The sequence below is a fragment of the Lissotriton helveticus genome, chromosome 4_1 (genome assembly GCF_964261635.1).
Source record: "Lissotriton helveticus chromosome 4_1, aLisHel1.1, whole genome shotgun sequence".
NCBI classification, from domain to species: Eukaryota; Metazoa; Chordata; class Amphibia; order Caudata; family Salamandridae; genus Lissotriton; species Lissotriton helveticus.
This window is the reverse complement of record NC_136063.1, coordinates 1,287,797,370-1,287,941,548: the sequence shown is the minus strand read 5'-3', so window position 1 is coordinate 1,287,941,548 and position 144,179 is coordinate 1,287,797,370. Positions and strand designations below refer to the sequence as shown.

The 144,179-nt window shown below is 44.7% G+C and overlaps 1 protein-coding gene across 2 annotated transcripts; it reads left to right on the top strand.

Moving 5' to 3' along the window:
* Positions 1-28,938: 28,938 nt before the first annotated feature.
* Positions 28,939-137,620, top strand: BLOC1S4 (biogenesis of lysosomal organelles complex 1 subunit 4). 2 transcript variants are annotated; one of them, XM_078687863.1, is made up of 6 exons: positions 28,939-29,332; positions 56,021-56,092; positions 89,872-89,973; positions 108,467-108,529; positions 118,111-118,245; positions 136,722-137,620. In XM_078687863.1, exons 1-6 carry the CDS (start codon positions 29,108-29,110, stop codon positions 136,821-136,823), a joined length of 699 nt encoding a protein of 232 aa, XP_078543989.1. In that variant the 5' UTR covers positions 28,939-29,107; the 3' UTR covers positions 136,824-137,620. The 2 variants fall into 2 exon arrangements, with proteins under 2 accessions (XP_078543989.1, XP_078543990.1); XM_078687864.1 differs by lacking the exon at positions 108,467-108,529 and having other exon boundaries at positions 28,946-29,332.
* The last annotated feature ends 6,559 nt before the right edge of the window (positions 137,621-144,179 follow it).

The window sequence follows — 144,179 nt, the reverse complement described above, 5'->3', positions numbered from 1 at the left end:
GGCATTTTCATGATCTTACACAACAGCCGATAGGTTGTATCGATCTTGCTATGGCCTGGTTGTTGCCTTCGGCTGTAGTCACGGTAGATACAGCCAAGGCATTTGACAGGGTCTGCTGGGCCTATTTGTGAAAAATGTTGGCTGTATTGGGCTTTAGCCCCCACTATATCTCAATTTTACAGGGGTCTATGAGCAGACAACTGCTAGGACCCTTCTTAATGGCTCACTTACAAGGAGTTTTCCTGTTTCTTGGGGCACTCAGCAGGGTTGCCCGCTCTCCCCATTATTGTTTAATATCTACATTGAGCCACTTGCCCAGCTCTTACGGAGGGATGATCAGGTTATCCCCTTTAGTTTGCCTTTGCTCAATAATAGAATTGCGTTGAATGCAGATGATTTAATCATTTACACCTCAGACCTTGCACATACTATTCCTAGGGTGGAATTACTGGTAAAGGAATTTGGAGCCCTTTCAGGATATCTAGTAAATAATTTGAAGTCGGTAGTGCTGTGCTGGAATATGCCAGGTTGGAAGGGTGAAGTGCAGGCTGAGATTAGGTATCTTGATATTACAATTCTAAATCCATTGGAGGCTATCCCGAAGCACAACTTGGAGAGGGTGGTAAAGGAGGTAGATGTCTTGCTTAGTAGATGGAGGAACCTTCCCATGACAGTATATGGGTGAGTCAATTTAATCAAGATTGTGATGTTACCTAAATTGACATACCTTTTTAACTGCATAAGAACATTAACATTCCCCAGATCTGTATTGTATAAGATTCAGGCAAAAATAGTAAGCTTTGTATAAGCCTCTAGAAGGGCCAGGCTTGCATGGAAAAAATGGAGGCATAGGCTGGAAAAGGGGGTTTTGCCCTACCAAATTTGAAGGTCTACCGCATAGCTTTCCAGTTAAAAAACCTGTAGGATGCTCCTGAGTAAACCAGTGGTCTCAACATGGGGAGCTGTTCTAGGAGAGATGGCAAGAGAGTGTGGCTCTGAAGAATTCTTGTATAAGTTTGGGGCAAAGATTTTTTTAAAAAGGTCTGCTTGAAGGTTTAGAAGCCGGCTGGCTCCTTTGGTTCTGAGTGAGGAGCATAATGGGTATGGGTTATTTTTCCGATCTGGGATTCTCCAACTACCCCTTAGTGTCTTAAGGAGGAGTTGAGCGTTCCTTTGCGGAGAGCAGGGATTGAGGTTGGGGGGAATTATTAACAGTACAGGGTATTTTACCTTGGGACATCCTGGCAGGCAAGACTCAGAACTCCCTCTACAGGTTTAAATATCTTCAGTTGTCTTCTTGGTTCGTGGCCAATTTGATGGTAGGGGTGTCGGAATTTGACCCAGAATTGCAAGACGAATCTACTAAGGCTAAAGAGGTCGATATGTGGTATTGGAAGCTGCATGATGCAGAGAAATGAAAACTGAAGGCCTCACACTCTGCCTGGGAAGAAGGCATTCACGGGTCTGACCCGCAAAAGGATGGCAAAGCTCTCTAAACCTACTTTATTCAGTGGTAAAACCAGCCAATCTGAATTGTAACCACTTCTTCACTATTAATAGATTGTATTAGACTCCTCGAAAGATAGCAATGGTTGTAAAAGAACCTATCCCCAGATGTTGCAGGTGTGGCCTCTTAAAAGTTGACATTTTTGCGATGAACATAATGTTAAGCCTAACTTTCGTTTTAATGGGAGTGGAAATCTCTCCCAGACAACTCCAGTCCAGATCGCATCAGGCCTTGTAGTTTTACTTGATGGTCTTAGCTAGGAGGGAGGTCTGTATACGATGGATAAGAGCGGTGGATTGGTTCCAAGCAGTGAGATACAATTGCCGAATGGATATAGACTGTAGATCTGGGGAAGCCAAGCAAAATAAGATCTGGGCTGACTTCCAAATGTGGAGTGGTATGAGTGGTATGAGGGTCAAAACAGTAATCTAATGGGCGGTCCTATGATTACACCTGGCACAGCCAGGAACCAGGTTCCTGGTTTAGGCTGGTGTGACCAGTGAAAGTAAGCAACAGGCAGGGGGCTGGAAAGTGGTTATAGAAGGTGCCTGACTTTGCAGTAATGGTGATATGAGGACAAAAAAGTGATAATACAATTGTATGATTTCTTTTGTTTGTTATCCTATGAAGCTGCAGAGCCCAGGTAGGTTAAATTGCAACAGGTGAGCTGGGCAGTTGCAGAGAGGCCCCTGAAGCTTGTTGTAAGGAGGTCAGAGAACTGACCATTAGAGTCACAATAGGTTAGCCTGGGATGAAGGAAAGCAGATCCAGTCTTCCTTGTCAGGTAGCAAGGCAGTCCTAAAGCAGCAGGGCAATTCTCTGACAGTAGGCAGTCTTTCTTCTGTAACTTCCAGGAGTATTCTGAAGAGTGGCTCCGGAGGTCCAATATTTATACCTGGTGCCAGCCTTTGTGTGGGTGGACTCCCTATCCTACCCTCTGATCTGGTTCTGGAAAATTCTTCCCCTTCCCGGGCTCCAAACTGTCTAGGGTGACAAGAAATGTCAGAGGGGGTGTGGGGTGTGTGTGTCACAGTCATTTGAAGTGCAAGTGGGGCTGGTGCAACTGTTCACACCTAAGCGCCCTTTGTGTCACTGTCTGGAAGCAATACACAATCCTGACAGCATAGACATGCACATTCAGGTGAACCAGAAAAGTGACAGAAGGCACAAACGGTTCGCACAAGAAAATGCTAACTTTCTAAGAGTGGTATTTTCAGAATTGTGACCTAAAATCCAACTTTACCAGTAAATAAGATTTAAAATAAAAATGTATTTGAGTGCACACAACATCACTCTATCTGCTCCGAACCCAAAGTTAGCATTAAAAGTAATAAGGTATTCCAGTGTTAGTCAAAAGGAGAGACTTGGCTTGGCAGTTTGGGCTGGACTGTTCCCATGAGGAACAGGGTCAAGCCTGATTTGCATATGGCTGGGTCTAAACTGAGGTGGCATGGTGAGCAAAAGAACAATGGATTGGAGAGCTATCCGAGTCGCATCACCTTTTCTGTTTTTCATGTATTGCCCAAAGTGGCATGGGTATGCCGAGACGTGGGCCCAATGCTCATTGTGTCACTAGAATCAAGTTGCACCTGGCTGATGAGCCCACAACTAAGGCAAAACCGGTCCTGGGTTGCTTGTGTTCTGGTTCAGGGAGGACATGGCTTGGCAATTTGGGCTGGAATGATTCCATGAGGAAAAGGGTCAAGACTGATTTGCATATAGCTGGGTCCAAACTGAGATGGCACAGTGAGCAAAAGAATGATAGGTTGAAGTGCTAAACTGAGCTACTGCTAGTGGTTAGACTTATTGTGAGCAGCCTCCAATCACCTTTTGCATTTTGTTTTTCAATGGGAGAAATAAGCCTTACAACAGGTAAAATGACTTTAGGAGTTTTTCCCTGCTAGGACATGTAAACCATAAGTACAAATGTCCTACTTTTAAAATACAATGCACCCTGCCCTATAAGCCTTTAGAAGCTAACTTGGGGAAAGGTTGATAATCTCAGCGGTGTAACCCAGTAACGTGCAGGACCTGGGGATAGGTACAGTATAGGAACAGGGGTTCTGCCACCTAATAACTTAAACGTTTGTATCCCCCATTCCTGAAGGGATTTACAACATATGAATAAGTAGCACACAACTGAAAAAATGGCAATTTAAATTCAACAAATCTGTTTGTATTTGAAAAAAATCATAGGTCAGACACAATAAACAAATGACCGTATGCAATATACACAACAAAGTGCATGTGACATTTTACAATAATGACATGAAATGGTGACAGATTGTGACAATACACACCACAATACTCCACAATTATTTACAAGGAAACAAAACAATAACATGAAATATAAATTTTTTCATTATCCTACTAGCAATCACAAAACACCCTAGCAAGACCACTTCAATTGTATAGATCTTGTTGGGCTAAAACATGCTAGTTGTGGAACTAGCGGCCCGGCAAGCCTTCCTTGTCGGCCCGGGGAACTTGCAGACATCGTACCTGTGTTTTCTTTTTTTTTAAAGAGTGTCAGCAAACACCGCCAGTTGCAGCAGCACGGACTTCGAGAGACTCTGCTCTATGGGGGCCGGGCGATTCAAGCGATAGTCAGAGTGGAGATGCAGGGGCGCTAAGAAGAGGTGAAATACAACAAAGTCTCATTAACAAGTAAATGGTCTTTTAAAGACCTGTGAAGTACTCAGGTGCGACTGTGTGTGTGCCTGGGACGCTGGCTCAGCCCACGCTGCCACACACGCGGGGTGAGGTGACAGAGGACAGCAGGGTGTGAGAGCCGGGTGAGGTGTGCGTTAAGAGCCTGTGATGTGATGTTTCCAGGCAGCCCGTAGTCAGAGGGTTGAGCCAAGGCCAGGGAGCTCAGGCCTGGTCTCCGCTCTCGCGGCACAAATGCTCGCCATCAGTTTGGCGCTATATATAATTAATGCATGCATACCTACACGGACGGGTGACTCGCGCCAAAGGGGGGCTTTGATCTGACAGCTCGGGGGTGAGAGTCAGAATTAAAGCCAGCAACAGATGTGACCCCGGCCCAGTGGTGGAACACAAACCCTGCGAAGCAGCAAATTCAGAGAGGAAACTAGCTTGCTTTTACATTACACAGGGAGAGGTGGGAGTGGGGGGCTGTCTCTGGGCTGGTGACAGGGACGTGTAGACACAGTACATGTGCACTGCCAGAGGCACAAAGACAGATAGAGACAGAAACAGACAGAGACAGATAGAGATAGAGACAGATAGAGACAGAGATAGACAGAGACAGGGACAGCCTGACAGATAGAGACAGAGACATATAGAGGCAGTGACAGATAGAGAGAGGGGCAGACAGAGCTAGATAGAGGCAGAGACAGGGACAGACTGACAGAGGCAGAGACAGATAGAAGCAGAGACAGAGGTAGAGACAAACAGACAGAGACAGACAGACAGCGATAGAGACAGAGAGAGAGAGACAGAGGTAGAGTCAGACAGACAGAAACAAACAACGATAGAGACAGAGAGAGAGACAGAGAGAGAGAGAGAGACAGAGCTAGAGACAGAGTTAAAGGCAGGGACAGAGAGAGGCAGAGACAGATAGAGGCAGAGACAGACAGAGACAGATAGAGGCAGAGACAGAGATAGTGACAGAGATAGAGACAGAGACAGACAGCGACAGGGACAGACAGAGACAGATAGAGGCAGAGACTGGGACAGGGGCAGACAGATAGAGGCAGAGACAGACAGAGATGGAGAGACAGACAGAGGGAGGGAGACAGAGACAGGGACAATGCTCATTGTGTCACTATAATCAAGTTGCACCTGGCTGATGAGCCCACAACTAAGGCAAAACCGGTCCTGGCCTGCTTGTGTTCTGGTTCAGGGAGGACATGGCTTGGCAATTTGGGCTGGAATGATTCCATGAGGAAAAGGGTCAAGACTGATTTGCATATAGCTGGGTCCAAACTGAGATGGCACAGTGAGCAAAAGAATGATAGGTTGAAGTGCTAAACTGAGCTACTGCTAGTGGTTAGACTTATTGTGAGCAGCCTCCAATCACCTTTTGCGTTTTGTTTTTCAATGGGAGAAATAAGCCTTACAACAGGTAAAATGACTTTAGGAGTTTTTCCCTGCTAGGACATGTAAACCATAAGTACAAATGTCCTACTTTTAAAATACAATGCACCCTGCCCTATAAGCCTTTAGAAGCTAACTTGGGGAAAGGTTATTTATTTATTTATTTATTTATTTATTTAGAGATTTATAGAGCGCCTGGTGACCCGGAGGCATCCCCGCGCTATAAAGTCAAAAGTCAGAAGCGGGCAGAAGGAAGCAAAAGGACCTATTTAGGAAAAAGAAAAGTTTTAAGCTGCTTACGAAAGCGCAAATGGCAAGATTCCAGCCGCAGGCCACGGGGAAGCGGATTCCAGCGTATGGCTGCCCTCACAGAAAAGCGACGGCCTCCCGTGCGTACCTTCCTAAACTTGGGGATGGTTGCCAGTCGCTCACTATCCGAGCGCAGAGATCTCGAGGCTTTGTACGGGGTGACCAGACCCGCTAAAATCGGAGGGCCTTGCCCATTCAGAAGCTTATGGGAGATACACATAGCCTTAAAATCGATCCTCTCTCGCACAGGAAGCCAGTGGAGGGCTTTAAGCGCTGGTCTAGCAGAGGCTCGAGACGAAAGGCCCATCAACATCCTGGCTGCCGCGTTTTGTGTTCGTTGAAGTTTGCCAAGAGTGTCTTCAGGGGCCCCTAAGTAAATCACATTGCTGTAGTCCAGTCGTGAAAGTACCAATCCTTGGACTAGAAGCTTCCTGGACAGAGGGGGAAGCAGAGGGAGAATCTTACGGACAGAGCGTTAAAGTCCAAAACAAGTTCCTGCTGTTTTTTTAGCCTGGATTTTCATGGATAAGTCCTGATCGAGCCAGACCCCCAGGCTCTTGATCTCTGTTTTGGGAGCGGGAACCTCACCCATAGTATCGGGCCAGACAGAAGGTGGAATCGCTGTCCATTTTTTTCCCAGCAGCATAATTTCTGTCTTGGACCCGTTAAGTTTGAGTGAGGAATCACACATCCAAAAATGAATTTCCTGAAGGCAGTGTAGCAGATTATCTGAGCGTTGGTCAAGATGTGAGAGAGAGACGACCAGTTGCGTGTCGTCCGCGTAACTCACAATCTTGATACCAAAGGGGGCAACCACATCTTCCAGAGGGGCCATGTATGCATTAAAAAGAGTGGGACTAAGTGAGGAGCCTTGGGGCACCCCACTTAGAAGGGGAAGATGGTCAGAACGAGAGTTGCCATCCCAGACCTGGAACGTGCGGCCCGACAAGAATGACTCTATCCAGGCTAAGGCAGTGCCCCCGAGCCCCGCCCTGGCCAGCCGACGGATCAGGACACGGTGATTCACCGTATCAAAGGCTGCACTTAGGTCCAGGAGGATCACTGCCACTGATCCCCCTGAATCCAAAATGCACCTAGCCTCCTCGATGACAGCGAGGAGGGCAGTGTCCGTGCCCTGGCCAGGACGAAACGCCGTTTGGGAGCAACGCAAGAGTTTGTTAGATTCCAGGAACTGGGACAACTGGACATTAACCAGTTTTTCGGCGATTTTACTAATGCCAGGTAAGAGCGAGATCGGCCTATAATTGGCCAGATCGGCCGGATCCAGCTGGGGTTTCTTTAATAGGGCTTTAACTACCGCCCCCTTCCAACTAGGAGGGACGGAACCTTGTGATAGTGAGGAATTGATCAGCTCCAGGACTGAAGGAACAATCACGGGAGCGACTTGTTTCAAAAACCTCATGGGAGCGGGGTCACAAGGAGAGCCACTTTTCATCTTGGCCAGAGTCTTATCAAGTTCATCCAATGATACAGCCCTAAAGGCATTAAGCTGTGGTCGAGGAGCCTCTGCTGAGCAAGTCTCAGGAGCCACGCTATCCCAGCAAGATAGCTGAGATGGCTGAGGAAGTGAGGTCAAAATATTGGAAATTTTAGATTCAAAGAACTTCGCGAGTTCCATACTCCTATCCGATGAAGCCAGGGCCGATGTAGGGGGCTGCGGAATCTTTAAGAGTTCTTTAACTATGAGATAGGTCTCTCTCGAGGAGTTTGTAGCATTTTTGATCCTATCATCGTATCATCGTAGTGAGAGGCCTTGGCTAATTTCAGGGCTAGTTTGTAGGCTCTAACAGCCGTCCGATAGGAGTCTTTTTTTGTGTGGAGCCAGTCCTTCCTCCACAGACGCTCCAATTTTTTGCAATCCTTTCGGAGGGCTCTCAGTTCCGAATTGAACCAAGGGGCGGAGCCTATCTTCCCACTCTTATTTCCTCGGGTCTTTATGGGTAGAATGGAATCAAGTGAACCGATAATCCAGTTCCTGAAGTTGCTATCAGCCAAAACAAGGTCCGCAGTAGGAGCGGGAGTCGTCAGTTCCAGTGCTCAGGACCAATCCTCAATCGAAAGTCTAGACCAGGCCCTATCCTGGATATAAGTAACGGGCTTATAAGGTTTCCTGAAATCCCCTGGCCAGGAGAGGGAGACTAAAAAATGGTCTGTCCAGGGGAGGGGACAAGGGGGTTTGGCCTGAATAGAATGGACATTCGTGAAAACAGGGTCCAACAAATGGCCCTGATTGTGGGTGGGCCCATTATTAACCAATTGAAGACCACATGCGGCCAAATCCAACCTCAAATCAGCGGCCCCCGTGTCAAGGGGATCATCAAAATGAATATTGAGATCACCAAGAACAGTGAAATTGGATGTAGAGGGGGCCAGAGCTGAAATGGATTCTAACAGCGAGCTGCCAAAGTGGCCCGGGGGGCGATACACCAAAAGGCCTATGAGAGAGGTGATAGGGGCCAATTGAATTGAAAAGTGGCAACTCTCTGAGTCCATGATTTGTGCATCGCTAATTCTGCAAGTAAAATGGTCTCTGTGCAGAATAGCCAGCCCGGCCCCTCTACCCAAGGGGCATAATTGGGACTGAATAAGAAAGCCCGTAGGGAGAACCATGACCATATCCGAGTCCGAATGTGTCGTAAGCCATGTTTCTGTGAGAAACAGGATGTCTAGCTCGTGGTCAAGGAGGAGGTGATTAATTAACATGGCATGTTTAGGAAGCGACCTGCAGTTCAATAATGCTAGTTTCAAGCCAGGGTATGAGACCGGTGCCTGTGTCAATTTTAAAGAATAAGGGCAACAAAGCGCACAATTTTTAAAGTGTTCGTCTGTCTCTAAGACGTAGTTACACTGTGAGTTTTTCGCAGGTCTGAGACTAAGTAGGTCCTTCCGAGAATAGCTCATCCTATCGGTAATGCAAACCGGCATAGAGTCCAGCCCTACGCCCGTCCGGCCGTTGACGGGCGCAGACGGGCTGGACTCTGGCGTGACTCCGGAGCGAATCCGGCGCGCCCGCTGAACGCGTCCGCTGCGCGTAGTCATGGGTGGACGTTTATGTAGGGGCGACTAGAACGCTCGCCGTAATGATGACCCACCTAATATGGCCGCCAAAACCGGATCGAGCCCGGGACCCGGTGAGCCTCAGTCCTAAATCAACTAAGGCACCACCCAAGAAGTGTGGGACCGTAAGAAATGTTGCCTCGATAGTGTGCAAATGAGCAGTGAGGGTAGGAGCGATCTAGTTAAAAATAATAGCGTCATGCTAAGATCCGTGAACACTATGTGCAAGGAGGGGAACGGACACAAGGGAAATAAATGTTCTTGCAATAATTCAAAGTTTTAAAAAGGTAGATTAATAAAAAGCGACCGCTTTTGAGGTTGATAATCTCAGTGGTGTAACCCAGTAACGTGCAGGACCTGGGGATAGGTACAGTATAGGAACAGGGGTTCTGCCACCTAATAACTTAAACTTTTGTATCCCCCATTCCTGAAGGGATTTACAACATATGAATAAGTAGCACACAACTGAAAAAATGGCAATTTAAATTCAACAAATCTGTTTGTATTTGAAAAAATCATAGGTCAGACACAATAAACAAATGACCGTATGCAATATACACAACAAAGTGCATGTGAAATTTTACAATAATGACATGAAATGGTGACAGATTGTGACAATACACACCACAATACTCCACAATTATTTGCAAGGAAACAAAACAATAACATGAAATATCTATTTTTTCATTATCCTACTAGCAATCACAAAACACCCTAGCAAGACCACTTCAATTGTATAGATCTTGTTGGGCTAAAACATGCTAGTTGTGGAACTAGCGGCCCGGCAAGCCTTCCTTGGCGGCCCGGGGAACTTGCAGACATCGTACCTGTGTTTTCTTTCTTTTTTTTTTAAAGAGTGTCAGCAAACACCGCCAGTTGCAGCAGCACGGACTTCGAGAGACTCTGCTCTATGGGGGCCGGGCGATTCAAGCGATAGTCAGAGTGTAGATGCAGGGGCGCTAAGAAGAGGTGAAATACAACAAAGTCTCATTAACAAGTAAATGGTCTTTTAAAGACCTGTGAAGTACTCAGGTGCGACTGTGTGTGTGCCTGGGACGCTGTTTCAGCCCGGGCTGCCACACACGCGGGGTGAGGTGACAGAGGACAGCAGGGTGTGAGAGCCGGGTGAGGTGTGCGTTAAGAGCCTAGGATGTGATGTTTCCAGTCAGCCCATAGTCAGAGGGTTGAGCCAAGGCCAGGGAGCTCAGGCCTGGTCTCCGCTCTCGCGGCACAAATGCTCGCCATCAGGTTGGCGCTATATATAATTAATGCATGCATACCTACACGGACGGGTGACTCACGCCAAAGGGGGGCTTTGATCTGACAGCTCGGGGTGAGAGTCAGAATTAAAGCCAGCAACAGATGTGACCCCGGCCCAGTGGTGTGACACAAACCCTGCGAAGCAGCAAATTCAGAGATAAAACTAGCTTGCTTTTACATTACACAGGGAGAGGTGGGAGTGGGGGGCTGTCTCTGGGCTGGTGACAGGGACGTGTAGACACAGTACGTGTGCACTGCCAGAGGCACAAAGACAGATAGAGACAGAAACAGACAGAGACAGATAGAGATAGAGACAGATAGAGACAGAGATAGACAGAGACAGACAGAGACAGGGACAGACTGACAGATAGAGACAGAGACATATAGAGGCAGTGACAGATAGAGAGAGGGGCAGACAGAGCTAGATAGAGGCAGAGACAGGGACAGGCTGACAGAGGCAGAGACAGATAGAAGCAGAGACAGAGGTAGAGACAGACAGACAGAGACAGACAGACAGACAGCGATAGAGACAGAGAGAGAGAGACAGAGGTAGAGTCAGACAGACAGAAACAAACAACGATAGAGACAGAGAGAGAGACAGAGAGAGAGACAGAGCTAGAGACAGAGTTAAAGGCAGGGACAGAGAGAGGCAGAGACAGATAGAGGCAGAGACAGACAGAGACAGATAGAGGCAGAGACAGAGATAGTGACAGAGATAGAGACAGAGACAGAGACAGACAGAGACAGGGACAGACAGAGACAGATAGAGGCAGAGACTGGGACGGGGCAGACAGATAGAGGCAGAGACAGACAGAGATGGAGAGACAGACAGAGGGAGGGAGACAGAGACAGGGACAGACAGACAGATAGAGGCAGAGACAGGGACAGACAGATAGAGGCAGAGACAGACAGAGACAGAGAGGCAGAGAGACAGGGAGATGGAGCGGGAGTGGGTGATGGAAAGGGAGAGGGAGACGGGGGAGACAGAGGGAGAGAGGGGGAGCGACTGGGAGGGAGACAGAGGGAGGGAGACAGAGGGTGACAGAGGGAGGGAGAGGGAGGGAGACAGAGAGAGAGGGAGACAGAGGGAGACAGAGAGAGAGACAGACAGAGGGAGACAGACAGAGGGAGACAGAGAAAGGGAGATAGAGGGAAGGAGGCAGAGGGAAAGAGACAGAATAAGGGAGACAGACAGAGGAAGACAGACAGAGAGGGAGACAGACAGAAGGAGAAAGAGGGCGAGAGAGGAAGGTAGACAGAGAGAGGGAGATAGAGAGAGGGAGATAGAGGGAGAGAGAGAGAGGGAGACAGAGGGAGGGAGGGAGACAGAGAGAGGGAGATAGAGGGAGAGAGACAGAGGGAGACAGAGGGGGGAGAGAGAGGGAGACAGAGGGAGGGAGACAGAGGGACGGAGACAGAGAGAGGGAGACAGCTAGAGGGAGACAGAGGGCGACAGACAGAGGGAGACACAGGGAGACAGACCGAGGGAGGGAGACAGAGGGAGGAGAGTGACAGAGGGAGAAAGACAGAGGGAGGGAGACAGATAGGGGATGACAGACAGAGACAGATAGAGGGAGGCAGAGGGAGGGAGAGTGAGCGAATGAGACAGTAGGAGGGGGACAGAGAAAGAGGGAGGGAGACAGAGAGAGGGCCACAGAGAGAGGGAGATCGAGGGAGGGAGACAGAGGGAGGGAGACAGAGACAGATAGAGGGAGACAGACAGAGGGAGACAGAGAGAGAGGGGGACAGAGGGAGGGAAAAAGACAGAGGGAGTGAGAAAGGGAGACAGAGGGAGAGAGACAGAGGGAGGGAGTCAGAGAGAGGGAGACAGAGGGTGACAGACAGAGGGAGACAGAGGGAGGGAGACAGAGGAAGGGAGACAGAGGGAGGGAGACAGAGACAGGCAGTGGGAGACAGAGAGAGGGAGACAGAGAGAGAGGGAGACAGAGGGAAAGGGGCAGAGGGAGACAGACAGAGGGAGACAGAGGGAGAGAGAGAGAGGGATACAGAGAGATAGGGAGACAGAGGGAAGGAGACAGGCAGAGTGAGACATAGGGAGGGAGATAGAGGGATGGAGACAGAGTGAGGGAGGCAGAGACAGGCAGAGGGAGACAGGCAGAAGGAGACAGAGAGAGAGGGGGACAGAGGGAGGGAGAAAGACAGAGGGAGTGAGAGAGGGAGACAGAGGGAGGGAGTCAGAGAGAGGGAGACAGAGGGTGACAGACAGAGGGAAATAGAGGGAGGGAGACAGAGGAAGGGAGACAGAGGGAGGGAGACAGAGACAGGCAGAGGGAGACAGAGAGAGTGAGACAGAGAGAGAGGGAGACAGAGGGAAAGGGGCAGAGGGAGACAGACCGAGGGAGACAGAGGGAGACAGAGGGAGAGAGAGAGAGGGAGACAGAGGGAGGGAGGCAGAGGGACGAAGACAGAGGCAGACAGAGAGAGAGGATGACAGAGGGCCACAGACAGAAGGAGACACAGGGAGACAGACCGAGGGAGGGCGACAGACAGAGGGAGACAGACAAAGGGAGGAGGGTGACAGAGGGAGGGAGACAGACAGAGGGAGACAGACGAGATGTGCATATGCCGGGTCTGGTGGCTCAGTAGACGAAGGCGTTCACTGCAGGGGCCTGTGTTCAACCCGAGGGTCACAGGTTTTTTTTTGCTCTAGCCCCGCCCCCACTGGTGCGGCCCTCAGCCACAAACCACACTGTAAATTTGGCCCCGAGAGAAAGTTTTTGAGTACCCATGCTCTAACAATGTTTTATCATGCTGCATGGATGTGCCTACTATGTAACCAACCTTTCCTTATGTTGAATCCCCGTCTAAGATGATGCTAAATGCTTGAAGTACTTGATTGCACTTAGCTATCTATTCGCACAAAAGCATGTTTACACAAGATACTACATGTGCTCCTGGAATCTAAACAACGAGCTACTCATGATTAATGTAATGACTGTGAGCATTGTTATCGTTTTGAAGATGGCCAATTATTACATGTTGCATATGTTATGCAGTATTTTACTCCATGATCTGTACGCTAGTACATATATATAAGACATGGGACATATGCCATGCTCGATAAAACGATGAGTTACTCATTAGGAATTTAATGTGAACGTTGCTACCATTCTTTGTGCCAATGGGATTACCTATCGCAGTCATAATGCTAATGCTATTTAACTCACAACTCTGCATGGGGTGCTTACAAACAAGATCCATGGGATACATCCATGTTAATTCATTCCTTGTGGATTTACTCGTTTATTTTATATAAATAATCCACCCTCTGGCAGACAACCCATATTGGAGACTGGAGTGAGGATTTTGTACATCCATTCCGTGCGATTTCACATGGCTATTTTAGAAATTGATCTACACTAGGGAGTTTGTAACTTTGTTTATTTTCAATGAGAGATATTTGTACTTACATTTATTCAATGAGAATTTACTAGTTTTTAACACACATATAAACCTATCCACACAAAGACTGATATCCATTACGTAGGGCCGGAGTGTGAAGGTTTGTGCCTTCGGTCAATTTTGCTGACGCGATTGGATGTATCCTTGAAATGAACCTCAGCTTTCCGCCCTCCGGGAAAGCCTGCGTCTCTGGTGCCTTAGTGACGTGTCTCTGCCATGCATTCCGAACATGCCTGCGTGCACGCAGATGCTGGGAGCGCCGCTTGTCTTTATCTAGCAGTGAGACGCAGAGGCTCACTTGCTATCCTCTGCACACTCCAATCAGTCTTGCCGGAGGTAAGTTAAGTTTCTTCTATTTTAATGATATGATTCAGAATATCTGGTGTTTTGAGCAGGATTTGATAAACGTATCCCTGCTTACTTTTCCCAACAGATATGGAATATTAACCTGACAAGTTGGGTTTAGATAGACCTTACGCTGGACCAGGTCTGTCAGAGATGCTGTTTATCGTGTTTATAGGACTTATAGCCTTTTTCTCCGAGCTTGTGAGCCAGAGGTAAGTGTATTTTATTTTTTTATTAACTGTTTATCTCACAACACATGGAGGAGGTTGGTATCAATTCTGGCCGGCAGGAGTGACATTCTTACTCCATGTCTGTCGGGCACGGTTCATGGTTTTCCCTCTTCCCTCATCCTTTTTCCATAGCCACACACATGCAGCGGTAGTTTGGTGTCTTACATAGGATAGAGTTCAAATACTCTATTGACCTTGTCTTTATTTTTCCAGCACACGTTCATGGTGGTGTTGGATTTCATTATGACTTACCGGTAGAGGTTGACATATGTATTATTTTCCAATACAGATTGAGGGGGAGCCCATGAGCCTCTGGCTATTGGAATTCTAATTGGACTAATGATGTATAATCCAGGATACCTCCAATTAACAGGTACGGATTGATGTATGGATTAGTGATTCCATGATTGGCTTGTTTGGTGTACTTGTCAGACCCCAGTACAGTGCCCTGAGTGTGCCCAGGGCTTGTAAATCCAAATGCTGCTGGTGGGCTTGCAGCATCGGTTGTGCCACCCACAGAAGCAGCCTTGTAAAATGTGTCTAAGGCCTGCCATTGCAGAGCCTGTGTGCAGTCTGGTACTGTCATGCTGACTGGGCAAGTGCACCCACTTGCCAGTCCCTAAACCTTCCCTTTTCTTCATGTCAGACACCCCTATGGTAGGCCCAGGAGCAGCGTGCATTGTAAGTATAAGATAGGACAAACCCTGGTGTGTGTGGCATGTCCTAATAGTGAATTACAGCCATTTTCGTTTTTCACTATTGCAAGGCTACCTGTTCTCCATAGGCCAGAATGGGCAGTTAGATTATTACATTTTATAACCCTTACTGACTAAGGGAACACAGTAGAAATTCAAGTTTAGTATGCCTGAACTCAGAATGATAAAATGCATCTTTTAGTGAAGTTGGTTTTAACATTCTGTGTTCTGTGTTTGAAAATATCCCTTTTAGAAAGTATGTATTTTCTTGTCTAACTATCCAGGCCTGCCTCTGCTAGGTTGTGCATTCCTTATCTGGAGTTTGAGTGACAGGGCTGGGGGATTCCAAGAGACAGGATGAGTCAGCCCAGTGGTGAATAGAGAGATCTGCATCTAGATGGGAGGGAGGAGTTGCACCTGGGACCTGAATAGGGCTGTGCCTTTCCTCCACAAATGCCAGCTCCACCCCATGTGGTGCGTCTGATGTCTCTGCCCTGCACTGTGAAAGGAGAGAAGGAATCATGTCAACAGAGTGCTCCAGGGCTGTGCCTTTTCTCCACAATGCTGGCTTCACCTCCTGTGGGGCGTCTGATGTTTCTGCCCTGCTCTGTGAAAGGAAAGAAGGAGTCATGTAAACAGAGTGCTCCAGAACTGGTTTGGACTGGGCAAAGGCACCTCTGTCCTCAGAGGACAAAGGATTTTGAGGTATAAATATTGGGACCCTGACCCCAAGAAATTAGATCACTTTTGGACTACAAGAGGAAACCTTTGCTGAGGAGAGGAACCTGGAGAAACTGAGGAGAGACTATCCCTAAGCTGAAGTGCTGCTTGGGGGATAAGCATGCAGTGGTTGCCTGACTGCCAAAGAAAGGAGAAAGGAACTTTGTGTGCTTTATTTCAACTTGTGAAGGGTCTCCAAGGGCTTGGGAAAGAGCTTGACCCCTGACCGAAGTCTCGGGACCAGTAGACTCCACCAGCCTTTGTGGATTGCTGCTGGAAACGCTGTTTTAGTGGCTACAGAGGCAGGGAGCTGTGACCGACTCTCACGACCGCCCCGGTGTCCCGTTGGCACAGCATCGAACAACGTCCGCATCTTGCAACGTAAGCTCTGAGATCACCGACTCCGTCCTGACGGCGTCTACGAGCCGTTGCCTGCACCGCGACTTGTGGACACCGTGACGTGCAACGCCTCGCTACACCAACTCGTACTGGTTTGACCGACGCGGTCACTACTGCTGACTTTGAGTCCTGTGAATGCATCTGAGTTGGGCACCGCTCGCACGCTTCGCGACGCACCGCCTGACTCGTACCGCTGTCGGACTGATCGACGCCAGCTCCCGAACTCCGGCTCTGTCACCGCACCGCAAGCTGCAAGCACCGAAACGAAGCACCATCTCGCCCTGCAACGTACGCCTCGGACCCACCGACTCCATCAATGGGCCGTTGCCTGCATCGCATCGAGGGATAACGCGTCCTGCAATGCTTTCCTTTCTGCAACGCGACGAACGCTGGATCCGGCTCGCACGACTGTGCCTGCCGCATCAAGTAAAGGTACTGTGCCTGAGTCTGTCGACACTTGAGTGGGCCCTGACCGACGCGGTCCACTGGATTTGGTCGACTCTGTGTTATTTCAGCAACGCTGTAGCCGGACAGGGCTACCGACACGCACAGAACCTTGATTTAAGCCTTTTTAACAAGAACTCTTGATTTCTAATAGTATTGTGGATTATTTTTGTTGTTTATGGTCTTGTGGTAACTCTATATAAAAGATAGTTATTTTTATAAATATACAACATGTGTGGTGTTCATTCATAGTGTTGCCACTTGATTACTGTATATGTTCACAAATGCTTTACACACTGCCTCTGAGATAAGCCTGTCTGCTCGTGCCAAGCTACCAAGGGGGTGATCAGGGGTTATTTTAGGAGTGTACCCCCTTACGCTTACTAGAGGAGAGGGTCCCTATTTCTCACAAGTACCTACCTGTGCCAACTAGAGACCCTCAATTCTAACAGGTACTCATATCCACTACAGGACAAAGAAACCACAGATAATAGTCGGACTAATCTGGTCTAATTTTATCGAACGAACAGTGCAATCCACTGATTTATTCTAGAAGGTGAGCCTGTGGTCCAAGCACCTTTCCTACCCCTTTTTTTACAAACCCACATACTGATACCTAAAACTAGCCATTCTCTTTCTTTTTAAACAGGCCATACACAACAGTTAACTGTCCTGAAGAAGGCCCCGCTGAGATGTTTTCGAAACGCACATGTTGGTAGGGGTCGAAATGTCGACGTTCGAGAACTAGCATGTTTTAGCCCAACAAGATCTATTCAATTGAAGAGGTCTTGCTAGGGTGTTTTGTGATTGCTAGTAAAATAATGAAAAAATAGATGTTTCATGTTGTTTTCTTTCCTTGTAAATAATTATGGAGTAATGTGGTGTGTATTGTCACAATCTGTCACCATTTCATGTCACTATTGTAAATATTCACATGTACTTTGTTGTGCACATTGTATACAGTAATTTGGTTATTGTGTCTAACCTATGATTTTTTCAAATACAAAAGATGTGTTGAATTTAAATTGTAATTTTTTCAGTTGTGTGCTACTTATACATATGCTGTAAATCCCATCTGGAAAGGGGGATAAGGTGGCAGAGTTATTAGGTGGCAGAACAACTGAAACTTGGGGAAAGGGGCAGATAAGTATTAAAAACAAAGGTTTAAGCCAGGCAAAAGGTTTATTTTGACTGGTCGAAATGGCAGTTTAAAACTGCACTACAGGCAGCAGTGGCAAGCCTGAGACATGTTTTAAAGTGCTTCTTTAGTGGGTGGCATAATGAGTGCTGCTAGCCCACTAGTAGCATTTAATTTACAGGCCATGGGTACATGTAGTACTATCCACTATGGACTTACAATTAAATTAAATGAACCAATTAGGTAGATGCCGCTTGCACCAGGATTTAGGGTGAGAGCACAAGCACTTTACCATTGGTTAGCAGGGAAAAAGTCCTAATGCCAACAAAAACTGGGTTCAGCAACAGAGGGCAGAAATCTGCGGGGTTACCCGGCCAAGACAGCTAGGTCCAACAGGTCCCGATGGGACCCTTTTCCCTTTGACAATGATGAAAACAATATGTTTAAGAGAAGGCAGTGGTCCCATGGACCGCCATCTATTCTTATGCATCCCATTTTCCTTTATTCCTCAGCAGTCCAACATCCCTGTGATGGCTGGGATTTCTAGTGGGTCGCAATTTGCCACTAACTTTATTAATATTCATGAGGTAGATCGAATTCCGACCCACCAGGAATCAGTTTTTGGGAACCGACATATTAGATTAGAGTCACAAATTGCAACCACTATTTTGAAACCAGTGCTTCGTACATCCTAGGTATTTACCACGATATTGCATCTTGGTGACTATACCAAGAGACTGAACACTTTTCCCCTTCCTTGTGTAAAATGCAGTTCACATACTTACTAACAGCTTTTATACTGATTCTAAATCCTTCCAATCTTGCCAGAAAGGGAGCAGAGGAAAATGTGATTGCATGTGAGTACACAATTTGGCTAAATGTGTGGCTGAATTAAAAAGTGTGTCTCCTGCTTACACATTTAAAACTAGTCTGCTAGACCACATCCGGGCAGCAGTGATTTTAATGACAAGGCCAAAAGTCTGCTGTTCATAGGGAAATATTACTATGTTGTGGACCCTGGCCATTTTTATAATACACTATTTATCTTCAGGAAATTTAGATGAAGTGGAAAAACTGAGATTAGATGTTAAGTATCCTAGTTCCATAGCTAAAACGTATACACTGGACCTGGTCATGTGGCAGTAGCTGATCATTGGGCAGCATGCATTGTAGACATTGATATTTACCATTGGGTTTTCAAAGTTTAGGACTGTTTCAACCCATTTAGATACCAGAGATGTTCACTTTCTAAACTGGTCTTCATAGCTGCCAAGGTTTCAGATTGCTTATGTGTGACATTTTCATAATTTTACTCTAAATACGAGTGACATTCAACTATGAGTGATACTTTCTCAGGAGCAAAATCAGGCAATGACCACAAGAAAAACATATAAATATCAGAAATTACACCAATTTGAGCAACAAGAAACTTTAGGAATATCTTAAAACTGCTGCAAACCACTAGAAATGGAAGGGCACAAACTAAATAAAAAGCAGTAACTCACAGCTAATCCTCATAAAATAGAGTTTTGAGAATAAGCGTTGTTCATATTCTTATTGGAAAACTGTCACTCAATAAAAGCTGCTATATATATATATATATTGTTTCTTGTCCATAGCCGAATAAAAACTGCTGCTACATAACCCCCGTGAGTGCGTTATCGTTTTTTGGCAAAGAAGAACGATTGGAGCCGTTATATATATATATATATTCACTGAAAAAACCATAGGTTATAGACCATATATAGTTAGGAATTAGCATTTACTAAACCTTATTTTACTCACACAAAACCATTGAAATTCCATATATAGTTAGTTGCACTAACTATATATCGCGCACCCGCAATCCACTGCTGATCATGTCACATATTACATCATTCATGACATGGTCAGTGACATCACTGATGACATCACTGATGACAACATCCAGTGATTATGTGTTTCTGTAAAGTTTAAATATGTTTTACATATTGAAGAATGAGTGGATGTATAAGTGTCTGAATGAAGGTTTTAGTAGGTGCGTGATTGACTGTATGAGTGAGTGATTAAATGCGTCTTACTGAATGCACGGGTTAGTGACTAAACTGTCTAAAAGTGTGCATCAGTATGTCTGTTGTTGTGCAAGCTGCTGCACGTGTTGATCAGTAGCTATATAAGTAGCTATATGGGTTATTGATTGGTTGCACAAGTATTTGTATGGGAGACTGAGTGTGTGTATGGCTGGCTGGGAGGTGTGTGACTCTGTGCAGATCAATGTGTACTTGTATCAGTGATTCTATAAGAGAGTAACTATGTGTTAGTATATGTTTCAAAAATGTAAGGTGTTCTGTGTTTAACTGTATAGATGAGAAAATGGAAGTGTGATTGATTCTTTTCAGGACTGACTAGGTGTGTGAGTAACTCCATGGATGAGTGGCAGAGTGTGAGTGTCTGTATAGGTGTATGAGTGCATATGATAGTGTTGTAAAGATGAGTGATTGTATGTATGAATGATTGTATGAGTGAATGTGTGTGTAGACATAGGAATCAGTGAGTGCGTATGTAGTAACTAGTATTGGTGTGTCAATGGTTTCAAAAATGATACTCTCTATTTAACACTGGGTGTAACGGAGGTTATATTAGAGTGTGAGGAGATGCATTGTATTATCACATGAATGATATCATCAGTGATGTGATCATTGATATCAAGTGAGATGTCATCAGTGATGTCATTTGAGATGTCATCAGTGATGTCATCAGTGATGTCACTGACCATGTCATGAATGATGTAATATGTGACATGATCAGCAGTGGATTGCGGGTGCGCGATATATAGTTAGTGCAACTAACTATATATGGAATTTCAATGGTTTTGTGTGAGTAAAATAAGGTTTAGTAAATGCTAATTCCTAACTATATATGGTCTATAACCTATGGTTTTTTCAGTGAATTTTCAAGGTTTTGTAAATGCTAATTCCTAACTATATATGGTCTATAACCTATGGTTTTTTCAGTGAATTTCATTGGTTTTTTAACAGCTAATATCTGTAGCTGTAAAATTTATTCTTCTTTAAATCCAAAAATATATTTTATATGTTTATGAATAATTATTTTTTTAAATATTTTTTTTTCTTCGTTCCCGCTTCGCGAATCGGGAACCTTACAGTAAAAAAATGTTCAGAAAAATAAAAAAAAAAGTTCTTTTCAGAACTACCTCCCCGTTATTAAAAAATTGGTACAATATTTGGAACTGTGCCAACCTCTATTTCTCTTAGTTCGCTTCCTAGTTCGCTCGCTGGTACGCGAACTGGAAGCGAACCAAAAACAGTAAGTATAAGGGAAGGAAACACACACTTATGTTAAAAGAAAGACAGCTATAGGGGAGTAAACTAGAGATACTATTACCCATAATCCACTACTGATGATGTCACATATTACATCATTCATGACATGCTCAGTGACATCATCAGCAGAGGATTGCGGGTTTTTTGGCAACATGCCTTATCGACGGTTTAATAACGCTGCCTTTTGCTTTATATAAGTTTTCAAATTGTATGAAATATATACCAATAGGTCTTTATGAACCTTTAGGTAGTGCTTTTGTTCATGAGGTCTGGTCGCTTCCATACACATACAGATGTTTCAAAGATGATCAAGAAGTTTATCTGAATGGAGAGGAATGCACTGAGACGCCAGATCATTCACTAATGTGTAGGCACATACAGTTACACGATTCATGCAACAAACAGCGACCAAATATGGCTTGCGTGATGCAAGGCACGCCAGTTCCTGCTATCATCCCCACGTTCAAGTTGTTGGAAAATGGTAGTTATTTGATGCTCAATAATGAAGATTGTTCTGAGTTAATTAAAAGTATTCCTTTTATCGTAACAGTAAGTGAACGGGTTATTTGCTGCAGAAATGTTCTATTTCCTCCCACACATGAACATAGGGAGTTTTCAATCTGGCCACAAATACCAACCTTGGGACACGTTTCAACGGCATGACAAGAATAAGAGCTCTTTTGTCTCAGAGAGAGGTGGCCTTGAGTTCGGCCCGTGAAACTTTCGTACTTCACATAGCGAACACCCGTACACAGGTTTGCCTTTCAATTTCAGCAACATGTTTCCGACTATCTTTAACGCATCCTCCACAAAATCCCTGGCACACTTTTTTAAAGTTGTTACCAGTGGTCTCGTGACTTCATTTGAGAAAATCTTTGGAGTCATCCCTGCTCCCTTTCATTCCATTTTCTCCACTCTGGTTCGTGGATTGCATTTTTACTTGCATTACCAGCGGACGCTCTTGTACTTTTTTACATTTTTAAATATGGATGTCCCTCCTATGCAACCTCCGACCCTGCAGCTGCTGACACTGTTCCGCAATCGCATGCTAGAATATTATGGCACAATGCCGTTGGCGATATTAAGCACGGCATATGGATTATCTTTTCGGTTCTCCTACTTCACCTGTGTCCAGCCTGTATTTCACTGCCTGACCTGTGATTTCGATTGGGCCATTGATTTGTGTCTCTGCGGACCGGTTTCTCCTGACGTCGACTTTAATCAGCTGATGACTCCTATCATTACTCACGAGTTGATTTGTCCTGGCGAAAGGATTATGGCTGTGGCATTGATGCATGGACTACTTGGTCCCTGGAATTTACTGGCGGCAGCACAGTCTTTCTTGGAACACAGCTTTCTTGAAAACCCACCGAGCTGTCCTCTGATGGTGATAGAGGATCCGGTGCTGGGAGAGCACGTATGTTCTTTTCCGCTTTTAAATTGGATGGCTGAACTGTTTTCGGATGAAGACGGTGACTTCCTGTTGGAGGCTGTTGCAGCTTATTTTGCATACACAGTTATGTCATAGACCTTTTTCATGTTTCATATGCTGAGTACTAGCATTTCATTGACAATTCATTGACTTAATTGTCAAGTTTTTATTATTTACCTTGCCTATTGGCTTAAGACTCGATAAAGTACTTGGCTGTTTTATTTTTCTTTAGCATTGAATTTTCCTAGTTTTTAATGCTTTACCTTGCGGACCGTCCACATATAAACTTGCAATCTGCTCTCATGAGATGGCACTTCTATTATCTTATTCAGTTCGTTTCCGGATCATGAGGAGGTGTCATCTAGGTCCTGGATATCTTTACACCGTGTTAAGTTAGCATGGGCTCATTACCGGTTTAAACGCCATTTTTCCTTTTTTGCAACTTCTGCACACGACATTTAGTTGTTGCTTTAGCTTTCCACCTAGTAGTTCATCGTGGTTTACATGAGAATAATATGTTATTGGTCTACTATCTGCTTTACTTGTTAAACTATATCTGTACAGCGAGTGCTAAAGTTTCAAGAACAACACGGTACAGAATTGTTATGAGGTCTGATCTCCACGACTTCATACTCATAACATAAGTGCAACTTCTGCCAATTCTGGGCATGAGGCGGGTTTTATATTGCTTTGCCGAACACACATACACAACAGTTGATGCGGTTCACATGAAGAGAGAGCTGGTGTATGCTGATGTGATTCCTTCAAATCTAAGACACTAAAGTATGGGCACGCCCTAAACCAACACAAAGAGACCTTCTTAGCAAATAATATAATATGTGTATTAGGGAGGGTGAGATATAAGCAGCCGCGGGCCGTGGAGGGAGTTACGATGGGGCAGGGAGGCGGGGAGGGGGAGAAGCAGGGTGGAGCCCTCTCTACCTTGCCCCTCCCCCTCCCCGCCTCCCTGCCCCACCGTAACTCCCTCCACGGCCCGCGGCTGCTTATAAGTGTTGCTAACTCTTATTCATTTACAGCATGTTAACATACTGTCACCATTCGCTTTTTATGTACTAGTAACTATGCTGGTAATTTTGCTACTGATAATATGTGTACTTGTATTCTCCACCCTGCTTCTCCCCCTCCCCGCCTCCCTGCCTCACCGTAACTCCCTCCACGGCCCGCGGCTGCTTATAAGTGTTGCTAACTCTTATTCATTTACAGCATGTTAACATACTATCACCATTCACTTTTTATGTACTAGTAACTATGCTGGTAATTTTGCTACTGATAATATGTGTACTTTTATTATCTAAGGTACTACGCCTGAGAAGACGGCATTAGTAAATAAACATTTCAAATACACATGTGTTCTTCTTAACTCCATGTTCTGGTTTCTAAGAAATATATAACGACCGACTGTTCATGAGTTCCACGTATCCTGAGGTACTATAAGTTCATATTCTGGATTGTCTAAACATTGAGAGTTTGTTATATCCAATGTGACACTGTACCTAGCTTGCTAAATAGTTTTTGATTACTAACGTGAGTTTTGGGACACCCTAATTCGCCGAGGTTCCAATCCTCTGTCCACAGTTCTGTGTGAGAACAGAAACCCTGCGACAGGGGCACCCCCGACCCTTGCTGGACCTTCATCACACTTGCGATACAACTCCAGCAATGCGCCACCTTTACGGCACAGATACATCACGCATCTGTGCTGTTTTTGCCCCGTGATGCGCCGCATTGTAAATGCAGCACACCATAGGTGACGGAACAGCGGCACAGAATGACTAACACATCCCTGGTGATGCGCCAGTCATCATAAATCTATCCCTATGCTTCTTATCTTGTTAGAGATGAACCGCCATATGTATCATCAAAGTTATTTGCATTTCCTAAATAGCGAACTTTAAGGAATAAATAGCGATTCTTTACCATTCCTAGTTTGCGATGAGCTATTTGCTAATTAGCCGAATGTAGCCCAATGAAGCCCAATGTAGCCCAATGTAGCCCAAAGATGGCCGCCAGACACACAAAAAAACAAATGTAGCCCAAATATCAGCCAGATGTAGCCCAACTATAGCCCAGTGACAGAATGACCAATCAGCTTCGAAAACCTCCGTTACGCGAAGCGGAGCGCTGTTACAGATATATATCTTTTTTTGAACGTTAATTTCTCAAAATCCACTGGAGCACATATATTGAGACCTAGCAAAGGCACATCGGGCTACCAGTCCCTAATATTTTGCCAAGTTTCGTGCAAATCCATTCAGCCGTTCAATTATTATTTTTATTATTTTTTTTTGCCCCGCGGGGCCCTTTTAAAACCTCCACATCAAACCTAAGGGGTCAGCGAGGATCTACTATGCCCCCTTATAGTTATTTCCCCCTTTGTTTTGACCTCCTCTTGTCTCTCGATCCTACCGAGAGACAAGATGGCGGCCGCTACAGACTGTTTGGAATGTTGACAGACGCCGGAGAACCAATCAGCTTCGCTTCACAAAGCTCCGTTGCGCGAAAAGTCCGCGAACCAGAGCGCTAACCGGTCCGCTGTTACAGATATATATCTTTTTTTAAACGTTAATTTCTCAAAATCCACTGGAGCACATATATTGAGACCTACAAAAGGCACATCGGGCTACCAGTCCCTACAATTTTGCCAAGTTTCGTGCAAATCCATTCAGCCGTTCGGGCTAAAAGTGAGGCCAACCGCCCTATGGAAAACTCAATGTTAAAAACACGTTTTGGGACCCCCCTTTTTTCTCGGCCCCCACTGGACGAACCCCCCCCAAATTTTCAAGGGCTGCTCAGAAACAAAATGTGCCATTTTCCTGAAAATTTCAGCCAATTCCGTCCACAAACGCCAAAGTTATTAGACATAGAATTTTCAAAAAACCCATAGAGAAAAAATCCTAACTATATATACCTACTGGCGACCGCCAGTAGGTAATATATATATATATATATATATATATATATATATATATTCACCCAAACCGTCGCACAGTAAAGCAGGACAGCAAACACGGACACCAGGTCTGCTGCGATTATCCTCCGTTTATTCAGGTCAGAGAATGGCAATCAACACTCAACGCGTTTCAGGATCACTCCCTTGTTCACGAGTGCCTGTCATCGCGCTGTTTTCTTTTTTATATAACCACGTGATTTACAAAATAACCATAAGTGAAAAAAGACTGACATTTAACGTTACTATGACCCACTCAACGTTTCTCAACATATCCAAACACGTTCATTCTTAATTCATGAAACCTGTTCTGCCTTTGCTCTTTTTAAATAACGTAATAAATGTTTAAATGATCTAAATGATCTATAAACAACTCAACCTCAATAGCGTTTTTTGTGCTGGTTGTACTTCCATTTCTACCAGTCATTTCATGACAATATCAAACCCATGTGGGTAAAAATATTTTAACAAATTAAGTCTCATGTTGGTGAAAATATTTTTGGAACATATAATCATTTTGAGTCATAAATGATCAACTATGATACATTTCAGAATAAAGCCCAAGTGGGCAGGAGCTTGATGATTGGCTTTGAATATTCTCCAAATCAAGAACAATTTCGGTCTTCCGTCAGTCATATAAATCTAAAAAAATAAAATAAATTAAATTAACTATAAAATTATATATTGTGTTTTTCAAAGAAAAACAACCACGACAAACAATAACACAGACATTAATACAAAAAACATATAAACTCATAAAATGTTAATAATTGTTCTACAAACTAAGAACAGCAAAATTCCAGAATTAAATTCAGTTTAAACAAGAGTCTTTATGCACTCATCCCAGGTGAACGGCTAATTCCTCATCAAGGTTGTGGCCTAAAGGGGTCATTGTTTTATATTGAATGATGAGCTTGGACTCAAGTCTCCGAAGCTCCTTCAGTCTGTCACCACCTCTCACATCATTTTTAACAAAGTCAAGTACCACGAAACTGAGTAAATTCGTGTTTTGTCCGTGGTGGCTTTGAAAGTGACGTGCTATTGGATATGCTTTATCCATGTTTTTAATAGCACGTAAATGTTCCAAAACACGAACCTTGGCCTTATGAATGGTACTTCCTATGTACGCCAATCCGCATGGGCAGAAGAGTGCATACACGGCAAAATCAGTGTTGCATGATGTATGTTTCTTGATGACATATGGTCTTCATATAGATGACAAAGTGCACTCCTTCTTATTTCTACTGTTTTTGCAGGCTTTACAGCTGCGGCATGTAAAGAAACCTTGTATGCCAGGGATTGTAGGTTTCGTTGTTTCTACAGCTCTACATAGAGTATCTCGTAGTGATCTAGCTCTTTTGAAGGTGATTTGTGGATTTGGTCCAATACAACTGGCAAGATCTTTATCTGTACAAAGTGCTGGCCAATATATATATGCTCGGAACAAAAGCCAAACTGTAGCCCCAGGTCCCCAGGGCAGAAACAGACGACTCAACGATTCCGATGTGAGGCAGTTGGAATTTTAATGAGCAAAACTGAGCAGAAGCAAAAAACTGACGCGTTTCGGGCGGGTGCCCTTGATCACAGTCAATATATATATATATATATATATATTTCCGCACTTGTATTCCTGCTATCGCGACAGGCTATCAATCCTCAGCCATCGACGAGTAAGAACACGGAAGACCCAGAGTGCAGGTGAGTTTTTATTTTCCAGTACACCACGCCAGGATAACGTTTCGGCCTGCACAGAGTCCTTGATCACATATATATATATATATCTCAAAGGTACAGCATCCCATCCGTGCCTCCGCCCCCAATGATTGCGAGGCGTGCTTGGGTGTGGGGAACCCAAAATATATAAATTCAAGACTTTGCAGGTCACAAATAAACGCACACGCTCTCCAGATGTAGAAGTATCCAAGAGTGTATCGCGCTGGCAGTAAATCACTCACCGTGGTTTGAGAACCCAATGAAATGAACATACATATACTTTCACCAGTGACATGAAAACAAAAGAGGGACCACACGTATTTCCATGGGTCGGAATGTATGGGCGTCATCTTAGAAGAGAAGTTTACACACAAGAAAGTCGCCCGCTTCCAGATTCACCTTTACTCCCTTGCAAGTGTCCCAGCTGGTCGTCAGTTGGACGCCATTAATTAGTCAAGTCTAATGCCCCAAAATACGGTAAATAGGTGTGCAGCCCAGCCCGCGGCCTTTAACCCGTCCAGCGCACTTATTGAGCAGGCTCAACTGTAGATAACAGTCACGACGCTATGAATTAAAAAATATTATCCTACAAGAATGATAAATACCTGTCCATGAGTGACATGCACTCAGAGCAAGCCACCCCTGTAAGGGCCAGCCGACATGACTTCTCTGGCACCAGACCCCGATGCAGGGACTCACAGTGGAATGAAAGCCAGCTGCCACACACACAGTCGGCTGGGTGAGGTCCGGCAGACTCGCTCGGCATGCTGCATGATCACTCTGAGGCACCAATGAATCAGGGCACAACACTACTAACAGTGTGACTGAGTGAGCAGCACTCAACTCTTTAGCTGCCTAACGCTAAGTGCCGCCAAGAAAACATAACTGCCACTCACTCACACGTGACGTGGGCGGCCCGCCCACAAGAGCACAGCCTCGACGAGGAAGGGGGGGGTCAGGTGACCTCAGGCCTGGTAGTGAGTAATAACTCACTAAGTGACAGCCGCGCCGCGGGCGCGGGGAATTTCAATGGAGCCATTCTGCGATACATTGAAGCAGACAATGCCCACGGTCATCATTAACTGTTTACAAGCCTGCTGGTGGCAGCGCCGGGCCGGCAAGTCTGCGGGAAGCAGAAGAGCTGCGCACAGATGTCACAGGCGCAGACACACACACTAGCAGTGGGCGTAGCCAGTTTCAGCGCTGATAAAGCAGAGTGAGACGGTGGCCTTAAAATGCGTGACAATGCATTTCAGTGCGGTGATGCGGAACACCGCACTGAAATGCGTTAGCGTCACGTTTGATGTGTGATACTTGACAGGCATGGACGGTCTTTCCAAAGTTGCAATAGTAAGAGTCAAGTCTTACTTACGAAGGTGGTGAAGGAATTAGAACTCAAATACAGTACAAGCAGAAATCGCACTCAATAATCTCAATCTTCGTCGAGTTACATCTTTTAAAATGCCTTAGCATGTCGGAGGGGGATTTAGAATGAAACCTTCGAAATGCACTGCACAACTATTGTCTTCTGCGCATAGTTTCCACATGCACGTCATGCCAAGCGATAAGGGAATGTTGTCCACTGCGCAAAAGGGCCTACTTAATTAGTAGGCAATTTAAGTTGTACAAATGACCGTATATAATAAAAAACATGTAATGCTGTTAGCGTTATTAATGCTATTTACTCAAATAAAATGCAGATCGTTTTGCCTCAGAATATCTTTATATTCCGTTTTTTTAATGTTGACCACGGATGTAATTTTAGTATTCCTCAGTCGAAAAGTCGGTGCCAAATTACAGTTCTACATCTTTTGCACGTCCTGTTGTCGGGTTTTGCCTACATATGTGCTTATCTCCGTGCTGGGAAACCCCGGTTAGAGTATGAGGGGCGGGGCTTGGGAGCGCCTAGATGCGTCACGTGACAACGCCTCTCTAGCGTCATGTGACAACAACTTCTGTCTGGCTTCATTTTTGCAGTTTCTAGTTGTAGTTCCCTTAGTTTTAGTTCCGAGATATCGGCAAGTAATCGAGAGTGGTGGCTCTGCTTGGAGGTGTCACGAGATGGAGCGTGAAGACAGCTGCCCGGTGGAAGAGACTGAAGAGGAGGGAGAGAGCGAGGACAGTGGCAACGTCTCCCAGAGCCTCAGCAATGCCTCTGGGGTGGGCGACGCACCCGAAGAGACCCCGGGAGTGAGCCGAAGCTCTACCTGGGCGCCTGAGCCGCTGGTGGAAGCAGCCGCGGAAGAGCTGGCTTCATATCTGCTGCCGGGCTGCGGCGCACAGGAGGTGAGAGGTGGGCCGTTAAGATCAATTTGATGTTACGTACGGTGCTCTAACTGACGTAACTGGACTCCTTGGCTTTCTTAATAAAGCCTTATACGGGTTCGTCACGTTAAGCAGCGGTGACATTCACATGACATTTTTACAGCGCATCCTTGTTTGCGCAGAGGCGTGACTGAGTCACAAATGTTGTCCACGTTTGGTTCAGGCAGCTGTATGGGAGGCAGCCGTAGCTGCCATGTACCTTATTGATAGGCAGGATGATTTGCCTGATTTTAATATGGCCACCCATCATGTCTTGAGCAGTAAATGCCGAATTCATACGTTCCATTCAGGTTGTCAACAGTGTAACCATGTGTACTTTTAAACACAAAGTGAGTGTGATATTGAACACAAAAGTGAGCGTGATGTTTGGCTGGGGTTGTTCCTTGTGTTATAAATGGACATGCAGTTCTTTAATTTGAAAAAAAGAGTGCAAGCATTTCTCAGGTGGTGTACAGTACTTCCAATGGGAGAAAAGCTGCACTTCAAAGGAGTAAATCGGTGCGTTGAGAACTGGTGTATAGTTATCCTTTATAAATCATATGCTTTAAAGATCACGTTAAGCTGTTCTTTGGGATGTATTCATCTGCCAAATACGTTTTGGGCAATGTTACGTTAAATAAATAATTTAGGATTACAGTGCAAAGTAAAATAAGTAATAAGTCACCATAATAGGCAGACGAAGTGGCCTAAAGGGCAGAGCTGCAGACTTTGGAGCTAGGTAACAGGTTTTAAGTCCCATTTTCGGCTTAGCTTCCTATTATTTAATCTCCCCGTGCCTTAGGGGAAAAAAATCAGCTCTTGTGTGCTAATGTAAGTGCTCTAATGCTCTTGGGCCAATTTCCCGCAAAAAACTGCAACTAAAATAGTTCATGATTTAAGAGGCTGTTGTATTTTGAATATGTGACTGTAGTTATGAAGGTCAGGTAGTCGAGGTGTAGTTTGTAGGTTATTAATTAAGTCTTAGTTGCAAGTTAGTAACTCCACAGAGAGCAGCCCCACCAGGAGCACCCTGCCTCCTGCTCATCCCATACTCCAACTGCTGCACCACGCTGGTTCCAAAACATTCCAAAGTCCTCACCACTCCAAGTTTCCACACAGCACATTCACACTGGCTGAGCAGCTAAGGACAAAGCAACAGGGAAGATGCATAAATACATATACAAGATATAACATATGTTCCCCCTTTATACAACACAAAAATATAAGAATGCAAGATGGAATAAAGCATTTACACAAGGAGACTTGTAAAGAGAAATTCAGTCAAAATAAACAAATGCTAGGTGGAAGAAAGCATTACTTTAAGAACCTTGCAAATAAAAAATAGGAAACGTGCATAGATAAATACAGAAGAAATATCGCACAGCCTTCCCTAAAAATATAGACAGAAAACTGGTGAAACAGCATTATCTTCAACATCACACGTTGCTGGACAGCAGACTGAGGAAGAACCCTATAAGTCCCACAACAGCATACTAGACAAAAATAATACTGATCCAATTGTCACCACCAACTGGCCAGGAAAGCATGACCAGAGGCACAAACACAGCACAGCAGGAGGCGGGGTACATTATATTAAGGGTGTGGACAAATAAGAACAAGCTTATAGGTCCCTATATTAACCTCTATTCATTAACCACTTGGATGCTGCCTTCGGCCAACGGTCGTCGCGTGGCACTACCTTGGTAGTGCTGCGAACGTCCGTTGGCCGACAGTGCCCCACCCGTTTTTCGATCGTTCAGCACTGGAGCTGAAGGTTCGACGCAGCCAAAGTGTTAAGGGCTACTATAAGTGATCAGCAGTCTATACGATATTATGTGCTGACACCTGGACACCCCAGATGAAACAGCTTCATTAAGCTTAACAATGTGTCTAATCACCCCTGACATGATTCCAGTGTTAGAGACGATATGGCTTGCACCCAGGTAACTACCTTACAGGTTGCCCACCTCGTTGACCCAGCCTTTCCTGTGGCCTGCCTCACTGCCTGCAACCACCAAGACATGAAACTGTCCCCCTGCCAGGAGGTGTGGATTCTTGCAGGAGTCTGTAACAAAGACCTGTACTGGAAGGAGGGAACACCTCCCTTTCTGACAAGATGGCTAGTGAAGTGGCACATCAAGGTGGTGACCTTCACAGCTTAAGCTGCCTCTGATATGCAACCAGGCTGCCTCCCAGCAGTTGGAAACAGCTGTGCCCTTGCCCCAAGGCACATTTGCACCTGGGCAAGTGGGATAATTATGTAAATTGGCAGAATAGATGGGTCTGGGTTGCAAAGGTGGCCCCCTGAATGTGCTCACCTCAGGGGTGGATTAGCTGCTGGGCTAGTAGCCCATTGGCTCCTTGCACAAACGCCCTTAAATCCAGGATTTAAGGGACACTCCTGGCACCAGAACCTCAGTTCTAAATTGAATTGTAACAAAGGACAAACAAGACCGGAGTCTGTGACTTCAGGACCTACATAAGACGAAGGCGTGATACTTTGCACCTGTTGCAACCATTCTTATACTGCATCACTGCGACTCGTCCTGGACCAAAGACTGACTATCCCAGATAGAGGGACTTGTTTGAGAGCCTAAGGCAACTCCAGACTCCCTTGGACTAGTAGCACTAGCCCCCTGCAGTTTGCAGGGGAAAACAACATTGGTGTCCTTATCTTCCTACTTCAGAGCGGCTCTTCGGTCATTCTTCTTGTTTGTCTGAGGAGGCAAGGTTCGGGGTCGCTCATAAATACTAAATTTATGGGTATTTTAGGTAGGCACAAGTCAGGACCAATGGGTCCCTTTTTTGGGGTGGGCACATCCCGTATTATGCCACCCTCCTGTGGGAGGGGAGTATAGCCTCTCTCTGGTTGGCTGGGTCCCCCATCTTCAAGGTGGCGGTGACAGAGAGTTGTGCCTTGCCTCGCCTCCTTCATCTGAGGGGTGGAGTTGGCAAAGGTGGGCACACCTCTCCTCCTATCTTGGATTTCCTACTGATTCTCCCTCCCAAAGTGGGGGTTAGAACCTCTGGGGGCCAGTTGCTGGGAGCAGCAAAAGGCAGGATTAGCCAACAAAGGCGGCAAGCCTTTGAAGCTTCCCCTTCGTGGACCCTGTCCATCTTGGGGAAGGAGGCTTGGCACCTCTGCCCAGGATGTGCTTTGTTTCAGGACCCAGAGAGTGGGAGGCTCTTGACCCAGGGGTCCATAAACATTTCTGGGGGTATCAGCTGGCAAGCGGCCACTCAGCCAGGACACTAGAGTTAGGTTGTTTTTCATGGGGCATCTCTAAGATGCCCTCTGAGTGCATTTGATATTAAATCCAACACTGGCACCAGTGTGGGTTTAATGGGCTGAGAAGTTTGATACCCAACTTCTCAGTCTTCAGTAAAGCCGTCATGGAGCTGTGGAGCTCTAGAGTGCCAAACTCCCAACCCATGGTTTAAAATTGCTTTCCTGCACTTACAATACCTGTTAATGGCACTGGTACTGTAGGAGCCATGGGCTCGTGCCATTGTCTCTTCACCTGTGGTATAGTGTGCCCTGCCTTAAGACTGTAAGGCTTGTTAGAGGGGTGACCGACCTATGCCACAGGCAGTGTTTTGGTGGGCATGGCACACAGGGATGCGCACCATGTCGGCTTGTAGTTTTAGGGTCTCCCACTGGCACATAGACTGCACTGACAGGGGGTATGGGTCAGGGGAGGAGTCTCTAAGGATGTCAAAATATATGCTTTAGCCCTCAGAGGCTTTCTCTGGCTACAAGGCCCTTGATACCTCTGGCACCTTTTACATTGGACTTATGTGTAGGCCAGAGGAGTGCCAATGTGGGAGTAAAGTTTTTGGGGAAAGAACAAAGCCCCTGGGTACCTGATTATCAGGAACCCAGGGCACACTTAGTCAAGAAGCAGCAAGCAAAAAGTGTGTGTGGGGGGGGGGCAACCATGCAAAAAAGCGCACTTTCCTACACACCTTCAACCCTCCACCTCAGTGGCCCCATTGTCCACTTTTGTTATGTTATGTTATGTTATGTTATTTGGCGATTTATATAGCGCGCGGCTACTCGGGCAGAGTGTCACTTTTTCATCTGCTTCCTCACTAGTACCTTGTAGGCGGTAACTCCATCTCCCTGCATCTTAATTTTAAGCACCAGGGACTGCCAGAGCAACTCTGCACCCGGTCCCAGTGAGCCAGGTAACATTCACCTGAGTGTAGAAGTCTGGTCCTGGGACCCGCATCACCTCAACCGCCTGTTGGTTCCGAGCAACTCGACCTGTAAGTAACCGATTGTCACTAGTGCTTTTTAGGTCGAGCCTGGGCAGCCCATGTGCTGCTCTGCGAGGTATTGCTGTATTAGAGTATGCTCTTGAAGCTCCGCCCATATTTTTCATTGGTTTGTGTCATTGTCCTTCTTCGTAAATGCTGGCTTCTGATTCGTTATAGGCTTGTTACTCCCTCCTTAGTCCCACCTTGTTTTCATTTGTAACCTCCGATGAGGACTGGCCCTTTTACTTCTGTTGTTACACCTTATGTGTTCTTTAGTCTGTAAGCACTATTTCTTTAATTAGTTTTTCCTGCTGCAGGAACTAAATGCTGTACTGCAACATCTAGCCCACCATGCGCGCTTGCACTTTCCATGCAGCCGGGACAATTGCGGCCACTTCTTTGAAATGAAATAGGTCTCGCATTTAGGAGAGTTTGAGCTATTGGCATTGTAAATTACAGTAGCTTAAACTCTCGCAAATGCAACACCTATTGCTTTACAAATATTTTTGGGTGGTTTATTTCCAAGTGCCCCATGCTGCGCTTGCGCTTAATGGAGGCCACGCCCCTTTCTTTAGACACGGCTCGTCTAAAGAAAGGGGCGTGGCCTCTTTTAAGTGCAAGCACGGCATGGGCCACTTGGAAACAAATAATATTTGCAATTCAATCAGTCTCGCGTTTGCGAGAATTTAAGCTATTGACATTTACAGTGCCAATAGCTCAGTCTTGCAAGTGCGAGACCTAGTGCATTGCAAATGCTTGTTACCATTGACTTCAATGCTAAAGTTCTGCAGTATTGAGTTGCACTGATTTTATTTTTCCTTCTAAAATCCATACCTCCAGTTATACTTATCAGATTGTTTTCATTTTGGTGTCTCAATTTATTTAAAAATCTACTTTATTTTTATGAGTTGGTGTTGGATTTCCTTCGAGTTATGTCAAATACTTATTGTCCATGTTGGAACCGCCACCACAGCACATCACCAACTCATCAAATCCACAAAGAAGAACTTCTTCCAAGACTGAATCCTCTACAACGCCCACAACTCCAAGGAACTCTTCTCCATCATACAGGAATTTGCCAAATCATACAGCGAAACAACAGCCGTCCCTCCATCCCAAGACCTCTGCGACATACTCAGCTCCTTCTTTCACCTCAAGATCAGGACGCTCTGCAACAACTTCGATGACCAAGACCTCTGCACTGCCTCAACCCCAACCCCGAGTGACGCCACCCAACAGACCTTACTACGACCTCACTCACGACAGAAGACACCCTAAAGACCATGAAGAGCATCCATGCCGGAGCACCTTCAGACCCCTGCCTACCACACATCTTCCACTGGGCCACCACAGCCATCGCACCCGAGTTACGCCGTACCATCAACTGCTCCTTCGAGACCCCCACATTCCCCGACAACTGGAAGCGGGCCAAAGTCAACCCCCTCCTAAAGAAAACCTCTGCAGACGCGACGGACCTCCAAAAACTTCAGGCCCATCTCGCTGCTTCCTTTCGCAGCCAAGGTCATCGAAAAAACTGTCAACACCCAGCGAGCGTACTTCATCAAAGCCAACAACCTAGACACTTCCCAATCCGGATTCCAGAGCAACCACAGCACTGAGACCGCCCTCCTCCTCTCTTTGACCGAGGCCAAACGGCAGCCCTCATCCTCCTGGACCTATCAGCAGCCTTTAACACCATCTCCCACTAGCCACTAGACTCCACGACGTTGGCATCCAAGGAAAGGTCCTAGACTGGATAGGCTCATTCCTCACGGGCAGAACACTGAGAATATAACTCCCGCCCTTCCTCTCAGAACCAACAGAGACCAGATGCAGAGTACCCCAAGGATCCTCCCTCAGCCCCACCTTCTTCAACGTCTACATGGCCCACTTCGCACCCATTGTCAGAAACCATGGGCTGAACATCGTCTCCTATGCTGATGACACCCATCTCATCCTCTTCCTCACCAAGTAACCTGACATCACCAGGCACAACTTCCAAGAAGGGATAAAAACGCCGTTGCAACCTGGATGAAGGACAGCTTCCTGAAACTCAACTCAGAGAAAGCAGAAGTCCTCATCCTCTGCTCCCCCCCTCCGAAAGGGACGACACCTGATGGCCCCCCGCACTTGGAAACCCACCCACCCCGACAGACCATGCATGTAACCGCGGCATCATACTTGACTCCTCGCTCACTATGAATCGCCAGATCAACGGCTTCTCCTCCACATGCCTCAACATCCTCTGCATACTATGCAAAACATTCAAATGGATATCCTCTGACTCCCAGAAAATGATCGCTCACACCCTCATCACCAGCAGACTGGACTACGGCAATGTCCTCTATGCTGGAATCAACAAAAAACTCCTCTGCATACTCCAGACAATCCAGAACGCCGCAGCCAGACTAAGCCTCGATATCCCATGGCACAACCACATCTCCCAACACCTCCGCGACCTCCACTGGCTCCTCATCGAAAGAAGAATAACTTTGGAGCTGCTTACGCACACCTACACGGCCCTCCACAACCTCGTACCACACTATCTCAACAGCCGCCTCTCCTTCCATGCCCCCAAGAGAAACCTCTGCTCAGCCGACCTCTCTTTGGCCACCATCCCACGCTTCTATAAGGAACAGAGCGGGTGGAAGGTCCATCTCCTACCTCACAGTCAAGACCTGGAAGGATCTCCCCCGTCACCTCCGGCGTAGCCTGACACTGCACCAATTTAGAAAAAACTTCAAGACCTGGCTCTTCGAATGACCCCAACGGAGCTGTCCCCACCTGCGCCTTGAGACCCTTGCGGGTGAGTAGTGCACTTTACAAACCCTTGATTGATTGATTGATTAATTGATTGTACTCCTGAAATGCTTAACACATGTTCCTCTAGTAAAGCCTTGCTTCTCTTTGCCTCATTACCAGGACTGAGCTAAAGGTTTATTATTGTGAGTCCTGGACCATCTTAGGCGTATTGTGAGAGTATTACTTAGTGAACCGTAACCAGCATCACTACATACTACTGCACCTTTCTACACCCTGGAATCACAATTTAACATCCACATATTAGGTTGCAATTCTGTGAATGCAATTTGGGGCTTTGTGTATCCCCCCCACAGCCAGCCTCACATAATGGGAGCTTAGGTATGTCTTGATGGGAGGGAGGAGCTGGAACCAACCTCATTTACACCAGAATAGGTTGTGTCATGACCCCACACAAAGGGCTACATACCTCCCTGTAGTTAGTCTGAAGCCAGTGCAGGAAGGGCAGGGCTCTGTGCACGTCAAAGGCCCGCCTTTGAAGTCTCCCCCACTTCAAAGGCACCGCTGGGTATAAATACAGGACCTCATACACCACCCCTTCAGTACACTTCTGGACCGAGTTGTGGATACTCTGCCAGGAAGAAGGACTGCAATGCTGCTGAAGGCCTGTCACTCTGCTGGACTGCACTCTGCGAGACTCCTGCTTTCCTGTGCTGAGCTGCTACATGCTGCACTTTTGCCTGGGTGAGAAGTACTGGACCTGCATCACTCCACCCCAGAACACAGAGTGACACCAAGGACTAGCTGGCTGGCGTCCTGATCTGAAGCCTCAGGGGCACAGCAGGCTTCCAAACCCTGCACCTGGACATTTTTGAGTCCACCCTGCCAAGTGGCGCCACCCCAGTCCTGGTTGCTTGGAAGTAGGCCCGTGGTGCTTGCCAGCTAAACCAACGCATCTTGTCTGCTGAGCGAGGTATCCCTGAGCAGAAACTATGCATCTCCTCTGCTGAGCTGTGCAACCCCGAGCAGAACCGATGCATTGCTACGGCAGTGTAGATTAGATCCATCGCAAAAGACATGCATCGCTACTGCCTTCTGCATCTTGGGCCCGACGCATTACCTTGGCAACTGTCGCTGTGCAGCGCTTTACCTGGTGCAGGCTCCTTGCATCCCTCGTCGACGGGCGCCTCGACAATGACACTAACACCTCATCGCAACTTCACCGCTCATTGATGCATCGCCTCTGCTGCTCCTCTCATCTTTGACACGGGGCTATGCAGTGCAAGCCTCGTTGACAGGATCGCCCCCACAGCAGGAACTCGCCCTGCAGCCTCATTGTAGCTTGGAACTGACTCATTGCTTCTCCTGCGAAGCACATCTTCGACGCAGCTCCACATAATGCTCCGCAACCAGGATTAAAGGAACTTTGTTCAGCAGGCTTCACTGGGTCCATGTAGCCAGCCACACTCAATCGTAGTCGGCCTGAACTTGTGACTTTGTCCCAGTCCAGCATGACTAGATATCACCAATTGCGCTTTTTACTTCTTGGTGTTATTTTACTTAAAAACTTTGAAATCCAATATTTCCAGTTCTACAAATTGAACTTTTGTTGTTTTTGGTCTTGTTTTATTTATTAAAATCATAGCTATTTGTTTCTAAACTGGTGTGGAACTATTTTGTGTGGTGTTTCCACGGTTTTACTTTTGGAAGTTTTGCAGTGTAGTGCAGTGTTTAAGCCTAGTTGCTGTATGCCAAGCTACCATGGTGCGAGCACCGGTTAATGTAGGGTTTGCCTTCCTCTTACCCTAACCAGAATTGTAGTTGCTCCTTGACCAGATTTCATACCCCCGTCAACCAACAACCCAATTTCTAACATATATATATATATACATATGATATAGCCTGGACCACAGGAGGGTTGGGCCAACGTTTAAGCTATCCATGTTTATCAGGCAAATCTCAGTCTCCGTCGATGAATGAGCAATTGGTGCATGCATACCAGTCCCTTTCAGTATCCACATGTGTAGTGGTGTTGTTTATCATTATTTTAAAATAGGATGTGTTGGTGAATTTGCTAGATTTCGGAGGTTGTTTAACTCATCACGAGGGTCATTCACTTGACCAAGTCGGAGGTATTAAACTCACAAAAGTTATTAGGATACATGTGTATACAGAAACTTTGCATAAAAAAAACATTGTGACTGGGACAACGGTGTCCCTCAGAATGCTGTACTTAAACAAATACGTAAATCGTGTAACTGGCCACGTCCGCTCTCATACAAACACCAGACCGTGTCTTCTTCCTTATGATTTTATCAGCCGTATCCATATGACAGGAGTGAGAAATAGCGATGTGTACTAGTGCGCATGTGGCATATTTCAGTATCACAAGTGGTTTCAACACTAGCATCTTAATTTAACTAAATTGTGCGATCCTGGTCAAAAGTCAGACCTTGGCGCTAGTATTTTGGTGACAAGTACATGGATGTAGTCTGATTGGAATTTTGAGCTGAAATGGTTATGTTTTGCTTGTGAAGATGGATTCATTCTTCATAAATGAAATCTGAACACAATATTAATTTATGGGCAGCACTTTTTTCAAGTAATATTTATGTTTATACTTCTGAGACATGGCAGTATTATGCTGGAATAGCCACTGCGTAAAGAATATACTTTAACAAAACATCAATGTTGCCTGGCATGTTAGTTAGCTAAATCAGCGTACTGGATGCAATATTTTTATGTACATTGTATAACTTGTTTCTAGCTGATATATGTTTTACAATGTGGCACCTGTAAATACTATTACATTTGTACCTGGCATTGGTTGAAGGAAGACAATAGGAGCTAGAAACTGATAAAATTAGGTCGGATCTGTCTCTTTCCTTTGGCAGACCAGAAGCAAGTACAGTACTGCCCCATCGTAACAAGAACAGGGCGTAATATTAACTGTATCAAACTCGTAGTTCGCTGTGTAAAGCTTGTTATTTTGAGCTTAGAATGCCAGATCGAGTATACTGTTCCTGAAATAATTTTCTCGGGCTATTCAACTTTTCCCTTCTCCCATGATGTTCCTGACCTGAAACTGCATTCCAGGTGGTCTTAGTCTGCGGCTGACGAAGAGCCATTTTTGAATAGAGCAGTCCTAACACCGCGAGGCCTTCACTTTGTTTAAATGGGATTTTTATTTTGAGGTATGACAAACAACAAACTGTGTTGCGTTTTTTGAGACATTAAGTTAAAAATGTATGCTTTAAGCGTATTGGAACGTACAATTAATGGGAAAAAAGGAACTGCAATAGCATTTTCTGGTTACCTTTATCATCATCTTTGCTTTGTTTCTCTTGCTCACCTGGGATGACTTTTCCCCTCCCTTCTTTGAATTGGTTACGTTGATGTATCTGGGCAGGCAATGGGTTGAACAGACCGCGTCTTCATTCCTTCAGATAGATAACAGCTCCTTTGCCCTCCTAAACTGAAACATCTTGACCCTTTGTATCCATCTGTTATAAACCAACAGTTGTGTAACCTATCAATTATGTCAGACAGAATGAATACACGAAGACCAAGTGAGACAAATTGATACTGTCTGGTCACACAGGTGATGCATCTCAAAACAGAGATGACACAAATTCAAGCCAGGATACCCAAGATGAGAAAAAATGAGGTCAGATCAAAAGGACAAGAAATTGCACAGCAAAGTTCCAGCGTCCAGCCGGACAATAGTACAATGAATATCTCTCTATCTCCTCATGAGGTCACTGCAGTATAGTTCATTAAGCATGGTAACCTAATAACCTCCTTCACTATGGATTGGTAACTTTGTGATTTTTACAGCCTTCTTCAGTGATACACGTTGCATGCAATCACCCCCTCAACACATTTAATTTAAAGCTGTACTAATGCACGTCTCCTCTGACCCGCAAGAAAAATGTTCACATCGAACTTTCTAAAGGCTTGCAGCATAATTCAGCTATTTTTTCCCTCAGCCTCCATCTTGGCATTGAAGTTGTGGCACAATTGGAACAATCTTCTGGACACCACAATTTTTCATTGTTTCCAGATCCACACCAGTTTTCTTATTGACAGTCTTACATTCTCTATCCTTTCAACATAAATGCTTGCAGATTGCTACTTTTTAATAGATTACATGAGATTCTGTACACCATAACCTCTCCCCACTCTTCCTCTTATCTTCGTGCCACAACGCACCTTTAACCGCATGCGTGCGGGCGGAATTCCGCCCGTACGCTGAGATTTTCTAAAGCGCATGTTACGTGACGAGCTGGGCTCGTCATCAGCGTGCGAGGAGGCTACCTGATGACGAGCCCAGCTCGTCATCAGCGTGGAAGGGGTTAATTACCCTGTTAGTTTACTTCTTTGAGCAAGGCCAGGAATTACAAGGTGTAGAGGTCATCTCATTGCAGTACCAAAACCAAGCTGAGGCTTTACCAGAGCTGCGTTTTGTCATCACTCTTGTATGGATCAGAATGTTGACAGATGACGAAAAGTGTCATCCCCAAACTATCATTCATCCACAACAGAAACCTGAGAAGACTCTTGCACATTTTCTGGTCACCAATCATCTCCAACCAGGATTTGCTCACCAAATTCAAGCAAGAGAGTATGGATACCATCATTATATGAAAAAGATGGTGATGGATAATACACACCATCAGAAGAGAACAAGACTTCATCACAAGAACAGCTCTCGACTGAACCCCAGGAAGCTAACAGAAGAGATGCAGGCCAAAGAACACCGGGAGGCAAACTGCAGAAGCAGAAATGAAGGCCCCCGGCCCACACCTGGGGCACCATACAGAAACCTGCCTAAGCCAGGCAGAAGTGGAGCATGCTATTCAGCATATCGGGCAGTAAGTATGTTACTTCTCTCTGCATTCTTAACTTGTGGTCATAGTGGCAGCCATACTCTAGGTGATGTAACGTCTATATCTTTGCCATTGTTCTCTAAGAGTAAGTTCAGCGTTTCTCTGGCTTCTCATGGGTTGTGGGTGTTGGGTTCAAGCATGCCTACAATGCCAACTTCCAGCTAATGTTAGAGAGCCTTGGACTTTAGTAAGACTGGCTGTTGCCGTGGATGCCTTTGCACAACTTGAACACGGTTATGTCTGACCCAGATCAAGGTATGGGTGGGTCTCTGTCCTTCACCCATGCATTGATCAGGTTTATCCTCTGCGTGCACTTTGAAAACATAGCGTATTCTGACGCATCACATATGTCATTCTTCTCCTCTGCATTGTTTTCCACCTGCTTTGTGCCATTTATACACTAATACAGAGACCCTCCCCACCCAGGCATCGGCAGAGAGACACTTCGCCCTATCTTCATAACTTGATCTCACAGGATCATGTTGAGGACCAATGCCTTCTCTCACAGAGTCAAGTCACAGACATCACCTAGCCCTTTGGAATTGCCACAGATCTTCAGTTTGTGTGGCTGTGGTTGTCATGGTCCTTGTGCGGCTCTCTTAATCTATTATATCTTCCCCTTCACTCCATAGCTCAGCTCGTCTCCTATTCACAGATGGTGACCGACCTAGTAGAGCTTGCTGGATAGATCTGGGAATTAACTTGTCATTTGCTCATACCCTTCTTGTCTTCTGCATTACAGTGGTGTACTGGTTGATAACTTGTTGATTGTGCCATGCAGCATGTCACTCATCACACTTAGCACTCATCTACACTGTCACTGGTGCTGGAGTGATCGCCATTGGTTTCTGACGTCAGCCACTTGATCTGAGGATTTAAATAGGTGCTTCTGCGGCTACTGCGCTTGCTTGCTGTTCCTCTTGGTGATACGTGATACATAAACTCTATATTAGAATCACCTGCTGCTGTCTATAGTTTTATGGTCATAGCTTGTTTAATTAATTTTAAGAAATTACTTCCTGGATTTCATTACAGACAATCGGAGTTAAAACTGCATATTATCATGTTTACCAAACTATAGGTGGCAACCCACTGGTAGGTCGCAAGCCGAATATTGGTGGGTCGTGAAAGACCTAGCCTAGGTAAGTTTATTTGTAATTATTATCCTTGTTCTTATTTTTACTGCAATAGTTTCTAAACTTTAGAAAGTATTACAGTAAAAAATAGGAATGTGCATAATTTTAAATGCGCTTACATTACAAATCTTGAAACAAGGCAGGCATCTTAGCCTTAATTTCAGCTCCTCCGAAGAAGCAGGAAATTAAAAGTTTCGGAAGAAGTGTAGTTGGTGCAGGCTGAGTGCCCACCTTATCTCAAGCTTAATGCTTTCCACCTCGCAGAACAGTAATCTGTGTGTTCTCAACATTGTCCTATTTAAATCATGTTAGAGCAGATTTAAAAATAGATACAAAAATAATTACATTCAACAATCGCCCCGGTGTCCTTTCTATGAATTCTAGGTGGGTTGTTCTAGAAATTGGGTCGTGGTTGTAAAAAGTTTGGGAAGCACTGGCCTAAATAGATTGCTCCGTCCTCCCATAGCCCCCACCCCTCTTTCCCAACCAGCCTCCTAGGTGGCCCTGCATTCAAAGACAACACACCCTCGCAACGAATATTCACTCGCTCCTGTAAGGAGCCTTGCTTGCATCCAGTTGCCACCTATTCATCATTGTGAGTGGCCCCCTAAAATATTTTCTTTGAGGTTTTGTTTAAAAATATGTATGTATTTTTTATTATGCATCCCCTGAATATCATCTCCCTTCTGTCATCACACAACCGCTAGTTTAAAGTACCTGTCTGTGTGCTCGTACCAGTCTCTGAATTCTATGGCAGGACTGGAGGCTTCTGATTATGCTTTCTCATTTCTTTACTGCACAAACAGCAGCCAATGAAAGTAAAACTACAAATGTAAAAAACAACATTTCCCATGAGGCTTTGAACCACGCCTCCTATAACATTAGCCAATCACAGTAGTCATAAGCATATAAGATATAGAGACACTAATCTGGCCTCCTCTTTCTTTGCGGCTTCGCAGCCCAGATAAGTGCTCCCTATTCTTATATGCTTGTTTGACTGACAGTGTTTCGTTCGCCTCTGGCGTATGCTTTACACACTTTTCATGCTTGATTTTTCATTGCTTGTATGTGCTTGCACTACGTTTACTTGCGCTTGATCATGCGTTTTCTTGCTTAATTTTGCCGCGCTGTGACGCCCCGCTTGCCAAGTGCTCACGCCGCTGTCTGCTTTCCCTTACCGAATCCCCGGTGCGGTGTTGCCTGACCCGCTTCCCCCCCCTCCCTCCCCTCCGATCTCGGAGCAGTGCTCCGTATTCCGCTGGCTTCAGGAGAGCGCGTGTTGCGCTGTTAGGCTTACCCGTCCCCTTCTCGCTGCTCGCGGCTCCTGCCGCTGTTCAATCGCGGTAGCGATTTGGAGTGACTTGGCCCCCCCCTCGGGGAAGAGGACGCGCGCGGGAGCCCGGTCGAGGCCCGGCGTGCGTCTGTAGGGGCTCGCGCACGCAGTGTGCGCGCGCAGCCTCGTTTCGTGCCGCATATGACGCTTTAGCCCCGGCTGAAAGGGGACTACACGCAGCTTTGGCCAGGAGCCGAGGGCCGTTTTTTGACTTAAACGAGCAGCGTTTTCACCCCATCTGAGAATCGGAAGTCTAGTGCATTAACCCCTAGCTTCCCAGTGACAGAGGAAGCAGGGTGAATTTTTGGGAACCCCTTTTTCACTCCTGATTAGGGTTCTCTTTCCCTCCATTAGTCCTAGATTTGGACTTTATGCTATTTTAACCTTGGTATTTACGGCTCCTGCGCCTGGCACTTCCCCTGCTTGACGCCCTTGCTTGGGCTGGCAATTCTGCTTCCCTCTGGGGATTGGAGTGAGATTTTTACAGTCTCTGGTGATGATGGCAGATACTGAGTACTGCGAAGAGGAGGGTGCTGCGTGCGATTTCCAGGGCAATGATGAGTATTACGAGGAGGAGTCTATGGAGGATATCATTGACAAGAAGCTGGACGCTAAGCTTGACAAAGCTCTCTCCTCTGCCCTGCGTCCTCTAGCCAAGAAATTGGACATGTTGGTCCCTGGTAAGGCTCTTCCCAGTCCCGGACAGGATCACTCACGTCCACCCCCTCCTAAGAAGGTGGCCCTTGACTCCTCCTGGCCCCACGCCCAGTCCTATGACAGGCTTTATAAATCCAAGGAGTCTCCTACGGCTGACAAACCCCTTCCGTCCCGTCTGACAAACCCCTTCCGTCCCGTCCTACCCCCTCCCCTCCCCTGAAAGATACCACCACTGACACTGGTACAGACACAGATTCCTCTGATACTGCCCCTCGCAAGCGCTCAAAGAAACGCAAACATGCCTCCCCGGCTGTCACCCCTTCTCCTTTGACCCATCGGACATTGTGCACCCCAGGTCCTCTGATTAGCTCCCCCCCCCCCCCGGCTGTGGCCGAGTATCTGGAGACTCACCTCCGTAAAGGCTTCGATAAGGAAGTGAGAGCCCGCCTAAAATCTGAATGCTCCCGCCCCGACCTGGCTCACAAGGTGGCTGTTACCCCCGATATTGATGCCTCTATGACCACGTTCCTTAAAAAGTATAAAAAAGACCCCAAGAAAGGGATTGATCGCGCGCTCAGAGCGTGCCAAGATAAGGTCCTTGACCTTTCAGGGCCGTTGGCCAAGATCCTAGAGCTTGCCCTTCAAGCTCAAGAGACTGGTGATGCCATTCATCCGGAAGTCCTTGCGGGCTGGGCACAGCGCGCCATCTGTATGCTGGGGAACGCCAACTGTGCGTTGGCCTCTGAACGGCGGAAGTCAGTCTTGCTCCGGATTGACCCTCAATTGGTTGAATTGGCCTCATCTGAACCGGGTCCTTTGGCGGAAGGACAGTTGTTTGGGGATAACTTTGTAAAAGATATTGCCAAGTTCGTTAATACCTTTGCGTCTCTGGATAAGTCGCAGTCCTCCTTGAAGAGAGTGTTGCACCAGGTCTCTAACAGGGCCGGGCGTGGTAGAGGACGCTCGACCGGCCGCTACTCGAACACCAGTCCTCAAGAGGGGATATGCCCCTAGGCGGGGCAGAGGCTACACACAAGAACCGGACCATGCCGGTTTCTATCCATCGAGATAACGCGGCTTCCGTGGCCGGTATAATCGAGGTGTCAACAGAGGTTACAAAAACTTCGATAATCAATCCTCTGGTAAGTCCAAAGTGCCCTTTGTTCCCTCTGGGGGGAAGGTTGCGTCACTTTGCAATGCATTGGTCGAGTCTTACTGCAGATGCCTGGGTCCTACAGACCATCCAGGGCTACATAATAGAGTTAGTGGAATGTCCTCTGCAGCCCTTCCCGCCCCAGCCTCTCCATTTTTCCCATCTAGAACAGAGTTTTATCGACTCGGAGCTGGAAGAGCTTTTGACAAAAGAGGCGATTGCAGTAGGACCCTTCATTCCAGAAGGTTTCTGCAGCAACGTCTTTCTTGTTCAAAAGAAGGGCGGCGGTCAACGCCTTGTATTAAATTTGAGAGACTTCAACCCCTTTGTAACATATCGCCACTTCAAGATGGAGGGCATCCATCTTTTGCGAGACCTTCTGTTGGAGAACGACTGGATGGTCAGATTAGACTTAAAAGATGCTTATCTGACAGTCCCCATCTGCCCCTCTCATCAGAAGTATTTGCAATTCCCTTGGAAAAGGCGTTGGTATCGCTACAAAGTTCTTCCCTTCGGACTGTCCTCAGCCCCTTGGGTGTTCACCAAACTTCTCCAACCGGCGATCGCTCGCCTTCGAGAGATGGGAGTACGTCTCATCGTTTACCTAGACGACATGCTCCTTCTGGCCCAGGACCGGTCCCTTCTGCTCTCTCACTTAGGGTGGACGACGTCCTTACTGGAGAATCTGGGATTCGTGATCAATACCAAGAAATCGGTGATGATACCGAATCGACAGATGGAATTCCTGGGTTTCTTGATCGATTCTGCTTCAGCTCAATTGCTTCTTCCCCTACCCAAGATCAGGTCAATCAAGAGGGAAATCACATCCACCTTGACCAAGGAGAAAATCTCCTTGCGTGTGCTGGCAAGGATTGTGGGCCTTCTGGCCTCGTCGATCCAAGCCATTTTTCCCGGCCCTTTGCATTACAGGGCCCTGCAGAGGCTAAAAATCTTTTACTTGCAAAGGAAGTTTCATTACGACCACCTAATCCCTCTTTCCCCCGAAGCTCGGGAGGAGCTCCAGTGGTGGCTGGAGCACATGTCGGCCTGGAATGGTCGAGCCATCTTCGGCGCAGCCCCGGATGTGGTCATCGAATCGGACGCCAGTCAATGGGGCTGGGGCGCTCGCTGTGGGGATTATACCACAGGGGGACGATGGTCAGCAGACGAACTGTCTTTACACATAAATTGTCTAGAGTTGTTGGCAGGGTCTTTTGCCATCAGGTCTATCTCACCACTGAAGAGCAATTGTTGTATACTCCTTCGGATGGACAATGTCTCAGCGGTGAGATACATCAACAGATTGGGGGGAATGAGGTCCCGAATGCTAGTCCACATTGCGAAGGAGTTCTGGCACTTCTGCCTGGATCGCAAGATCTCTGTGATAGCGGAATACCTTCCGGGCAAATTCAATCAGGTGGCGGATTGGAACTCCCGATTTCTCCGAGACTTCAGCGATTGGAGACTACACCCATCGCTGCTCTGTCAGATCATGATTATGCGAGGCCCTTGTCAGGTAGACCTTTTTGACTCTCGCCTCAACACCCATCTTCCTCTATTCTACAGCTGGAGACCGGACCCAATGGCGATGGGGACGGACGCGTTCCTTCACCATTGGGGGCACCAGAGGAACTATGCGTTTCCGCCGTTTGCGATGATTCCGAGAGTGGCGGCGCTAGTGCGCCGGCAGAGGACGACAATAGTGTTGGTGACCCCGTTCTGGTCGACTCAGTCTTGGTTTCCCACACTGTTGGAGTGGTCTGTGGATCTACCCTTCCGGCTCCCTGTCTTCCCGACGCTTCTGCAGGACCCAGTGGGTGCGTGTCATCCCTTGGTCCTGCAGAACCAGTTGACTTTAATGGTGTGGACGCTCTCAGGCGACATGAACGCCTTGCAGGCCTTTCACGAGATGCTGCCAGCTTTATGCAGCAAGCGTGGGCTCCTTCCACCCGGAAATGATACTCTGCATCTTGGAAGAAGTGGGTGGGTTGGTGCCTTTCAAAACAGGTGGATCCCGTGGGATCAAATGTAACTGAGATACTGAATTTTCTATCTGAATGTGCGGCCTCTGGCCTGGCTTACAGATCAGTTAATAATTTCAGGTCTGCAATTTCTGCTGGTCACGATCACATCGAGGGTAAGCCTGTGGGGATGCATCCCTTGGTTTGTAAGTTGCTTAAAGGTGTGCGTGTGGCCAATCCGCCTCGGCCCAGGTATTCCACAATGTGGGATGTTTCAAAGGTACTTAGTTTGTTGGAAACCTGGCCCAGCAATGAGGATTTGTCGTTAAAACAGCTCTCTGCCAAGCTCACTATGCTATTGTGCCTCGTTTCATGCCGCAGAGTTTCAGATGTTAGGGCTTTGGATTTAGCTGGTAGAATGTTTTCTCCTCAGGGGGTCTCCTTTGTTATCACACGACGGACTAAGACCATGTCACGTTCGGTTGAGTATCCCGCTTTTCCTCATAACAGCAAATTGTGTGTGTTGCAATGTCTCAAATGTTATGAAGAACGTACTATTGTACACAGGGTTGATCCTTTGGGTCAGCTGTTGATCAGTGTTCAAAAACCCTTCAAGCCAGTCGCTGCTGCTACTTTAGCCAGATGGGTTCGATGGATCATGTCCGAGGCAGGCATTGATATATCTGCGTATGGTGCTCACTCAGCTAGGGGTGCGATGGCTTCTAAAGCCTATTTATTGGGTTCCCGTTTAGAGGATATCCTGAAGGCAGCTGATTGGTCTTCGGATTCAATGTTTAAAGTGTTTTACTATAAACCTATTCCTCATGTTTCTGATGCTGTGATTGATGGGCTTACTGGATGAGCTTTGAACCAGCATAATCAGAAGCCTCCGGTCCTGCCATAGAATACAAAATTTTCTAGCTAACGCAACAATAATTTTAGATTCTATTAAGGACACGGAGGCGAGGATTATCCCACCCGTTGGGACAGTTTTGATAACTGTAAAGTTGTTTGGAAATGATGTTGTTTAACAACTTTGTACCCACTCTCTGAGCATTGTAGTTTGTGGGTTTCTTTTCTCAAACCTTCTTTTTCTGTTTTCAGGAAATGACTCCAACAAAAGTTAATGGCCTTCCTGGTGGATGGTGCCGCCTTGCCTTCCTGGTGGAAGAGGATACCTCCTGGTTTTGGATTTTTTCTCTGTTGAGAATTACTAAGGAACTGTTCTCTCCGTTGAGAGTTAAAGACTATGTTATCTTATGACGAGACTGTTCGTGCAAAGAAAGAGGAGGCCAGATTAGTGTCTCTATATCTTATATGCTTATGACTACTGTGATTGGCTAATGTTATAGGAGGCGTGGTTCAAAGCCTCATGGGAAATGTTGTTTTTTACATTTGTAGTTTTACTTTCATTGGCTGCTGTTTGTGCAGTAAAGAAATGAGAAAGCATAATCCTCGCCTCCGTGTCCTTAATAGAATCTAAAATTCTTGTCGCGTTAGCTAGAAAATTTTGTATTCTCCCCCAGTTGTTTGGAGATAGGTATATTGTGTCCTGTAGTATTTGCGCAGTGAATATCTTTGTCTTACGTCACCTTGGGCAGCATGGATATGTTATTTATGTACTGACTGTAATGGGCCTCATTAGTGGGGAACCATGTGCGCGCCGTGGCTGCTAATAAAGGACGCTACACATGTAGTTGCGTTCGTAGCGCGGTCCCAACTACCGCCGCTGGGCCCCGCCTCTTTATTTTATTCAAGCGCATTACATCATGCACCAGTATCCAAGCGAACGCTGCGTGTGGAGGTGAACTGGACCGTCACCTCGCACTGAGAACATTACACTGACGTGATCTTGCGTGGTGTTCCCTCCGTCACCTTTCTGGCTGTAAGCCTAATTACATTTTCCGTCATTGCCCCTGGTGTAACTACCGGCCCCGTTAGTGACCAATCCCTGTAGTGTGCCTCACTTGTTGCTAGCACTTTGGGATGCCAGGGCAGCCCATTCTTCCGGGGTTTAGCTCCGTGACCATGGCTGTGTTCTAGTGGGGATCTGATCTGTCTCCGCCCTCTGTGCGATTTCTCTTATGTGCCAAACTTCCCCCCTTTCATTTAACCGTTGTATAGAATGCCATGTTTCTAACTCGTGTGACTGAGGAAACCTATAATCTTATAGGACGGTTGGTTTTCGGATTTTTATAGAGTGCAAACTTAGCTGCAAGTTGGGCAGAACACCGTTATTGGAGCAAGTGAAATGTGTGAAGAGGTAATAACAAAAATGCATGGTTAAAAAGTCAGATGGGAAATAAATTTAAAAAATAAGAGACTAACGCAGTTTAAAATAAATGTGCAAAATTAACGTGCAGGCTTTGATGAAAAGAATACGTTTAAAATGCATAAAACTGTAAGCTATCCAATTTACACGTGCTAGGCCAGAAGAGACTAAAGCAGCGCTACTTGAAAAACATACTTGAATAAAAATGCTAAATACACTCAAAAAGCTTGATTCTTGAAGTTTTCCATCTCCTTGTTTGTTCATAACAACCAGCAGTTACTTATGTTAAGTATTTACGAAAAATGTTTCTGTATACACAAAGGCCACTGTTAACACATGATTACATTTCACATTTAATTGGGTAATGAAGAAATCATATATTGACGTGCATGATTTAAACTGTGAACTTGACTTCCTAACTTCCTTTTTAGGTCTCGCTATAGCCATCGCGTAAGCGATGCTTTGCGAGAATTAAGTAGCAGGCCGATCGGGCACAATGCATGTGCACTGGGCGCGCGCACCATTTGTCCGCCTGCAGCCTTTGGGAGCAATTTCGCGGCCACTTTGATGTTCTCAGTGAGCTGTGAGGCCACTGAAAACATCAAAGCGGCCGCAAAAGTGCTCACCATTTGCCACCTCCTCCCTTCCTGCTGGCATTCCCCCCTCCCTTCTCGCCCAGTCCTTGTTTCCCTTAATATGGCGAGTTAAAGCTCTGTAGAAATGGCAGTGCTAGGCGTTGCTTTGTCAGGCCGTTTCCTGGCCAATGGTCTGTTTTTGTCTTTTTTTTATTGACATGCCAGGCTTAATTTGCATTATTCTATTTCCAGTACGCAGTATTGGACAATTCTGGAGGAGAAAAACCCTGCAAACTGCACGTATCTCTGCTTATTTCCATTTAAGAATATAATAAATGCATTAAAGTTTAATACAATACACATATCCCCCCGCACATTCTTGCTGAAACCATCGGAATGCAAATTTCCACTGGGAAACGCCTATTCGTTTTTTTTATTAAGACATATCTAACTAAAGTGTCTTTTTTTTTTTTTTTTTTTGGACCGTATGAGCATTACGGCTTTAAAAATTATTTGATCTGTTAAAAACACTTGTATTTCTCAGAGATGTGCAACAGCCATAGGCGAGTGTAATTTTTTGTGCCTATCGGCTCTGAACCACATTCCTTATAATATGGCGAGTTAAAGCTCTGTAGAAATGGCAGTGCTTGGCGTTGATTTGTCAGGCCGTTTCCTGGCCAATGGTCTGTTTTTGTCTTTTTTATTGCCATGCCAGGCATAATTTGCATTGTTCTATTTCCTGTACGCAGACCTGCAGTCGCACCCTCCCCCAAGGAGAGTACCCCTCCCCGAGAGTACATGTGTTTTCCAACTGTCTCCATTACTGGCTTTTCTCTCCCAGTCCCTGTTGCTCTCTCTTGTGCATATGCTTCTATACCCGCACCTGTGCTTGTGTTGCCCTCTTTCATTGGTGTGCTTCTCTCTTTGCCACTGGGCTTCATGTTGCCTCTTCCCTTCCGTGTTGCTTCTTCCCTGCCTACCATGTTGCTTGCACCCCTCCGAACCAGCTCATCCATTATAAAAAAAAAACACATTTGCATGTCTTCTTTCATTTTTTTTTACTGATCCTTGTCAATTCGGTAAATAGAAAGAAAAAAAAGCCTGTGTTCTTTTGTGTGGACACAGTCACATCCACTCACCCACTTACCTATCTCTCGCCCACATTTTGCTGCCGCCTACCGCAGCAAACTCAGTGCATCAATGGGTCTGCCCACTTCAGCCATTGGTTTCCTGCTCTGTTAAGGGCAGCATTCTTACTGAGCATGTGCACGTTCTGGCAAAAATAAGCGACTAGTTAGCTGTTATTTTACTGTGCCACAAAGAAATACTATGTTTCTGTGATTTGGATTAGACCAGAGAAAAGGTTTCTATTCCTCTTAAAGTGCATCTTCCTGCTAGGAAGCACCTGTACTGTTTAAAAAATATATATGATGTGTAGTGCAAAAATATGGCCACCTAATGTAGACATAAACAAAATAGAATCCACTCTGGTAGTGGTGCTGTTCCCTACAGTGGTGGGGAGCACAGCGTGTTGTTAGAATACCCCTCACACACCAACAGGCCCCTTGGTGTCATTCTACCATCATTGGGGTCTTCGAACCCCTCTACGGAATGCGGCGTGCTACGACTGACGGCTGCGTAGGAGCACTTCAGGTGTACTATGTGTCGGTGTGTGGAGAGTGGTTAAGTGTGAGTGGTGAGGTGGTGAAACGTGATAGTTTAAAAAATACCTGGCTCGTAGGGTTTGGAAAAATAAAAATGTATTAAGCCCTCGGCTGGTATTATTAAAAGGGTGCAGTGAGAGGTTGTTTACTGTATATTTAGGTACAGCAACCTCAGAAAGTGCGTCGACATGTTTCGGGGTACAAGGACCCCTTCTTCAGGACGAGGATATGCACTACTACCCTCACCTTACTCACATGTAGTGTTAATGTAAAAGTGTGCTCTACAAAAACATAAAAATGAATACAAAATTAAACTATTAGTGTAATATTCCTAATAGTGTTTCAATGTATCAGTCTGTTGCGCCGAATTGGCGTTAATATGGTTTGCAGGACCCATTTGGCCTCCTACCCCCCCTCGAACGCGGCTATCGTCGGAGCCGCGTTCGAGGGGTAGGAGGCCAAATGGGTCCTGTCAAACCGTTGCCATATTGAGCTGGAAGACAACCCCCCCCAGTACAACGCTAAGGCTCGTGAGGCCATCTAGCCTAATCTGTTAAGTCTGACCATATTAACACAAATTGGCCTATGCAGCTAGCAGTATTATTTAAAGGCAATCAAGCTAAGAAAGATAAATGGAGGTTGCAGGTTGGTGGTACGTTTATACATGTATGGGTTCAGCATCTGTCAAGTGTTCGCTGAAGGTCAGGGCTCGTAAAAGCTCCTGTAACTCCTTTAGGAGAGTGTCCCACTCCAGTGCTATAGAGACCCGTGCGTAGGCTCTGGCTTCTTCTTCCCTTCAAAGAACCACCAATTCAGCCTTGCCCCATTTGAGTGTAGGTGCGTGCCACTGAGTAAGCCCCAGCATTCTACTAGCCTTCCAATGCATTGCATTGGTCCCACGGACCATTAATTAAAGCCAAATAAAGAAAGCGGTTGGGGGCGCTTCTTCTTTTTTTTTTTTTTTGCTTGAATATTCCCAGGATACTGATTTCCATGGAACACAATCCCTCCCATCCCGTGATATTAGTCCGCGTGTCTGCGATTTCCTGCCTTAATGTCATCACTAGTGGGCAACTCCAAAACAAATGAGCTATGACAGCGTTTCGGTTGCCACATCGAGGACAGCTCAAGATGGAATCGTATATCCTGTGTAAATGTCCTGGTGTGAAGTGCGCTCCGTGCAGTATGTTGTGCTGAATATATTGATATTTCATGTTGAGTAAGATTTGGCGTGGGTGCACTAGGGCTTAATCCCATTCCTTCTGTGTTAGGGCACAACCAATGTTGCGTTCCTATGCTTGTCAAGTGGACTGCAGCGGGTCTTTTGAGGTGTAGGCTAAGACTCTTCTGAAACATGTGATTAATCTTCGCCCATTTCCCGTGATGTGGAATGCATGCACCAGAGGATGCATGTCTAGTTCAGTGTCCCTGATGTGCCAAAGTCATCGCATTTCAGCTGTTAGTGTGTTATATGCCAGAAAGTGGCCCATCGTTAAGTTGTGAGCTGCCTGTAGTTGCGCAAATAGGATAAGGTGAAGGTGTATCTTCAGTGCATACGGATTGAAGGCTGGGGACAGCCGCTGACTTCAGAGATAGCTGGAGTGTGCTATCTTTAGTAGGTTGTTAGGCCATTCTGGAAGCCCATCTTTAGGTATGAATGCCTCTGGAATCAATCGTACAACTCGATCTGGCGGAAGCGGCTCCAGCTCTTCCAAGTGACGGCCCGCTAACCATTGAGACATCCATTGCAGCTGTGACGCAAAGTAATGTTCGAAATTGGGGTTCCCTGGCCCTCCTTATCCACAGGTAACAGGAGCTTATATTGTGCAACACGACGTCTGCCCTTGTTCCAAATGAAGTTCCCCCACATGCCACGGAGAGTCCGAAATGTGGAACGAGGTATATGTACCGGGAGACAGTGGAAGTAATAAAGAAGACGAGGGAACATCACCATCTTGGACAGTGATACCCGGCCCTGAACTGTAAGCAGGAGCGCGCTCCAGAATGACCGCTTTGAGCGTAGGGAGGCGATGGCTCTCTTGAGGTTGCGGTCAATCATGTCCTGCACATTATGATAAATGTGGATGCCAAGGTACCGAAAGGAGCACAGCTCCCAGCATATAGGATAACGGGCCACCATCAAGTTTTGCGCTTGGCAGTCTGGACTGAGGGGGAACAGGCTTGATTTAGCCTAGCTCACCCTCAATCCGAAGGCAATATGGAATTCCTCCAGGGCCACCTCGATCTCCCCAGTGCCCTGCTGAGTATCACTAATGAAAATGAGCACATCGTCTGCATAAAGAGCGATCTGCAGTTCATCCCCCTTGGGGTTGTCCCATGTTACAAAGCTTCAAAATGTGATGTCTATAATAATGCTTGTTCCTAGAGTAGGTTACCTCTTACCTCTCTCTACTACTACTTTTTTCACTTCCCAGATCCAATTTTCCAGACCCGGACTTTATGTCCCACTGCTTGGAGACTCTACAGAATTTTTTAACCTCTCCTTATGGGAAGTTCTGCCTTAATATTTTGATCTATTTGAGCGGATTTTGATGCTTTTCACACTGTCTTGAACTAGAACTCTTTATGGGTTCTGACAACATCATTTTCACGTGATTCGTAGAATACAGGTTCTTTCCTTTTGGAATGCGCTTTAATGCATTTATTATGTGATTTGATTAACCAATATTGATATTATACTTCTGTCATCTTATTGATGATTGAGATTAATCTGAATTTAACTTGTGATTTGCCATAAAGATGATTTAGTAAAATATTTATTAATAAAACCCTTCAACTCCTACCCATCATTATTGACTGATAATAGTACTAATGCTTGTGTTTATAATGTATGTAGTATTCAGCTGTCTTCTTCTCTAAAACAAAGACAAAGATCCATCACATTTGAAAGTAAAGAGCAGAGGGGTAAGATCTGATGCCGGTCATCCGTGACTTTTAATCCTCCTGCTTTTCTGCTTCAGCAAAGGCAAGACACTTTTGACATTTCTGCATCTGTTGAGGTATAGAAAATGCAAGGAGCCAATTTGCAGATGTCCAGGTTTTATTTTACCATTGATATGAACCTAATGGCTTGGACTTCAGTGGCGGACGATTATATGGGCTGCATAGGTAACAACTTACATTGCTTTGGGACTGTTGAAGAGGTTTGCGTGTAATTTTGCAGGTATTGTGGAGACGTTTTTCTGCAAAATTGGCTGATGGAGATCACACAGGCACATTAGAGTAGCAGCGGTGGAGAAGTGTAGTTGAGCAGACCTGCTGCATTGTTGCTGACCTCTTTGAGTAGGAAGAATAGTTCTTGAGCTATGCTCCGACAACCAGAAAGACAACATAAAGATGTTGATATTGCATAGAACGTGTAATCGGTAGTGTGCATTCTTGCTAAGTTTGCAGGCTGTAGCACACACAGAGTGCTTAGAATCAAGTGAGTTTTGGGTGAAAGCGTTTATTTCTGTAAACACAAAGTTACTGATTATTAGAACCCAAGCCACTTCCAAAGAGCTGGAGGGACACGGCCTTCTCTAAAATAATTTTGTGTCAAATGAAGGTTGGAGATAGGGTGATCTGTTTTTTAGTTCAACATTTAGCTTTATCACAGCAGTATTTGAGGAAAAGAGCCATTTGCTCTCCCACTGGTCAAAAAGGTATTAACGTTCAAAGCAGAGGGTGCCATAAATATGTCCAAGAGAGTGAGGAATCGGAGAGTACGTGGGTGAAAATGTCATGTTAATTTAATTCTGGTGCTGCAAACCTTTTAGAACCATTACCAAAATATTGATGGAGCGTGTACCTGCCCGAACCAAATTAACTTGCTTTAAGTTTTTGTTGCATGAGCTGAACCGATGCATGCATTTTGTCTTTAATGCTAAGCCTTCAACGTCTTTTTGCTGTCCGCTGATCATAAAAACACCATCATCCTTTTGCAGTATTCTTGAATCATGTTCTTCTTACTCGCTTTTAATTTTACTTTGTGCTACGTATATTTTCAGATGGAAACAATGGAAAGGAGTTTAGAAGATTTGTTGACCAGAGTTGATGAATTTGTGGGGATGCTGGACATGGTATGTATTCCATTTCATGACCAAACGATTTTGAATCTCAACCATGGCTAAAAAAAACTCAATATTATGTGGATGATATTATAGTTATGTGAAAGACAGCACACATTGTGTTCCCTATGTTGTTCTAGTTTAAATTTATGCCACTTCTCTGACCTCTTCCAGTCAAACACTTTATTAGATTATGGGGCCAATCAGTAGTATGTATTTAAAAAAAGTATTGTGATATTGTTTTCCTGAATCTATTGTGAATTCCTAACCCGTTTGTTTGAATATTTTCAAAGGCCTCACAAAGTGAATTGGTTGGAAGATTGCATAACGATCCTTAAGCAGAGAAAATAACGTCAAGTTGATTGTAAAACAGTATTGGATTGCAAATGGCTGTTCTGCTGACAATACTAATAAATTGAGCGGGTAAAAGAGCAGTAACAGAATCTTGAAGTGAAATCTTTTCACAGAAATGGGACATGGATGATGCGTTATTTCAAGGTGACATATAAGAACAGCAAACATACGTAGGGTTACCAGGGAATTCATTGTCATCAGGACATCTTTTCTAGTCCCAGTGGCAACTGCCTAACGTATGTAGGTTTGAGATATATATATATATTCACTGAAAAAACCATAGGTTATAGACCATATATAGTTAGGAATTAGCATTTAAAAAACCTTATTTTACTCACACAAAACCATTGAAATTCCATATATAGTTAGTTGCACTAACTATATATCCACTGCTGATCATGTCACATATTACATCATTCATGACATGGTCAGTGACATCACTGATGACATCACTGATGACATCTCAAATGACATCACTGATGACATCACTGATGACAACATCCAGTGACTGTATGTTTCTGTAAAGTTAAAATATGTCTTACATATTGAAGAATGAGTGGATGTATAAGTGTCTGGATGAAGGATTTAGTAGGTGCGTGACTGACTGTATGAGTGAGTGATTAAATGTGTCTCACTGAATGCATGGGTTAGTGACTAAACTGTCTTAATTTGTGCATCATTATGTCTGTTGTTCTGTAAACTGCTGCATGTGTTGATCATTAGCTATACGAGAGGCTATATGTGTTATTAATTGGTTGCCCAAGTATTTATATGGGAGATTGAGTTTGTGTGGGGGTGGCTGGAAGGTGTGTGACTCTATGCATAGATGTGTGAGCAGTTTATTCACTAGGTGTATGAGTTCAAGAGTGCATGTGGAAACAGCTACATAGGCAGTTGACTGTGTGCATGAGTGAATGGATATCTCAATGCTACATGTCATAGTAAGTACATATGTAAAACACAGTACATGTGAGAGTTGGCATATATAAATAACTGTGCATGAGAGCCACTGAATGAGTGAGTGGTTGTATCGATCATTGTGAACTTGTATCAGGGATTGTATAAGAGAGTAAATATGTGTTAGTATATGTTTCAGTAAGTAAGGTGTGTTTAACTGTATAGTTGAAGAAATGGAGGTGAGATTGTTTCTTTGCATGACTGACTGGGTGTGTGAGTAACTCCATGGATGAGTGGCAGTGTGTGAGTGTCTGTATACACTGAGTGTATCTAAGGTTATATTAGAGTCTGAAGAGGTTTATCGTATTAGCACAAGAATGATGTCATTTGAGATGTCATCAGTGATGTCACTGACCATGTCATGAATGATGTAATATGTGACATGATCAGCAGTGGATTGCGGGTGCGCGATATATAGTTAGTGCAACTAACTATATATGGAATTTCAATGGTTTTGTGTGAGTAAAATAAGGTTTTTTAAATGCTAATTCCTAACTATATATGGTCTATAACCTATGGTTTTTTCAGTGAATTTTCAAGGTTTTGTAAATGCTAATTCCTAACTATATATGGTCTATAACCTATGGTTTTTTCAGTGAATTTCAATGGTTTTTTAATAGCAAATATCATAAGCTGTCGAATGTCAAGTACGTGGTAAGTGAAAACATTTTCGTGTTTATGCACACTGATCTGCTTTGAATGGTGCCCCCCCCCCTCATTTCTATTAGGAGTACTCTCTCTTTGCAGATAGTGAAAGGTAGTTAACGCAGGCCTTTGCCCCCGTTGTAATCCGTCGTGCCTGCTTCTCTCTCCATTTGATTGATTGTTATCCAAGTATTTACTGTTTTAGAATTAGTTCTCTTTGGTTCATTCTCTATTTACAAACAAACACAGAGTCGCAATACTCTGTTTAGTCTTTGCAGATAACGAAAAATCGTGTAAAAAAAAAGAAAAGGAATCGAGCAAAATCAGTAGGCCACTAATGGGATCTCTTTTTGACCTCGCTAAAATAGAAACATTAGGAACAACCCCTCATGACAAATACAAAACTAGTGAGATGAACTGAACTCCACACAATGATGGCTGCAAAACAGCTCGGCTCCGCCACCCACCCCGCCCAAAATAACGATAAAGAACGGCTGCCATGATTGGTTGCGGAATGACCACGACGGAGCTACAAAATGGTGCTGCTCTCATGCTAACCCCAGCTTCAGTCTGAAACATCCAGAAACACTGTAGACTACCAATTCGATCAGTTCCGGTAGCGCCCCAATGTAACCCGGTAGAGAAGAACTAGCCCTCCCCTCTTTGACTGATGGTTCTTGTTGCCTGTCCCTTCTGTTGTCATTTATCAGAACTATTTAGCCTGCTGAAAGGGGTTGTGTTCCGACCGCTGGTTGGTGGAGACATTTTGACTATATTCTGTACCTGCGTTGTCGCGTAATGCGTCATATGACGCGCCGCGTTAGCGCATCCGGAAGTCATCCGGGGCGTGCAGCGCGTAACGTAAGCATAACAAGTCATGTGACTTGTTAATAAAACTTTTCATTGGTTCATTTTACTTTTCTTATTGTAATGATGAAAGGCTTGGTCATATGACCTAAAAATTACGCTTTTCATTACTTCCGAACATTATTTTTTCTTAAATATATGTTATAATGTTCCAGGCTAATGTACTTTCCCGGAAATTTTACAACTGTCCTGCAAGTAAAATATATTCTTTTTTCGAGAAAAAGAGCGTTTCTTCGTCCCATGACGGAGCCGTTGAGCAAAAGAGGGTCGACCTGCTGTCTTAGTCGCCGATACGCCTGAATATGAGATTCTTATCGATCACTTTATGTTGCAGGAATAGAAAACACAACAGCCCTTGACCATTTATCTTTACTGCGTTCCTTCGTATTATACCTTTTACCCTTCATGTAATTGGTCTGCTTTATTTCACTTGCCTTTTAATGATTCTAAAACAGTCACTATTATTAAAAACTTTACCAATGTATATACTACTACCATGTTTTCTTTTAAAAACCTTTATTGTGAAAATTTCATTATACAAATACTTGCCTATAACCACGTGGGCCTGCCACAGAGCAAACTGTAATCGTATATGATGAATAGACATTTACACTGTAGAGGAACGTAACGGGCGGGCCATTAGGTTGCAAGAACTAAGGTGTCTAACAGTTACGGAATCGGTGGACGTACATTTTATAATTAAAATACGACAGGGCCAGTTACAATAAAATTATCTAGATATACATTTGCGGGCAAGTACCATGGGTGACGTTAATTCGAACTTTCAACAGTACAGTAATCAATAACACATCAGAACTTAATATCAATAGGGATGTCGAAATATTCAATCAATTCTCGTCCCCGCCCGCCATGTGCTTCAAAACTGCATACGTATCTCGTGATTTCAAGGTTCTGCAACCAGTACACAACAAGGAGTTACGAGTCCCATTTATTCCGGCGCCATTTTGGGCGAGGACGGGCAGGTCCAGGATATAGTCAAAATGTCTCTACCAACCATCGACTATGATGATGTTCATATGCTGTATTTATTAGAGTAACACTCATCTGTCCACATGAAATTAATTTGCCACAATCTAAACATGTCATTTTAATCTTTCCAAAGTTCTTCTAAATATTTGGGACCGTTTCCCTTGCCTCTGAAGCTCTCAGTGCCACTTCTTTGATGAATGTACTAGCAGGTCAGGGGTTCTCCTCCAAATCTCTTTTATGCAGCACTATAATTAATTGGTGCCACCTCTCCATATGACGATGCATGTTATAGTTACCACAACTATATTTTTTTTCGGTTCCTCTGGAGAGTTCATCGTGGCAGATGAAGCGTGTAACGTACCGGGCATTTACCTTTTTTTGCATGTACAGGAAAGGAAAAAAAAATCGAGCGTCCGAGTTCTAAGGTGTCCCAGGGCCATTTTAGTGGACCAGGCCCAAATCCAAAGAACAGGCCGCCATTTTGAGAGTCCTCTTGCAGCCGCCTGTCGCTGTAGCATCAAGAGCAGCCAAAACTCAGCTGAATGGCAACTGAAACGGTAAAGGGGCGCCCCACTACAGCAGACGAGCCTCCACCTAGGAAGGCCCATTCACGCCGGCTCCCCCCCCCTTCGGGCACCCCACGCCGTTATTCGGAGCAGTATTGTAGGATGGCCACACCAGTGCGGCAACTTGCTAGACATCACCTCGGTGGTAACCGAATCTCAACGCCTTGTGGTGTCTTCTATTCAGAAAACATTGTTATGCTGCCTTCGACCTATTCTCCGCAAGTGCGCACACAACTCAACTGCATAGCTTGCTAGACACCACCTCGGTGCCATCCGGATCTTGGAATGTCAGCACCTTTTGGTGTCTTCTCTTCAGAAAATATTGTTGCGCTGCCTTTGGCCCCATTCGCACATCAGTCCGCTACTGACGCCATCTCACAGGCTAATGGGGCGCCCCACGCCGACTTTCAGCATTGTAGAATGACCACACCAGTACAGCAACTTGCTAGACATCACCTCGGTGCCATCCGGATCTCGGCGCCCCACTGCAGATGAAGTGCCTCTCAACTATGAAACCACCACGGTGACATCCGGATCTTGGCGCGTTGTGCTGCCTTCGGCCTATTCGCACATCGGTCCGCTACTGACGCCATCTCACAGGCTAATGGGGCGACCCACGCCGAGTTTCAGCATTGTAGGATGACCACACCAGTACAGCAACTTGCTAGACATCACCTCGGTGCCATCCGAATCTTGGCATCTCAACGCCTAGTGGTATCTTCCATACAAAAAATATTGTTACGCTGCCTTTGGCCCCATTCGCACATCAGTCCGCAACTTAGACATCACCTCGGTGCCATCCGGATCTTGGCATCTCAGCGCCTTGTGGTGTCTTCTACTCCGAAAATATTGTAGAAAATATTGTTGCGCTGCCTTTGGCCCCATTCGCACATCAGTCCGCTACTGACACCATCTCACAGGCCAACAGGGCGCCCCACGCCGACTTTTACCATTGTAGGATGGCCACACCAGTGCCACAACTTGCTAGACACCACCTCGGTGCCATCCGGATCTTGGCATCTCAGCGCCTTGTGGTGTCAGTCAGAAAATATTGTTGCGCTGCCTTTGGCCCCATTCGCACATCGGTCCGCTACTGACGCCATCTCACAGGCCAACGGGGCGCCCCACGCCGACTTTCAACATTGTAGGATGGCCACACCAGTGCGGCAACTTACTAGACACCACCTCGGTGCCATCCGGATCTTGGCGCGTTGTGCTGCCTTCGGCCTATTCGCACATCGGTCCGCTACTGACGCAAACTCACAGGCCAACGGGGCGCCCCACGCCGACTTTCAGCATTGTAGGATGGCCACACCAGTGCTGCAACTTGCTGGACACCACCTCGGTGCCATCCGGATCTTGACGCGTTGTATTGCCTTCGGCCTATTCGCACATCGGTCCGCTACTGACGCCGCCTGACGTGCCAACGTATTTTCTCCGCATTTTATACCCTATGCCGCATAACAGGTCATGTGACTTGTTTATAAAACTTTTCATTGGTTCATTTTACTTTTGGTTTCCTAATGATGGAAGGCTCGATCATATGACCTAAAAACAACACTTTTCATTGGATGAAAACTTTTTTTTTTTCCCAAACGATGAAAGCCCCACCTTGTTTCTGGATGTTTCAGACTAAACTGGCGTCAGCATGAGAGCACCACCATCTCGTAGCTCCGTCGTGGTCATTCCGCGAGCAATCATGGCAGCCGCTCCCCACCAGAAGCCTGCAGGAGTCGGGGCCCCCAAAACTTTTGATGAATTCTCAAGGCGGAGGGGACGCTTTCGAGAATGGGGTCCAAGACCTAGCAGACAAGCGTCCGATTTCCAAGGTGTCCCAGGGCCATTTCAGTGCACCAGGCCCAAAAAGGAAAGAGCCTGCCGCCATTTTGAGAGTCCTGTGACAGCCGCCTATCGCTGCACCGCAAGAGTGGGCGCAACTCAGCTGAATTGCGGCTTTTGACACAGTGGACCAAAAACGGACGGAATGGCAACTGAAACGGTAAAGGGGCGCCCCACTACAACAGATGAGACTCCACCTGGAGAGGCCCGTTCACGCCTCCTCCCCCGGGGCGCCCCACGCCGTTATTCGGAGCAGCATTGTAGGATACCAAAACCAGTGCGGCAACTTACTGGACATCACCTTGGTGCCATCGTTCTGCTGCCTTGGAACTATTCGCACAACAGTTTGCTACTGATGACCCACCCCCCGCGACGCCCCACGCCGTTATTTGCTGGGTGGCAACTTACTAGACATCACTTTCGTGTCATCTAGATTTCGGCGCGTTCTGCTGCCTTGGAACTATTCGCACAACAGTTTGCTACTGATGACCCACCCCCCGCGACGCCCCACGCCGGAAATCTGGACGTTGTGCTGCGTTGGGACTATTCGCACAGCCGACCGCTACTTCGTTGTTTTTCCCTAAAAATGTTTATATGTTATTACTATTTTTGTTTTCTTGTATATATTTATAAATTATTAAAGTTTTATAATCTTATTACTTTGTCGGAGTGCTATATATTTTTAATGTGACACATAATTGTAAAAACTTTGATGTACAAAGAGTCATCCCTGGAATCTTCCGCTTCACGCTCGGTCCCCTCCCCAATCACAATACAGGATGGTTTTCAGATAATAGCAACGCTTCTGCTGTGACGGATCTCATCGGGTGGGGGCCTTGATCTACTGTAACTCCTTTGAAGAGGGGTGATTCTTTACAGCTGTGGCCATAAACTACATCTGCAGGGCTAGCTGATAGCCTAGGACCGGCCTGGACAATCGGACACAGAGGAAAAGGAGTGTCAGAGGGTGCGGTAGTGAATAGGGCGAAAGGGAGGTGTCGGGCGGGCACAGGGTGTGATTCTCAGGGAAGAGCAGCGCAGATGGGGGGAGGTTTATTACCCATGCATAACACAGACAGCGGGGGTGACCACTGCCTGGGTGAGATGCTTGCGAGGGTGGGGAGCCATGCTAAGGATCGACAGCGTGCACAGAGTGGGTCTGGTCAAGGCATCTAAAATGGCTGCCGTGCACGACAAAAGTGTGGCATTTGAAAAAAGACAAGATGGCGCAGACAATGTTTTTCAACACTTCCTGATTTCCTTCGAATCGAACGTTAACAGACGTTGGGGCATATTACCAAAGTTAAACGATATTTATCCCTAACGATGCATTGCAAAGATTTTTTTTACCGTCAGAAATTATCGCAGATAAACCTTGCTATTATCAAGGTTTATCGCAAATACGATAAAAAACGACCGCAATGCATTAATATCGCTGAAAACTCCGCGATATTCATGCATTATCGAGCTAATGCTCTTAGCCATGTTATCCACCTCCCATTGGATAACATGGCTAAGAACTGCTCAGGGCAGCTGTTACTTTTTGGAGATATTCGCGCTTATCTCGAATATTTCCAAAAGTTGATAATAGGAGATAGCGATGTTAGCGACTGTTTCCAGTCGCTAGCATCTTGGCATGCCCACTTTGCATGTCATTAGTGATAAATATCACTCACATGCAAAGTGGGGCCCAAGATGGTCGCTATCTCCTACTAGCCGTCGCTAACTGGTGTTAGCAACAGCTAGGTAATACAGATATAATTTTATCTCCGCGAAGCGGAGCGCTGTTACAGATATATATCTTGTTTTTGAACGTTAATTTCTCAAAATGCACTGAAGCACATATATTGAGACCTAGCAAAGGCACATCGGGCTACCAGTCCCTAATATTTTACCAAGTTTCGTGCAAATCCATTCAGCCGTTTTATTATTATTATTTTTTTTTTTTGCCCCGCGGGGCCCTTTTAAAACCTCCACATCAAACTTAGGAGGTCAGCGAGGATCTACTATGCCCCCTTATGGTCATTTGCCCCTTCGCTTTGGCCTCCTCTTGTCTCTCGATCCTACCGAGAGACAAGATGGCGGCCGCTACGTACTGTTTGGAATGTTTACAGACACCGGAGAGCCAATCAGCTTCGCTTCGCAAAGCTCCGTAACGCGAAAAGTACGCGAAGCGGTGCGCTGTTACAGATATATATCTTTTTTTGAACGTTAATTTCTCAAAATCCACTGAAGCACATATATTGAGACCTAGCAAAGGCACATCGGGCTACCAGTCCCTACAATTTTGCCAAGTTTCGTGCAAATCCATTCAGCCGTTCGATTATTATTATTATTTTTTTTTTTTGCCCCGCGGGGCACTTTTAAAACCTCCACATCAAACCTACGGGGTCAGCGAGGATCTACTATTCCCCCTTATGGTCATTTGCCCCTTCGCTTTGGCCTCCTCTTGTCTCTCGATCCTACCGAGAGACAAGATGGCGGCCGCTACGGACTGTTTGGAATGTTGACAGACGCCGGAGAACCAATCAGCTTCGCTTCACAAAGCTCCGTTGCGCGAAAAGTACGCGTCCTGGAGCGCTGCCCGGTCCGCTGTTACAGATATATATCTTTTTTTAAATGTTAATTTCTCAAAATCCACTGTAGCACATATATTGAGACCTACAAAAGGCACATCGGGCTACCAGTCCCTACAATTTTGCCAAGTTTCATGCAAATCCATTCAGCCGTTCGGGCTGAAAGTGAGGCCAACCGCCCTATGGAAAACTCAATGTTAAAAACACGTTTTGGGACCCCCCTTTTTTCTCAGCCCCCCCTTGACGAACACCCCCCAAATTTTCAAGGGCTGCTCAGAAACAAAATGTTCCATTTTCCTGAAAATTTCAGCCAATTCCGTCCACAAACGCCAAAGTTATTAGACATAGAATTTTCAAAAATCCCATAGGGAAAAAATCCTAACTATATATACCTACTGGCGACCGCCAGTAGGTAATATATATATATATATATATCTATATCCAAAGCAACAGATTGCTGTACTTAAAGAGCAGGGTTATGCATGACTGGGGACATAATAAGGGAAGGGGTACCATGGTGAAGAGTATTGTGGGTTTTGGAGCGGGTGTTTCAATTGAAAGACGTTGAAGTGTGGCGAGATGGTGTGCCAAGAGGTGTCTTCATTTTCTTGCGGAAGTGGAGTAGGGAGAAGCTTGTTGGATCTGAACTGGAATGTTTTTTTTTTTTTTATAAATCTTTTTATTGAACATACTCGATAACATGTACAGTTACACAAAGGTCAATACAAAGGGTACAGCGAAAGTAAGCATACATACAGATACAATAGGATAGCGCATTGGAAATCACGGGGAGGAGGGGTGATCACTGTCCAGGTCACGAGGAGGGGTACAAATGTTTCCACAATATGAATTCCAAGGTGCCCATATCTTGGACCATTTTCGGGGGCAGTCTCGGGCTGTATATACAGTCTTTTCTCTTAGCATGACCAATCAAGGTCTTTTTTCCAATCTGCAATTATGGGTGCATGCAAGGCCCTTCAAAGCTGCGCAATGTTCCTTTTAGCAGTCATACATCAGAGTGTGACCCATTGTGTGGTGTATGTGTTTAGGTCGGTCGGTTCCCAGATGTTAAGAAGTTATCTGGGCGCTTCTGGCTTAATCTTGACCTCCAATGTTTCGCTCATGACTGTATGTATCTTACGGCAATAATCCTGGATTGGTTCACAGAGCCATATAATGTGCATGAATGTGCCTAGTCGAGAGCATCCCCCTCTACACGACCCATCCGTCTGCCTACCCATGTGTACCAGTTGGGGACCTGGTACATAGATTCTATGCAGGATCTTTAGCTGTACAAGCCGAAGCCGTGCCGGAATAGCAACCATTTTGGGGGAGGAGACCGCCGTCTGCCAACTTTCATCGTCCAATTTGATGCCGTCTCCAGTCCATTTCTCTCTGAGTGATATTAGGGGATCGCTCATATTGTTGATGAGTTTTCGGTAGGTTAGGGAAATTGCTCTTCCGGGCAGGTGGCCATCTAGCAATCTGTCCTTGAGTGGGGAGCTATCTGATGGAGAGGAGTCACCGAGCAAAACTGTCTGTAGTGCATGGTGCACTTGCAGATATCGGAAAAGCTCCTAATCTGCCAATGAGTGTTGACTTTGGAGAGCGTCAAAAGGCTTCATGCCCCCTGTACCCCATAGGTCCCTAATGTGGGAGATGCCCCTTAGGTCCCATTTATCGAAACCTTTGGAGTTACCAAGATCTCCTAGCTTTTGTTAATCCCAGAAGGGAGTGGCGAGGGTCAACCTACTGTTCCAGCCAAGTGATTTGGTTGCAGCATGCCAGATCCTGACTGTATGATTGGTAGGTCCAGGATGTGGATAGCTGTCTGGTTTTGAATAAAGTGCTCAAGTGTAGGCCCGTTCGGAAGGATCCAACGATCCATACGGAACCCCGGGTCGTCGGGCGGCCGTAAGTGCCGTGGTTTATTGCTGTAAGGTGTGCTGCCCAGTAGTATTTTTTAATGTCGGGTAGCCCGATTCCACCGTCATACCAGCTGAGTGTGAGTTTTGGTAAAGCAATGCGCGGTGTCCCGCTCCATAGAAGGTCCCGTTGGAGCCCCTCAATTTCTTTGAAGTAAGAATTTGGGACAGGATCAGCCGAGTTTTGTAGGGCATAGAGGAAACTGGGCAGGGACATCATTTTAAAAAGGGCCGCTTTGCCTAATAGAGAGAGTGGGAGTGACTTCCAAGTTGTGATGTCACATTTGAGTCTCTTCAGGGGAGGGACAAGGTTGCGGGCGTATCAAACCGAGAGGTCAAGAGAAATGAATATGCCTAGGTATTTGAAGCCTTCTGAAACTATCGGTATGGGGCAGTCTTGGGGTAGCGGGGGAGGGCCCCCACAGAGGACATATAGGAGGGATTTTTGCCAGTTGACTCGAAATCCAGAATATCTGCCGAAAACGTCTAAGATATCGAATACGGCAATCAATGATCGCTTAGGGGAGGTGTGATAGAGAAGGATATAATCCGCATATAGGGAGATACGGTCTTCCCAGTCTTCGGACCATCGCATCCCTTGGATCATTACATCCTTACGGATCCATGGAGCAAGGGTTTCAAGAGCCAGAGCGAACAGTAAGGGAGTGAGGGGATGCCCCTGGCGGGTTCCTCTACTAAGTGTGAAGGTCTCAGATTTTTTATTGTTTACAACCACTTGTGCCATGGGCGCACTGTACAGTAATCTTACCCATCTGCTGAAAATCGGGCCATACCCTAGTTTTACAAGTACTGCAAAAAGATATGGCCATTCAAGTGTGTCGAATGCCATAGTGGCATCTAGGGAAACTATGACTGCGTCTTCACATATGGCCGGTGCCCTACCCAGTACCCCATGCAAAAAGAACTATTGATGGACAGAATGCTGAACAATGTCACACATTCACCCCAGTACAGAGATCTGGGCCTAAATCCATTGTTTTTTTGCTCACCATGCCATTCCAGTTTGAACCCAGCCATATGCAAATCAGTCTTGACCCTGTGCCTCATGGGAACTTTCAAGCCCAAACTGCAAAGCCAGGTCCTCCCTGGACTGGAAACAAGCATCCTAGGACCGGTTTCGGGGTTTCACCCCTCTTCAGCCAGGATAGCTTGATTCCAGTGGCATGGAGAGCACAGGACTCGCGTCTCAGCATACCTGTCCCACTCGGGGTGACAAATGCAGAAAGAACTATTGATGGACAGAATGCTGAACAATGTCATACATTCTCCCCAGTACAGAGATCTGGGCCTAAATCCATCGTTTTTTTGCTCCCCATGCCATTCCAGTTTGGACCCAACCATATGCAAATCAGTATCCCATGCACTCTGCGCAGATTTAGGGCAGTGTTCCTCCTTGGCATAAACCCTGCTTGATCAGGATATACCAAGTCCCCTATCACCTTAATTAGTCTATTGGCGAGTACTTTAGCTAGGATTTTGGATTCTGCATTCAGCAATGAAATGGGCCGGTAGTAGGCGCAGTCTGTTTTGGGTTTTCCTTCTTTGTATATTGTGACAATGGTCGCAATTCTCTGATTAAGGGGCAATGATCCCTGTTTCAGACTGTCGTTATACATGGATTTCAAATATGGGGCTAATTTGTTAGGGCGGAGCTTATACAGTTCAATTGGGATACCGTTTGGGCCAAGGGCCTTACCCGATTGGAGCGCTCGTATCGCTAGTGCTATTTCGTCAGTGGTGAGGACGCTATCCATAAACGTTCGGTCAGCGTCAGAGAGGATGGGGAGGGAGATATCTTTAATGAGGTCTTAGGAGTCTGCGTCTCTGTATGGTGCCACTGAGCTGTAGACTGAGTGAAAGTGGGCTGCAAACTGATTGACTACATCTTGGGGGTCCGTTATGGGATTAGCGTCTCTAAGCTCCGGGACGAGCCTGCTAGCGTGCTCCTTTTTGTCAAGCCAGGCACTCAACTTCCAAGCTTTGTCACCTAAGTCATAGATCCGGCCCAGTCTTTCTTGTCCCATTAGTTTGGCACGATCAATGACTAGTGCCCGGTATTCGTCCCGGCGTAAACGGAGTGAACGGAGGGCCTCCGGCGTGGCAGAGTTCACGTCTTGTCTAAGACGATAAATCTCTTGCTCAACGTCGGAGATGTCTTTTAACCTGTCCTTTTTAGGTCTCGCCTAGCGATGCAGCGCAATGTGCTGCACGCGTAAGCGAGATCTATTGTTGCCGACTTGCTTAGCATGCGGGACAGGATAGGTGCACACGCGTGAAAGACATCAGCTGTGCACGCGTACGGCTCGGCTTGCAGCGTTATCTCAACGCCTGCTGGCACCATATGTGTGCACATCTGACAGCGCCCGGACATGCCATGCGCATGCTCACGGCGTCTCTTTGAGACAGCCAATGTGCACGCTCATGGCGTGGGTCCGCTAACAGAATGGGCGCCGGCAATTCATCCAGTTACGCTCTGACTCACTGGCTCGGGCTGGAGGTTCCCTGGCTGTCTCGTGGCATGCCGCGGGGCTCTCCTCTCCACTCGGGAGCTCAGTCTTGCCTGTAGTGCCATGCAGTCTGCCTCGCTCTTCACCCTGAACCTCTAATGGGACCTAGACTTCAGCATGGAGCATACTGCAGAGTTCTGGACGTCCTCCCCGGCGGTTCCTTCCTGTTTGTTTGGCAGGCCCTGCCCACGTCCCAACAAAGGCTGCCTGACTTCCGGTTTGCAGCATGCTCATTTGTAAGGTGAGACTGAGCACCTTCCCCTTAAAACTTGCCTTTCATGTTGTTTGCAATTCACTTTTAATCAATAGTGTTAAATTCACTATGGCACTCGAAAATGTATGCTTTGCCACACCAACATTACCTGTACCATGTGCTTTATAGAGATCTCTAGAGCCAGTAATCTGCCTTTGAGGCCCTGCATTTGGCCCGAAGTTTATTACCCTGTGAGTGTTTCTCTTTCATGCACAAGTAGTCAGTAGAGTCTGATCATGCAGGAAATCTGATTCAGTGCCTGTGAATGTAGGTGAATGGGCTGTCTCAGGGCTGGCTTCCCCTGGAGTCCAGCGCAGTCCACAGCATCTGACCTCTGTTTACGAGTACCTTCCTGTCTGCGAGCCACCCCCTCCATGTTAGATTATGAACCTGCTGCCATGGCATGTGAAGTCATCCCCTGTAGCGGGCGGTGGCCGCCTGGACAGGTGATGAATAATTTCCACGTCCTAGGCCACAAAACCCCCAGTCCACCACTGGACCTGCCCACCCTTGGTATATACAGGAAGGCAGTCGATCAACCTTTTACTGCTTTTTATTGCCCATCTAGAGCTAATGTAAAATAGGGTCTATCTACAGCATTGACTGATGGCTCTGTATGAAAATGTGTGAGCCTTGCATTGCACTTTGGTTCTAAAATCAAACATGGTTTTGTTACCAACTTGTCTTTGGCCAACTATATGGCAGCAGGTACCACATTAGGAACTATATTCTACGGAAATAAAATGCTTTCTATATTTATCCTGTTGCATATATAGCCTCAACAAAATTATGGTTTTACATTGAACCTGAGATGGCAGGTGCTCCTTAAAAAAAAAAAAAAGCATTTGCAATGCAATAGGTTTTGCATTTACGCAAGTTTAAGCTATTGCCATTGTAAATGACAATGTCTTTTATTTATGTTTTAAAAACCAATACCAAAATAAAAGGCATAGCCATTTACAATGCCAATAGCTCAAACTTGTGTAACTGCGAGACCTATTGCATTGCAAATGCTTTTTTGGTCCTGCTATTAGTGAAAGGGCCTGACCCCGTACCACTGATTTAAAGGCTTCCCATAGCATTTGAGGGGACTCGACAGTGTGTTCATTTTCAACAAAGAAGTCGTCAATAGACTTAATCAAGTCTTTACGTATTTTTGGGTTTTTGAGGTGCCAAGGATTTATAGGGGCAATGCGTCCTACTTGCGTGTGATCTAGAACTATGTTGACCCATAGGGGGGAGTGATCGGAAATACCCCTAGCAAGATGCCTGATCTCGTGGACGCCCGTGACTTGGGAAGCGGGGACAATTATGTAATCAAGATGGGAGAGACTGTTGTGTGCCCCAGAATGAAAGGTGTGCTGGATCTGGTCCGGGTTGTAAGTCCTCCATCCGTCCACTAATCCCATTGCCTCTAAAAAGCTAGAAAAAGAGTGTGCGGCCCTGGGGCAGTGTGCGAGAGGGGTGTCTATTTAGCGAGCCCGATAAGACTGAGTTAAAGTCACCGCCGAGCACAAGGTGCCCATCGGGCAGCATCAGCAGCATAGCACTGAGGTCTGTGAATGTACCAGTTTGTAGCCCTGGAGGCGCATATACCAACAGGAAAGTGATAGTTCGGCCCTCCTAAGTGCCCGTGACCCGGGCATACCTCCGTCGGTCATCTACATAGGTGGGCGTAATAGATAAAGGGAATACTTTTTTTGCATAATGCCCACCCCTCTTGAGTTGGATGCAAAGCCCGCGTGTGCCACCATTGAGTATCCCCACCTGTGCATTGCTTTACACATATTGCCGATAAGGTGAGTTTCCTGAAGCAATACAATGTCCGGTGATAGTCTCTTGATGTATTGCAACACGCACTCCTCTTAATTTTGTCCCCCAACCCGTTAACATTCCAACTTAAGATTTTAACTTCTTTGTTCAGCTGCGTACCCATTGACATAGATTTAGAGCGCGACAATTTGCTTCACAGACAGGGACTATACCATCGAGAGAATGCAAAAAACAAAAAAACAGAAAAAAACAATCCCACCCAACAACCCCCCACCCTGCTTTGCTGCATTCTGGGCTCCGAATTGCCCAAATTAATAAAAATGCAGAGAGCTTGTCGCCCAAAAGTACGTTTAAAAGAAGAACGTGGGGGGAGGCTTTAGTGCCCCTTTACCCCCCTTCCCTACCATAGCGAATCATTGATGCATTGTGTGGAGGAAAGTCAAAATAAAGAATATTAAGTTCTGCAGCAGTAAAGTAGACAGTTCAGCATCTTCCAACGTGTAGAGGCCGTAAGCAGAGCCCAGCTTGTGAAGATAGAAGATGGCTCGTGACCATCAAAGAACATCTGATGAAGATACACTGTCTGTTTCAATGGTCGTTGAAACTTCTTTCTGGCGAGTCCCTCCAGCCGTCCAGCCAGTCAGACGCCACCTTTGGTAAATCGAAGAAGTGGGTTTTTCCACCTGCCTCGACACGTAGAGGCGCGGGGAAGAGCATAGCATATTTCAGACCCTTGTCTCGTAACCTTTGTTTGACATCAAGGAACAAGCGTCTACGAATCTGAACCGCCCGAGTGAAGTCTGGAAAGAAGGTAATGTCTGAATTGTCCAGTCTGATCAGAGAAGCGACCCTTGCGACTTGGAGAATCGTGTCCCTGTCTCTGTAGTTAAGCAGCTGGGCCAGTATCGGGTGGGGCGGCGCTCCCGGCTTCGGGCGACCTCCGGGTACCCTGTGTGCCCTCTCGATCACAAACAGCTTGGACAGTCCCATGGGTTGTAGTTTCGTTGTGATCAGGTGTTCAAGAAACCGGTCTGCAGCGGAACCCTCCGATGTCTCTGGTACCCCAAGAACGAGTATGTTGTTGTGTCTTAGGCGCCCCTCATAGTCGTCCAGCTTGTCCTCTGTGAATTTATGGAACGCTTGAAGTTCCTTGATGTCAGTCTGCACTTGCGAAGTGTCTTCTACTAGACTGGCAATGGTGAGCTCAAGTTGTTTGACCTTTTCCCTATATTTTTTGAGGTCCGCCCTGATTTGTGTAACTTCAGAGGATAGGGCATTGATGGTCGTGCGAACCCCAGTGATTGCCGCCATTAAGTCATTCATTGTGGGCTCAGAGGGATCCTGTTCTGCACCGCTTTGTTGCTTGTCGCCTGTCCCCTTCCATTCAGGTAGGTCCGCCATTGGACAGGTGTATCGTTCAAGCCTGCTCTGTTGGGGCGTCTTTGCGCCTTTTGTAGTAGACATGGTGAGGCCTTTGGTCGCACGGAAGGTCAACCATGGGCCGGTAGATGAGGACACCTGGTCAGTCTCGCCACTCCAAGGCGCCAACACAGGACAATGTTCAGAGAGGTTCTTGAGGCAGGTCGCCCAGTGCCTAGTTCGCTATTAATCCATCACCACCCCCTTTTGTACCGCTTTTGACCGCCATAAGTGTGGCAGGGTATGCTCAGACGTGAGTCCCTTGCTCACTTTGCCACTGGATTCAAGCAAGCCGGGCTGAAGACGGCTGAAATGCCAGAAACCGGTCCTCGGAAGCTTGTTTCCGGTCCAGGGAAGGCATGGCTTGGCAGTTCGGGCTGGACTGTTCCCATGAGGCACAGGTCAGACTGATTTGCATATAGCCATGTCTGAACTGGGGTGGCAGAGTGGGATAAAGAACGGTGATGGATTAAACCCAGATCTTTTGACTGGGTGTGAGTGTTTGATTGGTCCAGATGCTCCGTCCATCACCACCCCCTTTTGTAACGTAGTTCGCTATTAAGGCACTTAATAACGGGTTCTGGCAGCGGTCCACACACTCCTCGTGGATTGTGGGGGTCTCCTCACCTCCAGCCAGCAAGCCTGTTGCAGCAAGCGTCAGATGTATGCACTCCAGCACGCAGGGGCCCAGATGTCGGCGCAACTCCTCTCGGAGCGTGCCACCTGCAGAGGCCCAGGCGGAGAAGCCGGAAAGAGGCAAGGGAGGGAGGGGGGGGGGGGCGGTACAGGGGGCCCCTAGTGTCCGGCACTGTCCAGGCGCGAAGAGCGATGGGCGCCCTGGCCTGCCCAAACATGTACATCCTGCACAGAGAGTGCTTTGCTGCGCCCGATAGAGCCCGACAGAGAAGGTCCCAGGGTCCAGGGCATTCAACGTCACCGCCCAGGTACCCTACTTGATCCCTGTGGCCCTTCTCGGAGGACTCAAGGGGGGCCTGCCAGTTCTTTAAGGGCTCACAGCCGGGGATATAGCCTCGCCGGGTGTCAGTACAATCAGCCAGGGGGGGGCCGAGCAGCGCGCGCCTCACGCCTGGTCAACACGAGACAGCCAGTGCACGCAGTGAAGGTCCAGCTCCGCTCCGATAACGATCTGCAGGTCTCCACCCCCGCTGGCAGCCTCACGAAGTTCCGGGTCAATACAGGGACCCCTCCCCGTCACATCGGGTCTTCAGGATCACAGGCGGGATGCGGGGTTGCAGCTCGCAGCATGTGGGATGTTGCGAGGTGTTGGCGAGCCTCGCATGCACAATCCACCACCCCAGGGGATGGGGGACGGGGGCACGCCGGCACCACCACGCAAGGTCCCGGCTTTTCCCACGCCTCAGGCCTCAAACGCCGTGCACGAAATCTCCGGCCCACGACATCAGCACCGGTCAGGGTTGCAGCGCTGGGCACCGCTACTTCTCCAGTTTGTGAATCAGCACCAGAATGTTGGATTTGTGTGGCGGATTTACAGCGTAGGGAAGGAGGGCTCCGAAGAAGTTGGTTCGCCGTGAAGCCACGCCCCCCTGAACAGAAATCTTGTCCTGACTCCTTGTGCATAGCATTCTCAGTGCCTAAAGTATGTTTTCTACTTGCAACTTTTGTTTGTAATCCATGTTATATTGTTGCTCTGGGAACTTTGGGCACCACCTGAGTTTCTTGTTTGAAAGGCCTCATAAAACATCCGTCATTGAGTGGAGTCATTTGTAAATACTGTGTACTCCTTGAAAGAGATGTGGGATGACTAGGGTAAACTGGTGATGGTGGAGGTCTCTGACCGCAGGCTTGATCCAGTCGCGAACCTTCAGAAACCTGTGATTGGGTAGGCTGCTGTGTGAAGGATACTTTTCCGGGAGATGGGGTAAGATTCTGACACATCTGTCAATTGGGTTTGGCCTCCGTCAATATGCAGGAGGAACAGAGCTTCTAAAGAAGTTCTGAAATCTATTCCAGGAATGAAAATGTTTGCTTTCCGAATAGGCAATAGCTGGTGCCAGTTGGGTCTTGAAACTGAGGAAGTTGATAACGTAGAAGCTAAATGACCTGCCACTATTTACCAGACTCAGTTTAAATTCATGCAGGTTCATTTTTGAAAATATAGATATTTATATTTATCAGGTTTGTAATTTTCACTCATCTAGTTATAACAAAGTCAACCGCAACCTATGGTATCAGGGCTACAATACAACTGTCTTCAGAAAGTCAAAAGTTGTAATCTGCACTACGCACCTATTGTAATTGAAACACAAGTACAGTTTTAGCTAGGTTCCTTAATGAGCGAACGTTTTGATTTGGGTTTTTTATTTGCCATTTTGTTACAGGTGGAATGATGACCAAGTTTGTTTTTTATTGGACTGAGTTTTGGGTACTGTTTAAAAATCTGGGTGTGGATGGTATGAGGTAGTTCTTAAGACAGTCAACGTTGTATACACGTAATTTTTAGGCACACATATTCACATATTAAAGTCCATTTCTGCAAGAAGAACTTCAGGTAGAGGTTGAATATAGAAAAACCAAAGGTGGTGATGGACGGAGCGTTGACAATACAAACACTCACCCCCAGTCAACTGATCTGGGTTTAATCCATCACCGTTCTTTAGCTCACTCCGCCACCCCAGTTCAGACATGGCCATATGCAAATCAGTCTGACCCTGTGCCTCATGGGAACAGTTCAGCCCGAACTGCCAAGCCATGTCTTCCCTGGACCGGAATCAAGCTTCCCAGGACCGGTTTCTGGCATTACAGCCGTCTTCAGCCGGGCTTGCTTGACTCCAGTGGCAAAGTGAGCAAGGGACTCACGTCTGAGCATACCCTGCCAACTTAGGGCGAACAAAGAAAAACCAAAGGTGGTGATGGACGGAGCGTTGACAATACAAACACTCACCCCCAGTCAACTGATCTGGGTTTAATCCATCACCGTTCTTTAGCTCACTCCGCCACCCCAGTTCAGACATGACCATATGCAAATCAGTCTGACCCTGTGCCTCATGGGAACAGTCCAGCCCGAACTGCCAAGCCATGTCTTCCCTGGACCGGAATCAAGCTTCCCAGGACCGGTTTCTGGCATTACAGCCGTCCTCAGTGGCAAAGTGAGCAAGGGACTCACGTCTGAGCATACCCTGCCAGGTTGAATATCACAAGAGAGAAGATTAAACCTTGAGAGAGGCCGCAGATCACAAAGGGACACAAACTCAGCCTGACTCCCAAAGAAACACAAAAAAAGGGGGCAGGGTAGGAATACTCTGATCCCTAGGCCTGGTGGTGGGGTCCCACAGGGACATTGTCGGGGGCCAAACCTTTGTTTAAAAAAAACAAAAAAAATTCCTGAAATTCTTGGAGGATCCTCGTATCTGCAGGAAAAAAACACAGTCACGGTTCCCAGTACTTTGGTTTTACTAGCCCCCCCCGGTGTGCCAGGTCCCGGGGGAATGCTTTTTATATAGCTAGGGTAAGGTGAGCGCACGCAACCTGACCGGCCGATTTCGGCCCCGGGAGCCCCACCCCTTGGGGCCCAGCCATAATACTAATGGTGAGGGGGCTGCGCGGCCTCCTCCTGGAGCCGTTAATTGTCCTTGGGAACCCATCCCCCAGAGCCAGCTCCTGCTATGTCCCAGGGTGCCCAACCCTGGGACATAGCGGATTCCCTGCCTGCACTACTGGAAATTCTGTGAAGTTTTCTTCTTGGCTGAAACAGCTCCTGAATGATCAAGAAATTGTTGCTTGATAGTCTTGCTTACCCAAAATTACTCAACAGCAGGCCATATTCCTAGAAGTTCATATAACTGATGAGGAGGTGTCATATCAAGGGCCATTCACTTGAATTCCCAGGACTTTTGCGGAAGCAAAAATTTTCTACCACTTCACCGTGAGGTTAATCCTTAGTATCAGAAGAGACGACTGACACCAGCGACTGTTCTTGGGATAAGAACGATTAGGGAGAGAGAGAGACACAACGATGATTCAGGTATACCTGGATCTCCTGTGGAAAGAATGACAAGTGTGTGATGACCTTTCAAGTTCTAGTGGTAAGGCGCACTCCTACTGCCTGAATGCTACTCTGTGATAAAATAACACAATCACTTTTGCCAACCATACATGAATGCTCTACAGTCAGTTTTAACATGATTTTCTTACCCCCCGCCCCTTCAATTATGTGTGGTTTATCTCCACAATCCTCAAACCCACTTGTTGAGACCATCATTGAATTTACCCGTCTACTCTCAGTAAGGAAAAGTTAGACTTGGACGAAAGAATGCTCTTTTTTAAATACGGTTCACTTAGAGAGTTTTTTGACTGTTAGTCCTTGAGGTGCTATCGGACAAGAATTACTGAAAGAAATCAGAGTCCCCTGGGGGATCCTTTGACTATTAATTCTTGCACTGAATCCTAAGTGTGTAATTTTAGTTTCTTCACGGAAGATAATGATCTTATTAACTTTTACGGTATGTTACTTCACATAATTTGCCCTTTTTGTTTTTTACTTTTTCTTCCGCTAAATGTTCCTCATTTAAACTCCAACTGTAAAGGTGTCCTTGAAGAAAGGAGAAATCAAAAATGAGAGGTGCTGGGCTAGTGCACTAACCTGAGGTCCGTGTAATGGGTCGCAGTAGCTGGAGCCCTGCGGTGAGAGAATGATGTCACAGTCGAAGCGAGGGAGGCGCAGCTGCGCCAGCTGAACAACCAGGTTCCAGAATTCAAGGTTGTATAAAGTTGTCTCACAAGGATTGGGATTCCAAGAACATTGCAAGCCTCCTGCTTCAGGCGACAGTGTCCAAGTTGCTCTGGTCGCAGCTGGCAGGGTTCGGAACCCATGGACAGTGCTGACGAGAAACACAGTTCTCTCGTCAACTGGAGTGACTAAGCCAAGCAGACGGCCACACTTTAAATATCGATTAGAAGACAGTCTCCAGTACGAAACAGGGGCAGGAAACAGAGGCCCTTAGTTAGTGAGAAGTTGTTGTACGAAGAATAACAGAATACGATATGCTCTGGCAGGAAAGGAGAGCAGCGGGGAACAGAGGTCTTTAATTGTTCAACAGTCTATAATTAGACAGAAGCTGTCATGCAAGAAAAAATATCAGACTTTCTATCAGGAAACAAGGACTGCAGGAAACGGAGGCCTTTAATTGATTGCTCAACAGTGCATGGTGTTTTAACAAAAATACCGGGCACTTGTACTTCATTAAACAGACTTGTTTATAGTGTACAGCATGCCGTTTAAATTAAATACTGAGCAGAGAATGCAAAATAAAGTACGTAGCAGAGTACATGGCAGCTACATAATTGGAAAATAGTGATGACAACAGGGCTCATACAGCACAAGCTGACCGGAGTATGAAAGGACGTATATTTGGCCATTCATAATCTTAAGACAGAGTAAAGACCATGGCCCAGATGGCTTTACAGGTAACTTTAATAAAACATTTCCGTTGCTTTTACTTCCTAAAGTTACGACTCTCTGTAACCACTTTACAGTCTTAGATGTGGCTGACACGCATATCAAATTATCCTTAAATATGGCAGGAGCCCTCTCCTTTGCTCCTTATGTAGCCTAATAGCCCTCATAAAAATCTATACTTCAATCTGTCAATACAGTTTATAGGTTTGAAAAAAAAATAATTCCAGATTTAATCCACTTGTATGAGTTGGGCTTGTTAGAGACAGGCAGGTACATAATAATAATAGGCACATAGTTCACCTGTTTCAAAAGTCTCAGAGAAATAAAATACTGGTATCTCTAGATGATGAAAGGGTCTCTGGTGAGGTGGAGTGGGAGTATTTGTAGGTCCGGCCCAAATTCCCTTAAAATAGCAGTGACTTTCTTCTGTAGTCTTATAACTAATAGTGTTTTCATGGTTGGATGTCCGGTTTATTAAAGCCAAAAAGGGGGATTAGGCAGAGCTGCCCCCCCCCCCCCCGTTTTGCCAATTCCTAATTCTGTAGGGTATCTAACTTCTTATGTTTACTATCAGTCTCATGACGTTCAGAACTTGACATTTGTGTCAGAACAACATAGGCTAATCTGGTTCACAGATTAGTCACTCTTGCTAGGTAGCCCACTGGCATTCCTTCCGGTACTGATTTCACAGCTCCAAATATTCTACACCTACCAGGATATCGAACTTATATTGGGAAATCTGAAAGTACATTGTGTGTCGAAATTAAAGTTACACTGTTAATATCAGACCTAGCCACACCCAATTATCCTCTTCTTATTGAACATCTACATAGACCAGAGAAGATTGTCCTCTGTATTGTTTTTTTTCCCCGCTAAGTAGAGTTCAGAGTACAGATTGATGTACTGCTTACAGTCCTGTTTTTTTTTCTCCATCAACTCATGATAAAATTATTGCAGTAAGAGCACAGCTGTATGTATGGCATATAGCTTTGGGCAACCCCCCTACCCCCTAAACCAATAGTTCCCAAAAGGGAGAACTGTTGGCTCTGCTTCTGCTAGTTTAAGAAAAGGTGGCAACCCTGTGGGCATTCATATTTGTAAACTTGTCTAATTTTCGGTCAACAGCTATCTTTTGGATCCTTGGGTGGTGGACGTAATAAAAGATCGTAACACGATCCTTTCTGTTATGGACCCATGAAAAAGTTATTCCCTTATTTGGAAACTCCTCTGAGGATTCTTTCAGGCATAGCGTTGGTACTGTTCAGCATCAAATGCATCAATGGGAGTATGTTTGGGTCTACTACCAAAAAATACACTATTTTCTGGTTTATTGTAGAGACAAATACCACATATCCAAAAAAGTAAGAAATGTTCACTATGGTTCAAAATAACCTTTGAAGTTGTGAGGACGTAATCTGCTTTATTTTATTCATAAATCTATCAGTATGGTCGAAATGTACTACATCAAGTATTCATCGTTAGTTCATTCATCATCAAAATTCATCCTAATGCATTTTGTAGTACATGCGAGTTGGTATTCTAGTCATTCTTAGGAATGCTTACTGCTTCTATTCTATATTCCATGTTCTACTCTGCCTTCTCTTTGTATGTTCCACTCTGTGGCAGTTTACTGGTTGTTGCTGCCGTGGGTGGTCTGCTCTTACGCTGTCTCCTGTCTTGAATAAAGAAATCTGCAGAAGTCATCTACTGTCTCTGGACCTCATTTACTACAGTATTTTGGCGACGTTTCCTGAACCCATGCACCGTTTCATCACCTCGTGACTTCAAAGACTTAAGAGCAGACCTGATTTGAGCTGAATCCCTGTATACGCTTCACATCCTGCCTAAGAAGATCCGACGGCTTCACATAGGACTTCACAACGGAACCGGCAAGTTTTTACCTGCTTCTGTCTCCGTTCTCTTCATTTAGTCCTCCTGCCGTCTCCCTTCGGGCTGTCTCCTGCTCCTTCGGCGTCTCTTCACTAATGATGACGCATTAGAACCTTCCACAGGACTCAGCGATTCTGCCTGTGACGTCTGTTTGTGCTCCTCTCCCTCTGCGTGATTCTCACTGCAACGCGCCGCGTCTCTCAGACAATCAGCGCGTTTGAGTGTCTACGTCATCACGCTGGGAGCCATTTTGGATTTCCATGGTTACAGATTCAACTCCAGCAACACAACGACGATGCGCTCGTCTTATGCGCATTCATGACAAGTAAACCTTCAATTTAATTACTGTTTGTAGCGCTTTTTCTGGAATACGTTGCTTTAATTAACTCTTCGTTTATTTCTTGAAACATTTCCGCTTTTTTTTTATCGTTGTTTTGTCATTTCCGCAATTAATAACATTAATTCTGTGCTTCTCACCACAACTTAAATATGTCTGAGCAGCTTCCCTTTCAGTCTGGCTCTGTTGTTCTGCCGCCCAGTTTTCTTTCTTCGCCTGGCCAGCCCAGCAAATCATGGGAGGACTGGTTTCCCATGTTTGAGAACTACCTTGATGCGTTGGATGCCCAAGAATTCTCTGCCAAACGCAAGAAGGCACTTCTTTTGGGTTCTCTTGGTAAGGAGGGACAACGCGTCTTCAGGTTCTTACCGCAAGTTCTTTTAGCTGGTGCACAAGCCCCGTTGGATGAGTATAAGGAGGCTGTGTCTCGTCTTGAGGTCAGGTATGCCAAGGAGGAGAACCTTGTCATGAACAGATATAAATTTTACACCAAAAGTCAAAAAGCTGGTGAGAGCATAGACGACTTTGTCTCTAGATTGCGCGAAATGTCAGTGAAATGCAAATTTGGCAACATGACGGATGAGCTGATCAGGGATCAGCTTATCGTACAATGCAATAACAAAAAGATCCAGGAACGCTTTGGGCAGCGAAGAATCCCAATCTGCAAACGGCAATTGATTTGGCAAAGGTTGTTGAACAGTCCCAGGGGTGTATGAGAGAGCTGGAAAAGAGAGCTACTTCAAGTGACGTTGGTGAGGTGTCTTGTCATTCGTACATGCTTCCAAGTCAGGAAGATGATGACCAAGACGAAGTTGCTCTCCTTAAACAGAGAAAGTTCTTCAACAAGAAAACTGTTAATGTTAAGAGTAATAGCACTGTTAAACCCCTTCCTTCTAGGCAATGTCTTAGATGTGGTAGTCTTGCACATGCTTCCGATTCAAAGTTTTGTTTTGCAGCTAAGCAGGAATGCATGAAATGTGGTAAATTGGGGCATTATGCTCGTGTTTGCAGAAGTAGAGCTCGTCCTTCTGTTTCATGTGTTAGTGACATATCAGTGGGTAAGGATGACACTGACAAGATTTTGGTGGTTGGTAATGACTCTGATCTTCAACGTGAAGACCACAAACGCAAAAATAGACCTAAGGCTCTTTTCATTATCAATGATAAAAATGTTTACTTGATGGTGGACACTGGTTCGCGTTACACCATCATTCCCAACTCCCTATTTGTTGACTTGTGGGGTATGGGTCCTCTTTTTCCTACAGATATTTCTCCCGGTGGGTATCAGGGTGAGCCACTGAACATCCTTGGGTACTTTGAGGCTAACATTGTGTTCTCTACGAGACAAATTTTTGGGAAAGTATATGTCTCAGAGTCTGGTCCTGCTATCCTCGGTTGGATACACCAATATGACCTTTGCATTGTTGTGAATCCTCTAGCTGATCCTCAGGTCATGGTCGTGGAAGACACTGAGTTATTCTCTTTACTCTCTAGATTTGAAAATGTTTTCGGTGAGAGTTTGGGTCGGCTCAAGGGGTATTCACATAAAATAATAATCAAACCTAACTCAATCCCCGTTCAACACAAGGTGAGACGCATTCCTATCATCATTAGGGATGAGGTCAAGGGTCTTCTTGATGACATGTTTAGTCCTCCTGCCGTCTCCCTTCGGGCTGTCTCCTGCTCCTTCGGCGTCTCTTCACTAATGATGACGCATTAGAACCTTCCACAGGACTCAGCGATTCTGCCTGTGACGTCTGTTTGTGCTCCTCTCCCTCTGCGTGATTCTCACTGCAACGCGCCGCGTCTCTCAGACAATCAGCGCGTTTGAGTGTCTACGTCATCACGCTGGGAGCCATTTTGGATTTCCATGGTTACAGATTCAACTCCAGCAACACAACGACGATGCGCTCGTCTTATGCGCATTCATGACAAGTAAACCTTCAATTTAATTACTGTTTGTAGCGCTTTTTCTGGAATACGTTGCTTTAATTAACTCTTCGTTTATTTCTTGAAACATTTCCGCTTTTTTTTTATCGTTGTTTTGTCATTTCCGCAATTAATAACATTAATTCTGTGCTTCTCACCACAACTTAAATATGTCTGAGCAGCTTCCCTTTCAGTCTGGCTCTGTTGTTCTGCCGCCCAGTTTTCTTTCTTCGCCTGGCCAGCCCAGCAAATCATGGGAGGACTGGTTTCCCATGTTTGAGAACTACCTTGATGCGTTGGATGCCCAAGAATTCTCTGCCAAACGCAAGAAGGCACTTCTTTTGGGTTCTCTTGGTAAGGAGGGACAACGCGTCTTCAGGTTCTTACCGCAAGTTCTTTTAGCTGGTGCACAAGCCCCGTTGGATGAGTATAAGGAGGCTGTGTCTCGTCTTGAGGTCAGGTATGCCAAGGAGGAGAACCTTGTCATGAACAGATATAAATTTTACACCAAAAGTCAAAAAGCTGGTGAGAGCATAGACGACTTTGTCTCTAGATTGCGCGAAATGTCAGTGAAATGCAAATTTGGCAACATGACGGATGAGCTGATCAGGGATCAGCTTATCGTACAATGCAATAACAAAAAGATCCAGGAACGCTTTGGGCAGCGAAGAATCCCAATCTGCAAACGGCAATTGATTTGGCAAAGGTTGTTGAACAGTCCCAGGGGTGTATGAGAGAGCTGGAAAAGAGAGCTACTTCAAGTGACGTTGGTGAGGTGTCTTGTCATTCGTACATGCTTCCAAGTCAGGAAGATGATGACCAAGACGAAGTTGCTCTCCTTAAACAGAGAAAGTTCTTCAACAAGAAAACTGTTAATGTTAAGAGTAATAGCACTGTTAAACCCCTTCCTTCTAGGCAATGTCTTAGATGTGGTAGTCTTGCACATGCTTCCGATTCAAAGTTTTGTTTTGCAGCTAAGCAGGAATGCATGAAATGTGGTAAATTGGGGCATTATGCTCGTGTTTGCAGAAGTAGAGCTCGTCCTTCTGTTTCATGTGTTAGTGACATATCAGTGGGTAAGGATGACACTGACAAGATTTTGGTGGTTGGTAATGACTCTGATCTTCAACGTGAAGACCACAAACGCAAAAATAGACCTAAGGCTCTTTTCATTATCAATGATAAAAATGTTTACTTGATGGTGGACACTGGTTCGCGTTACACCATCATTCCCAACTCCCTATTTGTTGACTTGTGGGGTATGGGTCCTCTTTTTCCTACAGATATTTCTCCCGGTGGGTATCAGGGTGAGCCACTGAACATCCTTGGGTACTTTGAGGCTAACATTGTGTTCTCTACGAGACAAATTTTTGGGAAAGTATATGTCTCAGAGTCTGGTCCTGCTATCCTCGGTTGGATACACCAATATGACCTTTGCATTGTTGTGAATCCTCTAGCTGATCCTCAGGTCATGGTCGTGGAAGACACTGAGTTATTCTCTTTACTCTCTAGATTTGAAAATGTTTTCGGTGAGAGTTTGGGTCGGCTCAAGGGGTATTCACATAAAATAATAATCAAACCTAACTCAATCCCCGTTCAACACAAGGTGAGACGCATTCCTATCATCATTAGGGATGAGGTCAAGGGTCTTCTTGATGACATGTTGAGTTCTGGTGTCATTGAACCTGTAGAGGCCTCCCCTTGGGTTTCGCCCATTGTCGTCACCAAGAAGTCTGAAGGCAAGCTCCGTTTCTGTGTCGACCTCAGGTCTCTCAACCACTGTGTTGTTGCTGACACCTTCCCACTACCTAATATATCTGAACTAGTTACTACTCTCAATGGGGCAACATTTTTCTCAAAATTGGACCTCAGGAGTGCATACCATCAAATTGACTTACATAAGGACTCTAAATCCCTAACAGCTTTCATCACTCCGTGGGGTACCTTTCAGTTTACTCGTCTGCCCTTTGGCCTTAAGTCAGCAGCTAGCGTTTTTCAACGCATGGTGTCAGGTATCTTCGAAGGTGTGCCGAAGGTGGTCTACTTTCAAGACGACATCCTGATTTATGGTCTTACTGAATCCCAGCACAATTTCACTCTCAGTGTTGTCCTTGAAAAGTTATCTGATGCTGGTCTAACTTTACGCAAGGACAAATGTTTGTTTGGTGTGCGTGAAGTAGACTATCTGGGCTACACCATTACTTCCTCTGGCATAAAACCCAAAAGAAACTTGTGTGAGGCTATACGTTCTGCACCCTCACCTTCTGACAAAGACCAGCTGCGTTCCTTTATGGGATTAATAGAGTATTATTCTAAGTTTATACAAACATTTTCTGATAAGACTGTGTGTATAAGATCTTTGCTCAAACGGGGTGTGGGTTTTTCTTGGGGACCGGAACAAGAAAAATGTTTTGTAAACATCAAAAATGAGATTTGTGATGCCAAAATGTTATCTCCCTTTGATGTACATAATAGGTCTATTGTCACTGTTGATGCTAGTGCACATGGTCTGGGGGCTATGCTGTCTCAATTGAGTGGGGGATCAGAAGTCACCATTGCTTTTGCTTCCAGGACCCTAACCGATACAGAGAAGAACTATTCCGTTATCGAAAGGGAGGCATTAGCTGCCTCTTGGGCTGTTGAATACTTCCGTACTTATTTGTGGGGCATGAAGTTTACTCTGCGATCTGATCACAAGCCCCTGATCAAAGTCCTTTCTCCTGGCGGGGCGGGAAAGGGTTCTGCCCGGCTTATGAAGCTGGCGGCTAGATTACAAGAGTTTCAGTATTCGGTAGAGTACATTCCAGGTTGGAGAAACGTCCAAGCCGATTGCCTTTCGAGACTGTCTATGGATTGGCGTTCTCCTCATAATTCAGTTGTGTCGTTAGACTTGGATGATGTAGCTGTGGCCTCGCTTGAAGATGCTGTTTTTCTGGGTGAAGGTGTTTTCTCTTCCAGTGACTGGTCTAGAGAAATGTCTGTTGATGCTACTCTTCAAGAGGTCATCAAACTTATAAGATTGGGGTCTAGACGAGAGAGTTCTGTTTCTGCTGCTGTTCGGCCTTACATTAAGGTCTTAGATGATCTTTCTATTGTTGGGGATATTCTTTTTAAAGGTGAGAAATTTGTACCTCCCTTTGGGTTAAGGACCAAGTTATTAGCTTTGGCACATGAGGGGCACATGGGCCAGACCCTTACCCAAAGACGTCTTAAGGATCACTTCTGGTGGCCTGGTGTTGACTCCCAAGTTGTGGACTGGGTTGAGAATTGTTCTCTCTGCAGAGAAGGAGAGAAGCGGTTGAAAACTGGTCCAAAGCTGGCTGATGGTGCGCACATTTTTTCTCCAAATTTGCCCTGGCACACCATTGCCCTTGATTTCATTGGCCCAATGGGTGAGTTAGGGGAGAATGACAGATTTGCAATTGTTGTTATTGATGTTTTCACCAAATGGTTGGTTGTTCATTTTACCAATGATATCACTGCTTCCAACTCCATCAGGTTTCTGGGAAATCTCTTTAAGGATGAGGGTTTGCCTTCTGTCTTAATCACAGACAATGGTCCACAGCTCACCTCCAAGGACATGCAGATCTTCTTGAAGGACTGTGTTGTCTCCCATCACCATACTTCTTTATACAACCCTCAAGGAAATGCTGTTTGCGAAAGAGCCAATAAAGTTGTCAAGGGTATTATACAGATGGCATCCAGTGGTGGTCATATTGTCAGGAAGATAGTGAACGAGATGTTATGGGCATATCGTACCACTCCTTTGGCTAGTGGAGATTTGTCTCCATTTCAGTTGATGAGAGGACGTGATCCTGGTTTAAAGTTATTTCCGTCCTGGATGAGAGATGTCGTTACTCTGCAGGCTCAGGGTAATTTTCCAGATGATCTTAAAACTGATGTTGCTGAATCCAACCCCAATTTCACTTCTTCTCCTCCTTTTCTTGTGGGAGATTTGGTCAAAATCAAATTGGGAAGGTTACAAAAAGGTTTGTCCAAGTTCAAGGGTCCATTTAAGGTTAAGAAAGTACTCAACCACTTTGTCATTCTAAATAATGGCGAATGCTGGAACTTCAGGAGAGTTGCTCTTTACAAGAGACAAAAGGGTTCTTCCTCTTTGGGTTCTTCCTCTTTGTTTTCTTTACACTCTGATGGTTCTGCTTCTACTCCTTGTTCTGATGATTCTGTTACTAGTGGTTATTTGTTGGCCAATGACACTGATGATCAATTACCTTCAAATGGTGCGTCCATTGGTTCTCATGCACAAGATGAAGTCATTGTTTCTGGTGCGGGTGATGCTCCTGTTCTGTTGCAGGGTCTTGTCCCTGTTCAAAGTTCTTCTCTTTCTGCACGTCCTCTTAGGCCTCGGCGGCCTCCTACTTACCTGCAAGATTTTATTTGCTAAGTTTCATTTATTCTTTTGTTTTTTTTTCTTTTCCCGTTTTTTGTTTCTCAAACAACAGAAAGGGAGAAGATGTGTAGTACATGCGAGTTGTTATTCTAGTCTTTCTTAGGAATGCTTACTGCTTCTATTCTATATTCCATGTTCTACTCTGCCTTCTCTTTGTATGTTCCACTCTGTGGCAGTTTACTGGTTGTTGCTGCCGTGGGTGGTCTGCTCTTACGCTGTCTCCTGTCTTGAATAAAGAAATCTGCAGAAGTCATCTACTGTCTCTGGACCTCATTTACTACACATTTCAACTTTTATGACTTTCTGTGATTTTATACAGTGAGACAATTAGCAAGTCAGGCATGTTTCTCCAGGCTTCATGTAAACTGTATTGTATGTTGAATGTGATCTCACCTCAAACTTACTTGCTTCTAGGAAGAAATGAATGCTTCTCTTATACTCCTCGATATGAGACCTAGGAATGTCTTTAGTGAGAGTCTGCAGTGTCTTGCTGCATGTTTTTTATTTATTGAAAAATACAACAAAAGTTGTTCAAAAAACAAAAATAATGCTATTGAATTGTGGACACAATATTGTTATTACGATTGTCAAAATCATACTAGAAAGGTGAAATATTGAATTGCTAACACATATTGAAAAATGAGAACACACTGCCATAGTTGTTCACAAGCCTTCCAGTCATACACCGGGCAGAATAGTTTCATTGTCATACTCCTTTCATCCCTACATTGTCTCTAGAGTAGATAATACATCGATTTGCCTGGAAAGAGCATTTGCATTGGGAGTAGTCTTTCCGCTTCTCCACCTGAATTTTTTTTATCTTTTGGGCATGTTCCCCACTTCAGTTTCAGTTTGAAAAGCTTTATTCGATCATTAAAAACAATCCTAAAAGCACATAAAAACACAATAAGTTTAACATGACGATAAAATAGGGGGGCATCAATCATGGGCAATGACCATTGGTTAATTAAAAGAAAAGACCATGCTTTTCCTAGCAGCCACAGATTTCAAGATATAAACAGCTGTAAAAAAACACACATCAGGTTCATCAAGTGCAAATAACAGCCTCATAGCAGAATTAACAGACAACACAGAATATTTTTTAAAAAGTGGCTTAAGATAAGTAATACGAAAGTACAAATACAGAGGGCAAATAAACAAAAAGTGCACAGTACTTTGCTTCGTGCTCCCATCACATGTGCAGAGAACAGAAGGATGTTTTTTTATACAGGGTAAGGCCACCAAATCGTGTACAATATCTAATCTTAACCTAGTGAGGACGTACCGATGAGAGGGCCAAGTGACCTCCTTTAAATACTTTGGAAAGCCAGAACTAGCCAAATTGTTATCATAATAAAATTGATGGGTTACGAGCTGGCTTGAGGCGTCACTACGCCGTTTGGCTTTTTCCCCCAGATATGCAAGTTTTAGCTCCTTCTTGGGGATATCAATAACACTGGCTGGATCTTCTAAAACGTTCATATGTCTTTAAAAGATGTTACCACATAATTAAGCCAGGGGATCAAGGAGCATTTGTCCAAAGGGAGACAATCATTAATGGTTCTCCTAGTAAAGCCTGTTTCCTCCTTGGCCCATATCGATCGCCAGGCTAGTAGGGGTCTTAGTCCAATGAGGTCTGTTAAATACTCCAACCTTACTTCCTGGTGTGTCAGCCCAGTAGAGGCAGATGTTGGGAGGCAGAGGGGTTTTAAAAAAATGTGTTTTCCTCTACTTGCAGATCCCCATGAGGACAATGCCCCCAAACTCCAGAACCATAAAGAGCTACTGAAACACATCTATGATGATATATATGCAACATGTCATGTACACGTCGACTACCCAGTTTGGAAGCAAATTTAAAAATACCAAAGGCACTTTTGCCCATCTTAGCTTTGACGTTAAAAATCTCCTGTGTCCACATGCCACTACTGCTAAAGGTAATGCCCAGGTAGCAGAATTTATCTACTACCTGAATTGTTTGCTCTTCGATCTGGAAAGATCTTAATTTCCTTACTTTTTTTCCACATGACATAATAAATGTTTTGGAATTATTGATCTTCAATTTCCTGCCCCTAATGAAATCTGAAAATCTATCGATAAGTCTCTGTAAGCCTAAAGGTGTTCTTGATAAAAGGACCGTATCGTCTGCTTAGAGCAGCACAGGAATTGCTTGGCCCGCAGCTTGTGGTGCGTCAGAGTTAACCAATTTCAAATCAGTATCAATGGCATTGATAAAAAGGGAGAAAAGGAGAGGAGCAAGGACACAGCCTTGTCTAATACCAGACTTAACATCGATGTTATTGGTGCATTCCCCCGCTTGACAAAAACGTATCCGAGCCGATAGCTTAGTGTACATTCCAGCCAAAAAGTGAATGATTGCGACGGGGGCGCCCAAATCTAATAGGGTGGTCCACAGTAAAGCGTGGGTCCACAGTAAAGCGTGTTCCCCACTTATTGTAACACCTGTGCCAAAATGAAGTAACTGTACATTTAGAAGTGTGTGAAAGACTTTGCAAATGTCTGAATATAACTAAAGTTACTAATTTGTGTGTGTTTGCTGCATTCGTGATGCCATCTCCCATGGCATTCCACGGGAATATTATTGTTCCTGCTGTTACTTTAAATTTAGGGCTAAGGAAAAACGACATACTACTCAGTTGTAAGTGCAGCTTTTACTCAGAAAAACAGAAATACAAATCTATTACTCTGGATCTGCCAGTTTATGCAAATGCAAGTATAATGTGTGTGTGTGTGTGTGTGTGTGTGTGTGTGTGTGTGTGTACAACATGTTTTGTGAATTGGGCCCTTGGCTGAAAGACTAGGGTTTTTTTTAAGGAGAGAGATTCCGTCGAAGGCTGAAGTGGCTACCTCTAGGAACTGCAGTTATTTGGTAAATTAAATGCCGAAACTTCCTCGAGTGTCCAGTCTTACATGCGCTTATACGAGCTAAACACTCCTTTTTATTTCCTCTAGAATCTTTTTATTCTCATATTTTGTTCTATGTATTGTTCCTTTTTGTACACGGGTGTTATTTGATTGCCTTCTAAAAATTGCTAATTTGTTGATATGAGCAATATCTTTATCATTTGGTACAGGTTCGAAGTGACTCGTCCCAAATTGTCAATGAAAGTGTACCTCAGCTTCACACAAAAGCAGCTGAAATGAAACAGATTTATAAGAAGATTGATGTGCTAGAGGTATGTAAATTGATGTATCAATATCTTTCTGTATTGACAAAATCTCCTTGTGCACATCCTCCTCGTCATTAGGTCATTTCACATGGGCGCTTCCTTAAAACCTGCATTGTCTTTGAGGAATCACTTCTTTGATCAATAAACCTAATGTCTTGTGTGCTCATATTTCCTTGAGTAAGATCACACGAGAACTGATGTTTTTTTGTATGTAACCCATCTGTAACCCCTCTTTTGTCTGAACTTTCGAAAGAATGGTGGTTAGCCTAATGCAGTGCTCTCTGAATGATTAATCTCCCTATGACTTGCTGAACTGCTGATCAAGCTATGGTTTAAGCACTAATCTTTCTCCAACTGATCAGATATCTTCACCGCAGCAGACCATGTGAATTAGAACAATTGCCTTCAGTTATTATTGATTGTGTTGCATGATCCATAAGACGCAAAAGGTCCTTACTTTTGAATAGAGTGGGATACTTTTTATTTGTTCCCTAAGGACGTTTGTGCTACCCCCAGTACTGTTTTTCTGTCGGTGGTGTATAGAATGATGGAGTGTGTTTTGATATGGTCTCCCCTCGTTCCTTCAGAAGCCTCTCCTTCCTAGGCAGCGCGTTCATATTTGACCCCCTAGGAATAAGTGCAGCGCTGTCTTGGCTGTGCTGAGTGAAGCTAAATATTCCTCTTAGCCTTGTAAAGTGAGTACATCTGTATTGGAGGCTGCTGAGCCCTCAAAATATCTTAAAAAGGACATGTTTTGGAGCCATAAGAAATTGTTCAAAACGTGATTAATAAATGGTACAATTGGCCAGAAGTCCATGTTTTATAATGATAATTAACACCGTATTGTCAGTCTTGAATATTTTATATTACATAGCAAAGTATCATAGCAAGAGTCCAACAGTCAATGTATTTGGCAGTCAAAAACAAGCAGGTGTTCCAAGTGAAGGCGCAGAGTAAGTGCAAAAGTGTGAGCCAATCAAAACACATATCATAGCACCGATATTTACAATATGAACAAAGCTCCACACCCAAAGGACAACAATATTCCTTAGGAACCCAATGATATAGGCATTTGGGTTAGCACTGAGCAACAATCAATGACACGGGTGGAACTAGATAAGCCGACTTTTCAACCCCTTAAACTGAGTTAACCAGGGAGAAATGTTAGCAACCTACAAGAAATGTCTAATATTCCATACAGTTTATACCCTAGTAAAATACTAGTAGCAGGGTGACCGAGTCTCACCCTACATACCACCTAACCAAACAAGTTAAATTTGTCTACATAAGTCTACACATAGCCTGGACAATGAGGTCTAGTGAAAGATAAAGCACTTGGCCAATTAGTAATAATTTTTTGGGCAAGTGAGTGAAAGACTGAGGCATAGGCTCCTAGGGCTAGATGTAAGTAATGACCCGGTCACTCCACTCACCGCACGGCCCCAGTGTGCCCTGGTCACCGCTGCTGCCTCTAGCGCCGCCACTCCTGCTGCTATTGCCGCTTTCTCGCCTACGTGCCTTCGCCTTCTTGCCTTATCCTTCTGCCTTGCTCTCTTGCCATCTCCCCTGTGGGCTGTTGCTGCTTTTTTGGGCCTCCGCCCTCAGGCTTGCCCCCTCGCCGCTTCCCCTGTGATTTTCCCGCCCTTGTCTCCCCCCGCTCCCCGCCGCTGCTCGCCTGCGGCCCCGCCCCCTTGCTTGGTCCCAATCCCCATTCGCCGCCCCGCTCCCAGCTGCTCCTCCCTCCCACTTCGCCATATATGGCGCGCGAAAGGCAAGCCCGTCTAAGCCTGTCTACACCCGTCCGCGCCTGGACCACGCCCAGCGCCAGGACCCCTGGCCCCTGACGACGACAGCCCACACGACGGACTTACGATGCTGCCACCCTCAACGCACTTAACCCAGGCCGGAACCCAGCCTGCTACCGAGCCAACCCGAAACGCACCGACGGACCCTTCACCTGCCAAGCCTGCAAATTCACCTGCCTCCGGACCTGCACCGCACCCGCAAGACCAGGCACCAGCAACACTCATCTCAAGTGCATCCGGCTCAACACCCGCTCCGTCCACAGGCACGCCATAGAACTCTGGAACCTCCTCGACACAACATCACCAGACGTCGCCTTCCTCACAGAAACCTGGATGAACGCCTCCTCAGCCCCCGACATCGCCATAGCCATCCCACGTCAACCAAACCGGAGGAGGCATCCCCATCATCCATAGAAACACCATTCGCATCACGACCAACTCCGACGACACCCTCACCGCCGCCGAGCACCTTCACTTCCAGATACACACCGACCCCAAGACCACCCTCAGAGGTACTCTCATCTACAGACCACCGGGACCACGCACTCAATTCAGCGAAGCCATCGCAGACTTCATCAGCCCGCACGCCCTCACCTCCTCAGACTACATCCTCCTAGGGGATCTCAACTTCCACCTGGAGAACAACAATGACAGCAACACCGCCGCCCTGCTGCACAACCTCGCCAACCTCGGTCACAAGCAACTGGTGAACACCCCCACCCACTACGCCGGCCACACTCTTGACCCCGTCTTCTCCTCCAGCAAGTACATCTTCTTCAGCCACTCCACCGGACTACACTGGACTGATCACAGCTGCGTCCACTTCAACTTCAGGAGAACCACGACCCACCACCACCCGCATCAGGTTCCCCGCAGAAGCTGGAGCAAGATCACCACCGATCAGCTCACCACCTCCCTCAGCCAGAACCCCCCCGCCAACACAACAAGCAGCCCGCAACCTCACAGTGGCTCATCAACTGCGCCGACGACCTCACTCCACTAAAGAACCCTCCCAGCAAGAAAGCCTCGTGGTTCACCAACGAACTCAAAACCTCCAAGAAAAACTGCTGCACCCTCGAGAAAGCCTGGCGCCACGACCAGACTACAGAAAACATGACAGCCCTCAAGAACGCCACCCGCATACACCACCAGCTGATCCGCACCACCAAAAGGACTACATTCAAAGAACGTCTGGACAACAATACCCACAACAGCAAGGAACTCTTCAGCATCGTTAAAGAGCTCCCCAACCCCAACGCCTACAACATCACACCCTCGCAAGACCTCTGCGACTCACTCGCCTCGTTCTTCCACCGCAAGATCGCCGATATACACAACAGCTTCGGCGCACAGCCCACGCACCCAGCCACCGAACCGACGCCCCCCACCACCACCCTCCACAACTGGACCCCGGTCAGCACCGAAGACACCACCCGCACGATGAACACCATCCACTCCGGATCCCCAACCGACCCCTGCCCTCACCACGTCTTCAACAAGGCCGACTCCATCATCGCACCCCAACTCCTGGACATCATCAACATCTCCTTCGCCACCGCCACCTTTCCGGAAAGCTGGAAACATGCAGAGCTCAGCGCTCTCCTGAAGAAACCCACCGCGGACCCCACGGATCTCAAGAACTTCCACCCCATCTCGCTCCTCCCTTTTCCTGCCAAAGTCATCGAGAAGACCGTCAACAAACAACTCGCCACCTTCCTCGAGACGAACGGATCCCTCGACCCCTCACAGTCCGGTTTCCGAGCTAACCACAGCACCGAGACCGCCCTCATCGCAGCCACCGACGACATCAGATCCCTGCTTGACAACGGGGAAACAGCTGCCCTCATCCTCCTGGATCTCTCAGCAGCATTCGACACAGTATGCCACCGCACACTAACACAGCGCCTCAGCAACACCGTAATCCAAGGAAAGGCACTGGAGTGGATCATCTCGTTCCTCGCCGGAAGAACCCAGAGAGTCCGACTCCCCCCGTTCCGATCCGCGGCTACCAAAGTCATCTGCGGAGTACCTCAAGGATCCTCGCTCAGCCTCACCCTCTTCAACGTCTACATGAGCCCCCTCGCAGCCATCGCACGCCAACACAACCTAAACATCATTCCCTACGCTGACGACACCCAGCTGATCCTCTCCCTCACCAACGACCCCGCCACCGCCAGGGCCAGCCTCCAGGAAGGAATGAAAGACGTCGCAGAGTGGATGAAGACCAGCCGCCTGAAACTGAACTCCGACAAGACGGAAGTCCTCATCCTGGGATCATCCCCCTCCGCCTGGGACGACTCCTGGTGGCCCCCTGCCCTGGGCACCGCACCCAAGCCAACGGACCATGCACGCAACCTGGGCTTCATCCTGGTCTCCTCCCTCAGGATGACCAAACAAGTCAACGCCGTCTCGTCATCCTGTTTCAACACCCTGCGCATGCTCCGAAAGATCTTCCGGTGGATCCCCACCGAAACCAGGAAAACGGTCACCCAGGCCCTCGTCACCAGCCGTCTGGACTACGGGAACACCCTCTACGCGGGAACCATAGCCAAACTCCAGAAAAGACTCCAGCGCATACAGAACGCTTCTGCACGACTCATCCTGGACATCCCCCGCCACAACCACATCCCTGATCATCTGAAAGGCCTGCACTGGCTCCCCATCAGCAAGAGGATCACGTTCAGACTCCTCACCCACGCACACAAGGCTCTCCACGACATGGGACCCAAGTACCTCAACAACCGCCTCACATTCTACACACCCACCTGCCAGCTCCGCTCGACCACCCTCGCCACCGTCCCATGGACTCGCAGAGCCACCGCCGGAGGAAGATCCTTCTCCTATCTGGCGGCCAAGACATGGAACTCCCTCCTCATCCACCTACGACTGACCCAGGACCATCTCTCCTTCAGGAAGCAACTTAAGACCTGGCTGTTCGAGCAGTAGCGGACCTTCCTCCCCCCCCCCCCCCCCCCCCCCCCAGTGCCTTGAGACCCTAGCGGGTGAGTAGCGCGCTCTATAAATCTGCCTGATTGATTGATTGATAGTACATTTGGCAGCCATTTCGTCATACATGAGGGGAGGTGACAAAAAGTTACTTTTTAGGATCGCTGTAATTCATACTTGTTTGGGGTGCGAAAGGGTATATCCTCCTCACTCTGTAGGTGCGTTATTTCTTAGATAATGTGCATTATAGTGGCGTCTAATTTGCGGAGTAGGTAACCGTGTTGAACTCGGGAATTGAATTAGGAGATAATGTGTCCCTGGAGACCAGATGCAAAACAGCATTACAGACAATTAAAGGATTAACTTAAAATGGAGTTTGAGGTCGGAAATTTGGAAAACCATGAAGGTTTATTAACATTTCGTTTGCAGTACAGAAAATATGGAAAATGCAAATGCAACAGTAGTCCCATTCAGTAAAGATTCTTAGAAATCAACTGCCACAAAGTGCCTCACAGTTACGGGAATTATGCAATAATAAGCAAGTCAGAAAAACTGAACAAGTCCCAAAAGTGCAACAAATCAGTAGAGAATCCCGCAATATCCATAGTAGGCTCCCTAAAGTCTCGGGCTCACCCATAAATCCAGAGGGGTTTCTTTAGCTGATTTCAGCATGGAAAATGATGGAAATAGAAAAGTCAGCATGGTGTGACCAAAATACCTTTTGCTACTCCTCAGTTCAACATATATTAGTATTTTAAAACGTTGTATAACTTTAACATTTTAGCACTATCTCACAACATGAATAGTGATTCGCCCATTCTGACCTAATGTCATCCAGAGGTGTCTGAACGAACTAGATATATAAACAATTGCGAGTGCATACAATACAGCTAGCATGGAGAGCCTTGGGAACCAGCAAAAGACTTCCTCCATCGAGGTCTTTAATGATAATAATTCCAAATTTGTAAAGCGCAACTTTTAGAACCATATGCGATGCAAAGAAAACAGTGTGCATCTTGCAGCTGGTGACGTCAAACAATAAATATGAACATACAAGAAATATCATGACATAGCAGCCAATTAAAAAAGAAAAAAAAGATGGAGTCAAGGCCAAACTGAGCACTAGATTAGCCTAAGTCAGGAAAAACATTAAGTCACATCACTTTGATTTTATTTTCTATAATTTGTATATTTATACACATACATGAATGATAACTAATATTAATGCACATATATACTTCCAATTGAGGAATACCTTCCACAGCTCACTAACACTTAAAACATGAAATCTGAACCGTTTTAAGTAGGTTAATGTAACCTCATTTTGACCCAATGTCGAAAGCTAACCCAAAACAACATCCAACATTGATAGCTGTTTTTAGGTCTCGCTTTGGCGAAAGCGCGCTCTCGCCGCGAGGACTATAGCTGTCGGCTCAGCCGACAACGAGTGGAGACAAGAGCTGGCAACGCGCAGCGTTTTGCAATAGGATTAGGTCACGCGCGTGAGCTTCTGCCGTAGACAGCATGGCAGAAAGAATCGTACCACGACGCAGGCCTCGTGAACAGTTCACGTGACTGTGTGTTGTAGGCTTTAGGTTTCGCTTTTAGTCAGCGTGCGTGGGAAGGGCAGGGGGAGTCTGCAGAGGGGCGCGCCGCACCGATAAAGAGGCTGGCTTTGCCTCCTCCCGCCCGCTGTCTGTGTCTTTGCTCCTGCCCGCTGTCCGTGTCCTCGTTCTAAGATGAAGTTGGATGGTTTCGCGTCTGTCTTCCCCATCTTATTTTGAGTTGGGGTATGTGGGCTCAGGGGATAAAAAGTGAGGAAACGCAAGGGTGGTCTTATGGGCGGGGGTAGATGCAAAGTGCTTGCGGTGTCCGGCGTGCCCTGCTCCCACCGGCTGGCAGCCAACCCCCCGTGCCCATACTCCTTACTTCGTGTTTGTCCCTGCAGGATTCTACTTGAGGAGCGTCTGGCTTCATGGGCTCCCCGAGAACGCCCCCACCATCCACTGCAGTCTTTCCTGCACAGGAGACGCGTGTCCTCCACTGCCCGTTGCCGCCTCGGTTCTGTCTCAGGCCATCGTTCCAGCCTCCGACAGAGCGGACGTCCGCGCAGGGGTAAGAATCCAGTCCACACCAGTACTGCAGTGTAGTCTTGCACTCAGCAGGTGTGGTCGTAAACCTGGCTGCTCGTTGGATGATCTCAGGCAAGGTCTGTTTTGGCTCCCGTGGCATACTCTGTCTCCTCGTCGGCTGGCATAGAAATGGCGGTCTCTGCACACACGCGGCTCTCTGCCCTTGCCCAGTGGGTTGTATATGCGCCTGGCCATGCGAGCAGTGAGGTCCCGCTCTTTGTTGGTCAGGATGGGTATTTATCTTCCCAGATTATGGATGATATTTCGCTTGCCCGACAGAGCTCACTCAGGGTGCAGTCATCTTGCCACTGGTGAGACCACGATCAAAAAGTTGGAAATAGTTAAGAGGAACAGAAACCGAGGAGTTCTCACTGCTGCAGGATGGCATTGATAAGACTCACAACAGATTGGTATTGGTTTCTGGACTGGCAGGCAGCCTGTCCAGGAGGTTCTATGATGGAGTGACTTCTGAATAAGAGAGTAAGTATCAGACATTTAGAATTTGGCAGGTGCGCGATACTATCAAGACTCCTGAGTTAATCTTAGCCTACTCCAAGATGGAGAGAATGGTGGTGAAACCATACAACAACCAGGATACCAGCATTGATCCCCAGAACATCAGAGAGAATCGAGTCTTGCACAGAAGCAGCAAAAAGTAAAGACAAATATAAATAGAAAAGAAACAAGCAAAACATCAGGGACTGGAGAGACAGAGAACCAGGAAAGACTGCTGAATAAACTATAGGGAGAAGAGCGCCAATCCAATCACAAGATGTTGCCAGGTACTGAGCTATGATTGCAATGTTGTTAAATATCCTCTGTACATTATACCAAGTATTGGTAAATGCTTTAGGTTTTGCCTATGGGATTATTAATAAGAGGTGTGGGAGCAGTGTATGCGTGCAGGTAGAATGGTGTGAGTGCTCTCTGTGCAGGGAGAGTGATTCATAAAGGAAGGTGGATAAGTGTCTGAGTGCACGGTGAAAGTGCATCAATGCATGGTGATTGATGTAAGTTCAGTGCAGAATGAGAACTGTGTGAGTGTACAGGGTGAGAGAGGTTACCCTGCACATGGTAAGAAGTGTGCAAGTATACTGTGAGCGGCATGTCAATAGTATAGGTGAAGGATGAAAGGTGTGGGTGGAGGGTGAGAGGAATTTGAGTGCTGGGTGAGTGAGGTATGTCAATGGTGTTCGAGTGCAGAGCAGAGTCAGCACTGTGTGAGTGGTGGGTGAGCAGTATCTGACTTCCAGCGCAATGACAGGGTGAGTGTGCAGGGTGAGCAGTGTCTGTAAGTAGATGAAAGGTCTGTAAGTTTTGTGCAGCAGAATATATTTTTATAATACAATTACCTCTTTCATGAAAATCTAATTAAAAGTATGCACAATTGTTTACTCTAATTCACCCTATGAGGGTACTAAGTAACTGAATATAGCCATAGAGTGGTGGTGAAAAAATCATGAAGTTATCAAACGTGTCCGATATATAGTAATGGTAAAGCCATGAAGTTATCCAACATAAAGCTCTGTTGATTTGTCAAACAATGGACAAAATTATATGCACATGCAGTGTTAGTGAAACTGATTAAGCTGTGGAGCAGTCCTAAGTACATAGGCATTGGTGAACCTCTCGAATTTCAAGTGAACATTCACGGTCACAGATAAACCACTCAAAGCCACTCGCCCCCCTTAGTTGAGTACTGAGCCTTCACAGAGCCCTTCAGCCAGGGCAATGGCTAGGAGACAGATAACAGCTATAGAAGCATGATATGCATATCTGGCTAAGACTGGAACCGAGATAGAGAAGAATTTAGAAACTGAACCTCAGCCCTCTCTTCCAGCAGTAGTCACTTTTCACTGTTTACATCCAGTCCATGAAACTCATTGTGCACCAGTGTCCACGGGAAACGGCTCACAGTGGAGACTGGCCAAGCAGTAAACCTCTGTGACATTATTAACAAACAGTGCTCTCTGTGACATGAGAAAAGGGACAACATGTTTAGAAAATATTTGAGCTGGACACTTTCCTACCACCCTAACAGAAAGCATGGTGCTGCTGGCAAGTGCTGAAGCATGTGGGAGAGGTATCGTACATACGTCACCAGCCCCTTGCACTCTCATGTATATTCAGTATCATTCAGAAAATCAAACTATTGCTGCTTTTTCAGAGGGCTTTAAATCAGCATGCTTATAACAAGCAAGACTAGCACTCTATATTACTGCCAACTTTTCTTAGCATAAGCAACAGCTAACCATTCACAAACAATGTTTATATAGCAATTGCAAATTAAAGAAAACAAAATAATTCAAAGCATTGTCATTTCAATGCCAGTAACTCAAACTTTATTGCTGCGAGACCTATTGCATTGCAAATGCTTGTTTTGTTAGGTCCTTGCCCCTCAGTCAGTAAGACACAGTCACTTGCAGTTGAAAAGCTGTACTTTTGGCTGCAAAGGGATAATGTGACAATGAAGACAAATCGAAAAGTCCTACCAAAATGGTTTTTACAATTTAGATTAGTCAGACTAGTCATTTACTGACTTTTCAAAATCCAATGTAAGGAGAAGGGGCTTCACCCACAAAGGATGTCAGAAAGGCAATAATTAATCACACAACATCACACCCACATAACAATTGTTTTATATTGCTTGCCTCATTTAATGGGAAAGTCTTTAGTGCACTTTATCTGGAAAGACTTTCCAGGCAAAACTAAGCCACACCCTTCAAGCAACAAGGGTCCTTTTGTAGCATTTAGTGGAATTGTATCAATAATCACATCTGTGGCACCATTACATGGTGATTGATGAACACTTTTGTGCAGCACTACTGTGTAGCTGTTAATGTTGTCATGAAACAGTGGTGGGATGATATTAGGACAGACATGTTTGTAGCTAGTTATTTTCATTTCAAAGTCTTTATTTCAGCACTTATCAACAAAGTCCATAAAAGAGCAAATGTTAAAATACAGTGCATTGTGAAACAAGCTACAACATTAAAATACATCCAGAGCTTGATAGCACACAAAGAAAACAATGCTAACATTAATCAGAAACGCTTTACCTTGCATGTATTGCACTCAAATGTAAGAATCCACTCTGAAACACACTGCAGGAGACCCCATAGTGCACAAGAAGCACATTGCAACACTGTGGTTGCTGATATTATGTGCAAAAAGCAAAGGTTAAAATACAATACATCATGAAACATACTTTTAAATACATCCAAGGCTTAATGATACACGATCAGAAAAATGCTACAATGAATCAGAAATTCTTTTCCTAGCACATATTGCACTCCAGATGTGAGGGGCAGCACTAAAACACACTGCAGGGTCCTCATGGAGCACAAGAAACGCATTGCACCTCTGCGATTCCTGATATTATGTGCAATAAAAATTGGTTTAAAAAAAACTTCAAAGTAAAATTGTCAAACAAATGTTAAAGCGCAAAGTCCTCTGTTTTGATGTTCCGTCACATGGGCACGGACCGGACACTTGTTGCCATTGATTAATAATGGGGAACAACACAACATGATGTACAGTGCCCAGCCGTAATCTAGTCAGAACAAAATGGTGTTGCGTATTTGTCATCAAGGGCAAGTAAAGTTGGAAACCCTCGGGCCGCTGTACTACCGGTATGTGGCAACCATTGGTTTCCTGTCGTCATCTGTATTCAGTCGCCAGTCTCTAAAAAACAGCCCTTCCAAGGAGCTTTCCAGATGAGTCCAGGAGGGAAATTGGGTGGTAGCACCTCGGGTTAGACCTATCTATTTTCTTGAAAATTGGAACAATGATAGAGTTAACCCATGTAGAGGGTACATAACCCATTGCCACCTCATTAAAAACTCTTGTCAAAATGGGACCCCATAACTCACTCAGACCAGTAAAAGCATCTGCCGGGAACCAGTCAGGTCTAGGGCTTTGCCCTTGGCACAACCTCTCAAAGCAGAAAGAACCTCTTCCAGTCTGAATCCAAGGGCAAGGCTACTCTTAAAAGTGGGACTCATGTATGCATTAGGAGGGTTAGGTCTTGACATATTATCTTCAAAGGGTTGAAGATCCCTTTAAAGTGATCTACCCAAGCTTGCAAAACCACATAGAATAACTTTAAAAAAGGTGTATTTACAGTATTCCAGAACAGGATAATATAATTAGTCTCTGCTGCACAGTCAGATTTGACCAGGCCTTATCCCATAAATCCTTTTTAGGTCGAAGCCTGCGTTGCAGCGCATGCGCTGCTGCAGGCGAGAGTTCTTGTAAACAAGAAGGGGCATGAAACCACGCCCCTTCTGCCATTGGCCGGCCTCGCAAAATGGAGGCCTGCCATTGGACAATGCCCCTGTTTTGATGATTTGTCCGCTATACTCCCTCCTTTTCAGGACTCCGTGACCTGACTTCTGGTGTCGCAAGCCGATTTCCAGAAACGTTGCTATGGCAACCAGGAGGCAGGTCACGGAGTCCTAGAGGGGAGGGATTCAGTAGCTGTTTCCGCCCCCTTTTTTTATTTTTTGTGCGTGCGGTTTTCTGTCTTTGTTACCTGGTTCTCCTTGCTGGAAGGAAGCATTGCAGTGGAGTTAGAGGATGGACCCTCCTTGTTTGGCTGGCTATCACACTGTCCTGTGTACTGTACTCTCTCCAATAATATATTTTAATAAGTGGGTCCAGGACAAGTTTCTTTTATCCATCCGAGGCCGGGGCTCGAACACGGATCCCCAGCTCCAAAGTCCGTAGCGGTAACTGCTGCGCCATCTTTTCTCGCTCTGGGGATCCGTGTTGGAGTCTCCCTTTGTTTGCCTAAAGCCACACATGAGCAGCAGCTCACTGTGCATACTTTTTGTTTAATTTTCGTTGTGCTTTCCACGAGCACCAGTTACGTTACACAATTAAACTTTCAATTTATTAAACGTAGAACGGATCGTTGCAGTTGGTAAATGGCACAATTCCCTACAAGAAAACTGCTGAAGTTATCGTTTGGGCCACAGAAGGGCCAGAAACATTTACGTGCTGCAGCGTGTCTCGTGAAGTGCGCTGAAACAATGAAATTGCGAATGACACGTGAGCGAAAAACTGCATTTCCCGCCGATGTCAAAAAAATATGTGTACTAATTAGTAAATAGCTTTGTGTTCAATGTCATGTCGGCACAGACAATATCAATATTGTATTAACAAGGAAATAGAAACACTCTTTTGAAGTGGAGAGCATTGTCTGGAACAACCGCTGCCTTTTTGGTTTTTATTACCTGAACAGCGAAGAAGACCGTGATAACAAATCACTGAAAACAATGCAGGGCAGACTTTCTATACCCTGCGAATAAGAGGCGCTCGTACTTATGGCAATGATACAGTAAAGAGCAGCAGGTGCCGCCAGCTTCTGATTTACAGAGTGCTGCATATATTCAAAAATAGCTTTCTAGGCGCTAATACTTGCTGCCGGCACGAATCAGGAGAACGGAGAGTAAAACACAGGAATAATCAGATGCCACAGCTAGATTGGACTAATGAAGCAGGTTTTGAGATTTATTAAGAATCTCCAATGATCCGATGTTGCACGTAGTCACGCAGAAGTTTATTCCATGGCTCAGCTCAGCTCCCACCTCTCCCGGAAATACGTAAAAGGAGGTGGATGATCTCTGGCAGGAGAGCACAAAACAGTTCTCCAAACTGATCAGGCCAAAATGATGGACAGCTCTGTGAACATGATCCGGGTTTTAAATCGGATTCCGTCTCACAGGCTGCCATGGCGGTTCCTTAAACTGCAAGACATAGGAAAATATCTCGGGAGATTCAGAAGCATCTCCTGGCCTTCGAATGCTAGACCACCTCGATGCTACTAATTTACTTATCGGGCGAACCTAGGAAGAGTGGGCTCGAGTAATCCAGCCTGGACGAGTTAAGAGGAAGGATCATAGGGTTTTTTGCGGGTAGAGGCAAGAAAATCAGGAACTCGCACTAGAGTCACAGTTAACACCGGCTTCAAGGCAGTCTCCCCACCAGAGACAGTCACTTCAGCCTGCTGGGAGGGAGTGCCTGCTGCCAGCTCAGATGCTGAAATGTGGAGCACCTACAAGGGCCTCTCAGACTGTCATGTTCAATAGAGGAAAATATAGAGGTAGAGCGAAAAAAACAGGTAGGGTGGTAGAGCATTACCATGCCATACTTTCCACTCTACGTGACGCAGCATTCCTCACAGTGGCTCAGCACCATACTCTACACCACATGGGGGTGGTGGCACAAAGCACTCTGCAGCCCATCACACAAGATCCTGCACTCCGTCACACAGCACCCTAAGCTAGATCATACAGCACAACATTACACTGCAGCCAATTGCAAAAAATACACTATCCAAGCCACAGCACCCTAGTCTGCAGCACACAACAATATAACACGGTGTACTGTCGCAGCACACCTCGCAATCCAATGCGCCTCACGAAACAATGCTTAGCACCCCATGAAAAAATGCATTGCACCCCATGAAACAATGCATTGCACCTCACCAAACAACGCATTGCACCTCACCAAACAACGCATTGCACCTCACCAAACGCATTGCACCTCACCAAACAATGCATCGCACCTCACCAAACAATGCATCGCACCTCACCAAACAATCCATCGCACCTCACCAAACAATGCTTCGCACCTCACCAAACCATGCTCTTCACCTCACCAAACCATGCTCTTCATCTCACAAAACCATGCTCTGCACCTCACGAAACCATGCTCTGCACCTCACGAAACAATGCTATGCACCACACAAAACAATGCTCTGCACCGCACGAAACAATGCTCTGCACCGCACAAAACAATGCTCTGCACCGCACAAAACAATGCTCTACACCGCACAAAACAATGCTCTGCACCGCACGAAACAATGCTCTGCACCGCACTAAACAATGCTTTGCACCGGACGAAACAATGCTTTGGTATCCAAAGCCCTGGTATCTCTAGGAGCCGAAGTGCCACCAATGTCCCATCCTTATCAGCAGCTTTTGAATTTCAGTTCTTTTTGCGTCAGTGTCTCCAGACTCTGGCTTACAGACTTTTTTTATTTAAGTGACCCTAGCCCCTGATTTATGGACTTTCCATCCCATTATTCCTAAACCTCCAGTTTTTAGCATTCCTCACATTTGTGCTATTACTCTGCTCTCCATCGCACCATACCGTGTCACGCAGTATACCACATTCAGCAGTGCATTCTACGTCACAGCCCCCTGTTCTATCACAAACATGATCCATCTCTTCCAACAGCACTTACATTTGTAAAGGAACAGCGGATTATGGGAGCTAATGAGTCAAGGGATGGTTTTTCGAAGTGAGGGTCATAAATTTGGCAGATTTTGATTCTCATGAATGAAGACATGGAGGAAGTGACCGTTAATGAAGCTAAATGTAAAGGCATTGACAGCGGGTCCGACTAATGTTAAATAGCATTGGCAGCACTAATAAGTCTCGCCTTTGGGATATATTAGGTTTGCCAGTGGTTTTTAGCCTAGCTGCACAGAGGCTGTGCAGCATGGCTGAAGGGAAAAAAAGCCTTAGACAAAGACGGCAGTTTCACTTTGCAGCCCTGCACACGCATGCGTGCGCCTACAAAATGACACAGCTACTTTTTTCTTACCTTTTTAGTTACTGTTCTGAGTTGGATCGTTAAATAAAATGGAACAAACATTGGCATAGCCAATAGGTCTCGCCTTTGGGACCTTGTAAGTGTTTAGCTATGCAACGGTTGATGTTGTTGCACCAAGGATATTGTGCTGCTTAACTAAATACTTATAAGGTCCCAAAAGCGAGACCTATTGGCAATGCCAATGCTTGTTACTAGAGGCTAGCACCTCGTTATAATATTTCCTTAGGGGCTATAACAACACAGTAATCCCTAGGAACATAGTGAAGTGCCGCCCTCAACTTTTTGAATGCCTTTGTATACGTGGAATTAAACCAACTATGTTTATCACTTGTCCCTTTCCTGGCAGGGTGCAATAAAAGAGAATAAAAGATAATTGATTTAAAAGTAAAGACCAGTCTTTCATTGTCCAGAATAGGGGCTAAACGAAGATCAAATTAATTTTCCTTAAGGATTAGCAAATTCTGCAGAACACACCTAGGTTCAACACCTGACCACCTGATGCAAACCCCATTCGGCCTGACGGGGATGATATTAGTTACACAGATAGAGGCATTAGGGCACTCTGTGTAAAGGGTCATCGATAGCACTACAGGGTTATCATCACTTACATCTGTTTGCTTAACCCTAATATTTAAGACTAAATTATTAACAGAAGAACTAATTAGAAAATGATCTATTGTGGAATGTGCGCCTCTCCCTATGAACATATGAATCTGTAGGTTGCATAAAATATTATTGCGTTCTAGCAGCAACAAATAATTTTTGTGAATCAGAGTTTAAAGCCTTACCATAGGATCAGCGTAGGAAATGATTAGTGCCAACCACCGCACAGTTTGAAAAAAAAACCACACTGGCTGAGTTACTGCATTTTATTAATGTTAAAATCACCAGCCCATACAATTACAGGTAAGTTTTGCTAATGATAAAAATGTATCTGAATCAACCTCCAAAGTGTTAACCACATTGCTGTGAGTGGAATCAAATTTGTTCTTCTAAAAGTCAATCAGGACCAAATCAGCCCCCCCCCCCCCCGCTCCCCGAATGATGATAACGCAAATTTATAATACGGGGAACAAGTAACGGCTATACTGATAGTAAAAGACAGCAAGTTCGAAGTGAACATCTGTAACCCACCTTTAGCAAGGCCTGTGGGTGACAGTATTGCTGCTGCAAATATGAAAGAAAAACCTTCACCTTCAACATGCAAGGGTTCCGGTGTCCAAATTATGTGGGTGTTAGCGATAACATTGAGCCAATCTGGGGTAGTTAACTTGTTCTTAAGCCCTGAGATGTTCCAGGAGACATACCCTCATAACCCATTGTAGCCGGATTGAAATAAAGGGGAGTTTGGACCCGACTGGTTAGGACTTCTCACCAATAACCCATTGCCAAGCAACAGGGAAGTACTAGAGGTAGAAGCATTAGACACTACTGGGGATATGTCAGTAAAGCAAGTAGATAAATTGGTTGAGGCTGGGGGAACATTCGGACCCAAAATACAGGGGGTGACCACTACATCTTGAAATCACTCTACCATTTGCAAGTCATTCAAAACGGTACGCAGACATAATATCGAACTTTTAATATCGAAGTGACATAATATCGAAGTTTAAATATCGATGATGAAAAATATCGGAATCACAAATATCGATGACAAAAATATCGTAATAAGTATGTGTGCTGAAATATCGATAACAAAAATATCTAAGTAAAAATATCGTTGTAAAGAAATATCGATAAATAGTAAAAATATCGAAATAAAATATATAGTAATAATTATGTAGTAATATGTGTTATTGTTGTGTAATAATTAATAATATTTAGAATTTATTAATAGTAATATATAAAATATAATAAAAAAAATAAAAAAACATATAAATTTAGGAGCGGGATGTTGGGTTAATAGGGGATAAGGGTGGGGAGTGTATTAAAAATGTATATATTATAAATATAAAATTGCAGAATTTTCATTTTAATTAGAAAATATTAAATAAAAAAACATTTTTAATATAAATTTTTTATAAAAATTAATTAATTGATATATAAATTTAGGAGCGGGATGTTGGGTTTATAGGGGATAAGGGTGGGGAGTGTATTAAAAATGTATATATTAAAAATATAAAATAGCAGAAATTTAATTTTAAATTGGAAATTTTTTAAAAATAAAAATTTAAAACTTTTTTTTAATAAAAATTAATTTATTGATATAAAAATTTTGGAGCGGGATGTTGGGTTTATAGGGGATAAGGGTGGGGAGTGTTTTTAATTTTTTTTAATGTTTTATTTTTTTTGTAAAAATATAATAAAATTACAAAAATATTTTGAAATTAAAAATTTATATTTTACAAAACAACATTTTATTTAAAAAATGTTTTCAAATATATTTTTTACAAATTTTGATATTTGAAATATATGTTATTTTTACAAAATTATTTTAAATTAATATAATATAAACAATGTTTATAAATAAATATATTTAAATAGGAGAAAAAAATAAAAATGGTTAAATAATTCTGCATAAAAAAAGTGTTTTACATTGTAAATTTATTAGGAAAAAATTACATAAATACTTCAAAATATTTTTCTTTAAAATATATATTTTTTATAAAAAATTTATAAAATATCTAAAAACATTTATTAAACAAATATGTACTTTAAATAAAAATTTAAAATTTCGATTTTTGATTTTTTTTTTTAAATAAATTGCGCATTTTTTACCAACGCAGGTACCTTTACAACGCATACCATTACAACGTAAGTATTGGTAAGTATAAAATTATTATTTACATTTTATATGGGGTTTTTTTTTAAAGGGATATTTTTAAGGGTCCAGGGTCAGTTTTCAGTTTTTGGGTAAAGGGGTATTTTTAGTGTTTAGGGTCAGTTTTCAGTTTTTGGGTAAAGGGGTATTTTTAGGGTTCAGGGTCAGTTTAAGGTTTTTGGGTAAAGGGGTATATTTTGGGTTCAGGGTCAGTTTTTGGGTAAAGGGGTATTTTTAGGGTTAGGGTCAGTTTTGGGTTTTTGGGTAAAGGGGTATTTTTAGGTTTCAGGGTCAGTTTTCAGTTTTTGGGTAAAGGGGTATTTTTAGGGTTCAGGGTCAGTTTTCAGCTTTTGGGTAAAGGGGTATTTTTAGGGTTCAGGGTCAGTTTTCGGTTTTTGGGTAAAGGGGTATTTTTAGGGTTCAGGGTCAGTTTTTGGTTTTTGGGTAAAGGGGTATTTTTAGGGTTCTGGGTCAGTTTTGGGTTTTTGGGTAAAGGGGTATTTTTAGGGTTCAGGGTCAGTTTTGGGTTTTTGGGTAAATGGGTATTTTTAGGGTTCTGGGTCAGTTTTGGGTTTTGGGGTTTGGGGTAAAAGGGTATTTTTAGGGTTTAGGGTCAGTTTTGGGTTTGTGGGGTACAGGGGTACAGGGTTAAATTTAATTTACATTATTTTCATTAAATTAAATTACATTAAATTAAATTATATTATTTTCAATTAATTTTAATTAATAAAATTATTATATATTTACCAATACTTACGTTGTAATGGTATGCGTTGTAAAAGTATGAGTTGTAACGTCATACATCCAAATAAAATATACTGTTTGAAAAATACATATACAATGTATATATTCAAATACATGTTGTTAGTAAACCATAGTTTAGTATTTATATTAATATAAATATATTAATATTACATTTTGTAACAAACTTTTTAATTGAAGAAAATATTGTAGAATAGATTTATTTATATACGTTTTGTTAATTTTTTTTACACCATTTCAACATTTTTACAATTATAATAATAAATATGTATTTTATAATATTTATTTTTATAATTTTACAAATTGTGTACATTTTTCTAAGTAATTTAATACAAATAAAAAATTACTATTTTTTCATAGTATTCCTTGGTTTTTTAAATTGACAAATACTTTGCTTGCATTAAATAATAAGTGTGTAATTTCTATCATTTTCTTTAGTTTTGGGTCCTTTATTTTGTAACCGGTTTAGGTCGTTTTGTGTCATTTTGAGGAAGTTCAGCTAGCGGTTGGGAAACACTTCACGTCTCTGAAGGTAAGGTTTATTTCATATGTTTTAACTGTGTTTTACATTAATTTTGAGAGTAGTTTGGTCGTATTTAGTGTTGTTAGAAGTAAATGTGTTGTATTGGAGATTATGATATGTTGTGTTTGCGGATGTACATGTAACGTACTTTTTAGTGTTGTATTGGCTTGTGTGTAGAGTTAGTGTTTCGATGTTTAAGTTTATTATTCGAAATATTATGTTGCTATTACTTTTAGTAGGACTGTATGTGTTATTTTATGTGGGTGGGAATATTTCTTTTATGTCTTTCACTTGCAGGAGTTCCTGATGTCCGAAGGAAGCGTTTTTTTTTGGGGAGAAGTGTTCGTTAGTTTTATTAACTAATAGTTTGTAGACACTTCTTCAAATTTTTGGGTTTACTGGAGCGTTTTTTCTACATTTTTACATTTTTCAGGTTTTTTATGGTATTTCGAAAGAGCTTCGTGGAATGGATTTATCTATTTTGGGACACGTGTATTTTTTCATTTTTTTTTGGGTAACTGGTATTCGAAACTGGATTATTTTGGTGGTAATGGATTCTACATCATTTGGAATATCTTTGGTAAGTTATTTAAATTTTTTAGATTTGTGGGTGGGTAATGTTTTCATGATTATTGTTTAGTTTTATTTATTTCAAAAATAATTAATGTGTATATATATTTAATTATATAATATATATTCCATACATTAATTTTTTCCGAAATAAATTATATGAATGTAATCTTATTGTATTACAACATTTTTCTATTGAGATTGTTTTTGGATTACAGTAGTTTACAGTAGTGTTTTGGCTATTATATTGAGGTATTCCATGCCTGTTGTGCTAGGGTACAGCTTTACTTGTTGCTCTAGGTATTTGTGCATTTGTTTTGTTTGTTTGGATGTTTTTGGAGTTAGTTCAGTAATGGATTGCTCCATTCTGAATTCCTGATAACTTTGCTCTTTTTGGAGGCATGTAATGAATTTTTCTAATGTTGGTTTAGTTCGGCCTGTTGATTGGAGGAAGGCATTGTGCCAACCTTCAACTGCGTTGTTTGTTTTAGATTCTCCATTTAAGGTGGTTCTGTAAACATTCCACCAGGGTATTAAGATTTTAGGATTTCTCCTGTGGCCAGATCTATGGAGTCTACCTATCCAAGTGTCCTCAAAGTAGTCTAAGAGAGGACTTAACTTTGCTTCATTTTGTTTGTAAAATTGGCTGTCTATTAAAAGGTTGTAGTGTTCGGCCACATCTGTTTCAGGGACGTAAGCTAGTGCTATCAGTTTTTTTATTTGATATGCAAAAGATGAGCTTGTAGCATATTCTATGCTTAGAGTAGTTTTTTGTAAATGCCTCCAAAGACACTGATTAAAATGATAATAGCAGCCTTGGATACAAGTATGGGGGTGTATTTTTAAAATAGCTGAGAGCATTGCTTGTTCAAAATCCAGTATAATTTTTTCAGGGGAATAGTCATTTGTTTTTTGTTTGATAATGTTTAATAAATCCATATATGTTGAATTAGTTTTATTTGGAAGCAGTGCATATAGTAGAGGTATGTTACAGTTTTGATATAAGCCATGTATTGTGTAAAGTTGGTAGAAAGGTCTGGGACAGATGTTAAAAGTACCGTCCATCATCCAAATTTGGCATTGTTGGAGTTTTATTAAATTTATAGCAGTACCAAAGATTATCATTCTTTTCTCATTGTTTTTATTGTCGTAAATTATAAAAGGTATTTTGTTTAAAGTTATAGTTTGGCCATGAGTTAAATTTATATCACTATATGTTTTAGGTGGTGGAGTGGTAGTAGTTGTTGCTTTTTTGGCACGTGATATTGTTCTTTTAAGAGAAATTATATTAGGCATTTGGGTAGTGGCTGTTTTTGGGATTTGTGGAATTTGTTCTTTTAAAATTAGGCTTGTAGGTTTTTGGGAACCTGTACTAGCTTCTTTAATGTTTTCTAATACTGTTCTGACTTCTATTTCTGTTACATTTGGAGGGTGGTTGTGTTCCCTGGTGTAAAGGACAGTTGCTTCTCTAGTTGTTGCTCTTCCATAACATTTGTTAGAGTAATATTTGCAACATTTCCAATTTACTTTCATCCCAAATTGTTTCTCTTGGGTATAAGTATAACCCATGTAGCAGAGTAATAGTTTCCCTTTTTGACTGGTAACAAATTCAGCTCCTTCTGTCATGTTCTCCTTTTTAAATCTATAAGAAATATATGGTATAGTTATTATAGTTCTAGTTATATGTATTTTAAGTGGGAATTATCAATATTTATCTTGTGCATGCTTACCTTTGGTTGAAGTTTAGTCTGTGATTTTGATGTTCTTTACTCTTTTCCTTGTGGTCTGTCTTTTCTGGTGTTTCTTTGCTTGAAAAAAAACATTTATATGTGTTAATTGTTTAGTTATATTTTTTGGGTAGCTTTTACATGTTTTCCTATAAGTTAAAGCTTTTACTTATTTTATCTTTTGGAAAAGTTTTTGGATATACTTACTTTGGTAGTTGTATCTTTGTTTCTTGAATTCTGTTCTCAGATATTTGTTGTTAGTGGATGTTGTAGTGGTGCTAGAAAAAAATAAGGATATATGCATAAATAATTACAATATGTTAGCAATTTTTAATTCTTTAGGAGTTACTGTTTGTGACATCATTTAATTGACTTACTTTGTATTAGTTGCTTGTTATGCTGAGTTTTAATGCTGTTGTAGGTGTAAGGCAATCTGTTCACTTTTCTGTTGTGGCCTGTATTTTCTTTGATGTATTTATCTGTAAAAAAAATATATAAACATTAAAATCCATATTTAGAAACATATTTTTGGTAGCAGGTCTGTTTGCTGTTTTAATGTTAAAGCTTCAATTAATTAATGTTGTTCGAGAAAAAATAGAAAATAATTACTTTGTTAGTAGTTTCGTACTTTTCTTCTTAGGTTTTTCTGTTCTTTAGTAGTGAAGATTTCTGTAGTGGTAGGAGATAATATACAATACATATGTATGAGTAATTAGTCCTTTTTACTAACTGTGTAATTTTAGCAGTTCTTTTAATTAAGTTACATTTTGTTACTTACTTTCAATCCTCTTAATGGTAGGTTGAATCTTAGTTTTCTTGTAGGCGTCCTCAAATGTATCCACAGTATTCTTTCCTGTCTTCTACTTTTCTCAGGTAATTTGTTTGTTGGATGTAATTGTTTATATAGTGTTTTGGAGTTAGTAATTAGTTAGCTATTGGTGAGTTTATGTTTGTACTGTTTTGATTCGTTGGTTTGTATTTTTGAAAAACTGTTGGTGTAATTAATTACCATATATGGTAAACGCTAATTAATGTTGAGCATACATACCTTTATATAATATGTTAAAGAAATAATTTATAAATGTGTAAATCATTTATTTTACAATGTGAAAATATTTTTATTTATAAATTGTTGTAAAATGTTAGTTCTAGTGCTAATAGTAATTTTTTAATGTTTAACAGTGTTATAGAATAATAATTAAAAAGTTCGATATTGCTTAAATAACGATATTATTGTAGTCGATATTTTTACTCTCGATATTTTTAACGTACTGTTTATAAATTTTAATTATAGATATTTAAATATTGCGATATATATGTGCTCGATATAATTGATATCGATGTTTATGTATTGCGATATTTTAATTTCGATATTTGTGTATGTGTTTAAATAAGTATAGGATGACGATATATTTGATGTCGATATTTTTGTGTCGATAATTTTGTACTACGATAATGTGTGTTCCGATATTATGTCATAGATTCATTCAAAACACTTTGCCTATTTGTAAGTGGTGAAAGGATGGTTACCTAAAGTAAAAGGAGCGCAGAGTCGAGAATCAGGTCCATCAGGCTCGTGAGGTAGATGCCGATAAAGGAATCCTAAGGGGAGAGGTATAACAGGGCCGTCTCTAGGAGTTGTCAAAGGAAACATTATGTAAAATCTCCCCAGCAGACCTAGGGTATCTGAAATTGATAACACACTGGTGACTCAACTTAGCACTGGGTCAAAGTTGGCACAGTGGTCATTATTACTACATAGGGGCAACAGGAGGAAGTAAATCAATCACATTGCTGTTGGGACTTCCAACCTGTCCATTACACATCCGACCATCCCAATTGCCCCACCGTGTTCTTCCGGTAGGGGTTACCATAAGGGGTTGGTTATTGAATGAGCCAACTGTGCTGGGAACCACGGCGAGTCAGAGGTGGTGCATATTGCTCGCAGAGTTGGAGAACCTATCCACAATCAGAAACCTTATCCCCCTAACCCCCCCCCCCCCCTGAACTATTGGCATTGCCTTTTCTCCTGTGCTCTGAGGCCCCATCGTGTGAACAGGGTTGAAGGGGGTTACAAGTGGTGCTTGGAGGGGGAGGGTCAACCGTCTTTTTAACCCAGAGGTTACTAATGGTTGTACTACAATCATGGGGACAGGGCGTCTGGTGTAATGACAGCCGACCATCCACCTGTGGACGTGTAATATGTGAGGTAGCAATTGCTAACAGCTTAATGACTACGCACAGAAGGGCTTAAGGACAGGCAGAAATAGAATTAGCAAGACCTCGCCACAAAGGAAGTCTACAATACCTGAGAGGTAGTAATGGCTCTTGTCAGGAAAACAAAGCTGTGCCCAGGACACAAGGCACAGTGGGATGGCCCTGTCCTGCCTCTTCCTGGGGCTGATGGGTGCAGAATTGGCCTGCCTCGGCCAAGTCTCTGCCCGGGCATCTCCAGTGCAGTGGGTATGAAAATTGCACTAATGAGCGCTGCGTGAGGCAGGAGGAAGCACATGGCCACCCTCCTGGTGTGGTGGAAGCTGGAGTCCGCGAATTCAGCCTGGTTTAACTGCGGCAGTCATGTGCAGTGGGGAAGAAAGTGCGCTAAAGCGCACGGCAGTGACGTAGGAGAAAACACGTTGCTGCCTCCTGGCACGGTGAGTGGTGGGAGCTGAAGTTCCCAAATTCAGCCCGGTTCTGCTGTGGCTGAGGTCCCGTGCAGCGGAGATGAAAGTGCACTAACGAATGTGGCGGTGAGGTGTGAGAAGGCACATCAGTGCCAACTGGAGTGGTGGGGGCTGCAGTCCCGAATTTAGCCCAATTCCTCTGTGGCTGATGTCTAGCACATTGGGGATGAAAGTGTGCTAATGAGCACAGCAGTGAGGCAACAGAAAGCACGTCAGCACCTCCTGGCGCGGTGAGTGGTGGGGGCTGGAGTCCTGAATTCAACCAGGTTCCACTAGTCACTTTTCACATCCCTAAACTGAAAGGAAATAATGCTGTGTAATTGATGCTCTGTATTTAGATCTAGAATAGGTTCATCCTGCAAATAAAAATAGTTATTCATTATGATAAAAAAGGTCTTTCATCTAGAGGACATTCTAGTTTGGCAAGCAACTCTCCCATCTCCTTGTTAAAGAGGAATATTGCAAATAAGATCAATAAACAAGACCATGTTGACAGATAGGCTAGAATTAATACGCATTCCAATGGTAGAAAATAATCTAAAGATGGCGGTCACCAACTGAATCATTGTGACTCAACGTTGTTGCAAGTCATGCTGACTCTTCTGGTTAACATCCAAGGAAAAACTTTTTTTTTATAAAGAAAATACCAAACGTATCCCTTTGATGGCTCAAAAACAGAATGTGATTCTAAAATAGCCTCAAGTTGCAAAATTGCTGTTACAGAAATGTTTCATTTCACTGAGACAAGGCTTTGTTTCGGTCACATTCATCTTTTGGTCAAAGAAATGTGGTCATACTGTCACATCTATGGGGAAATTGTCCTTCCAGTATTTAATGTGATATTATTATTCCTCTGTAGCAGAAGAGATTTGTCAGCCTCTAGTCTGGGATTTAAATTTTGTCACATCAGGACATGGAAAGTCTATACAATAAGAAGATTGAGTAGGAGTATATATCATTACTAACTACAAAAGTTGCCTACTGTATTTTCTGGGTGGGATGAAGGCATACTCTGCTAGAAATTTCAAGAGTTTTTCATTCCATGTGCATATGGAGGTAGTTTGCAGCGCAGTTTTAAGGGTTATTCCATAACCCAGCTGAAGGCATTTTCTCGGGGGAAATGGCATTGTATTGCCATTGGGGAATTTACCTTGAATCTGTTTGATGTTCGTCTTAGCGTTCGGAGCTTGTTACTCCTAAAGTCACTTTGGCTTTATTAGTCCGGTTACATTTTTCCTTGCACGTTGCACTTTAACCCTCCCCTTCTGGCTGGAGGAAAGCCCGTTTCGGGGCAGGCATCTTGATGCTGCTGCGCTCTAGTGGTTAGCAGGCACCAGTTTTTATTGGGCCTACCCCTGTGGACGCGAAGCGGATGCTCGCAAGGGGCATGCTGAAGGCAAGCCCGTCTGCACCCATCCATGTCCGAATCACAGCCAGCGCCAACCACGATGCCTGTTTGGCTTCAGGTATTACTATGCCAGCCGAAGTTTTAAAATCTTTAAAGACCTTTAATAAATGTATGTGATATTTGTTTGTCACCAAGTAAAACCGGGTCCCCAAACCTGCATTAATTGCAAAACAGCTTTGATTTTTCCCGATACTAGCTCAGCGCTTACTAGTAATTCTCCCTTTGATCGCTCATTGAAGGGAGGACTCATTAATGCTCGCTCTCTTTGTAAGCATGCCCAAGACATTAATGAAATGATTATGGAAATGCAGATGGACTTTTTGTATATTACAGAATCTTGGCTTAAGAAATGGTGTAATCGCGATATTGTACTAGCCCTCCCACCTAACTATACAGTTTGTAGACAAGATAGAACGGAGATAAGAGGAGAAGAATTAGCCATTATTTACTGTGATTCTCATCAGTGCACAAATTTTGACTTTCCCTCCTTGATAGGCTCGGAATGCCTGGGTTTTTGCTTTAAACTCAATGGCTCTACCTCCTTTATACGAGGTCTGATTTACCGTCCCTCTTGCCCTAATCAAGAGTTCTTAGTAACTTTAGGAGATAACATTAGGACACCTTATCCCACAATACTCATAACTTTACTCTCTAAAGCAACGTCAACTTTCATTTAGAATGTCGGAAAGAACCAGGAGTGGACAACTTCCTTGAAACACTAGAAACCCTCGGACTTCACCAGCTGGTCTCAGGTCACACATATCAGGCAGGCCATACCCTAGATGGGGTTTGCTCCAACTTCCTTTCCCCACCAGTCAATACCTCAATCCCTCAAGTTTGGTCTTACCATCTGTTAATCCTTTTTAACATTAACTCTTTTATAAAAAAAAATCCCTTCCTTGAATTCTAATTTAAGCTCATTACCTTGTTGTAAATGGGCAAAGATTATAACAAATCCAGAGCTGCCTTCTATAGCACAAGCTTCTATACCAATTATGACAGAAAATACCGTATGTGATTCCCGGCGCTTTAATGCACGGATCACCTCTATCAGTAATGAATTAGCTCCCATAGTTCAAGCCACGACCAAACACTCTCTCAAAACTCAGCTCCCTGGTGCCATGGATGACATCCAACCATCTGAAATGTAATACGAATAAGACTGATATAATGTTAATAGGCAAAGGCAACCCCTTTGATCCACTCAAATGGTGACAGAAGATAGGCCTGCCACTCCTAATACAGTTGAAGTAGTCAAGAGTCTCAGGGTAAAATTTGACGCCTCCCTCTCGTTCCGGCCACAGGCCTTGTCTGCCTTGTCTGTGGCAGGGATATGTTTCAATCTAATCAAATCACTCATAAAGTTATTTGATCTCATCCCTTATGCTGCAAGGAAAACAGTAGCAGTATCACTGATCTTAACCATACTGGATTATTGTAATAGCCTGTATGCAGGGGTAAACAAACGGGTGCTAATAAAACTACAGTTGATACTACATGCCGCGGCCCAGTTGGTGTTGAAATTACTTTGCAGCTACTTGGACTCGCCAGCCCTTAAAACCCTCCATTGGCTGCAGAGCCATAAAAGAATCCTTTTTAAGCTTCTTTTAATTACTTTTAGAGCTTTTAGGAAATCAGAACCAGTATATTTAACTGTTAGGTTCACACCTTATGTCACTGCCAGGATACTTATATCCTCCTCAGCGAATCTGCTCAAACCCCCCCCCCCCCAATTTCAATGCAAAACTAAAGGAGGAAAAGCCTTAGCAGCTCTAGGAATGAGAGCACAGAATCTCTTGCCCACAGAGCTAATTTTGTTAGAATTTAAATTCTCGTCCAAAAGGTCCTTAAGACCTGGTTCTTTACAGCTTCTGACACACTCTGCTTCTGTCTGGTGTAACTATAATACAAGCTATGCCTGCCTGATCTCTCTGCTTATTCCGCTCAACGCCAAGATGCTTCTTATGGAGTAATAGCTGCGCGTTATAAATATATAAATCAAATAAAAGATGGAAAATGTTTTGATAGCTCAAGCTAAATTGGTGTTTCTGGTGCTTAGTTCTGAAAGCATTTATCTAAAGCCTGCTAAAGAAAACATTCTTTCTCTTTTGCATGTTTTTCTTAACTTTATCTTGAAATCCAACATATGGTTCAATATGTTTATACTGTTGAATGCTATATTCTCAAACTCTACAGGTTTTTACAAACATCACGTTTACAGTATTGCTAGTTGTGGCATAGTATTCCTTTTATCTAAGTTGCTGATGTAGCAGCGGTGATGTGCATGGTAAGCCTCTGCTTTGCTACGCTCATTTTTCAGCCTGAGCCTGTTCCTGAAAAGTTTAATTTGCATGAAAACCTACAAAGCAATTTGTTCTAGTGAATGTCATTTGTTCTTGTCCTTACAATCATTATTAGCCCCTGTCAGTGGCTATGCTTCGAATTACAATCTTCTGTCTAATTTCTCATTAACTACTTCTGTGCTCATGACGAGCTCAGCTCGTCATGAGGCACGGTGCTCGTGTGCTCATGACGAGCTGAGCTCGTCATGAGCCATTGAACGCTCACAAGCGGGGATAATTCCCCTGCTGTGCTGAACGTTCCACGAAAACGGGTGTGGCCGTGACAAGCTCAGCCCCCCAGCACAGCAGGGGAATTACCCCCGCTGCGAAGGGGTTAAGAAAGTTTAGAGGAGACCTAGATTATGGAATTCCTGTGGTAGTTAACATATGTGCGCTAAGGTCCGGTTTCCTTTCCCGGTAAACATCCTTTAGTATGAAGCCGGAATTGTGCTGTGCCTTTACAACGGTGGCAATAGAACAAACGCTTTGTTACAATGCATTCGTTTAGAAGGCAAGTCGTTACAACAACTTGCTTTAAGAGGGTGCATTGTTGGAGTTATTTTGGATTTTAAGTCCAACACCTACCCTACCGTTGCACCGCCTGCCATTGGAATAGTAAATTATATTTCCCAAAGTCCAGCACCACAACCCCCCCCCCCCCCCCGGCAAGTCGTAGTAACGACTTGCGTGCCAAAGAAAAGCGTTTGTTCTAATGCCGGCGTTGTAAATACATGCATGCTAAACGCATGAGGGATACTGTCATAATGTCTATGCCCACTTGGTAAATTTAACGCACTAGGATTTATTCTCATTATTCATTCTTTGAATTTCATTTCACTATTTTGTTTTTCTTTATCAGACCTTTGTGAAATCCCTTGGGGATACTGTTGCTGTAATGGAGGAACATGTCACCAAAGCAGAAACAAACCTTGGAGCTTTTCCAAATCCCATCAAAAAATTCCTACGCACCATCAGTGCACCATCCTTCCTCACTGTAAGTATAAGGACCAACTGAAAATGATATTTGTAAATGACATCAGTGGCAGTTTCACCTGTCTGAAACAGACTCATACAGCTTACCCCTGCCATCAGTCTGCACTTTACAGCTTGCGTTGTTTTCTGTCTTTAAACATTCTTCAGTGCCCCCCAAATTTGAATTTGTCCCTCTGTAATATATTTTGCAGGAGTTATAAGTATGGAGTCGGTTGAGGCTCCTCTGACATTAGTTGAGCGTACCCTTATTTCGACAGGAACGCAGACTGGGTGATCTGTTCTCCCAGACTGTTAATGTCGTCAATCAGAAAAGGATTTTAGAGCCAAATTCAATTCTGTACACGAGCAAGCATAAACATTCCTCTTCTTTCTGTCATCACAGGTCCAGACGAGTGTCTGAGCAGCGCAAAAGTGATGTTCATTACTTCACAGTTTAGAATAGCTGCTTTCCTTTACTTCATTAAAAAAGATTCATGAGCACTGGATTTATAACTGTCTTGCACGGAGGAGAAATCTAACCTCACGCTGCAATTACTGCCCCCTTGTGGCAGCCAACTGAGCTTCTACTAAGCATGGGCGGATTTTGCGAATTGGCAATCCGCGAAATTGCGTATTTACGGATTCGCAATCCGCAAAATCCGCGAACTCTCGCGAATTTTGCGGATTCCCTTTATTTTTGTGTTTGCAAGTGTTTCTGCCATTTCGCAAGGGTTTTTTACCAGTTCGCAAACGTGAACTTACTTGTCGGGTAGCAACGGTCGCGACCATGTTGTTTCTACGTCTGGTTCATCACAGCACCCTCTGTTTCACCACTGCCACCCTCTGTTTCACCACTGCCACCCTCTGGCTCACCCATGCCACCCTCTGGCTCACCCATGCCACCCTCTAGTTCATCACTGTAGATTATGGGAGGAAAAGCACACTTGCCCTGCCTCAACTGACATGAATGAATTAGGGGCTGATTAATGTGTCACTGAATTTGAACTTCCAGGCTGGCACCTGCTTCCTTATCTGTAATTGCTTTCTGTTGCAGTGTAATTTTTTTAACAGGACCTTTGTTGTATACTTGTGGCTATTCTCTGAGCCTGCTGTGAGGGTCAGAGCAGGGTCATAGAATAGTTGCAAGTAGGCAACTGAACTCTGAAGGGGCCCCTCAGGAAGCACTACAGGGAATGGTTACTAATGATAAGATTGAACTTTTGCACCTGCTGAGTGCTTTCAGTTTTGCAAAAATCCAAATATCCAGCAGCATCCACAAAAAGTAATCCTTCCAGGCACTACAGGGAATGGTTACTAATGATAAGATTGAACTTTTGCACCTGCTCAGTGCTTTCCGTTTTGCAAAAATCCAAATATCCAGCAGCATCCACAAAAAGTAATCCTTCCAGGTCAAGATCCAAATCAAAGTGACCAGCACATGGCGAAAGCACTGGGAGGAGCCTGCTGGACAGGAACAGGAAGTCGGAGACTGTGGGGCACTTCCTTCCTCCCAACCCCCCCCCCCCCCGCTCCAAAATGGACTCCTTGCAAAAAAAAAGTGCAGGCAAATGTCAACCTGAGGAGTTATTCTGATAAAAATCATAATTTTCAAGGTTTATGCTGCCTGCTGGTGGATTTCTTGTGCGAAATTGCAAATTTTGCAATCTCGCAATTGCGAGATTGTCGCTGCCCGCCGCATCTACGTGTTCGCAAGTGTTTACTCCCGCGAAATTGTATAGTATTCTAGTTGGCAAGTGCGACCAAGCAAAAAATCCGCTTCGCACGGATTTACGAATTTTTGGCAAGTTCGCGAGAGTTCGCGGATTGCGAATTTGCCGAAAATCCGCAAAATCAACGAGCAGAACGGATTTTATGCCCATGCTTAGCTTCTACTGCCATTTCATGAGGCCCTCCTCAACATTATCATAGTTGCATGGGAAATACCAAATTCTGCTCTGTTGTACCAACAGGTGGCGAGGAAATAGTCTGGCCTGCAGTTCTGCAGGGCACACTAGAATCATTAGAGTTTGATGGTGCAAACATCAGCTAAATCTTGCTCTAATGCTGTCCTAGTCTTCCTGATGAAATCGAAGAATTTTGATACTGGAGTTTGACCCTAGTAGCCTTTAATGTATTGTATCTCCTATCCAGTGTACTTTCATGCCTATTGGAAAATGGTGGAGACAGATGCAAACCATTTGATGTGCTATTTTCACATCTGCTTTGCCCAACCAGTTTGCAATAGGATGGGTGCATCAAAGCAGACCCTTCATTACAGTCTGAACAAGGTTAATCGGTAGCTCACTGGATTGGCACAGGCATGGTCTTCGGATTTTATACTTGGATGAAGTATTATACATTTGCTTTACCACCCGTGAGCATTGCTTTGGGAATTTAAAGGCTGTTGGCGAAAAAGGCAAATAATTACTTGGAACACTTCAAAAACCTAGCCACAGGTCACTTCTTGGAACCGTGGGCAAGATGTAGTATCATCATGTCTGCAATCTCCTTCCCTTTTGTTTGCAACTAGTATGGAATTTTGCAAACTTACCTATTTACTAGTGGTACACACAAATCCAAATCGGATTGAGTTGCAATCCGACATACCTAATAAAGATTCATCATGTAGGCCACTAACTGTGGCTCAGTCTGATTGGCTACAATCACAGGAATGGTGGACTACATAGGTCCGCAGACCTCAATGTCTGGGACTGTTTTGAAATAAAGGAAAAAAATGTATGTAGTAATTTATTTATTTTTTGAGACAGCCCAATTTCCGAAAGGAAGTGGGACTGCTTTTAAAAAATTATATTTTTACGTTTTTTGTTTATAAAGGTTTCTCTGAGAGTTCACAGTGGTCCCCTCTCAGTTTACAAAGGGGAAGGAGGCAAAGGGTGCCCATTTCCTTTTGCAAATTAATAATCACTCTAGCTTGAGAGTCAGTAACTTTTCTGGGGCTTGTGACTGGAATGCCGGTCTCAAATCATTGATACATATGATTCACAATTTGAAAGTGACACCCTCAACACACCCTTCTGGGTTGCAATTTGGTATCCAGTCGCAGTCCCATTTTTGGAGTCTTTAATCTGTTACTGACCTTTAAAAAATTGTATTTCTATATAACAAAAGTCTACTTTGCTATTGCAGATGCTCCTGTTTTGTCATTTTGCGTCAAGATAACTGACGTGTTGGATCGGGACTCTTTGCTTCTCTGGCTATCAATTGGCTATTCTTGAGCTCTGGTCAAATGCATCACTTCCTTCCAACGTGAATAATGAGCAACTGCTATCTTGAGCTGATGGATGACCACTAATCGGTTATGGAAACCGGTGGAAAAATTTCTGCTGTACATTTCTTTTTGGTAGGCACTAAAGGCTGACGTTGAAGCAGGTGTAGAAGTTGCCACCCACATGGATTTACACTAGCAGGATGCTGCAGCTTGTACTCTTGACACTTCCAGACATTGGTCGCATTGCTGTCAGTGTAATATCCTTTCTCAGCATCCCAGTAGCTCACATGATGGTGTGTTGGAGGCAGCAGCTAGAGGTCAGGGTGCGGGGTGATGCACATTCAAGATGCCAGGGCACTGTGAGATGGAGGGTAAAGAAACTGAGAAAGAAGAGTAACAAGGAGTGCACCAGCTGGCACACTGTGTCTTCCTTGAACTCTTGATGGTGGGCAACTAAGCGGAACCTTGAGAAGGAGGGATGGGACATAGATGCACATTTGGAGCGCCCCGAGAGAGAGCTCCACATTTTCAGTTAATCTCCCTTGATTGGTGGCCAAGCAACCCACAAATGGCCAAACTGCAATTTGCCCATCACCTAGCTTATGAATCTTAAAGTACCTAATTTCTATTTCACTCTCCCCACCAGTCACATCTTTGCTTAAAGCTTCAGATAGCCTAGTATAGCAATACACAGATATCCTTGCAAGCCCAGGTGTCTGTGTGCTCTAAATTGCAATTTTTGCATTCCCACATTTGAAATTCCATATCCATATTTGTCCAGCTAATTCACTTGTCCGATTTCAAGCCTTTGTTGAAGACTATATATACAATGCAGGGAGCTGTGAGATCTGTCCCCAGTGACACAGGAAGAACAAAGGCTTGTGTGGGTTTGATAATGCATGTCTGTGCTTCTGGAGTGCCATGGGCTGTGCCTCAGTAGGCTTGTTTATCCAAAAAGGTCCGCTCCAGTCACCAGGTAAAGATGCCTTCCCTCTGCTCTCATGATGAGGAGAGAGGCGGCCTTGGTTGTCATGCCTACACCTGGCAGTTTCTGCCCCAAACTATATGTACAGTGATGTGAAAGAGATTACCTCCTGTTCTGGCTGACATGCTAAGACATATCAGACTTCAATCTAGTCCTGCCCCAGTTTCAGCAATAGATGAGTTTATCCATTAGTGATAAATAACACAAACAAAAATTCACTTTGTCAATAATTATTAAACAAAAGATCATTCGGAATCCCTGTGTGGAGAAGTAAATGCACCCTTACCACTTCCAAAAGAAGGAACTTGAAATCAGATGATCACCTGGAGGCACTGGCACCTGTATATAGAATGCAGAACTTCGTCACTTTTGTACTGTATTCCCCTTTGTGGTAATAAATCATGCCTTGGTCAAAAGGTATTTGTGATGGTCGCAGAGAAAGAATAGTTGCAGCTCACCAGTCTAAGAAAGATGCAAAGCCATATCCACACAATATGAAGCCCTTCATTCCACAGTGAAAAAGATTATGTATAGAAAAGAAAGTTCAAGATGATTGCCAATCTACCCAAGAGTGGGTGTCCCAGTAAATAAACCCTGCCATCAGACCGTATGATGCTCCTAGAGAGTCCAAAGAACCCAGAAGCTACATCTTGGTATCTTTAGTCCTCTGTCAATATGGTAAACTTTAGAGCTCATGGTTTTGACATTCAGAAGATATTCAATCTGTAGGGCATTTGTGAAAAGATAACCAGGGAGATAACCCCTCTCTCCAAAAAGAACACTGTTGGCACTCCTTAGGTTTGCAAACAGCACTTGAATGAACCATATGACTTCTGGATCAGTGTCCTCTAGAGCACGGAGACCAAAGTAGAGTTGTTTGGTTGTAATGAACAGCATGTTGGGTGTAACTAAACACTGAGGATCTCCCTAAACACCTCATATATTATATGCAGAAATATTGTCTGAAGTAAATATTGTCCTAAATATAACTTAGAAAAATATTGACCTATTGTGTGTACATTTTCTGGAATTATATTTTTGTAATCAATATTAAGGGCACAAAATATTTTCCATATGTCAGACGAAATTCTGACCACATTATCATTGCACTATACCCCATCAAGCATGGTGGTGGGTCAGTGATGATTTCAGTTCACTTGTCAGCCCCAGGTTGTAGATGCTTCACAATCACTAAGCCCACCAGATATTCCTCTCTATACCATCACATTTTACAGTTTAGCTGAAAGTGGATCATGGAACAGAATAGTGATACAAAAACACCAATTCAATTATAAATAAATAGCTGAAAAGGCTGAAAAGGAAAGCATAAGAATGTTTAATATTCCAGACCTCCTCTCTGTTGTGGTCTTGTGGCAGGACCGAAAGAGAGCTGCGCATTAACAAATGCTCTCAGACATCACTTAGTTTAAGAAGTTTGTGTAAGGAGCTGTGGGCCAGAATTCCTCCCAGGCATTGTGAGACTGAAACTCTTACAGGAAACATTTTCTTCATATTATTGCTTCTAAACGGGCTTCCATGCATTAATATTAATGCAATTTTTTCCACACAAGGTTTCTCAGTGTTCGCTGATGTCTGTATTCAATAACTGATGACAGTTACATGTGTATGTGTTTGTTTTATGGAGTTAGGTTTATCTACTTTTCGGACTTGGTAATGGTTAGATGCACACTGCTAATTAAGAGGGTTACTTTCATTATCGCTTCACTATGAGTGGCTTCTGTATCTGCAGTAGATCCTCAGGTTCCTTAGCCAGCTTCTGGAATCCATGTACAGGCTGGTGGACACAAAGCAACACCGGAAATATTCCCCGTAATGTAAGTGCAAGTAGGAACACTAATAATCTTACTGTTGGATAAAAGAAAAAGGATCGACTTTGTGTTGGACGTGGCAAGGGATCACTTAGCAGTAATGCGAATGCCATCATTTTCCACACTTGTCATCACTGCTCTAAAATGGATCAGAGGGTGGAAGAAAAATACAGTTCAGGATCATGTCTGCAGGGATTTACCAAAAATCTGCTTTAACCTACCCGTAAATTGAATGCAATTATAAATAACTGGTTCCTCTTCACGGACTTTCATGCATTGGATCTGTACAAGATCACCTGTTTGTACAACTTTAACGGATTCTATTTCTTGCTTCTGGGTCTCCATAAATTCAAAGTTTGGTTCCATGGAAAATATTTACCAATGGAAGAACACTCCTTGCTAGGTGAGTAATTTCCTCTTATTCCAAAAGGTCACAATTTTGATCCTGAATTTTGGTGCAGTATTCATCAAGGATTCAATTGAGAGTTGTACAATATCAGAGGCATAGCAATACTCAGGCTGGAATAACCATTTCTAGGTAGTATTCTTGACTTTGTACAGTGCAGTTTTGAGTTTGGATGGCTAGAGTGGGGAATAACAATGGGACCTGGGATCATGAAACCGTTAACTGCCTGTTTGTTTCTGATTATGGTAGTGTTTTTGCATACTGGTTTCTCCTACTCTCATTAGGAGCAATCTGTGAGCAAAAAATACTGGGGCAGACGCCAGAGGTCCTATTACGTATAGGGCGCCTTTTCCCTGTTTGGGCCACGGCGCACCTTCAGACAGGTACACCAGGCACAAACAGGGAAGTGTGCCCTATTAGGTTGACTGCGCTGCCGTGAGGGCAACTGCGAACTTGCGCTACCCTGAGTTCAGTGCATTCAAGTGAAATACTGAGCAGCTGCTCCCAAGCCGCTCTGTGTTTCACGGTGCAGGCAGCACCCACCTGCAGTTTAAAGAGAGAAGAGAGATCCCCTTGCATGTGAGTACAGTGAGTGACTGCACCTGCCTGCAAGGGGATGTCTAGTGTGTCCATAGGACCCACTTGACGTCCTCCAAAGGGCTGCCATCAGGGCCTTTTTGAGGCGCACTGTCAGTGAGTCTCCTGGCAGCTGCTTTACTTCTGATATATACATCTGCCAGTGGATTCCTCACCTTGTGAATATCCCCCTTGCGTCAGCAACGTTCGGAAAATTCTTTTTAGCACACCGGCGTGGACGACGTCATAGAAACGCGGCATCGCGCGCGACTCCGTCTAACGTCACCGACTCCTTATTAGGCCCACGTCCGAGTGATGACATCAGTTCCCTTTTTTCCGCGTCGTCGACGCTAACGGTTTCTGGGATCTTCTGTGATTCATTTAGTAACTTGTTGCTATTTTCTGTCGAGTGTCTATTCTTCGTCGAGGATGTCATCGAGGAAGACAGGGTTCAAACAGTGCAGATCGTGTGCCCGGATGATGTCTATTACCGATCTGCACGACGATTGCTTGTGGTGTCTTGGTTCGGACCATGATGTCAAGAGCTGCCGATCCTGCTTCAAAATGAACCCAAAGGCTTTACGAGAACGTGAAGCGAAACTTCTGCTGGCCAAGGTGAAAGGTAAAGAAGCTGGTAGGTCTTCGAGGTCGAAGCAGAGGTCGCGATCGAAGTCTAGGTCAAGATCGGCGTCGAGGTCTAGGTCGAAGTCTGCTTCGGGTCATACTTCGGGCTCCTCGACGAAGAAGCACAAGAGGAGGAAGCATAGCTCAACACATCACTCTGGCAAAGAGTCTTCGGATTCGAAGAGGAAGTCTTCATCACGTAAACATCGCATCGACTTCGTGTCACCTTCACCTGAGCGATCTCGTGAGGTTTCCCCGGATCCGGAGCAAGAACCGAATCCGGATTCGCGTCATTCTTCGGCACATGAAGAAGACTAGGAGATTCTTCGGGCACCGACTCCGGTGGAAAGCCCAGAGGTTCAAGAGGGTCAGGAAGAACCGATCCCAGAGCAGCCTCCTTCGGAGCAGCTGATCGGTTCGTACCCTCCCTTTCCTGGTCCTGGACAGGACCCCTCGCATTTCCTTAACGCCATGTTTGCCGTTTATGCAAGGGCAATGTACCCCACTGGTGCACCGGCAGGTCTCATGGGTCCGTTGTCTTTTAACTTTGGTGTCCCTCAAGCTTACGCTCCGGCACCTTTTATGCCGTTTATGCCGACCCCTTATACACCTTGGCTCAGTACGCCGAGGTCATCGACTCTGCGCACGGCTTCGCTGGCTCCGGAGCGACCTCGAGAACTGGATCGAGGTACGACGCCTGTTTGAGATTCTCGTGCTCAAGCTGTCCCGGCTCCTCCTTCGACGCCGGCTCCGGCTCCGTCTGAGTGGTTACCGGATCCGACGACTTTGGTTTGTCTGGAGTGGTCGAGGCGCAGAGCTCAATGCCTCATGGAGGAAAAGGAGTACGAAGATCCTGAAGTAGAGGAAGGAGAACTTCTGGATCAAGGGGATTGTTTTGGGGACCTGCATAGTGCTAGTGGCCTGGAACTCTCTCCTGAGTGGGGTTTGCCATCCGTTTCTGATGCACCATCTAAGGACGTGGCACCCTACCATGTTGTCATTAAGAAGGCGGCGGAGCTGCTCAATCTGACTTTACCTACCGTTGAGTTCAAGCCTAACATCCTCACAGAGGTTTTGCCTTCGCCTTCCTCTATTATAGACCCTACACTCCCATTCACTGAGGCTTTGACAGCCAATGATGGAGGTCTGGAAGAGACCACTGACTGCTCCTGCGGTGTCCAGGTCGGTGGCAAGACGTTACAGGGTGGCACCTGGTGACCCTGAGTTTCTTTCTTCGCATCCTTCACCGGAAAGTCTGGTTGTGCAGGCCGCTTGTTCCAACAGATCTGCAGGTTCTTTTCCACAGGTGCCAGCAGATAAAGATTCTAAAAAATTGGACCAGTCTGCAAAAAAGATTTTCTCCTCTGGTAGCATGGCACTTAGATCTACCAATGCTACTTGCCTGCTGGGAGATATGTTCATGCTTTGATGGACTCTGTGAAACAATTGTCAACTAAGCTTCCGGAGGAAGATAGAAAAAACTTAAATGAAGTAGTCTCTGATACTTAGGCAGCGGCCCACCAGGTAATAGAGTGGCAAGGACATGACTGACTCTATGGCCAGGAAATTGGGCTCTACTGTTGCCACGAGAAGGGCCGCTTGGCTTAAATCTTCTGAATTTTCAGCAGATGTACAGTCTACTCAAATGGACTTACCATTTGACGGAACTGGCCTCTTTGGAAAAAAAGCGGATGTAGCATTGGAGAGGTTTAAAGATAGCCGGGCGACGGCAAGGTCTTTGGGCCTGCAGGCTAGAGGCTCTACCACCAGAAAGTTTAGGGGATTTGGTAGGTCCACTTTTCGTCCCTATAAACAAGGCCAGCAGCAACAGCAGAACCCTCTGTACAAGTCATACAGAGGTAGACAGAGGGTTCGTGGACGTCAGGCCTCTTCCTCCTCTACTTCCTCCTCTAATACCCACCCCCACCAACAACAGCAAAGCAGCCCTAGATCCGCCATTCCGGATCATGCGGGTCCAGTAGGGGGTCGGCTTACTCATTTTCTACGGGATTGGGAATCGTTTACATCAGATCTTTGGGTTCTCAATCTCGTAGAAAATGGGTATGCACTTCCTTTTCAGGAGTTCCCTCCCAATTACCCTCCTTGCCAAGGTTATTGTTCGGAGGACCACCTGCTTCTCCTGCAGGAAGAAGTCCTGGCACTGTTCAGAAAGGGTGCAATAGAGGTGGTTCCGGAGCAGGAGAGGGGTCAGGGGTGCTACTCCCGGTATTTCCTGATCCCCAAAAAGGATGGCAGACTTCGTCCAATCCTGGATCTCAGGATCTTGAACTTGTATCTGAAACAGGAAAAGTTCAAGATGCTCACTCTTGCGCAGGTTCTTCAAGCGCTGTTGGAAGAAGACTGGATGGTGTCGATCGACTTGCAGGATGCTTATTTCCACATTCCCATCCTGAAGTCGCACAGGAAGTATCTCCGTTTTACGGTAGGGTCGCAACACTACCAGTTTGCGTTCCTTCCGTTTGGACTTACTACTGCGCCTCGAGTTTTCACCAAGGTGATGGCAGTGGTGGCTGCGCATCTCAGAAGGTCGGGGATTCCTGTGTTCCCCTATCTGGACGACTGGCTGATCAAAGCAGAGTCGCCGGAGAAGGTGCTCCATCATCTGCAAGAGACAACTCAGTTGTTGCACAGGTTGGGTTTTTCGATAAATGTACCCAAGTCTCACCTGGTGCCCTCCCAGTGCAACCTGTTCATAGGTGCGGTACTAGACACTACTGTATGTCGTGCATTCCCTCCACCACAAAGGATTCGCGACATACAAGAAATTATTCCTTTATTCTTCAATGGAGCGGTTGTTCCAGCCCTGAAGGTCCTTCGTCTGCTCGGTCAGATGGCTTCTTGCATTCTGTTGGTCAATCATGCACGCTGGCACATGAGGGCGCTCCAGTGGTGCCTCCGCAGGCAGTGGTATCAGCACAACCTAGATCTCAGGGAGTCAGTGAGGATCTCCAGAGAAACTGCAGCGGATCTGTCTTGGTGGAGTGTGGAGGGCAATCTGTCTGAAGGAAAGCCCTTCCATCTACCTCCATCGGTGGCCACGGTGATTACGGATGCATCCACTCTAGGGTGGGGTGCTCATCTGGGGGATCTGGAGGTCAAAGGTCTTTGGTCTCCAGAGGAAAGGTTGCTTCACATCAACCTTCTAGAGTTGCGGGCTATACGTCTGGCGCTCAAGGCCTTCCTCCCTTCCCTTCACGGTCAGTTGGTTCAAGTCCTGACGGACAACACGACCGCGATGTGGTATATCAACAAGCAGGGAGGAATAGGGTTGCAGTGTCTCTGCAGAGAGGCTCTGCGTCTCTGGTCCTGGGTTCAGGACCATCAGATTTGTCTGATGGCAAATCATCTGACCGGAGTTCTGAACGTACGTGCAGACGTTCTCAGTCAGCAGTTCTCTGCCGACCACGAGTGGAGGCTCTATCCGGAGGTTGTTCACGGCATCTTTCGGATGTGGGGGACTCCTCGGGTGGACCTGTTCGCACTCGCGAGAATGCTCACTGCCTGTCATTCTGCAGTATCCGATGCAAGGAGCACTGGGGGACGCGTTTCAGTTGAGTTGGGGAAGTCAACTCCTTTACGCTTTTCCTCCCATACCCTTGATTCCTCGGGTTCTGAGGAAGATTCGCCAAGACCGGGCCCAAGGATTGGCCAAGAAGGGTGTGGTACACGGACCTACTCCACCTCTCCTCTCAACCGCTGCTCCGTCTCCCTTTCAGGGTAGATCTCCTCTCTCAGATGGAGGGGCAGGTTCTACACCCCCGCCTCCAGACATTACACCTTCATGCCTGGAGATTGAACGGGGCAACCTGATTTCCTTTTCTCTCCCTCACGATGTGGTGGATGTCATTCTTTCGGCCAGGCGTGACTCCACCAAGTCCATCTATTCGTATAGGTGGTCTAAATTTGTTGTTTGGTGTAGGGAGAAGGCTATTGACCCTTTGAGGGCTCATTTGTCCGATATTTTACAGTTTGCTCTTTCTTTGGCGCAGCAAGGATTTGCTGTTGCCACAGTCAAAGGTTACCTTTCGGCGTTATCGGCTTTTCTCTGTTTGCCGGATCAGCCGTCTCTTTTTAAATCTCCAGTGGTTTTGAGGTTTCTGAAGGGCCTCACTAATAAGTTCCCTCCTTCTCCATTTATCGTGCCCCAATGGGACTTAAATCTTGTCTTAACATTCTTGATGGGTTCTCCCTTCGAACCCTTACACAAGTGTCCCATGAGGCTTTTGTCTTTCAAGGCGGTCTTCTTAGTTGCGATCACCTCAGCAAGGAGGGTGAGTGAGCTTCAAGCTCTTAGTTCTAAGCCCCCATTCCTGACCATTCATGCTGATCGAACGGTTCTTAGGACCAGGGCTGCTTTTCTGCCTAAGGTGGAAACTCCATTCCATCTGGGGCAGTCAATTACCCTTCCTACCTTCTATCCTCCCCCTCACCCTTCTAAGGAGGAAGAGAGACTGCACCGTCTGGACCCTAAGAGGGCGGTGTCTTTTTATCTGGACAGAACAAGACTTCCGGTTGGACGACCAATTATTTGTTGGTTTTGCTGACTGTCGAAAGGGCAGAGCGGTGCACAAGCGCACACTTTCCAGGTGGATAATCCTGTGCATCAAGATTTGCTACTCCCTGGCGGGTAAGGACCCTCCTGAAGGTATAAGAGCTCATTCTACCAGGGCAAGATCTGCTACTTCTGCATTGTCTAGAGGTGTACCTGTTGAGGACATTTGCAGAGCCGCGACTTGGGCCTCCCTCCACACTTTCACGAAGCATTACTGCTTGGATACCAAGGTGAGGAGGGATGGCCACTTCGCGCGCTCTCTCCTCCAAGATTTCTTGGTGTGGTAGGGTGGACACCCTGCTCCGGGAGTGGGGACTGCTGTGGAACTCTATTCACAAGGTGAGGAATCCACTGGCAGATGTATCTATCAGAAGAACAAGTTACTTACCTTCGGTAACGCTTTTTCTGGTAGATATAGTATCTGCCTGTGGATTCCTCACTGACCCACCCGCCTCCGCGGAACTGATGTCATCACGCCGACGTGGGCCTAATAAGGAGTCGGTGACGTCAGACGGAGTCGCGCGCGATGCGCGTTCCTATGACGTCATCCACGCCGGCGTGCTACAAAGAATTTTGCGAACGTTGCTGATGCAAGGGGGATATTCACAAGGCGAGGAATCCACAGGCAGATACTGTATCTACCAGAAAAAGCGTTACCGAAGGCAAGTAACTTGTTCTTCTGTGCCTGCTTCCATAATACAGTGCGGTAAAGAGATACTCTCATTTGTATGGGGCCATGCCCCCATGAAATGAGCCAAAATCCTCCTAAGATAGCGCTGGCACAACATATGTGCCAGCGATATCTGTATTACAGAAAGGGCTACACAAGCATCTGCGGCGCCTTCTGTAGTACTAAAGTGTCCGGGGGCACACAAAGTCCCCTGGGCACTTCTGTAATACAGGCCCAGATGTGAGTCTGCTCTTGGTGAACTCAGAATCATGCTAGATGGTATCTCCTATGGCAGCGTTCTTTAACCTTTTGATTTCTTGTGACCACCCATCGAATTATTAATGGAATCTAAAGACCCCTGCTGAGATATTACTGGAAGCCTGGGACCCCAGCCTATGCAAGTATTACGACTTGAAGTACAAAACAATACACCAAAATACGGACAGCTATATATCAAATAAATACACAAATAATGAAATATTTAATTAGAAATTTAATTTAGTTCACAAATGTAGAAAAATTCTAATAACATTTTAATGAGAAGGTTGGAGCTTTTATGAACTTGTTTTCTAATTCTAAAAGATGAAGTACTGTGCTAAACCCTGACATTGTACTGACTTTTTTGCTTCTGATGCATATTCTATTTTTGGTGGTGCTTCATTTGAGGCGACCCATTGCCCATACTATATTGTGTTTGGTGTACTTGCAATGTTCCAACAAGTCAAGCAAACCATACCAATTTAAACTTTAGTCTCCAATTTAAAATATCTTCACATTAACAGAACGTTTTTACGTTTTTCAGTTTTGCAGTTTGTTTCAGTTGATGCACACTTCTAATATTTAATTTCCTCTACATTTGAAGACCACCCTGAGTACCCTAAGTGAGGGCCGCAGATCACAGGTTAAGAAAATGGAAATCTCGCACTATGTAACTCTAAATAAGCCATAAGTTGCTAAAGCTTTTCAATGGTTAAAGTTGTACCATACCCAGCCCTGCTGTGCAGATATAAGGCTTCAGTAAACATTAAGATTAAATATTACGCTGTGTAAATGCCAGCTCCCGACTGCGCCTGAAATCCTGCTTGGGGGAGACTACTAACCCCATAAGCCACAGCAGCACCTGTGCATAAAAGCGCGGACCGTCGGTCATTGTTCTGGGGGAATCCAGCTCTATGTTCTTCGCGGGAAGGAGTGTCCCCTATAATGGGTAGGAGGAAGGCAACAAGAAAGGTTCGGGGGTGGGGGACAGTGAATACACTTGCTGCATTTGTTAGACAGGCTGCTAATGTCTTGTCCCATGAAATAGAGCTCATAGAGCGTCGGCTCTCCTTGGCAGTAAGTAGAGGATGCACAGCCCCGACATCATTATTACCCTAGACTGGCCCCGAACTATGCAATATAGCCCCCCTGATTTTCAAGCCTGTGATGATCTGCACCCGTCCTTCGACAAAATCAATCCTCATTGAAGAGTCCAACACTGAACCAGCTGCTAGGAGGAAAAAATGTGGGAAAAGAGTAAAACCAAATGCAATAAAAACTTAAAATCAAAAAGACTCCCGATAATCAGTGAAGGAGAACCAAGCATGTCACACATACCTTCCACTAACCCATGTTCTGTTGTGATCGACGAAGCGAGATGGAACAGACTGCAGAACATGGTGTCCCTTCTTTTGCAGCCTTAAATATACAGACTCATAAAGATAGAGTGTAAAGGTTCATTTGGGTCAGTGGGTGCCCCTGGGGGAGAGTTGATAGTCACATCGGGAAATCTTAAAGGTCCAGTAAGCGGGTGAGCACAAGGAGAGGGAAATATGCCCATGGAGCCAGAGCCCCCCTCTTTAAAGGGACCCCCTGTTCGTATTTCCCGCCCCCTGGTTTTGAGCAAGCTCCCCGTGGGTCCATCGGGGCCCAGCTGTAGGGGGGGGCACCGCAGACACATAACGTCTGTTCATATGGATGAGAGGGAGGGAATACATGAGGGGAGGGCAACACTTTTGATGGAAGACAAGAGAATGACTAATGGGCAGCAGCACCACCTATCGTTAGATCTCCCCCGCAGCCTCACTTCTGGTGCTGGTTTTGGCAAATGTCCCCGTACTGAGGGAGGGTCAGAAAGACTCCACAGAGCAGTTGATGGATAAATCACTGTTTTGGTTGAATAAATATGGGGGGATGGGGACAGAAAGAAATGGTGGTTTAACCCGCAATGGCAAGAAGAGTGGGCTGGTAGGTACCTCACATAAAAATTTAAAAGGAGATTGTATAGTGGCCAATTTTAACAATAGGCAAGTGGTGAGCCTTTTGAAACCTCAACTACATGACGTAGCTTTCCCTGGCACTCAGATCTTTGCTTTGTCTCTGGACTTTTATACCCCTGTTCCCCTGAGTAATTTAGGTCCTTACAGCTATCCATATGGAAGGCGTAGATCCCAACAAATGACCTCAAATGCTCTGGGCTATTTGGGAAGCTCTAAGTGGGAAACAGAAAACAGATTTGCTCCTTTAGCAAGGCTTGATTCCTGCGATTTACAATGGACTTAGCGCAAACAGGCTCGGAGCACACTTGAGAGAAAAATACATGAGGAAGTAATTTCCCCAGGGGACATAGAAGGGGTGATGGTAGCTGGATAAAACTGGCTTCCTGTAATGTTGATGGTATTAAGGGAAAGGTGGGTAACACGCACTGGTTGGATGTCTGGCAAAAATACGATATCATTTGCTTACAGGAGACCTGGGCAATTGATCAAATCACTATAGATGGGCATCGCTCCTTCCAAACAGAGGCAGTGCCTGCACAGTCAGGTCGAGTCATTGGAAATCTGGAGATAAGAAACAACACTGGCAGTATCTTCCAGGGAGTTTATAAAGACTTTCATATGCAACGATTGCGAGTCAACTATTGACTTTGTATTGACTTCAGAACCTCTTGGTGGGAAATGGACATAAGTGGAGTCAACATTTACTACCTATAGTGACCACGCCATCTTCTGCCTTTCCATGGCATTGGGCCCCCCGGGATAGGCAAACTAAAGTTATAGTGACACTGGTCTTAGGAAGGAAGGACGGATATCAACTAAAATGGGATAGTATAGATAAGGAAAATATAACCCATTAAATAGTAACTAAGAAGATGGATGAAGCCATGAAAGCCCTGAAAGAAGTATCCAGAGATCAAGGGAAGTTAAAGTTACTGCGTAAGGCATATAAAGAAACTAGGAAACAAAGAGAAGGAGAACAACTAGAAAGGGCAGCATTAACCAACAATAGCAGGGACTTTCTAGAGGGTGGTATATAACCACCATTTTAAGGACGCCAGGGATCCAACCTTGGAATCTCATATGGGAGAGGACGCCGGGGTGTCCATTTTGAGACGATTTTTGGGTCACTGGCAATTTGTTCAATCGACCAGTTGCCAGTCCCTTCAGACCCCAAAGGGGTTGGGAAGGTGCAGCAAGGCAAAGACCCTGGGCCGAGACTTATTCTTGGAAGATCACTTTCAATGGCCCACCTATTGCGGAACGTATTTAATGCTATAGCTATGCTATAGCTATGGTTGGCACGCTTACTTCATGGGGCACAAGCGTTATTATTAGAATCTATAAAAAAGGAGCTAAAAATTACCCAGGCAACTACAGGCCCATATCTTTTCTAGTCAGCACCTCAAAATTAATGTGACAGTTACTATTACTTAGGCTGGAAGAATGGGCCCTTGAGAGAAACATATTGATTCCGGCCCAATCGACCAATGCTTGAACTTGAGCCTCGTTATAGAGAAATATACCCGGGCAAAAGGGGAACTAAATCTACATGGCCTTCATGGATCTCACCAAAGCATTTGACTGCGTGAATCATTGCAAACTATGGGAGATAATGGAGTCCATGGGGGTTGATCCCCCAATTCCTACATTCGTTCGGCAGTTATATTGCCAGACTACTTCATCTGTCTGGTATGGCCAGTTCATTTCAGATTTAAAGAGGCTAGGCAAGGATGTGTACTTCCCCCATTCTTGTTCTCATTATATATGAACGGGGTTGAGACAGCATTGGAAGGTATGACACCGGACATTCCGAAATTTGACTCACTAACTCTCCCACTGCTCGCCTATGCCGACGATACTATCTTAGTCGCCAGAACAGGTAGGTCCTTGCAATGTATGATAACTGCCATTGCCTCTTTCATGACTTCCCTCGATCTAAGAGTCAATGTATCGAAATCCTTTATATTAATAGCAAATACTACAGAGCATGGGAAAGCACAATTTTTCCATCTAGGGGCCCGCAGATTAGAGGTAGTAGACTCTTTCTCTTATTTGGGAGTCATGTTTGACAAAGGTCACACCTGGGCTAATCTGCTCAAAAACAGGGCGGAAGTGATGGAAAGTAGCATGGCAGCGATCACAAAATTTGTCAAGAAACTGGGTACAAAACGTATAAAAGTTATAAAGAGCATATATAAGGCCAAGACAATCTCAGCCACTACTTATGGAGCAGGGGTGTAGGGGATCTCTCCAATTGAGCACTTGCAGATTCTTGAGGATAAATTTTTGAAGCGGCTGGTTTCTTTCCCAATACGTGCTCCAATTTTAATTGTCATGTGGAATTGGATTTCCCCTATATCAGTGACCTAGTAAGGTTTGCGTCATTAGCTTTATGGCATTCAACTTGGAGGAAGAACACAGTATTTTTAAAACAATCCATTATAAAGGATTGCCTTAAATCAGACAATGTGCACAACATAGAATGCTGCTTCATGTAAAGTCAACTTTGAATTTTTTTAGTTTTGGAGTATTTGTTTAGAAACCCTAGTGAATGCCTTCAGTTGTCCAAGAAGGATCTAAAGGAAAATATTTTGTCATAGGTAGTGTGAGAAAGAATGGAGATAAATAAAGACAAACCAACAGTTAGAATATATCGACATCTCCCGGCTTTAGCAGAGGGAGATTATTGCTACTTAGAGGAAATTCAGAATTTACAGCACCAATATCTTTTAGTAAGATTTCGCATGAATCTGTTCCCTCTGATGGCGAGTTATCCGGCGGGATAATTTAAGCACTGTGACTTGACTGTTTGCCCTTGTGATGGAGTTTCGAAACAATCAGACCTTCATATTATTCGATTCTGTGACTTGTATAAAGTGGAAAGAGTAAGATGTATACTACCGACTCTTAGACATTATAATTGTAGACCATGTACAGTGGCTCTTAGATTTCATAAAAAAATTAGTAATCCGTTTATTAGCTGTGTACTAGCTAGTTTCCTTTGGGCTTGTATAAAGAAAAGGAAAATGACTTCCTAGTCATTTTTAGCAAGATTAAGATGCACTTGCAATTTCTTGTATTTTAGGCTGTAAATTTTAATGAAATGTTATGCTTTTAATATTGATGTACTGTGCTTTTATGATCTTTTATTTTTAAGATCGAATAAAGTTTTACGAACGAGCTCTGTGAAACTAATCTTTTGTTTCCCTTGTTCCCTGCTCAAAGAGTTTCATCTAGTGCTTAAATGCTGAGGGTATTAAAGCACTATATAAATCCTAAAATTAGGCATACTAGCTTCAACTTTTAATCATAGAATGGAACTAACTCATCTTATTTTTCTGATTACAGAGATCGACCGCTGCAAGACACCAACAGACTCCGTACAAGCCCCCAGTCGTTTTTAGGACTGAAGATTATTTCCCTACGTGCAGTGATGCACCTCACACATGATTGGGCTTTCACATGGTCATGGGCTTAATAAAAATGTCGGTAACGGGAAAAGAGCTTGCTGGATAGTGCGACTAAATGACAGAGAATCCATGCTGTTGTGCTGATTTGGAGCGTGCCTTACAACCTTCCGGCAGACTTTAACTACTGTTTCATATAGAAAGGTGCAACTTACTGAGAACTATCTCGTAGCAGAGGACCACAAATGTTCAGCCTAGAAATGCTGTTGGAATCCAGTGTTTTGAATTTGTCTGTAATTGGATGCTTTTTACTATTTTCAGAATAGTAGGGGACTGTTGCATTCCAAGTCTCCATTTCTTTGAAGGCAATCTGGTCATTAGAAGACCTGTTTTATAACACTAAAAGTGTTTGCATGTCTTTGTTAATCCAAATATAAAAATACAGGCAACCCATAAGAGGACAAAGTATTTTTAACATGTAGAAATGGACAAAATTAAAACAATTCTTAATGTTTCTGCTGATTCTTTAATGTATGTATTCTCGTTCCTCTTTTGCCAGAATTGAATGTCTTCCGTTGCTGTGGTTACTTGCGCTTCCATTTAATTACATTTTTTTCAATCCGAGGTTTATTCACATCTGCTTTCAGAAAAAAGAAAATTATGCAAGTCTACAACAGAAGTAGATGGTGGTTTAACGTATTGCAGACCACACTTTTGAATGCACTTATTAAAAGTTTGTCCTTTGAATTCAGGGGGCTTTGATATAATTGCCTATCATTTTGGAATGCTGGCAAGTAAAATAACATCTGTGATATAAAGTGAAAATTGATGAAAACAAAATGTGTATTTATTCCTTGATAATTGATATGTTGAGGTAGTCTGATGTAGGGCATTTTCGCTAATAGTTCTTTATTGCTCAAATTGAGGACATGAGCTATTTTGAAAGCATTGTCTGGTATCTCTTCATTATAACCATGAAGTCGAATTAAAATATTTTGAAGGCTCTAAGACATGCAGAGCTAAACAAAGTAGCATATGGTTGAAGTCAACAGGATGATTTCATTCAGGCAATGAAGAAAGACTGCCGTACATGGTCTGTGTGCTCTTATTAGACAATATTAAGGATAGACTTTGAGGGATTTTGCTATATAAAAGGAAATTGGTAGTAGGCACCTTTGGAAAGTAAGGCCCCTTCTTGTGTTCCCACACACATAAGCCACCACTCCGATCATTCACAGTGAAGAATGACTGAGGTTTAACCTTAGTTTAATTTACAAAACCCAAGGCACAATACTTGCATACAGATAAACATTTCATCTGAGGAAAAGTGCAGGCAGAAGATTCAGTGTTTGCAGGAACGCCCCAGTGCTACCTCAGACACAGACCAGACACAACCACAAGAGAGTCCGATAGACGAGTGTTTTTGGTTGTGGGTGGGGCCGGGGGGGGAGGAGGGTGGGGGCGGAAGCCAAACTCCTTGTGAGTGTGTCTGACAACAGTCACTAAACAAACCTTTGCTTAACACTCTGGTTGCTCAGCACAAAGCAGTCAGGCTTAACCTAGTGGCGATTTGTAAAGTATTTATGCAACACACAAATGGTACAAAAAAGTGAAAGCACACACAAGAGAAATCCCAGACCAATTTAGAAAAAATAGAATACATTTTAATATATACAATTATACCAGAACAACATAAATCCAGTCAGTACAACCAGAGAGATGCAATTTCAATGTTTTAGCAAAAAATAGCAGCTAAAAGCACAAAGCACAACTCCTGGTCATCTGGTCGTGCTATACTGGGGGAAAGTCACAAGTTCAGGCTGGCCGCGATGGAGCACAGGTTGGATACAGGGACCAGATTAGTCGCCCTGAAAAGTTACTGTCAAAGTCCAGCGCAAAAAGGGTTCTATTCGCAGTGGAAAATGCTGCAAGGAGCAGGTAGAGCGGTAGAGCATTGTGGATGGTCGTCACTGTAGCGCGAAGAGCAGCCCGGCTGTCACATACGGTTGCTGTTGTAGCTTAAAGTGGAAGGTCGTTGCTGTAGCGCGAAATGCAGCTCTTGTGTTGCTGGTCGTCCCTGGCGGATGCTGTAGCGCGAAGAGCAGGTTTCACTAGAGCTTCACATTGGCGTGAAGTGGCCCGATTGCGATGAGTGACTTCGGGATTTTTCTCCTTTTCCTTGGGAGGAGTACACTCTGATGACAGCCAAGGATCCAAGATCTTCGGACGCTCCTTTTGGGGATAAATGACTCACTCTAGCACAGTCCAGTAGAGGTATGGCAGGTCCAGTTGCAGCAGGTCAGCTGGGCAGTTGTAGGAAGACATTTGAAGCTTGTTGTGACCTTGTGGCTCACACTTATGGTTAGTCAGCTGACCCTTGGAGTTGAAGGTAAGTGTGCCCAGTCCTCTTTACAGACAGCTAGGCAGTTCTTCAAACAGCCGCTTTCACATGTCTATGAATGTTCTGTTGAGTGGCTCTGGAGGTCCATAATGGGGGGTGAAAGTTTTTTTCCCTTTTGTCAAGGCTCCAAACTGTCTCTTGTATATAATATATATTCACTGAAAAAACCATAGATTTCATGTACGTTATAGTTAGTTGGACATTTCACTCGTACAAAACCATAGAAATTCTGGCGTTATAGTTAGTTCAGCTAACTATAACTCGCCCCCCCGCAATGCACTGCTGATAATGTCACATATTACATCATTCATGACATGGTCAGTGACATCACTGATGACGTCATCCAGTGACTGTGTGTTTCTATAAAGTTTAAATATGTTTTATATATATATGCCTAGGTGTTTTGAAGAATGAGTGGGTGTATAAGTGGATGGAGATTTAGTAGGTGCGTGGCTGACTAAGTAAGTGAGTGATTAACTGTGTCTTACTGAATGCATGGGTTAGTGACTAAACTGTGTGAATGTCTGGATCAGTCTGTCTGTTGTGTAAGCTACTACATGGGTTGGTGAGTAGCTACATATTGATTGGTTGAGTGAGTATTTGTAAATGGCGCCTGTGTGGGTGGGAGGTGTGTGACAGTGCATAGGGGAACACCAATGACATCGATGGGAAAACATTGCGGTGCTATTGCACCGCGACGTTTACATCGCATTGTCGTGGGCATCGCAGCATTTTACTGCGCATGCTACAACGGACCGATGGCGTCAACATCGCATGCAATTACAACGCATGCGATGTAAATAAGCCATTACTCCGCATACTTAGAACGGAATATACTTCGAACGGAAAAAAGACTGTAAAATGGAAAATGAAAAACGGAAACATTACTCCGCATACTTACAACGGAATGCGAACATGCGGACGGAATGCACTGATATGGGAAATGAAACGTACGGAATTAGTTACTAACACTTTCAAAAGCTATGAAATGGTACATGAAAAACGGGAAAAATTGCACTGCTAGCCATTACTACGGAATGCACTGGGATGGAAAATGAAACGTACCGGATTACTTACAAAGACTTTTAAAAGCTTTAAAATGGAAAAAGAAACACGGAAAAAATTGAACTTTAACATGGGATCTGAAAAAAAAAATGACATATGAACTACGGAATTGATTACAAACAAATATAGCTTAGAGTGGACGAGATGAAAAACGGAATTGGTTACAAACAAATATAGATTAGAATGGACGCATCGCTGACAGTGAGAGGATGTGGCCTAGCGGGTAGGTGTGCCGACTTAGGTGTGGTCAACAAGGGTTCGAGCCTCCTATCAACTTGGCAAAATGAAATGGGCAGCACATAATTATATTTTTATTACTGTATAACGGATCAACTTGGCCAAATGAAATGGGCAGCGCTAAATTATATTTTTGTTACTGTATAACGGATGGATGCAGGGTTACAATATACAGCGCAACATTACCTTTCAATTAATGTATTAGGGGATGGATGCCTGTAAGGATGGATGCATGGATGGGTGGATGCATGCATGGCGGATAGGATGGGTGTATGGATGGATGGATGGATGCATGGATGGGTGTATGATGGATGCATGGATGGGTGGATGGATGGATGCATGGATGGGTGTTCATGGATGGATGGGTGCATGGATGGGTGGATGGATGCATGGATGGGTTGGATGGATGGGTGTGCATGGATGGATGGGTGCATGGATGGGATGGGTGTGTGATGGATGATGGATGCATGGATGGGTGGGTGTATGGATGGGTGCATGGGTGGGTGGATGCATGGATGGGTTGGATGGATGGGTGTGCATGGATGGATGGGTGCAGGGATGGGATGGGTGTGTGTTTGATGCTGGATGGATGTATGGATGGGTGTGCATGGATGGAGGGGTGCATGGATGGATGGATGCATGGATGGGTTGGATGGATGGATGGGTGGGATGGGGGTGTGATGGATGCTGGATGGATGCATGGATGGGTGTGCATGGGTGGGTGTATGGGTGGGTGGGTGGATGCATGGATGGGTTGGATGGATGGGTGTGCATGGATGGATGGGTGCATGGATGGGATGGGTGTGTGATGGATGCTGGATGGATGCATGGATGGAGGGGTGCATGGATGGGATGGGTGTGTGATGGATGCTGGATGGAGGGGTGCATGGATGCATGGATGGGTTGGATGGACGGGTGTGCATGGATGGATGGGTGGATGGAGATGGATGGGTTATGGGTGGAAGCATGGATGGGTGGATGAATTTGCGTTACATAAAAGAAAGAAATATGACAAATCAACATGCATTGTGAAATTACCCTTGACCCATGCGGAGATTAAGACACATTCAAAAGAACACGTTTGAACCTTTTTATTTTCTTTACATTGCACTAATACAAAATACTCAAACAAGTCGTGAACTTTTTATTGCATTTACATCCCGTTAATACCAAATACTGAAGCAAGTCGGGAGATTTTTATTTTATTTACATTGCATTAATACCATAAACTCAAAAAGTTGTGAGCTTTTAATTTTATTTACATTACATTAATACAAAATACTGAAACAGAAACAGCACAAACCATTAACAATTTAAGGGTGGTACAGATCCCACAAAAAATTTAAAGAACATAGGGTGTCCAATGTGCAGATAGGATTTTAGTACACAACTGCAAGGGCAAATGTTTTTAACCAAAGGAATTAAGTACGTGTGCAATGGAAGATAGGTAGTCACACGGCACACTCAAGGTGAAAAGGTTTAATACTTCCAAAATTCGTGCAGACATTTCCTTAGAACGCTGAGAAAAACGTGGATGTAGATTACCTGCTAAACACTGTGAGATGCGCATTTCTTGGTAACTTTGCTCCTTTTGCAAAATCTCAAGAAAACTAGAAATTAGGGTGCGGTTTTCCAATACTTTTGTTTAAAGAGTTGTGCCAACCCTCTGCATTGTTTGGTTTGCTCCTCCCTCTAAGCAGGTGGAGTAGCAGTTCCACCAGTCCACAAGAAAACGTGGTTTCCTCCGGCAACCCGACCTGCTTAGCTGCCCAATCCATGTGTCTTCAAAATATTTTAATATTGGTGCCAATTTTTCTTCGTTTACTACAAAATATTCAGACTGTGTAATCGCTGTGTAGTATTCGTCTACACTATTAGGAGGAACAAAGCAAAGACCTGAAAGTTTTTTGATCTCAAACTGTACTTTACTATCAGACACATAATCCTCAATAAGGGATGTTTTTCGAATTTTACGCCAAATTGCCTGAGAAAAGTGGAAAAAACATCCTTGTATTTGGGTATCCATGTACAATTTCTTTATAGAATTTATCATGGGCAATTCGAAGTCCATGATTACTAAAGGGACTACAATGTCGTTAACGTACCCGTGAATGGTGTAGATTTGGGTGAAAGGGGTGGGCGTGCTTTTAAAGGTCCCATCCATCATCCACACATCACTGTTCTCCAAGCGGTTGAGATTGCGGGGGGTGCTAAATATTAGGATGCGCTTTTGACAATTTTCATTGTCATACAGAAGAAACGGTTCATTGGAAACGGTAACACTGAGTTCAACAGGAATTTTAATATCCCCGAAAGTTTGTGGTGCCACGCGTTTTGGGTCCTTCGCGTGTTTCTGGCGTTTGATCATTCTCCGTAAATTGGGGATGGCAGGCATACTACTAGCCACATGTTCAGTAATGTGTTGGGATACCTCCCTTAAAATGGCACCACAAGGGTCATTGGAGTTGCCTGCAATCACTTTCATTTCATTTATCGTTTCTCGTACTTCAATAGCAGTTGCAGAGGCCACGTGGTTATGCTCTGTGCTTCTTAAAACAGACTCACCCAGAGTAACCGCTCGGCCTCTGCAATCGCTTGAATAGTATTGCACACACTTCCAATGACCCCTTGGCTCAGAATTTCTCTCCTTACAGTATATATAACCGCTGTGTTTGAGTAGACGGTTTCCTCTGCTTGAGGTGATATATTTCGCCATCTTTGGATCAGACATTTGCTGTAGATAAATTAAAAAAAAATAATTACCAAAATGATAAGGAAGACATTGTAAAAATGGTAAGAAAGACATTTTCTGTAGGAATCCCCCAAAAAACATGGCTTTTAGAGATGATACAAAAGAGATTTGATGTATTAACAAAACAGAAACATGCATTTTTCAAATTGAAAATAATAAAATTCTTTCGATAATGCCGGTCACTAAATGCATACAGTACTGATGGACAACTTTTAATTAGAGCACAGCATATGTAATGTGACAACCAATGACATTGCTTGAATCTTTAAGTAACAACAGACATTTTTTACCTTTTGTTATACTCTGCTGCACTTAGCGGAGAAAATCCAAATCTTTGCTTGCCTTGCACCTCCGTTAACTTTCCAACTCTGCAACAGCAAGTAACAAAATTAGGTTTGCGGTGGCATTATTACTTAGGTGGATCAAATACACAGTTGCCAGTTGCTTCTGAAAACAATTCAGTGTCGTCATAGTTTGGCACCAAAAACATTTTATGTACCTGTATCGTTCATACGAAAGACATTTGATGTATCAGCTAAGCATAAACATGCAATTTTCCAAATTTAAAAAAAAAACATTTTCAATAATGCCGGTCAATAAATGCATATAGTACTGCTAATAAAACAAAACAAAAAGCATTTTTTTACATTAATAACCAAAAACATTATTTTGATGGGCTACAAAATGGACAACTTTTAATTATAGCACAGCATATCTAATTTGTCCACCAATCACATTGCTTGACTCTTTGAATAACAACAGAAATGTTTTTACCTTTTGTTATACTCTGCTGCACTTAGCACACAAACTCCAAATCTTTGCTTGCCTTGCACCTCCGTTAACTTTCCAACTCTGCATCAGCAAGTAACAAAATTAGGTTTGCGGTGGCATTATTACTAGGTGGATCAAATACACATTTGCCAGTTGCTTGTTCAAACAATTTA

Bases quoted from the DNA above. Each gene is read 5' to 3' on its own strand.
- BLOC1S4 (XM_078687863.1), top strand. From the start codon at position 29,108: ATGGAGCGTGAAGACAGCTGCCCGGTGGAAGAGACTGAAGAGGAGGGA. The intron at 108,530-118,110 runs GTAAGGTTTATT...TTTCTTTATCAG, and splicing joins AACACTTCACGTCTCTGAAG to ACCTTTGTGAAATCCCTTGG. The intron at 118,246-136,721 runs GTAAGTATAAGG...TTCTGATTACAG, and splicing joins GTGCACCATCCTTCCTCACT to AGATCGACCGCTGCAAGACA.